Source organism: Symphalangus syndactylus, chromosome 1 (genome assembly GCF_028878055.3).
Source record: "Symphalangus syndactylus isolate Jambi chromosome 1, NHGRI_mSymSyn1-v2.1_pri, whole genome shotgun sequence".
NCBI classification, from domain to species: domain Eukaryota; kingdom Metazoa; phylum Chordata; class Mammalia; order Primates; family Hylobatidae; genus Symphalangus; species Symphalangus syndactylus.
The window spans coordinates 92408147-92551371 of NC_072423.2; the positions used below are offsets into that span (position 1 = coordinate 92408147).

The 143225-nt window shown below is 45.7% G+C and overlaps 2 protein-coding genes across 7 annotated transcripts; one reads left to right on the plus strand and one right to left on the minus strand.

The window, feature by feature from the left end:
• The first annotated feature begins 8256 nt into the window (after positions 1-8256).
• Positions 8257-92330, plus strand: RTN3 (reticulon 3). 5 transcript variants are annotated; one of them, XM_055296437.2, is made up of 9 exons: positions 8371-8712; positions 32610-32666; positions 47073-49403; positions 82076-82283; positions 84171-84309; positions 84734-84803; positions 85623-85669; positions 88497-88555; positions 90560-92330. In XM_055296437.2, exons 1-9 carry the CDS (start codon positions 8571-8573, stop codon positions 90603-90605), a joined length of 3099 nt encoding a protein of 1032 aa, XP_055152412.2. In that variant the 5' UTR covers positions 8371-8570; the 3' UTR covers positions 90606-92330. The 5 variants fall into 5 exon arrangements, with proteins under 5 accessions (XP_055152720.1, XP_063498468.1, XP_055152412.2 ...); XM_055296612.2 differs by lacking the exon at positions 32610-32666 and having other exon boundaries at positions 8373-8712; positions 47352-49403; XM_055296671.2 differs by lacking the exon at positions 47073-49403 and having other exon boundaries at positions 8394-8712.
• On the minus strand, positions 92328-101888 carry ZFTA (zinc finger translocation associated). Of its 2 annotated transcripts, none has more exons than XM_055297857.2 (5): positions 100963-101888; positions 98287-98781; positions 97338-97724; positions 96514-97068; positions 92328-96346 (listed from the first exon to the last, which is right to left on the minus strand). In XM_055297857.2, exons 1-5 carry the CDS (start codon positions 101099-101101, stop codon positions 95898-95900), a joined length of 2025 nt encoding a protein of 674 aa, XP_055153832.1. In that variant the 5' UTR covers positions 101102-101888; the 3' UTR covers positions 92328-95897. The 2 variants fall into 2 exon arrangements, with proteins under 2 accessions (XP_055153832.1, XP_055153746.1); XM_055297771.2 differs by having other exon boundaries at positions 96502-97068.
• Between the last annotated feature and the right edge of the window lie 41337 nt (positions 101889-143225).

The following is a 143225-nucleotide window of genomic DNA, read 5'->3' on the forward strand; positions in this document are numbered from 1 at the left end:
AAATAGCAAAATTGTTTTCTGCAATGGCATCCACCATGACTCAGGTTCCAAAGCTTTCCAAAAATAGGGCATTTGTTATATGCCAGGTACCATGATAGGCCATAATGCTGCATAAGACACATTCCTATCCTCCAGAGACTCGCAGTCCTGTGGGATAAACAGCTGAGGAAATATTCACTGTGACCGTACTGGTACACAGTTCAGCTTTCTGCCATCTATGTGCAGGATCAGTATTTAAGCAACTTGGAAGGGACAGGTTGGAATACTACATCCCTGGGCATCATTTAAATTTCCATACCTTATTTTGCGTGTCTGTAAAATGGGGTAATGATTTGGCATCTTTATTTGTAAAAAGAAAATAGCCAACCCCACTTGATAGGGTCTTATAAAGTTGAATATTAGGTCCTCAACATGGTAACATACTGAAAGCTTAAGAACTTGTCAGCTACTTCATTATTGGTATTTCAGCCAACAGCACAGAGGTCTAACTGGGAGGATCTCTTGAGCCCAGGAGTTCAAGACCAGTCTGGGGGCCGGGAGCGGTGGCTCACGCCTGTAATCCCAACACTTTGGGAGGCCGAGGCAGGTGGATCACCTGAGGTCAGGAGTTGGAGACCAGCCTGGTCAATGTGGTGAAATCCCGTCTATACTAAAAATACAAAAAATTAGCCAAGCGTGGTGGCAGGCACCTGTAATCCCAGCTACTCCAGAGGCTGAGGCAGAAGAATCTCTTGAACCCAGGAGGCAGTGGTTGCAGTGAGCTGAGATCCCGCCATTGCATCCAGCCTGGGCAATAAGAGCAAAATTCTGTCACAAACCAACAAATAGACAAAATAGTCTGGGCAATATAGGGAGATCCCATGTCTACCAAAAATAAACAAATTAGCTGGGTATGGTGGGGTGCCTGTAGTCCCAGCTACTTGGGAGGCTGAGGTGGGAGGATTGCTTGAGCCCAGGAGGTAGAGGATGCAGTGAGCCATAATTGTAGCACTGCATTCCAGCCTGAGCAACAGAGCAAACCCTATCTCCAAAAATCAAAAAAGAAAGAAAAAGGGGGGTGGGGGACAGCGCGCAGTGGCTCATGCCTGTAATCCCAGCACTTTGGGAGTCTGAAGCGGGCAGATCACTTAAGGTCACAAGTTCAAGACCAGCCTGGCCAACATAGTGAAACACTGTCTCTACTAAAAATACAAAAATTAGCCAGGCATGGTGGCGTATGCTTGTAATCCCAGCAACTTGGGAGGCCGAGGCAGGAGAATGGCTGGAACGCAAGAGGCAGAGGTTGCAGTGAGCCGAGATCATGCCACCACTGCATTCCAGCCTGGGTGACAGAGCGACTCCATTAAAATAAAAAAAAGGTGGTGGGGATGAGGATACAGATTTGCTATATTCACCTTTGCTTATGTTTGCCACAGGAATATCCTAATAGTGGCCGGGCTCGGTGGCTCACGCCTGTAATCCCAGCACTTTGGGAGGCCAAGGCAGGCAGATCACGAGGTCAGGAGATCGAGACCATCCTGGCTAACACGGTGAGACCCCGTCTCTACTAAAAATACAAAAAATTAGCCAGGCGTGGTGGTGGGCTCCTGTAGTCCCAGCTACTTGGGAGGCTGAGGTAGGAGAATGGCGTGAACCCAGGAGGCGGAGCTTGCAGTGAGCTGAGATCGCGCCATTGCACTCCAGCCTGGGCAACAGAGCAAGACTCCATCTCAAAACAAAATAAAAATAAAAAATAAAGAAAATCCTAATAGTAGCTACCTATATGTGTGCAGAGGAGTGGAAGGAGTTAGTGATAAAACTTTACAATATATATATTCCTGAATATTTGTGTGCATATATATGAATGATCTGTGACTATATATTAAAATTTTTTTTTTGAGATAGAGTTTCACTCTGTCGCCCAGGCTGGAGTGCAGTGGCACAAGCTTGGCTCACTGCAACTTTTGCCTCCCAGGTTGAAGCGAGTCTCCTGCCTCAGCCTTCTGAGTAGCTGGACAACAGGAATGTGCCACCACACTCAGCTAATTTTTTTGTATTTTTAGTAAAGACAGGGTTTCACCATGTTAGGCAGGCTGGTCTCCAATTCCTGACCTCAGGCAGTTTGCCTACCTCAGCCTCCCAAAGTGCTGGGATTACAGGTGTGGGCCACAGCACCCGACCTTCAAATGTTTTAAATTAAAATATATAATTTTAAAAATTTTAAAAATAAAATAAAATATATACTTTTTTCTAAAAGTCAAAAAAAATAGGGTAATTAGATGGCTTAGAAGTTAAACTGGGAAATTATCTGTATAGGCCGAGTGCAGTGGCTCACACCTGTAATCCCAGCACTTTGGGAGGCTGAGGTGGGCCAATCACCAGAGGTCAGGAGTTCAAGAACAGCCTGGCCAACATGGTGAAACCCCATCTCTAGTAAAAATATAAAAATTAGCTGGGCTTGGTAGCGTGCACCTGTAATCCTAGCCAGTGGGGAGGCTGATGCAGGAGAATCGCTTGAACTCAGGAGGCGGAGATTGCAGTGAGCTGAGATCATGCCATTGCACTCCAGTGTGGGCGACAAGAGCAAAACTCCGTCTCAAAAATAAAGAAATTATCTGTATAAAATACCAGTCCCGGCCAGGTGCAGTGGCTCATGCCTGTAATCTCAGCACTTTGGGAGGCCAAGGCAGGTGGATCACCTGAGGTCAGGAGTTCGAGACCAGCCTGACCAACATGGATAAACCCTGTCTCTACTAAAAATACAAAATTAGTCGGGTGTGGTGGCGCATGCCTGTAGTCCCAGCTACTCCGGAGGCTGAGGCAGGAGAATCGCTTGAACCCAGGAGGCAGAGGTTGCAGTGAGCCAAGATCGCGCCATTGCACTCCAGCCTGGACAACGAGAGCAAAACTCCATCTCAAAAAAAAAAAAAATACCAGTCCTTACTATGTACTCACACACGCACACAAAAATATGAGTCCTATAAAGACGGCCAAAGAATAAGAGACCTAGCACAGTGCGTCAGGTGTTCAAGGGAACTTCAGAGAAATGGCCATACTCCAGTGTGCTCTTTATTTTATTTTTCTTTCTTTTTTTTTTTTTTTTTTTTTGAGATGGAGTCTCGCTCTGTTGCCCAGGCTGGAGTTCAGTGGCGCGATCTCGGCTCACTGCAAGCTCCACCTCCCGAGTTCACACCATGCTTCTGCCTCAGCCTCCCGAGTAGCTGGGACTATAGGTGCCCGCCACTAAGCCCGGCTAATTTTTTGTATTTTTAGTAGAGATGGGGTTTCACTGTGTTAGCCAGGATGGTCTCGATCTCCTGACCTCGTAATCCGCCCATCTTGGCCTCCCAAAGTGCTAGGATTACAGGCATGAGCCACGGTGCCTGGAGTTATTTTATTTTTCAAGATGAGGTCTCGCTATCTTGTCCAGGCTGGTCTTGAACTCTTGGGCTCAAGCCATCCTCCTGCCTTGGCCTCTCAAAATGCAGGGATTTCAGAGGTGAGCCACTGGGCCAGCCAGGGAGCACTTTAAAAATTCCATCTTGGGTCGAGTGCAGTGGCTCACGCCTGTAATCCCAGGACTTTGGGAGGCTGAGGCAGGCAGATCATGAGGTCAGGAGTTCAAGACCAGCCTAGCCAATATGGTGAAACCTTGTCTCTATAAAAATATAAAAATTAGCCAGGCATGGTGGCATGGGCCTGTAGTCCCAACTACTCGGGAGGCTGAGGCAGAAGAATCGCTTGAACCCGGGAGGCGGAGGGTGCAGTCAGCTGAGATCATGCCACTGCACTCCACCCTGGGTGACAGAATGAGACTCCATCTCAAAAAAAAAAAAAAAAAAAATCCCATCTTGGACAAAAAAAAAGAAAAAAAAATCCCCCCTGAGCCATTTCCCACCAAAAATTTCCACTCAATCCCCATTATTCTAAAGACAAATCCTCAGTTCTTTAGTTCAATACTAGTGCTTCTCCACACACTGGCCCCAACATATCTTCCTCATTTTAGATGTTATCCCCCATATCTTCCCTCCTGTCCTAATTCAAGCCTTCAGCTCCAGCCAATTTGGTCTAACCAACACCCAAGACACATTATACACGCTCATACGTCTGAGCCTTCAGCCACCACATATGGCTGTGCAGTCTGAGTGTTACACCAAGGCAGCTTGTGGAGATGAGGGGCAAGAGGGGATCAAATCTAGGTGAGGTTCTGCTAGACAAATCAGCATGGAACTGTATCATGGGTGGGGCTGGGAGAAAGAGGTTCTTTTTTTGTGATTCATCTGCCCAGAAGAGTACTTTTTTTGTATACATTCACAAAAGCAACCCCTGTGTTTGCCTCATACCATCTTTTTCTGCTTTTAATTACTTCTTTACAACTCCAAACACCTATCTAACTTTGAGCATCTTCATAAAACCTCCTGGCCGGGCACAGTGGCTCACGCGTGTAATCCCAGCACTTTGGGAGGCCAAGGCAGGCAGATCATGAGGTCAGGACATCGAGACCATCCTGGCTAACACAGTGAAACCCTGTCTCTACTGAAAACACAAAAAATTAGCCAGGCATGGTGGCACACACCTGTAGTCCCAGCTACTTGGGAGGCTGAGGCAGGAAAATCACTTAAACCTGGGAGGCAGAGGCTGCAGTGAGCCGAAATCGCACCACTGCACTCCAGCCTGGGTGACAGAAAAAAAAAAACACAAAAAAGGGCCGGGCACGGTGGCTCACGCCTGTAATCCCAGCACTTTGGGAGGCCGAGACGGGCGGATCACGAGGTCAGGAGATCGAGACCATCCTGGCTAACACGTTGAAACCCCGTCTCTACTAAAAATGCAAAAAATTAGCCGGGCGCGGTGGCAGGCGTCTGTAGTCCCAGCTACTCGGGAGGCTGAGGCAGGAGAATGGCGTGAACCCCGGGGGGCGGAGCTTGCAGTGAGCCAAGGTCGCGCCACTGCACTCCAGCCTGGGCGACAGAGCGAGACTCCATCTCAAAAAAAAAAAAAAAAAAAAAAAAAAAAAAAAACACACAAAAAACTCCCTAAGCCACTATAACTTCATGGTAATTCCTTCCCCTCTTTTTTTTTTTTTTTTTTTTTTTTGAGGTGGAGTCTCACTGTGTTGCCCAGGCTAGAGTGCAGTGGCATGATCTCGGCTCATTGCAACCTCTGCCTCCCAGGCTCAGGTGATTCTCGTGCCTCAGCCTCCCGAGTAGCTGGGATTACAGGTGCACACCACCATGCCTGGATAATTTTGTATTTTCAGTAGAGATGGGGTTTCTCCATGTTGGCCAGACTAGTCTCAAACTTTCGACCTCAGGTGATCCACCTACCTTGCCCTCCCAAAGTGCTGGGATTACAGGCCTTTTCCCTGTTTTTTTGTTTTTTGATTTTTGGTTTGTTTTTTTTTTGAGACAGAGTCTCGCTCTTGTCGCCCAGGCTGGAGTGCAATGGTGCGATCTCAGCTCACTGCAACCTCTGCCTCCGGGGTTCAAGCGATTCTCCTGCCTCAACCTCCCGAGTAGCTGGGATTACAGGCATGCACCACCACGCTTGGCTAATTTTTGTATTTTTAGTAGAGACAGGGTTTCTCCATGTTGGTCAGGCTGGTCTTGAACTCCCGACCTCAGGTGATCCGCCCAGCTCAGCCTCCCAAAGTGCTGGGATTATAGGCGTGAGCCACTGCGCCTGGCCCCCCTCTTTTAAATTCATTTAATTTACTTGCCATCTAATCAAAGCATTATGGTTTTATGGTGTTTGGGGTTGTTTTTAGTTGCTATTTAATTTATATTATTTAACTTTATGTGAGTAGGTTTTTTGTCCTAACTAGCTTGTGAGCTTATTGATGACAAGACTAACATATTTTGGAGGTCTCTTCAAAGTTCCCAGGATTGTGTTATACACACAGCACATGATCAATACACATTCATAGAACTGGCCGGGCACAGTGGCTCCCACCTATAATCCCAGGCGTGGGAAACTGAGGCAGGAGGATCACCCGAGGTCAGGAGTTCAAGACCGCGCTGGCCAACATGGTGAAACCCCGTTTCTACTAAAAATACAAAAATTAGCCGGACATGGAGGCACGTGCCTATAATCCCAGCTACTCAGGAGGCTGAGCCAGGAGAACTGCTTGAACCCGGGAGGCGGAGGTTGCAGTGAGCCAAGATCGCACTACTGCACTCCAGCCTGGGTAATAGAGCAAGACTCCATCTCAAAAAAAAAAAAAAAAAAATTTCCGAAAGGTCTGAAAAGAACAGTAAGATCACGTGCATATCTTGCTTTTTAACTTCTCTGCTGCTACATATTAGGAAAATGGACTTCCTTCCAGCTGGAGTCTCCAGATTGCAGCAAGTACTGTCAGAGTTAGGTACTAGCATCATTTATTTCCTTATCTAGCACCTAATAATGTAGATTTTTGTTTGTTTTGTTTTAAGGAACAGAGCATTTAATAGACCAGAAAGAAGGAAGGAAGAAGAAAACAGCTCCCCTAATAATGTAGATTTTTTAAAAAACGTATGCACATATCAGAATGGGTAGATAACTGGCTTGGTTATCAGATCTGCTATTATTTCCCTTTGCCATCCAAGAGACAGTTTACTGCATTATCAGCTGATGCTGTAAGTGCCAGGGTAAGATATTAGCCACAAAGTTATTTTGGAAAATATTTTTCTATGCCTTTTTCAGAGCATTGCAAAGGCCAGGAGTCATCCTCCCACCCCCTGGGGCTTTACCTGACCTTAAAAACTCAAGGGCAGATGTAGTACACAGCTTGTTTTAGAAGATCCCCACTGGTCAGATCACCTTTCCCCTCAGTGGCAGCTTGGCTGACCACCTCCTGTTTCATGAGGTTGCATCTTTACAGGATCTGCTGATCCTGCAATTGTACTTTGGGTCATCGATTGCTGCTTTAGCAATAACAGTCGACAGCCTTGATTTTTATTATTTCCAGGATACAGTCCTTTTTTTTTTTTTTTTTGACGGAGTTTTGCTCTTTCATCCAGGCTGGAGGGCAGTGGTGCAATCTCGGCTCACTGCAACCTCTGCCTCCCGGGTTCAAGCAATTCTCTTGCCTCAGCCTCCCGAGTAGCTGGGATTACAGGCACCCGCCACCACGCCCAGCTAATTTTTGTATTTTTAGTAGAGACAGGGTTTCACCACATTGGCCAGGCTGTTCTTGAACACCTGACATCAGGTGATCCACCTGCCTCGGCCTCCCAAAGTGCTGGGATTACAGGTGTGAGCCACCGCGCCCAGCCAACAGTCCTCCTTTAACAAAGACTATGCACCTTTCCAATATTTTGACCAGATGTAGGGAGAAGGCTTTGAATTTGGCAATCCAGCCCAGAAAAAGCAAAAAATGAACAAAATCCAATTATAGGCTAGAAATCTGGTTTTAAATACATGTTCTGCTAAGGACCCCTTTTAGTCTATGAATAAAATTCAATTATGTGTATTTTGTGCCTTATTCTGATTTTTTTTTTTTTAACTTTTTTTTTTTTTTTTTTTAAGGCAGGAAGGTTCTCGCTGTGTGGCCCAGTCTGGACTCCAACTCCTGGGGTCAAGTGATCCTCCCTTCTCTGCTGTAGCAGAGACTACGGGCCTCTGCCACTGACTGCGGCCTTATTCTGAATTTTTAATATCTAATTTTATCATCCCCCATAATCACAGCCAACATTTTCTTATCTCCTGGCTCTTCTTCATCAGCTCAGCTTTTTTTTTTCCCGTCTAAAATATGTCGTCTCTACCTGACAGTCTATTCGGAGGAAAAGAAAACCTTAAGACTCAAAGTGGACCCTTCTCTGGCAACAGTAACGAGATAAGAATACGAAGCAGGTTCTGCGACTGCATTGCAATGTGATTGGAATGAGTAATCGTTTTTCATTCTGTACAGCATCTTTCTCCACCTACCAAATGGGGGGCCGTGCCATCTCTGCCTCTCGGTGAGGAGATATTACGACACAGCCAGAGAGATTCACAAAGCACCTTGCAGAGTGGGCCTAGTCTACACTCTGGTTTTCACTTTTTATTGGAGTCACAGGTGGGAATGCATCAAACAAAAGATATAGGCTCTGGAATGTATGGGAAAGAGAGTTTCCATAATGGAAGCCCAAAGAAATTTCTACCGTTAAAATACATAATCTGCCAACCCTAAAACATTCACATAAAGAGGTAGGAGGGAATACTACCCCCGCAGCTCCCCGATTCGGCCGCAGTCGTGGGCGGGGATTGGGGCTTGGGTACGCCCTTTGCGTCTGGTCCCCAAGGGACGCTCCCCAACCCTCGGCGCGCGAGGCGCCGCGTGAGGCCGGCTTTGCCCCTCCTTCCCTGCAAGAGCGCGGAGCAGCGGTTCTTGCGCCTGCGCCCTGTGCCGCTGTGCGCTTTGGCACCAGCTCGGAGCCCTTTGTGCGCATGCGCGCTCGCGCTCCCGCCCTCTCGCTGCGCTCGGCTGAGTCAGTCAGTCTGTCGGAGTCTGTCCTCGGAGCAGGCGGAGTAAAGGGACTTGGGCGAGCCAGTTGCCGGATTATTCTATTTCCCCTCCCTCTCACCCGCCCCGTATCTCTTTTCACCCTTCTCCCATCCTCGCTCGCGTAGCCATGGCGGAGCCGTCGGCGGCCACTCAGTCCCCTTCCATCTCCTCGTCGTCCTCCGGAGCAGAGCCGTCCGCGCCCGGCGGCGGCGGGAGCCCAGGAGCCTGCCCGGCCCTGGGGACGAAGAGCTGCAGTTCCTCCTGTGCGGGTAAGGCGCGCGGGGAGCCCCCGCTCTGGGAAAGAGGGCGAGCGGGGGCCTGGGGGCTGGGGGGATTAGGAGGCGAGGCGGGAGGAGGGCGAATTACCCTCGACTACTGAGGGCTTCAGCCCCCCTGGGACGAGCCATTGGAAAATGGGCAAAAGGGGAAGGGGAACGTAAGGTTGTGCAGGCGGTGAGGAAATAGCGGGGTGTGAGGAAAACAGGTTGGGGGCGGGGAGATAGTCCAGTGGGCGTTAACGCCAAGACTGGGCAGGTGGGGAAAAATACCAGCTCGTGGGATAAAATGGAGAGTTGCTCGATGCATATGGTGAACCTGGGTGATTTAGTGGAGGATTAGAGAGATTGAGAGGATACGGGCAGGTGGGTGGTGGGAGAAACAATTCGTTACGATTTTTGAGGGGATGGTGGTGAAAGGGTTGCATTGCAGGTTTGCAGACAGGTGTTGACATAATCAAGCATTCATGATAGTCCTCCAAAATATTTTTGGCTGCCCACGGGGAAGATGAGGAAGTTTAATGGAAGCATTGTAGCCCGTTTTTTTGTTTGTTTATTTGTTTTGTTTTTACTGTTTTCGGCTGGACTCCATGAATGCCGGATTTTTCTGAGGCTCCGAGGTAGAAGGAGGCGTGATGAGAATAGCTCAGGGAAGATTTGGGAGGGAGCTGCTGATGGTCCAAGATGGATCCGTGGCTGCATCTGCAACAGCCTGCTCTTCCCTGGCGCTGCGTGGGGGTGGGGACACGCAATCAGTCGCTTATATTCTAGAAAATAGAGTCATGCTAAGCTATCAACGTGTTTTGATTTCATCTTTTCTATGGGCTACTATTGATCGAAGTATAACAAAGGGGGGTGTTTACTGCAGAAAGGGGGAGGGGGAGAACATTCAGACAAAGCAACGGCTGGTTGAGTCCCCTTCTCCCATCTCTCTGAAAGACTAAGAGCGAAGCTGCAGACCTCCTTTAGTTTCCATTGTATACGCGTCTGCCTGCTGGTGGGAGCTGCCTGGCAAGCTCCCCTTATGTAGAAATCTGCAGTGCAGATGCCTTCTTAAGGGGGGAAAAAAAACCACCATGGGCAGGTGGTAGTTCTTAAAGGAACGGAGTCTTTGAAGGGAAAAAAAAATGCGTTTTGTTAAAGGAAGGGCCGTAAATTCGGGAGAGTAGAGATAATTTTGCTCTCTAGTTATATTGAAGGATTTTGATAATTTTTTTTTAATGCTTTGTTGTCTCCTTTGGCAGAATCTTGGGTTGTAAAGAAAAAATTTCTGATCTTAGCCTTAGATGTATTATTCTCTACGTGTTTTTCTAACAGTGAATTTTCACCTGTCTGAGAGCTTTGGAGCCCTGTTGGATTTTTCAGTGTGGTTATGGCCATTTCAGTAGAAACAGGCAGTGTCAGGAAGCTTTTGCAGATAAAAGAATGAGGCAGCAAATTTAGAACCCTGTCCCCTTTAAACCACCAGCCGTTTCTCCAAATTTTTGTGTTCTGGGCTAAGGTCCAGATGAGCAGCGACTTCCTTATAACTTAGCAATTTGATATTTTTGCATTAATCACCTGTCATTGCTTACTGTTTGGTAGGCCCTTTTGTGCGTACCTTTTGGATTTTCTTGATTTTTCGTTTTTGATTCAGACCTAAGTTTTAGAAATTTGGCTCTGTAAGCTCAAGATAAGACAGATGTTAAGTGTTGAAGAGTCATTCTAGTTAGCAGATTTGAAAATTTAATCCTAGTTTATTTATAACTAAATGGTGAAATCATTTGAGATTCAACTTTTTCGTTCTTTTAATGCACTTATGGAAGAACTGGCCTAGTAGGCCAATGAAATAAAGAGTATTTTGTTCACAGACACACAGTCATACCACAACCTAACCGGCACCTAAATTGGCAATACGAATTTAATGACATAACGTATTTCTGTTTGGCTTATCTTTTTTTGTCATCTACCCTTGTCACAATTTTTATCTATTTATTGTGTAATTTTTGCACTCCTCTTTATGATAATGGAAAAGGTACTGAAATTATGTGTTTTGCCAAAAGTAGTAGAATTTATATCATGAAGTGCTGTTCCAAGTACATGAGTTTGCATTACATTTTTCCGAATAATATTAAATGCCACAGTTTCCACTCGTTATTTCTTTGTCTTTTCTTTTCTTTTTTTTTTGAGACAAGATCTTGCTCTGTCACAGTCTGGAGTGCAGTGGAGCCATCTTGGCTCACTGCAACCTCCATCCACCTCCAGGGTTCAAATGATTCTCATGCTTCAGCCACCCGAGTAGCTGGGATTACAGGCGTGTGCCACCACACCTGGTTAATTTTCTTTTGTTTTGTTTGTTTGTTTGTTTGTTTTGAGACAGAGTCTTGCTCTGTCACCCAGGCTGGAGTGCAGTGGTGCGATCTCAGCTCACTGCAACCTCCGTCTCCCGGGTTCATGCCATTCTTCTGCCTCAGCCTCCCGGTAGCTGGGACTACAGGCGCCCGCCACCACGCCCGGCTAATTTTTTGTATTTTTAATACAGACAGGGTTTCACAGTGTTAGCCAGAATGGTCTCGATCTCCTGACCTCCTGATCCGCCCTCCTCGGCCTCCCAAAACGCTGGGAATACAGGCATGAGCCACCACACCCGGCCCACACCTGGTTAATTTTTATATCTTTGGTAGAGATGGGGTTTTGCCATGTTGGCCAGGCTGGTCTCAAACTCCTGGCCTCATGAGATCTGCCCTCCTCGGCCTCCCAAAGTGCTGGGATTACAGGTGTGAGCCACCGTGACCAGCTTTACCCATTATTTTTTAGATTTGTATTTCTTAGATGTGCTGTAGACACTTATCACTATTAGCACTTAAAACAGTGATATATAGTAGTACTTGGTAAGTATTTGTTGAATAAATTATCAAATTTACGAGCTAGAAAGGCACACTTGAGAAATAAACTAAAGACAGACTCTTTTTGGAGTCTCGCTCTGTAGCCGAGGCTGGAGTGCAGTGGTGTGATCTTGGCTCACTGAAACCTCTATCTCCTGGGCTCAAGCCATTCTCCCACCTTAGCCTCCTGAGTAGGTGGGATTACAGACATGCACCACCACGCCCAGATAATTTTTGTACTTTTAGTAGATACGGGGTTTTGCCATGTTGGCCAGGCTGGTCTTAAACTCCTGACCTCAAGTGATCCGCCTGCCTCGGTCTCCCAAGGTGTTGGGATTACAGGCATGAGCCACACGGAGCCCGGCCGAGAGACTTTTATCTTAAATGCTTATCCATTGCAAATGTGCATTCATATTGTCTAAAAACCACTAATACAGTTTTGGTGGGCCCATTGCAAGATCCTCATTTTTCGGGTCACTACTTGAACATAAAAGTTTACCTTAAGATACTGCAGCGTGGGGCCGGGCACGCTGGCTGACGCCTGTAATCCCAGCACTTTGGGAGGCTGAGGTGGGTGGATCACCTGAGGTCAGGAGTTAGAGACCAGCCTGACCAACATAGTGGAACCCTGTCTCTACTAAAAAAATACAAAAATTAGCCAGGCACAGTGGCGGGCACCTGTAGTCTCAGCTACTCGGGAGGCTGAGACAGGATCGCTTGAACCTGGGAGGCGGAGGTTGCAGTGAGCTGAGATCACACCATTGCACTCTAGCCTAGGCGACCGAGCAAGACTCCATCTCAAAAAAAAAAAAAAAAAAAAAAAAAGGTACTGCAATGTGTAGTAATCATTTTTATTGCAGAATCCTTTCCTCCTGGCAGGATGTTTTAGTCATGTCACAAAGGAAGTGTCTCAGGGTTTTGCACCATGAAAATAAGATGAAGTTTGTTATTCCAAAATTTAACTTATTTAAAATGTAGATGCTAAAAAAATTACCTTAATTGTGAAAAAAAAAAAAAAAATCTGCACGTATTGCTGTCATCCTCCAGCTTCATGTTCTTTCACCAAGCTCCTCTTGGTTTTGGAGAGTCGTCTTGGTTTTAGTTAAAGAAAAGTAAGTGATTGCTTGGTGTCCTACAGAAAACAATTTTGTCTTGACCGACTTGTCCAGTAATGAATTTTATAAGTATTAGTTACTACATACAGGTAGAGAGTGAGTGATGGCACTCTGTACTTTAGCGCCTTAGGTTCTAATGCAGCCAGCAATGTAGTATGCTTAGAGATGGGGATCAGGGGTCAGGATGGTTTCCCAGATTTCTGCCTTTGAAGGAAACTGAAGATTTCAGAGGCAGAAATTTTAGGTTGAGGTAAAAGAGACTGAAATATTCAGTGTTCATTTCAGAGCAAGAGTTGCCTTTATTAGACCTCAAGTATAGAGACATGTCTATCATCTGAACTTTAAAAGTACTTTAATAGTTTACTGATGACACGATGTTGAAATTCTATAACTTGGCCGAGCACAGTGGCTCATGCCTGTAATGCCAACACTTTGGGAGGCCAAGGCAGGCGGATCACGAGGTCAGGAGATCGAGACCATCCTGGCTAACATGGTGAAACCCCATCTCTACTAAAAATACAAGAAATTAGCCGGGTGTGGTGGCGGGCGCCTGTAGTCCCAGCTACTCTGGAGGCTGAGGCAGGAGAATGGCGTGAACCTGGGAAGAGGAGCTTGCAGCGAGCCGAGATTGTGCCACTGCACTCTGACCTGGGGGACAGAGCGAGACTCCATCTCAAAAAAAAAAAAAAAAAAGAAAACATTCTATAACTTGCTAGAGACTGCTTTTTTATTGTTATGAAAGTTGGCTGAGTGTGGTGGGGCTCACACCTGTAATCCCAGCACTTTGGGAGGCTGAGGTGGGTGGCTTTGCTTGAGCTCACGAGTTTGAGACCAGCCTGGACAATAATGGTGAAACCCCATCTCTACAAAAAGACAAAAAAGCAAGAATTAGCTGGGCATGGTGATGTGCACCTGTGGTCCCAGCCACTTAGGAGACTGAGGTGGGAGGATGGCTTGAGCTGGGGACAGAGGTTGCAGTGAGCTGAGATTGTGCCATTGCACTCCAGCCTGAGTGACTGAGCCAGAACTTATCTTAAGAAAAGGAAAAAAGGAAATCATGATGCCAAAATAAAACTACATTTTATATGTTTGTTCATAGCAATTAGCTCAAAGCACAAACGGCTTGGGCAATTTTTTGAAAAAGGTTTTGCTTTAAATATTTCTTTTTTTTTTTTTTTTTTTTTTTGAGACGGAGTCTTGCTCTGTCTCCCAGACTGGAGTGCAGTGGCACAATCTCGGCTCACTGCAAGCTCCGCCTCCCGGGTTCACGCCATTCTCCTGCCTCAGCCTCCCGAGTAGCTGGGACTACAGGCGTCCACCACCACGCCCGGCTAATTTTTTGTATTTTTTTTTTTTTTAGTAGAGATGGGGTTTCACCGTGGTCTCGATCTCCTGACCTTGTGATCCGCCTGCCTAGGCCTCCCAAAGTGCTGGGATTACAAGCGTGAGCCACCGCGCCTGGCCGCTTTAAATATTTCTTTCCTCACTCATGAAACTTAGTTGTTCTGTGTACTTTTTATGGCTTCATTTTCACACTTTGTTCTAACATATTAATCAAATGTGAGTATGTAATTTGTGTTTTGAGTTAACCCTTAAATAAAAAGGAATGTGGCCCCCTGTCCAACACTGACATCATCTGAGTGTTACATTCGTGTCAGATTATCAGTGGCAGTGTAATGTGTTAAAACACAGACTTGAGCTCCAGGAATGCCTAGATTTCAATCCTGGCCCTGTCTCTTAATAATTATGTGATCTTGTGCAAGTCCTGAGCCTCAGTTTCCTTAACTTGAAAATTGGGATAATAGTATCTACCTTGGAGTTGGTATGAAAAATTAAACACAATTTGGCTGGGTGCGGTGGCCCACGCCTGTAATCACACCACTTTGGGAGGCCAAGGCAGGCGATCTCCTGAGGTCAGGAGTTCGAGACCAGCCTGGCCAACATGGTGAAACCCTGCCTCTATTAAAGATACAAAAAATTAGCTGGGTGTGGTTGTGCACGCCTGTAATCCCAGCTACTCAGGAGGCTGAGGCAGGAGAATCGCTTGAACCCAGGAGCTGGAGGTTGCAGTGAGCCAGGATAGCGCCATTGCACTCCAGCCTGAGCAACAGGGTGAGACTCCATCTAGAAAAAAAAAAAGTAAACGCATTTATAGGGCTTAACACAGTGTCTTGCCCGTAGTAAATAACTGTACCGTTAATGCGAAGAAATGACATATAGATCAACAATGTGACCTAGACACATTTGCTTTGTACCCTTAAATCCTGACCTTTGTTAAATAATAATACCTAATGTTTGACAAATCCATTTATAGGTTACAAACTACTTGCACATATTAATAGATACAACTTAGCAGTTCAAGTACAAATGAGAAATCTGTCTTCCTCACAATCAATGACTATTGTTATGCCTTTTTTCCCTTCCCACATGGGAGTCAGTTGTTTCAGTTTGTGGCCCTTCATGTTAATGTCATAAAGCTGCCACCCGCTTCCACTAAGGTGGTCTGTTAAAGAGGTAGAGGGAGGAGCCAAGATGTTTCCCAGAAGGCTTGGCATGAATCACTATGCTTAAATACTTACGCAGATTCTGACTAATAAGTGTTGTTATGATACGTTAGGAAACCCCTTTCGGCACGGAAGCGAGCATACAGGAGACAGCAAGAATGGTCATGTCAACATGGCCTGCAAATGCCTGCTGACTTGGATTGTTTTTATTCTCCAAGAATAAGAAGTGGTTTTTTTTGTTTGTTTGTTTTTGAGGCGGAGTCTTGCTCTGTCGCCCAGGCAGGAGTGCAGTGGTGGGCTCTCGGCTCACTGCAAGCTCCGCCTCCCGGGTTCACGCCATTCTCCTGCCTCAGCCTCCCGAGTAGCTGGGACTGCGGGCGGCCACCACCACACCTGGCTAATTTTTTGTATTTTTAGTAGAGACGAGGTTTCACCTTGTTAGCCAGGATGGTCTTGATCTCCTGACCTTGTGATCCGCCCACCTCGGCCTCCCAAAGTGCTGGGATTACAGGCCTGAGCCACCGCACCCGGCCAAGAAGTTTTTTTTAATGCTGTTTTTGTTTATTGTCAAATTCACAAGTAATGGAACCACTCTGGTCAAATTAAACAACGAGTCTACATACATTTAGTAGGTGCACCTTTACCCTAAATTGTCATTTCTAAGGGGTTATTAAGTGGCTGGTAAGAATTTCAGTGTTTTTATTCTTGGTGTTTTAAAGATGGGCTGAAAATAAAAACCAATATTACTGCTTTTATCAAATTCTCCTGTGAGGAAATAATGTATTTATCCCGATATAGGAGTTACCTGTGTAGTCCTGTGCATGTTTCAAGCCTTGTAAAATGAAGTTTGGTAATGAAGGAACTGGTGACGTGTTGTTGAAGGGAAAAGGGAAAGTTGAGCTTTCCAGTTTTGTTTGAGCCAAGAGTATGTTGTGCAGAGAGACACTTCTCTTTACCCATAATCCTAGAATTTACCATTTTTGTAATTCTAAACGGAATTACAAAGCCTTCATTAAGTAGGTTTTCTGATATAAATGTGCATATTTGTTGTGTGCACTTAGCTTATAGTTTGTGTTAACTTTATTGTTGATGATGAATTTAGCCTCCTAAAGTATACAGACTTGTGAAAAATTCAGTTTTGTAGTAAAACTTTTTCTCTTAATTTAGCTAATCCTCTCTGTATTGTTCTAATTTTCTGAAGTAAGCACTCATAGTAAAACTTTTTAGACAAAAATTAGCAGGTCGATATTTTGTTCATATAATTAACTTATTCAGAAGTTGCCCAGAAAACTGACTTAACCTTCTATTCTGTTCATTTATGACAGCTACTAGTTTTAGAGTTATTTTGGATCATAGGGTATGTTGTAGATGTTTTGAAAGAAGTATGTGTGTTAAATAAGTTTAGCTGGCCGGGCGCGGTGGCTCATGCCTGTAATCCCAGCACTTTGGGAGGTCGAGGTGGGCGGATCACCTGAGGTCGGGAGTTCAAGACCAGCCTGACCAACATGGAGAAACCCCATCTCTACTAAAAACACAAAATTAGCTGGGCGTGGTGGCACGTGCCTGTAATCCCAGCTACTAGGGAGGCTGAGGCAGGAGAATCGCTTGAACCCAGGAGGCAGAGGTTGCGGTGAGCCGAGATCGTGCCATTGCATTCCAGCCTGGGCACCAAGAGCAGAACTCCGTCTCAAAAATAATAATAATAATAATAATAAGTTTAGCTGTAATCAGTATTGCTTGTGATTGCATCATTGAAGTCTTCTGGGCATCTGTGAGTTTTGTAAGACATGTTACTCTGTGATATTGCAACCTCAGAAAATCTCTCTACTGTAACAGGGTTTGCATTTCCATTTTACGTATGGGAGAAGGTTATCAGCAAGTGGCCTGCTCTTGTGATTTTTTTTTTAATTTCAAAGAACTATTCTTACCTGTTTTCTCCAATCAACTGATTTATTATCTCCTATAACCGTATCATCGTAACCTAACCAGAGGAGACAGTGAGCTTATCAGCAAGTGGTCCACTCTTGTGATTTTAAATTTTTTTTTTATTTCAAAGAACTTTTTTTTTTTTTTTTTTTTTTTTTTTTTTGGAGACAGAGTCCCCCTCTGTTGCTCAGGCTGGAGTGCAGTGGTGGGATCTCTGCTCACTGCAACCTCTGCCTCCCGGGTTCAAGCGATTCTCCTGCTTTAGCCTCCTGAGTAGCTGGGATTGCAGGCATGTGCCACCATGCCCAGCTAATTTTTGTATTTTTAGTAGAGATGGGGTTTTGTCATGTTGGTCAGGCTGGTCCCGAAGTGCTGACTTCAGGTGAACTGTCCTGCTCGGCCTCCCACAGTGCTGGGATTACAGGTGTGAGCCACCATGCCCAGCCTCAAAGAACTATTTTTACCTGTTTTCTCCAATCAACTGATTTATTATCTCCTGTAACCATATCATCATAACTTAACCGGAGGGGGCAGTGAGCTTTTTGACGTGTTCCTCATTGGTAGCTTGCCCTTCAAGATGTATGGAAGGACATTCTGGAAAGCCTTTTGTTATGAAAATTTTGTCCTGTTATTTGAACATATTTCAACGGAGGATGAGATAGAAATGCTTGACCTCATGAATACTTGATTTCATGATATCTTACATTTGTGTACTGCTTTATGATTTAAGTTGTGCCCATATGTTACCTTAATTCAACAACTTAGCTCTTTGCCAGGTGCTATGGAAGATAGAAAGGTAAATAAAATATAGATCATTCCTCTGGAGGCCATATTCAATAGACGAAAGACTTGCATTATGTTTATCTGTGAGGTAGACAGGTAGTGATGTAACCCCCTTCTTACAGATGGGCACTCAGGCACAGAGAGTTTAATGCCCACGCTTTAAGATTTGAAGCAACATGTACTAAAAGTGGCTCAGTCACCCCTTCGAATTCAGTGATCAGTTTAACTTAAAAGCCTTAATTTCTGGCTCCATGGTTCTTAAGCCAGGTACCTTTTTATTTCACGGCTCTACGGAAGCTTTTCTAGTCAAGTTCACCAGATATTTTCCACATTGTTAAATTCAGTGGTCACTTCTCCATCCTCCTCTTAACATGCTTTCACAACAGCTTTTGACATAATTGATTACTCTCTCCTTGAAATACTTTTTTAATTTGTCTTCTATTACACCGCATACTCACTCTCACTGGCTTTTCATCCTCTGTCTCCATAAAATTCACCATTTTAAGGTGGGTTTTAGTGTATGCACAAGGTTGTACAGCTATCTCCACTATCTAATTCCAGAACATTTTTATTACCCCAAAGAGAAACCCCATATCTGTTAGCAGTCATTCACCATTCTTCCCTCCCCTCAATTCTCTGGCAACTGTTAATCTACTTTCTGACTCTGTGGATTTCCTTATTCTTGAGATTTAATATTGCTAATTCTTTTTTTTTTTTTTTTTTTTTTTGAGATGGAGTCTCACTCTGTCACCCAGGCTGGAGTGCGGTGGCACGATCTCTGCTCACTGCAACGTCTGCCTTCTGGGTTCAAGCGATTCTCCTGCCTCGGCCTCCCAAGTAGCTGGGATTATAGGCATGTGCCACCATGCCCAGCTAATTTTTGTATTTTTAGTAGAGACAGGGTTTCACCATGTTGGTCAGGCTGGCCTTGAACTCCTGACCTCAGGAGATCCACCCTCCTTGGTCTCCTAAAGTGCTGGAATTACAGGTGTGAGCCACTGCGTCTGACCTAATTATTTTTGTGGAGATAAGGTCTCACTATGTTGCCTAGGCTGGTATTGAACTCCTGGGCTCAAGCGATCCTCCTGCCTCGGCTTCTCAAAGTGCTGGGATTACAGGCATGAGCCACAGTGCCTGTCCCAGTCTTTCCTTTTAAGTTTGTTCTTCTCACAGTCTTCAATCTCAGTAAGTGGCCATTCTGTTCTTTCCTTCTTTTGCTCAAATCAAAAACCTTGGAGTTATGCTTGATTCCTTTCTATCCCTCATACAAGCCGTCAACAAATGGTTTTGATTCTACCTTCAAAAAGATATCCAAAGTCTGACCAATTCTGTCAGTCTCCATTGCTATCACCCTGGTCCAGGGTAGCTCTCTTAGATTATTGTAGATGCCTCCCATCTGGTCTCCCTGCTTTCTCCCTTGCCTCTCTTCAGTCCATTTTCCATACAGCAGCTGGTATAAGCCTGTGAAAATGCACGTTGCATCATGTCACTTATGGGCAGAGTGCTACAGTGGCTTCCTGTTACACTCAGTAAATGCTGATATCCTCAGAAGACTTATTAATAAATACCCTGTAATATCTGGCCTCAACCTCTCCCTTTCTCACCTGGCTTCAACCATACTGGCCTCCTTGTCTCACTCTGTCTCCCAGGCTGGAGTGCAGTGGCGCGATCTTGGCTCACTGCAACCTCTGCCTCCTAGGTTCAAGCAATCCTCTCACCTCAGCCTCCCAAGTAGCTGGTATTACAGGTGCTCACCTCCATGCCCAGCTGATTTTTGTATTGTTAGTAGAGACGGGATTTCACCATGTTGGTCAGACTGGTTTTGAACTCTTGACCTCAAGTCATCCACCCACCTCAGCCTCCAAAAGTGCTGGGATTACAGGCATGAGCCACTGTGCCCAGCCTTCCTTGTTCTTTACACCAGAAATAACCCTCTACCTCAGGGTTTTATTTGCTGTTCACTCTGCCTAGAATGCTCTTCTCTCATTGCAGTAGACTCAAAGTTTATGTCCCCACCCCTGCAACCCGGCCAAATCATATGTTAAAACCTAACCCCTGGCCGGGCGCGATGGCTCATGCCTGTAATCCCAGCACTTTGGGAGGCTGAGGCAGGCAGATCACGAGGTCAGGAGATGGAGACCATCCTGGCTAACATGGTGAAACCCTGTTTCTACTAAAAATACAAAAAAAAAATTAGCCGGGCATGGTGGCGCGCGCCTGTATTTCCAGCTACTCGGGAGACTGAGGCAGGAGAATCGTTCGAACCTGGGAGGCGGAGGTTGCAGTGAGCCGAGATTGTGCCACTGCACTCCAGCCTGGGTGACAAAGCGAGACTCCATCTCAAAAAAAGAAAAAAAAAAAAAACACCTTCAGAAGGAAGGAATGTTTTATAGACCACTTTGATTTTCTTTTTTGCATGTGGCAGTTTTAAGTTATTAAAATCAGTACTTTTTAATGGGAACAACTTGACCCAAAATTTGTCACAGAATTTTGAGACCCATTAAAAAAGTTCAATGAGAAAGAAAAAAAGAGAGATGGGGTCTCACCATATTGCCCATGTTGGTCTTGATTGAACTCCTGAGCGCAAGAGATCCTCCTTCCTTGGCTTCTCGATGTGCTGGGATTACAGGCGTAAGCCACCATGCCCAGCTTCCTTATTGGTTTTGTCCAGCAACTAGAACTAGCCCTTGGCTCATAAGAGGTATTCAATAAATATCTATGGGAAGAATGAGTGGAGAAACTCTTCCCAGAAAAACATGCATATTAACAAAGTATTGTGGCCAGATGCAGTGGCTCACACCTGTAATCCCAGCACTTTGGGAGGCCTAGGCAGGTGGATCACCTGAGGTCAGGAGTTCGAAACCAGCCTGACCAACATGGAGAAACCCCGTCTCTACTAAAAATACAAAATTAGCCGGGCATGGTGGCACATGCCTATAATCCCAGCTACAAGGGAAGGCTGAGGCAGGAGAATCGCTTGAACCTGGGAGGTGGAGGTTGTGGTGAGCCGAGATCACGCCATTGTACTCCAGCCTGGGCAACAAGAGCGAAACTTCATCTCAAAAAAAAAAAAAAAAAGTATTGCATAGTTTTCACAGGGTTCATGAACTGCTGTCAAATTCATTCATAAACTTCAGGTTAAGAACATTTGGTTTTTGAAAGTCAAATTGTAAACTTTGTTACATGCTTATAATTCATAATTTCTGTAAGACCTCTATGGAAATGGATGTATCCATTTAAGTGCTGAGGAGAGAGTTTTCCTGTAAGCCCATAAAACTATATCTGTAATAGAAATATGTTTAAGGTTAGCCTCTTTTATTTCTTCTGGACTGTAGGTATTTTCTACTAGTGACTTTAATCCAGAAAAACATGTTTTCATAAACACTTGAATGCCACATTGTGACATATTAGAAAGAGACTCTGGCTGGGCACAGTGGCTCATGCCTGTAATCTCAGCACTTTGGGAGGCCAAGATGGGAGGATTGCTTGAGCCCAGGAGTTTAAAACCAGCCTGCACAACATAATGAAAGCCCATCTCTACAAAAATTAAAAACAATCTGGGTGTGGTGGTACGTGCCTGTAGTCCCAGCTCCTTAGGAGGCTGAGATGGGAGTATCACTTGGGCCCTCAAGGTCAAGGCTGCAGCCGGGCGCGGTGGCTCAAGCCTGTAATCCCAGCACTTTGGGAGGCCGAGGCGGGCGGATCACAAGGTCAGGGGATCGAGACTATCCTGGCTAACACAGTGAAACCCCGTCTCTACTAAAAATACAAAAAATTGGCCGGGCGTGTTGGCGGGCGCCTGTAGTCCCAGCTACTCGGGAGGCTGAGGCAGGAGAATGGCATGAACCCAGGAGGCGGAGCTTGCAGTGAGCCAAGATCGCGCCACTGCACCCCAGCCTGGGGGAAAGAGCAAGACTCCGTCTAAAAAAAAAAAAAAAAAAAAGGTCAAGGCTGCAGTGATTGCACTACCACTGCACTCCATCCTCCGCAACAGAAGACCGAAGACCCTGTCTCAAAAAAAAAAAGAAGACTGGGGTATTAAGATATATTTGTAACCAGTTTATTAATTAATTATGTTTTTTTTTTTTTTTTGAGATGGAATTTTGCTCTTGTTGCCCAGGCTGGAGTGCAATGGTGTGATCTCGGCTCACCGCAACCTCTGCCTCCCAGGTTCAAGCAATTCTCCTGCCTCAGCCTCCCAAGTAGCTGGGATTACAGGCATGTGCCACCACATCCAGCTAATTTTGTATTTTTAGTAGAGACAGGGTTTCTCCATGTTGGTCAGGCTGCTCTTGAACTCCCGACCTCAGGTGATCCTACTGCCTTGGCCTCCCAAAAGGGCTGGGATTACAGGCATGAGCCACCGTGCTTGGCCTATTAATTTATTTTTAAGACAAGGCCTGGATCTGTCACCCAGGCTGGAGTGCAGTGGCATGATATCGGTTCACTACAACGTCCATGTCCTGGGCTCAAGCCGTCCTCCCAGTCCTCCTGAGTAGCTGGGACTATAGGCGTGGCTGTTTTTTGTATTTTTCTAGAGATGAGGTTTCACCATGTTGCCCAGGCTGATCTTGACCTTATAAGCTCAAGTGATCCGTCCACCTCAGCCTCCCAATGTGTTGGGATCATAGGAGTGAGCCACCGCACCCAACCTTTAACCAATTTCATATCTACATAGTCCATTTTGTTTCTGTCAGGCTTTCTAATTTTCTTTTGCAACAAGAGTTCTGCTTTGTTCTTCCTCTTAGATTGCATATACATTTACTCTAATAAATGGTACAAAGAAAGCTTTCCAACTCTTTTTAGTGATGTAACAGAAGAGTGGGCATCTTGGAAATTAGCACTGTTTTGACTTATATGAGAGGGAACTGCTGTCTTAGTAACTACTACATTAATAAGACGAATGTCCAGTTACTACTTACTACTCAGTCTAGTTTTGAAATAACAAGCTAAATCTAAAAATCTCTTAGAGTTTGGGTTTCAGCAAACGTTTATGAAGCTCCTGTAATATTCAAGCCTCCATATTCCGTGACTTCTGCTATATGCTGGACCACCTGAAAGATACAAAGATATGTAAGAGGTCTTTAACCCTCAGGTGCTTCCAATCAGGTTGTAGTTATTTTCCAACAATAAATAAATTGAATTTATTTCATTAGATATTCTGAGAACTAAGACATTAATAATTGATTTCTTTTCTTTCCCCTGAAATTCCTGAGCTTCAACTAGTTGGTCTGTTTTTATAGTAGTTATGTTAGCTATAAATGAATAAATAAAAATCAACCTGCCAGTTTATGTAGATTCTCCCCCCTTGAGGAGGTGGAGCTTAACCCCTCCACCACTTAGGGGTGGATGATGAGCTTAATGACTTGTTTTCACAGAGTACAGTGTGGAAGGGTGGGGAGAAGTACTGCTTTCTTCACCCAGGTGGAGAATCCTGGCAAGCACTACCTCAGCCAGGGATCAGGTTAACATCATCAGTTGGTAAGTCATGTTGATAGTCTGTACTCCTTTTTGGTTTTTTTTTTTTTTAGAGATGGAGTCTTGCTCTGTTGCCCAGGCTGGAGTGCAGTGGCATAATTTCGGCTCACTGCAATCTCCACCTTCCGGGTTCACGCCATTCTCCTGCCTCAGCCTCCAGAGTAGCTGGGACTACAGGCGCCCATCACCACGCTTGACTAATTTTTTGTATTTTCAGTAGAGACGGGGTTTCACCGTGTTAGCCAGGATGGTCTTGATCTCCTGACCTCGTGATCCACCCACCTCGGCCTCCCAAAGTGCTGGGATTACAGGCATGAGCCACCGTGCCCAGCCCCCTGTTGCTATTTTCAAGAAAATTTTAAAAATAAATATTGTGATGAATAATCTTATAGCCACATATTTGCACAAATGACTGGTTATTTATTGGAATTAGATTTTCAGCAGATCCACTATGCTTTTTTTTTTTTTTTTTTTTTTTTTTTTTTGAGATAGAGCCTCGCTGTGTCACCCAGGCTGGGGTACAGTGGTTCCATCTCAGCTCACTGCAACCTCCGCATCCCAGATTCAAGCAATTCTCCTGCCTCAGCCTCCCAAGTCAAGTAGCTGGGATGTGTGCTACCACACCCAGCTAATTATTATTATTATTATTGAGACGAAGTCTCACTCTTGTTCCCCAGGCTGGAGTGCGATGGCACGATCTGGGCTCACTGCAACCTCCTCCTCCTGGGTTCAAGTGATTCTCCTACCTTGGCCTCCCGAGTAGCTGGGATTACAGGCACCTGCCACCACGCCCGGCTAATTTTTGTAGTTTTAGTAGAGACGAGGTTTCACTATGTTGGCCAGGCTGTTCTTGAACTCCTTACCTCAGGTGATCCGCCCGCTTCGGCCTCCCAAAGTGCTGGCATTACAGGCAAGAGCCACCATGCCCAGCCCAGTTGTGCTTTTTCAATACCATGTCTCTAGCAATTTTATGGGCTTTGTTCCAGAAAAAATTGTTTCTTTTTTATGTATTTTCAGACTTTTTTCTTCTATTGGCTCCTTTATGTCTCTCTGTAAATATACTTGTCATTTTCATTTCTAAAAAACTTTCCCTCAACATTGCCTCTCCCTATAGCTGCTGCTCAGTTTTTAGTTCTTCCCTTTATCACCTGTATTTCCCATACTTTTTGTTTTCAGTGTTTTTTAAACTTACCTTCACTCCTCAGTCTTCAGTGTCTGTTCCCTCCCCCTCTACCACTCTCATTTTAGTCATCAATGCCAAATTAATTTCTGTGATCCTTTTCATAGTCTTTTTTTTCTTTGTCTGTCTCACTCTGTTGCCCAGGTGCCATGGCTCAATCTCAGCTCACTGCACCCTCCGCCTCCTGGGCTCAAGTGATCCTTTCAGCTCAGCCCCGCAAGTAGCTGGGACTACAGGAGCAAGCCAGCATGCCTGGTTAATTTTTGTATTTTTTGTAGGGACGGGATTTTACCACGTTGCACAGGCTGGTCTCAAACTCCTGAGGTCAAGCCATCCACCTGCTTCGGCCTCCCAAAGTGCTGGGATTACAGGCATCAGCTACTGCTCCTGATCGTTTTTCACAGTCTTAATTTAGCCATTCAATGGCTTTGACTCTTTTTTTTTTTTTTTTTTTTGAGACGGAGTCTTGCTCTGTCGCCCAGGCTGGAGTGCAGTGGCGCAATCTCGGCTCACTGCAAGCTCCGCCTCCCGGGTTCACGCCATTCTCCTGCCTCAGCCTCTCCGAGTAGCTGGGACTACAGGCGCCCGCCACCACGCCCGGCTAATTTTTTGTATTTTTAGTAGAGACGGGGTTTCACCGTGGTCTCGATCTCCTGACCTCGTGATCCGCCCGCCTCGGCCTCCCAAAGTGCTGGGATTACAAGCGTGAGCCACCGCGCCCGGCCGGCTTTGACTCTTAACCATTCTCTGAAGCATTCTCCAAATGGCACCATTTTTTCCTTTCTTGACTCCTTTCTGTTTTCTTCACTGGTCCTTCTTTCTTGATCCCCTTTAAATATACATATTTAAAAATTTATCTTCATGCCATCTGGTAAGGTTGAGTGGACAATCTCAGCATACCTGGGAAACTTAACATGATCTAAGATCACTGGGGGACTATTGACTCCAGATACTGTCTTGTACATGAGGCAAGGCTGGGAGAGGTTGTTCCGACTGACTGCCAGCACCTGCTCCCAAGCTCCTACCACTGGCCCCTTTAAATATTGAGATATCCCAAGTTTGTTTTTTTTTTTTTGGAGATGGAGTCTTGCTCTGTCGCCCAGGCTGGAGTGCAGTGGCGCAATCTCGGCTCACTGCAAGCTCCGCCTCCCAGGTTCACGCCATTCTCCTGCCTCAGTCTCTCCAAGTAGCTGGGACTACAGGCGCCCGTCACCACGCCCGGCTAATTTTTTGTATTTTTAGTAGAGTTTCACCATGTTAGCCAGGATGGTCTTGATCTCCTGACCTCGTGATCCACCCGCCTCAGCCTCCCAAAGTGCTGGGATTACAAGCGTGAGCTACCGTGCCCGGCTGAGATATCCCAAGATTCTTTTGTAAAACTTCTGTATTTCTTCCTGGATGAAGGTATTCACTGCAGTAGTGTCAGTTCTCACCCAAATGTTAATTCCCAGATACTTATCTACAGCATTTTCCTCTCTTCTGAGCCTGTCCCTATTACTGAACTGCCTGTTCAACAGTTGCCACTTACATATGCCTTAGGCAACTTTTTTAATATTGAAAGTTAATAATATAAGGGATTCCTGGCCGGGCACAGTGGCTCACGCCTGTAATCCGAACACTTTGGGAGGCCAAGGCTGGTGGGTCACTTTAGGTCAGGAGTTTGAGACCAGCCTGCCAACATGGTGAAACCCCATCTCTACTAAAAATACAAAAATTAGCCATGTGTGGTGGCATGCGCCTGTAATCCCAGCTACTCAGGAGGCTGAGGCATGAGAATCACTTGAACCTGGGAGGCAGAGGTTGCAGTGAGCCGAAATCACACCACTATACTCCAGCCTGGGCGGGCGACAGAGCTGAGACTCCTTCTCAAGAAAAAAAAGAAGGCCGGGCGCGGTGGCTCACGCTTGTAATCCCAGCACTTTGGGAGGCCGAGGCGGGCGGATCACAAGGTCAGGAGATCGAGACCACGGTGAAACCCCGTCTCTACTAAAAATACAAAAAAATTAGCCGGGCGTGGTGGCGGGCGCCTGTAGTCCCAGCTACTCAGAGAGGCTGAGACAGGAGAATGGCGTGAACCCGGGAGGCGGAGCTTGCAGTGAGCCGAGACTGCGCCACTGCACTCCAGCCTGGGTGACAGAGCGAGACTCCGTCTCCAAAAAAAAAAAAAAAAAAAGAAAAAAAAGAATTCCTTCTGTGTTCCCAACCTTGGCATTTCATTTAGTCCCTCAGTGATCTTTTACTTCTCCAGTCTTCAACATCCAGGCAGATGGTCTCAAGACCTGTCTTCTGTCTTGTCAGCAGTCCTCTCATTCCCATCCTCACTGCCTTAGTGCGAGCCTTTATCTCTTGCCAAGATTATGCAGTAGCTTTTCAGTTCAGTCCATGCTCTACCCTGCTGCCAGAGTTCTTTCTAAAACACGTGATATTGTCACACCCTTACCTAAAAACCTTCAGTGATTCCTTATTACACAAAGGATATAATCCAGATTACATGGCATTTAAAGCCATTTGGAATCTGGCCAGTTGTTCCTTCTCCCCAGAATGCCTTTCCCTTCCTTGTTCACCTCATGAACTTAAATCTTTAACACCAAGCTTACCAGCTCTTCTGAAACATTCTTAATTTATCATAGTGGCTGTCTCTGCTGCATTCCCACAACTCATACAGTTTTACTGGTGAATTATTTGCTTTTCAGCTACTTGTGGGCACTGTATTACCAGTACTAACACAGGTCCTGGACTTAGCTACTTAATGAAAGTGATTTCATTAATGGCATTTGAGGATTAAGATCATTCTGGGGTTCAGTTCCCTGTGACACAAATACAGAGTATGAATACAAGGTGGTTTTGTAAGTTGGAAACCTCATGGAATATTGTTCCAGCCATTACAAGTTATCTGTGTTCTGCATCTGCATAACAATTTGCATGTTGAAATTTTCCATTAGGAGGGAGTGGTGTTAGGTGAAGGTGAAAAGGCAAACAGCTGGCATGTTCATAGGCTCTTTTTTGGCATTGGGCTTGAAGCATTTGGTTTTTCAGGTTTGTTGAGATTTAAACTCATCATTGGCAGAGATTTAATGTTGATAGTAAATGCATGTAGAAATGGATCCATCTGGAAACATAGAGATAGGAAAATGTGCTTCTTTTACTTTTTTTTTTTTTTTTTTTTTTAAGGTAAGGTCTCACTCTGTTGCCCAGGCTGGAGTATGGTGGTGTTATCACGGTTCACTGCAGCCTCAGCTTCCTGGCCTCAAATAATCCTCCCACCTCAGCCTTCCAAGTAGCTGGGACTACAGGCGCATGCCACCACACCCAGCTAATTTTTTTATTTTTTATTTTATTTTATTTAATTTTAATTTTTTTTTTTTTGAGACGGAGTCTCGCTGTCGCCCAGGCTGGAGTGGAGTGGTGCGATCTTGGCTCACTGCAGGCTCCTCACGCCATTCTCCTGCCTCAGCCTCCTGAGTAGCTGGGACTACAGGCACCCGCCACCTCGCCTGGCTAATTTTTTGTATTTTTAGTAGAGACGGGGTTTCACCATGTTAGCCAGGATGGTCTCGATATCCTGACCTTGTGATCCACCCGCCTCGGCCTCCCAAAGTGCTGGGATTACAGGCGTGAGCCACCGCGCCCGGCCTATTTTTTATTTTTTGTGGAGACAGGATCTCACCGTGTTGCCCAGGCTGGTCTTGAGCTCCTGAGTGAAAGCAGTCCACCTGCCTCAGCCTCCCAAAGTGCTAGGATTACAGGCGTGAGCCACTTCATCTGGCCTGTTTCCCCATCCCCATCCTTTTTTTTTTTTTTTTTTTTTTTTTTTGAGACAGGGTCTCACTTTGTCACCCAGGCTGGAGTGCAGTGGCATGATCTCAGCTCACTGCAACCGCCTTCTCCTAGGCTCAAATGGTCCTTCCACCTCAGCCTCCTGAGAAGTAAAGGATTAATTGAAATTTGTTATTTTTTGTTTGATCTTTATTGGTCACTGTGTATCCTGATAAGAATTTTCAGGCCAGGCTCGGTGGCTCACACCTGTAATCCCAGCACTTTGGGAGGCCGAGGCGGGCGGATCACGAGGTCAGGACATCGAGACCATACTGGCCAACATGGTGAAACCCTGTCTCTACTAAAATACAAAAAATTAGCCAGGTGTGGTGGTGCACGCCCACAGTCCCAGCTACTCGGGAGGCTGAGGCAGGAGAATCGCTTGAACCCAGAAGGCGGAGGTTGCAGTGAGCCGAGATTGCGCCACTGCCCTCCATCCTGGCGACAGAGTGAGACTCCTTCTCAAAAAAAAAAAAAAAAAAATTTTTTCAGCTTTTAGTGTTCATACATAATTTGTTTCTTACATTACTTCTCTTCCAAATTTTTATACTTTCTAAACCCTTGCTGTTTGAAGTATTCATGTCGTTTTGTTGTTTTTGTTTTTTTCCTGATATCAAATGTACAGCTCTTTTCCAGAATGTCATATAGTTGGACTGGGCCAGTATGTTGCCCTTTCAGACTGGCTGCTTTCACAGACCAATAAGCATTTAAGGTTCCTTCATGTCTTTGTGTATCTTGATAGCTCTTTCTAGAATATCCTTTAACATCTTTTCAATTTCTAAATTTAATCAGCTAAAAAGTCCCATATCTTATTTAAATCATCTATATAAAGTATAATGAAACTCGGGGTATGAGTCAGAGAGAGTAAAATTTCTCTCTATTTATGAACAGTTCTGCAGGCTTTACAGGAAGCAAGGTGCCAGAGGCTCCTCAGTTTCTGGGGAGGGAGGCTTCAGGAAGCTTACAATCATGCAGAAGACACGGGGTGCAGGCACGTCACATGGCAAAAACAGGAGCAAGAGAGCTGCCCTTGATTAAAGTGTCACTTAGACCTGGGTGTGGTGGCTCACGCTTGTAATCTCAGCACTTTGGGAGGCTGAGTGGGAGGACTGCTTGAGCCAAGGAGTTCAAGACCAGCCTAAGCAACATGGCGAGACCTGTCTCTAGAAAAAAATAAAAACTTATCTGGGCGTAGTGGTGCGTACCTGTAGTCAGTGCCACTCGGGAGGCTGAGGCAGGAAGATCACTTGAGCCCAGGAGGTCAAGGATGCAGTAAGCTGTGATCATGTCAGTGCACTGGGCAGCAGAGTGAGACTTTGTCTCAAAAATAAATAAGGAAAGGACAATTTTTTAATTTGTAGGAGTAAATGTGGTACTTCATTTTCGTATAATTAAAAAGCAGCTTTATATTTGAAACTAAATAGTTTTCATGAATTAGTACTTATAGCTATAGCCCAGTCCTTTAAAGCAATCTTCTAGTTTATTTCTAATATTTGTGAAAACATTTTTATAATTTCAAGATAAAAGGGAGTTAATATGTAAAGTTCAGTATTTAGGGACAATTTTGGAGGGTTTTATTTTTCACATGGCTTTTTTATTCTTTTTTTATCATTTTTATTGAAAAAGTCATTTTACGTTCTTGGTGTGTGGTTTTTTTGTGTGGTTTTTTCTTTTTCTTTCTTTTCTTTTTCTTTTTTTTTTTTTTTTTTGAGACAGAATTTTGCCCTGTTGCCCAGGCTGGAGTGCAATGGCGTGATCTCAGCTCACTGCAACCTCTTCCTCCCGGGTTCAAGTGATTCTCCTGCCTCAGCCTCCAGAGTAGCTGGGATTATAGGTGCGTGCCACCACACCCGGCTAATTTTTTGTATCTTTAGTAGAGACAGGGTTTCACCATGTTGGCCAGGCTGGTCTCGAACTCCTGACCTCATGATCCATCTGCCTCAGCCTCCCAAAGTGCTGGGATTACAGGCATGAGCCAATGTGCCCGGCTGTCCCTTTGTTATTTAACAAATGGGAGCACACTGCTTTTTTAAGCACACTGCACTTTGCCGTTTTTTTTTTTTTCCTTTGCTCAGGCTGGAATGCAGTGGCGCGATCTCAGCTCACTGCAAACTCCACCTCCCAGGTTCACGCCATTCTCCTGCCTCAGCCTCCGGAGTAGCTGGGACTACAGGCACCCACCACCATGTCCAGCTAATTTTTTGTATTTTTAGTAGAGTTTCACCATGTTAGCCAGGATGGTCTTGATCTCCTGACCTCGTGATCCACCCGCCTCAGCCTCCCAAAGTGCTGGGATTACAGGTGTGAGCCACCACGCCTGGCCTGCAATTTGCTTTTTAAGTTTAATTCGTAGATGGACTGTATCTACATATACACTTAGCCCACCTTATCTCAGGTTCTACATCTGTGGATTCAACCAATTGTGGACCAAAAATATTTTTTTAAAAAACAGCAATAAAAAAACACAAATTTTTAAAACAATACAGTGTAACAACTATTTACATAGCATTTACGTTGTATTAGGTGTCTAAAGAATACTTAAAGTATAAGCGATGATGTGTGTAAGTTATATGGAAATACTATGTCATTTTTTACACAGGACTTGAGCAACTTCAGATTTTGGTGGTGGTGGGGGTGGTGGTTCTAGAACCAATCCCCCTCAGATACCAAGGTATAGCTGTACCTCATTCTTTTTCATGGCAGCAAGTATTTCATAGTTTGCATGTAACTTTAAAAAAGAATAACTTTAGGGGCCATGCTAGTCTTCTGTGTATCCCTCCAGTATTAGTATATGTGTTGCCAAAGCAAGTGGTAGCTGTAACTTTAGTCTTCTATTGATGGTCATTTAGAGTATTCCTAATATTTATAACCAGAACTTTTATGAATATTTTCATACACATCTTTTTCTTTTTTCTTTTTTTTTTTTTTTTTTTGAGGCGGTGTCTCGCTCTGTCTCCCAGGCTGGAGTGCAGTGGCGCAATCTCGGCTCACTGCAAGCTCCACCTCCTGGGTTCACACCATTCTCCTGCGTCAGCCTCCCGAGTAGCTGGGACTACAGGCGCCCGGCACCACGCCTGGCTAATTTTTTGTATTTTTCATAGAGATGGGGTTTCACCATGTTAGCCAGGATGGTCTCGATCTCCTGACCTCTGATCCACCTGCCTCGGCCTCCCAAAGTGCTGGGATTACAGGTGTGAGCCACCGTGCCCCACAACACATATCTTTGTACATGTATGCAAATATGCCTGTAGTATATATTCTTAGAAGTGTAACTGTAGAGTTAGAGAGTATTGTGCAGGGGGACTGGGAGGAGAATATGTGCATTTTAAATTTTGATACATGTTGCTGAATTTAGAGGAGTATAATTTTATTTATTTTTATTTTTTTATTTTTTTTTTTGAGAAGGAATCTCACTCTGTTGCCCAGGCTGGAGTACAGTGGCACGATCTCGGCTCACTGCAAACTCTGCCTCCTGGGTTCAAGTGATTCTCCTGCCTCAGCTTCTTTAGTAGCTGGGATTACAGGCATGCGCTGCCACGCCTGGCTAATTTTTGTATTTTTAGTAGAGACGGGGGTTCACCATGTTGGCCAGGCTGGTTTCGAACTCTTGACCTCAGGTGATCTACCTGCCTCAGCTTCCCAAAGTGCTGGTATTACAGATGTGAGCCACTGCGCCCAGCCTAGAGGAGTATAATTTTAGAAGATAGATTTCTCATGTAGTCCTGTTTTCCCCATGGATTAATTGTGATTTTTAAAAAAATATTTAGGGTCAACTTTGCATATTTGCCAATTAGATATTTTTAAATGCTTATATTAGTGACTTAACTCCTCAAAATGCATCCAGGAATGGTTAAAAGCAAATATTAATTAGTACTCAGATACTTATTTTCCCCTTCCCACACAGAGTAGCCGAGCAACATCATCTGTTCTTGAGGTTTTGCTTAATGTAGAATGCTAGGGGTTTCTTTTTTTTTGAAGGTGAGAATGTTTGACTAAAAAAAAAAAAATTGAATGGATTAACTTTTAGAAATGCATCTTGAAAATAAAATAAGGTTTTGCTACCAGGTGAGTGAAAACAATAATTGGAAATAAAGATTTGAGTTTTCCTCCTTGTTAAACCCAATTAAATTATGATGCTTGGTTCTTCCTCCCCATCAAAAAGAAAGTTAAAGTTAAAATTCCTGTGTGAGGTTGTCATATTCTCATGCTGTATATTTTCTTTCAGATTCCTTTGTTTCTTCCTCTTCCTCTCAGCCTGTATCTCTATTTTCGACCTCACAAGGCAAGTCTGTAATTTTTTTGTGTGCATTGGTAAAAGAAAAATGTTGAGAAAGAGGCTGTAACTGGGGATACGAGGCACAAGTCTTCTATTGCCCCAAATCCCCTAAAATAAAAACTAATTACAAGCTGGTTCTTTCTATTTAGCAGTTTCCAGTGGGTTTCGTGTAATGGTTAATAAAATAAAATGAGGCTGGGTGGACCCTGTAACAGCATAAACTTCAGGAGTAGTTTCGAGTATTTCTTTAAAATTAAAAACTTGCCCACCAGAATTTGGAGCAGATAGAATTGTGGCTCAGAGGCCAGGTGCAGTTGCTCACACCTGTAATCTCAGCACTTTGGGAGGCAAAGGCAGGCAGATCACTTGAACTCACAAGTTTGAGACCAGCCTGGGCAACATGGTGAAACCCTGTGTCTACAAAAAATATCCAGGCATTGGTGGTGCATGCCTATAGTCCCAGCTACTCAGAAGGCTGAGGTGGGAGGATTGCTTGAGCCCAGGGGTTGGAGGTTGCAGTGAGCGATGATCGTGCCACTGCACTCCCCCCTGGGTGACAGAGCAAGACCCTGTGTCACCACCACCACCACCAACAGCAACAAAATTGTGGCTCAGAAAACACCCAACCCCTAGAATGCATTTAATGTATTGATTTGCAGCTATGAAACTGGTTTAGAGAGGTAGCAGATTGGAAAAACAGTATAAAAGTGTGCTTCCACTGAACTAGAAAAATACAAACCTAGCTAGGGTATTTTAATGTGAATTTATCTGAGACACGTCATAAAAACTAGGCTAGTTTCGCCGGGCGCGGTGACTCACGCCTGTAATCCCAGCACTTTGGGAGGCCGAGGCGGGCGGATCACGAGGTCAGGAGATCGAGACCATCCTGGCTAACACAGTGAGACCCCGTCTCCACTAAAAATACAAAAAAACTAGCCGGGCGAGGTGGCGGGCGCCTGTAGTCCCAGCTACTCAGGAGGCTGAGGCAGGAGAATGGCGTGAACCCCGGGGGGCGGAGCCTGCAGTGAGCGGAGAACGCGCCACTGCACTCCAGCCTGGGCGACAGCGAGACTCCATCTCAAAAAAAAAAAAAAAAAAAAAAACTAGGCTAGTTCCAAATTGCCTACGAACATTGAACAAGTCAGTTATGTGACTTTTGGCAAGCAAGGCTTCTTGTCCTAGAGATTGAGTTGTGGCTTTGTTTTGTTTTTAATCTGTCAATCTGTAGGGAAGGGAATCAGTTTGTGGAGGTAACATTGCCAAGAAGCTGAAAGAGAGGGTACTATGTGCTTCATCAATTTATACTGATAATAAAGTATTATTTCATTTGTGCTGTTTGTACTAGACTCAAATATAGGTCAGTTGAGAACCTTTATTTTAAAAGAGGCAAAAGTAATTAAAATCACTAGATAAATTGATTTAAGAAGTCTTGTGCAAACAGTTTATTGTTGCAGGTGGACTTCTCTAGCTGCAAAAGACTTTTACCTTATAAGAATAAAAACGATGGGATTAAAAAAAAATTAGTGAAACTTTTGCCTGGTTAAATCTGCTTCTTAGGAAACATGGTAGGGAATTTTTTTTATTTTTTATTTTTTATTTTTATTTTTTGAGACAGGGTCTCACTCTGTCACCCTGGCTGAAGGGCAATGGTGCATTCATAGTTCACTGCAGCCTCAAGTCTCCTGGGTTCAAGTGATCCCCCCACCTCAGCTTCCTGAGTAGCTGGGACTACAGGCACATGCCACCATGCCCTGCTAATTTTTTTATTTTTGTTTTGTAGAGGCGTTTTGCTATGTTGCCCAGGCTGGTCTCAAACTCCTGGGCTCAGCCAGTCCTTCCACCTCAGCCATCCACAGTGCTAGGATTATAAGCATGAACCACCGCCACACCTGGCCAACAATTTGTTTGTTTTAATTTAAACTGATGACATTAGAACCCCCAATTCCTTTATGATGTGCCTCATTGTGTGAATGAATTTGGGTATCTTGTAGGCCAGATAATGACCTCTGAAATTAGCATGTCTGCATTAAAAGGTAGAAATTTTGTTAATGTTAGAAAGTAACTCAAACATATGAAGTAGTTATATTGTTCTTGACATTTGGAACTTGACAATATTTATATTTTTAAGGGTTTTTTTTTTCTCATGAGAAGCTTAATAATTTAAACAAATAGGTATTAAATTTATTCTACTGTGGAAGAAAAATACAATATAAATAGAACAAATAATTATTTCCTCTCTTGTAAGTTTTTCAGATCTTTAAGAATACATTCTAACCTTAAGTTACTATTTTCTTTTCTTTTTTTTTTTTTTTTTTTTTTTTTTTAAGAGATGGAGTCTTACTCTGTCGCCCAGGCTGGAGTGCATTGGTGTGATCTCAGCTCACTGCAACCTCCACCCACCGGGCTCAAGCGATTCTCTCACCTCAGCCTCCTGAGTAGCTGGGATGACAGGCATGCACCACCATGCCCAGCTAATTTTTGCATTTTTAGTAGAAATGGGGTTTCACCATGTTGACCAGGCTGGTCTCAAACTCCCTCAAACTCCTGACCTCAAGTGGTTCGCCTGCCTTGGCCTCCCAAAGTGCTGGCATTGCAGGCATGAGTCACATCACCAGGCCAAGTCACTTTTTTCATATGGAAAAGGGATAGTTGATACTCTAAACAGTGTAACAGTGTGACCCATGGCTAACATACCTAATGTATGACATGTTGAAAAGATAACTGTCATAGCTTTAAAAATTATTTTAATCCCTGGTTAACAAAAATTACATGTACACTGAAGTAGAAGGGAGGTAAATAAAAAGGATTTAAATTAAAAATGAATGTTTTAATAGGCTTCAGTTTCACACTGTGTATTAGAATTTGTAAGACAGCATACACTTATTCTTTTTGCTTACAAAAATTTTTTTTTGACCAGTGTAGATTGAGAATAGTGTTATTGTTAAAAGGTAATTAAGAATGCCCTATCTGGCTGGGCACAGTGGCTCACACCTATAATCCTAGCACTTTAGGAGGCCGAGACAGGCGGATCACCTGATGTCAGGAGTTTGAGACCAGCCTGGCCAACCTGGCGAAACCCCGTCTCTACTAAACATACAAAAATTAGCCAGGTGTAGTGGCAGGCACCTATAATCTCAGCTACTTGGGAGGCTGAGGCAGGAGAACCACTTGAACCCGGGGGACAGAGGTTGCAGTGAGCCGAGATCGCGCCATTGCACTCCAGCCTGGACAAAAGAGCGAAACTCCATCTCAAAAACAAAAAAGAATGCCCTATCCTCGAATGGGTTTCATTTAACCTCTATTAGTAGCATTTTCTCTTGCAACAAACAAATAAACAAAACACATGATGGAAAAGTAGCCCAGTGAGGCCCTACGTCATTGGCAGTCTAGAGGTTAGCCTGTTCAGTTGTTTGAGGGAACACCTTGGCAGATGATTAGGTGTTTTCTAGGGGAGTCAAGACTGGTAGCTTCCAGTCTGCCTTAGTAAAAATAAGGGAAGAGGAAGCTGTTGATATATAGTTGGTTAACTGTATTAAAACCCTGAGTGGGAGTTGAGGGCTCTGGGAACAGTCCACTTCCACACAGGCCTTTGAAAGTGACTGCTGCCACCAGCATGCACCTTGAGTCCGTCACTGACACTAACCCAACTAATTTCTTTGGCTTCATATACCTTAGCTATCTAGCCTTAGGGAAATTGTGGCTATTTTTATATACCCCAATCATATTAAGCAATATGTAGCAATAATAGGACTTCAAAAAAAAAAAAAAATAGATACAAGGTCTCACTAGGGTGCCCAGGCTGAACTCCTGAGCACAAATGGTCCTCCCACCTCAGCTTCCCAAAGTGTTGGGATTACAGGCATGAGCCACCATACCTGGCCTAAATAGGACATTTTAAGATTTAAGAATGGCATGTTTTTTTTTTTATCCTGAAATATATATTTATTATTATTGGGTTTCAGGTAGATGCATGTATAAAAAATGTCATTAATTCAGACTGAGTTAAAGGCAGTTAAAGTTTTTAAAAGTAAATTTTGTGATATTTAGTAAGTTGTACTGCTTTGAGAATACAGCTACATAAGCTAGGAAGTTAAACTTTTGATATGAATAGATTTCTAACTCATATCAAGGAGGAGTTAGGAATAATCAGTTCCTTCTTCCATAAGTTGTACCCCTGAGTAGTCCTTGTCCTTGCAGTCTTTTGCTTATGGTTTCCTTTTTCCATCAAGCAACAATTATATTTCAGCCTAATCCCTGAGAGTTTTAAAATAGTGGATTACATTTTAATGATGTTTTCCTGTACTTCATAAAACATACAAAGATATTGACAGAAGTATAGGTGTAGTATGTGGCTAATTTTTATTGAACTTTTACTATGCCCAGTAAACTTTACATGAATCATCTCATTTAATCTTCATAAGCAGTTCTATGAAGGAAAGGGACTAGCTCTTTTACCAATTGAAATGACTTGAAAATGTTGAAATCACTTGCTGAAGGTAACACAGCAAGTAAGTGATAGATGGAGGATGCCAAAGCCATGGTCATAACTGCTGTACCTATAATAAAGAGGATCAAATAAACTAGCTGTATTTTAGGGTTTAGACTTCTTTTTAGAGATGGCATTTGAAGTTAATATTAAAATCATGACATCAGAAGAGACAAATACCATTGTTTTGACCATATTATCACTATTAGTGATATAATTTAGTATCATCTGGGGTATATGCTCCCTCCAACAAAATCAAAATCAAACTGAAATTTTGTTTTACTTTTCAAAACCTTTGAGAGCGGAAGCTAGAAAATACTGTTTCTTTAGAAAACATTGGAAGAAAAGTAGGTGAAGATGAGATTGGAAAGAGAGGATCCATCCGCCATGCCGCATTGGAAGCACATTTGCATTAATGAATGCTTGCATTCAGTTTGACTAATGCAGTAGGCATCTGGAATAGGAAGTTACAACCCTGAACTTTGGGGGCAAGCATTGAGGAAAGAATAAATTTGCCAGTTACAGCCTTAAAACAAAACAAAACAAAACAAAAACATTTTTCTTTGTACAAAAGAGACGTTTTGTTTAGGATCTAGCTTGGCTGCAGAGTGTCTGCTGGCTAACTTCCTATTTTGATGCTGTGGCTGAAAGTTGTTGATACTGTTTTGCACGAATTTGTCTTCTTGTTTTGTGAACATGAGAAAATTCAAGTGTAGGAAAACCTATACTTGAATATTTCAAACCTCCCTCAAATGAATATGCATAGTATGGATATGAAAAAGTAAGTTAGTGGCTACTACAGGCTGGCACCCATTCTTCACTGATGTATATAGTTATTCCATGTTATAGATATCCTTTTAGTAAAAAGTAATGAATTTCTTAGGTGAGCGGGTAATTAACCACATGGTAACTATAATTTTAAACTATTTACTCTTTTTAGGAAGAACTCTTTGATACAGGATATTAACATTCCTTATTCCTTAATTATAGAGATCACATTTTGTTTTTAGTAATTAAGTTATAAGTACTTGAATAGATGAGTATTAAATCTTTAAGAGACACTTTGGGGAAAAAGAAGCAGAATAAACAGTATATGAAGGGTTTTCAATTCAAATGTATTTACTCATAAGTATTTTTTGTTGGTTGTTTCTTTGTTTTTTAAGAGATGTGGTCTCACTGTGTTTCCCAGGATGGTCTCAAACTCCTGGACTCAAGCAATCTTCCCGCCTCAGCCTCCTGAGTAGCTGGGACTACAGGCGGGCACCACTGTGCCTAGTCTTAGACATTGTAGTTTTTTTTTTAATCATGTTATTTTAAACTCCCCATCTTGCTCTGAAAGATAAAATACTCTAGGCATAAAAGAGAGAAATTTCTTCCTTAATTCCCATACCAGATTTTCTAGTCAGATGTGTTTTTTTCCTTATTCCAATAAAAATGCAGAATTACTGTACTTTAGAATTCGTATATGGAAGTGTTTAAAGTAGGCACGGGAAGACCGCTCCTGCTGCATGCCTTGCTACTCTTAAGTTGTGCAAGCCCATCTATGTGAGGAGAAGCCGTGACAGTGGCTCCTCCTGTGGGATTTTTATGGGACTAGAGTTCTGAAGTATGGCCCTTATCTTTCTGCCCTCCAACACATACCAAATGTATTAAGGCTGTGGTTCTGAAACCAGGTTTGTTGCCTGGGAAACTTGTAATACAGATTCTTGAGCTCTGTCCTCCTTAGGAAGTTCTGAAGCAGTAAATCAGAGATAAAGCCCATGAAGAACTAGTAGTTGCTCTTAAGTTTGAGAGGGATTGTGAAAAATTGTGCCAAAGGCTGTCTTTGTGCTTGGTTATTAAATCGTTCAGCTGGTTGTACATTGAACTAAAATATACTTTGACCCTGCTGGTGGTAAAGATCTTTTGCGAAACATTTTGTTCAGGAAAATTTACTGGCTGGGTGTGGTAGCTCACCTCTGTAATCCCAGCACTTGTGGGAGGCTGAGGCGGGTGGATCACTTGAGGTCGGGAGTTTGAGACAAGCCTGGCCGACATGGCAAAACCCCATCTCTGCTAAAAATACAAAAATTAGCTGGGCGTGGTGGTGTGCGCTTCTAGTCCCAGCTACTTAGGGGGCTGGGGCGTGAGAATCACTTGAACCGGGGAGGTGGAGGTTGCAGTGAGCTGACATCAGGCCACTGCACTCCAGCCTGGTCGACAGAGTGAGACTGAGACTGTCTCAAAAAAAAAGGAAAAGTTATTTATCTTTCAGCATTGGCTTAGAATTTCTTACATGTTGAGTTCTCTTGGGTTTTTGGTTTTGTTTTTTGGATTTTTTTTTCTTTTTTTTTTTTTCAGACAGGGTCTCACTCTGTTGCCCAGGCTGGAGTGCAGTGGGTCAGTTACGGCTCACTGCAGCCTCAACTTCCCAGGCTTAAGTGATCCTCCCACGTTAGCTTCCTGAGTAGCTGAGACCACAGGCATGTGCCACCACACCAAGCTAATTTAAAAAAAAAATTTTTTTTTTGAGACGGTGTTTTCGTTCTTGTTGCCCAGGCTGGAATGCAGTGGCGCGATCTCGGCTCACCACAACCTCTGCCTCCCGGTTCAAGTGATTCTCCTGCCTCAGCCTCCTGTGTAGCTGGAATTACAGGCATACACCACCACTCCCGGCTAGTTTTGTATTTTTAGTAGAGACGGGGTTTCTCCATGTTGGTCAGGCTGGTCTCGAGCTCCCAACCTCAGGTGATCCACCCGCCTCAGCATCCCAAAGTGCTGGGATTACAGGCGTTGAGCCTCCGCACCGGGCCCTAAAATTTTTTATAGAGAAGGGATCTGTCTTATCATTTTGCCCAGGCTGGTCTAACTCCTGGGCTCAAGCAATTCTCCCACCTGGGCCTCCCAGAGTGTTGAGATTACAGTCATGAGCCACCATGCCAGGCTGGGCTCTCAAACATCTTTATCTGCATAGAACCTAGCACAATTCTTCGGATGCCGTAGGCATTTGGTTTGTACCAACGTATTCAGACATTGCATCACCTAAGATTTTGAAGTAGATAAAAGCTCTTTGAATTATTTTCCTTAATATGTGAATGGTAGGAGGGAAAGTGTCTAAAGCTCTACATGAGGATTTTCCGTATTATATACCAGATGAAGGTGGTTACAGTTTGCCAATGTGCCTTTTCTCTCCCCTAATACAAAGGCATGTGGTCTGGAGTCTATGTCAAGAGAGTTTTTTCAGAATGTGGTGTTTGGGAACATTTATTGGGGATTTACTAAGTGGCAGATACTACTGTGAACATGTATTAACTCATTTAATCCTCACAACAGTTCTAAAGTTAGGTGCTTTAATTTTCCCATTTTGATGAGATTGTATTGAGCAGTTTACTCAAGGCCACACAATTAGTAATTGTGATTAAAGGACTTTGATTTTTTTTTTTTTTTTTTGAGATGGAGTCTCACACTGTTGCCTGGGCTAGAGTGCAATGGTGTGATCTTGGCTCACCGCAACTTCCATCTCCTGGGTTCAAGTGATTCTCCTGCCTCAGCCTCCCGAGTAGCTGGGATTATAGGCATGCGCCACCACACTCGGCTAATTTTTTTTGTATTTTTGGTAGAGACGGGGTTCTCCATGTTGGTCCGGCTGGTCTCGAACTCCTGACCTCGTGATCTGCCCAGCTCGGCCCCCAAAGTGCTGGGATTACAGGCGTGAGCCACTGTGCCTGGCCAACTTCAATTTTTTTTAATAAGAATTTTTTGGCCAGGCGCAGTGGCTCAACGCCTGTAATCCCAGCACTTTGAGAGGCCGAGGCGGGCAGATCACCTGAGGTCGGGAGTTCCAGACCAGCCTGACCAACATGGAGAAACCCGTCTCTACTAAAAATACAAAATTAGTTAGGCGTGGTGGCGCATGCCTGTAATCCCAGCTACTCTGGAGGCTGAGGCAGGAGAATTGCTTGAACCCAGGAGGCGGAGGTTGTGGTGAGCCAAGATCACACCATTGCACTCCAGCCTGGGCAAAAAGAGTGAAATTCCATCTCAAAAAAAAAAAAAGAATTTTTTATTTGGGTCTAAAAATTTAGAAATTAGAATATGACTACCAATTTAATTTGTTAGTCTTTGTTTCAGATAATATATCTCAGTAGAGTACTTAGAGTTTAAGAAGATGAGTAATCATGGAGCTGAGTACTTGATAAGTTTGAGAACATGTTCGTGATCATTGTGGGGTATGACATTTTTTACCTCTTAACCATATATCAATTCTCACCCATCCCCCATTTTTTGGAACAAGGTCTTGCTCTGTCACCCAGGGTGGAGTGCATGGCTCACTGCAGCCTCGACCTCCTGGGCTCAAGCAGTCCTCCCACTTCAGCCACCCAAGTAGTCAAGACCACAGGTGCATGCCACCATGCCTGGCTAGTTATTTAATTTTTTTATAGAGATGGGGTCGCACTGTGTTGCCCAGGCTGTTCTCGAACTCCTGGGCTCAAGCTGTCTCCCTACCTTGGCTTCTCAAAGTGCTAGGATTACAGGCATGAGCCACCACACCCAGCTGATTCCCTTTTTAGTAAATCTACTAGATCTATGACCTTATTTGTTAATAATTAGAGTAGCACCATGTTTTTAAGTGATTAGAACTCTTGAAAATGAATATCCACATTAAATTCCATTATAGCAAAGAACTAATTTAGAAAATGTTCATAATGAGAGTTTTGATGGCGATTTGTTTTGAGTAATGTTGAAAGGCTCTTGGAGTGCGTGTGAAGGAATGAATCTTTTGAGAAAAGAAAGGTAGTAGACATTTTCTGAGACATAAAATAATCCAGATTTATTCTACCAGACAGCTTTACAGTGTATAGTATTTTAAGAGCTAACTGCCTTCAGATTCACTGGACTTTTCTGTCCCTTTGCCAGGTACTGACTTGGGCAACAGCAGTGACAAGTGCCATACTGACCAATTGGAAGAGTCTTTGCTTATCGGAGCTGTTCTAAAAGGCTTATTAGTTTTTGGTCTTCATTCTATTTAATGTTTTCATGCCTTTATAAACTTTTTACTTCCAGCCCAATTTTTCCCATTGTCTTGGTACAGGTCAACTGTGTCCAAGTTTGTTAGGGTTTCAGCTAGCCAAAAATGGTCTTTTCATTTGCTGAAATTCTAAACAAAATAATTAAAGTTAAAGCACAGATGATGATGCTACCTTATTTTTCTACATGTGGGAAAGCTTGATTGACAATAATGATTAGCGCCTCCATCTCACAATCACTGAGAAATGAATGCAGCACTGAGCTCTGTTTACCCTCTAAGCTTGCCCCCAGAAAACAATATATACCTTAAATAGTAAGTTATAATATTTTTATTAGGGAACATTATTAGAAGTTGTTTTTAATATATCTCGTAACCATGTCATATTAAATAATCTTTTCTCTTTTTTCCTTTTTCTTTTTTTCCTTTTTCTTTTCTTTCTTTTCTCACTCTGTCACCCAAGCTGGAGTGCAGTGGCATGACCATGGCTCACTGCAGCCTTGACCTCCCAGACTCAAGCAATCCTCCCACTCCAACCTCCCAAGTGACTGGGACTACAGGCGTGTGCCACCACGCACAGCTAATTTTTCTATTTTTTTAGGGGCAGGGTCTCACCATGTTTCCCAGGCTGATCTTGACCTCTTGGACTCAAGCAATCTTCCCTCCTCTGTTTCTCAAAGTTCTAAGATACAAGCATGAGCCACCACACCCAGCCTAAAGAATCTTTAATGTTCGAAGTCTGTCAGGCTATCATGGTGCTCAGCAGAGGACTTGTTAGTATTCTGAGAATAGGACTTCTAACTTTATCTTTAGTTTTACCTAAGATTATTCTACACCTAACTTGAAACTTTTGGAGTAGTAAAGGTTCAAGGAAGTTAAGAGAAAAGCAAAGCTTGATAAACTGACCAGTTTGTGTCCTGCTAGAGCCTAGACAGTTTTACCATGCTCTTCCCAGTGACGTGAATATTCTTTGGTTAACATTCAATTCGGTTGCTTTCTTTTTTGTTTAATCAAGCACCATCATCACTATATCATTGTCATCATTTTGCTTATTGATTTTGCTTATTGTCTGCCTTCCCATCTGTGTTGTAAGCTCCATAAAGGCAAGGCATTTTTTCTGTTTTATTCACTGCTTTAAGCCCAGTTTCTAAAACAGTTTCTGGCACGTGGTAGGCACTCAATAAATACCTGTTGAATTATTACTAATTCATTTTGTAGACTTTCATCTGTAAGATGACAGATCTGAATCATCTGAAATCTCCATCTCCATAAAACATACAAGCTGGCTGGGCGCAGTGGCTCATGCCTGTAATCCTGGTACTTTGGGAGGCTGAGACGAGCGGACTGCTTGAGCTCAGGAGTCCGAGACCAGCCTGGGCAACGTGGTGAAACCACGTCTTTACTAAAAATACAAAAAATTAGCCAGGCACGGTGGTGCACACCTGTAATCCCAGCTACTCCGGAGGCTGAGTCAGGAAAATCGCTTGAATCTGGGAGGTGGAGGTTGCAGTGAGCCGAGATTGCACCATTGTACTCCAGCTTGGGCAACAGAACTAGACTCTGTCTTAAAAAAACACACAAAAAAACATAAGCTGAACCTTCCCTGTGGGGTGGAGTCAGTTTGACTCACTTGAGAGTTGTTTGAAGAGAGAGGTTCCCAAACAGTTTTACCATAACCTTGGTTCACTGAATGTTTTCTGGTAGAAATACTGACTAGTAAGTTCAGTAACAATGCATGGCTCAGATTGTGGAATATTTCTGATTTAAATGTAATCTGTAGTACTTTACACTTCAGATTTTTGAACCTTTTAACCTACAATACTGGGCTTCATTTCTGTTATGCCGTAATCTAGTCATGCTGAATATCCATACTATATAATGGTAGATGCAAACCATTTTTACTAAATTAGAACTACATATGAGTTACAGTTTACTTCAAGTGTTTTGTTTTGGTAATATAGCTTTGCCACCAAGCTTTAACAGTTTTCCTTCAGTGTACAAAGACTTTTTATTCTAATAACCAGATTACACTTACACTATTTTCTAAAGCTCAGCTCTTATTACATCAAATTTCAGTGATGTGTTGAAGTAGGGGAACTTTAGGCCGGGCACGGTGGCTCACTCCTGTAATCCCAGCACCTTGGGAGGCCGAGGTGGGTGGATCATCTGAGGTTGGGAGTTTGAGACCAGCCTGACCGACATGGAGAAACCCCGTCTCTACTAAAAATACAAAATTAGCCGGGCATGGTGGTGCATGCCTGTAATCTCAGCTACTTGAGAGACTGAGGCACGAGAATCGCTTGAACCCGGGAGGCTGAGGTTGTGGTGAGCAGAGATCGTGCCATTGCACTCTAGCCTGGGCAACAACAGTGAAACTCTGTCTCAAAAAAAAAAAAAAAAAAGAAGTAGGGGAACTTTATATGGCATTTTAAAACATTTTTATAATACTGGAATTTTATTTATTATAGTAAAATATTTTTGTCTTTAATAAAATAATTTTGAATGAAGTCATAATTTTGCTTTTATCTGGTATTTGGATGTTTACATGAAAAAGAGAACATAAGCTGAATAAAGGTAATCCCAAAAGAACTTGTCTGTCACATTTTCCCAGTTACTCATTCATGCTCAAGGCATTGCTGTCCTGAACCTACTTAGGTCTCAGCTGACCAAGCTGAATCTTTGATTCACTTATTTGGGGCTATTTATTTAAGACCCACTTTGTCCCAGCTCCAAAGATACAACAGTATGCAAGAAAGACAGCGCCCAGGGCTGGGCGTGGTGGCTCATGCCTATAATCCCAGCACTTTGGGAGGCCAAGGTGGCAGGTTGCTTGAGCCCAGTAGTTTGAGACCAACCTGGCAATGTAGCGAGGCACCATGTCTGTAGAAAGTTTAAAAATTAGGCCAGGTGTGGTGGCTCATGCCTGTAATCCCAGCACTTTGGGAGGCCGAGGCAGGCAGATTACGAGGTCAGGAGATCGAGACCATCCTGGCTAACACGGTGAAACCCCGTCTCTACTAAAAATACAAAAATAAAATTAGCCAGGCGTGGTGGTGGGCGCCTGTAGTCCCAGCTACTCGGGAGACTGAGGCAGGAGAATGGCGTGAACCCGGGAGGCAGAGCTTGCAGTGAGCGGAGATGGTGCCACTGCACTCCAGCCTGGGTGACAGAGCAAGACTCCGTCTCAAAAAAAGAAAGAAAGTTTAAAAATTAGCCAGGTGTGGTGGCTTGTGCCTGTGGTCCCAGCTACTTTGGAGACTGAGGTGGGAGGATAGCTTGAGGCCAGGAGGTCAAGGCTGCAGTGAGCCACGATTGTACCACTTGCACTCCAGCCTGGAGGACAGAGGAAGACCCTGTCTCAAATACAAACAAACAAATAAATGAAGTAAGAAAGCACCAGCCCTTGGGATATTTGTTTTGATCCTTTTTCCCAGTAAAAACTTGTTAGAGTGGGAAGTTAGAAAACTGTGGTAAATTGATGGCTACTATGGTGTTAACTGATAAGACTTAACGTATTACTTCGAGAAGGATATTTTCTATTTTAAAAGTAATTCTGGAGTTAACTCTGTCTTTTTTTTTTTTTTTTTTTTTTTGAGATGGAGTTTCACTCTTGTTGCCCAGGCTGGGGTGCGATGGCACGACCTCAGCTCACTGCAGTGTCTGCCTCCTGGGTTCAAAGGATTCTCCTGCCTCAGCCTCCCGAGTAGCTGGGATTACAGGTGCCTGCCACCACACCCAGCTAATTTTTTTGTGTTTTTAGTAGAGACGAGGTTTCACCATTTTGATCAGGCTGGTCTCGAACTCCTGACCTCAGTTGAGCCACTGCGTCCAGCCAAGTTAACTCTGTCTTAACCAAAGAAATCAATTTGCACAGTACAATATTGATTTAAATGACAAGTTAGTACAAGAGATTTTGGAGGGGCCAGGCGTGGCGGCTCACACCTGTAATCCCAGCACTTTGGGAGGTCAAGGCGGGTGGATCACTTGAGGTCGGGAGTTAGAGACCAGCCTGGCCAACATGGTGAAATCCCATCTCTTCTAAAAATACAAAAATTAGCTGGGCTTGATGGTGCCTGCCTGTAATCCCAGCTACTTGAGAGGCTGAGGCAGGAGAATGGCTTGGACCTGTGAGGTGGAGGTTGCAGTGAGCTGAGATTGCACCATTGCACTTCAGCCTGGGCAACAAGAAAAAGACTCCGTATCAAAAAAAAAAAAAAAAAAAAAAAGATTTTGGAGGGGGTCCACCTTTTTCAGTACCCTTTGGTTTAGAACATCACAGCTATTTATTTGTACATGGGACAGATTCTTCCTGTGGGTAGAATAGAATAATTCTAGTCTCATTTTCAGGTTCGGGAAGGGTCCATTGCATTTCCTAAAAATCAAAAAGAAGTCTGGCCACTTGTTTTTTTCCTTCTCAGATTGTGAGACTGTAACAATGGATTTATAGAAGCAGTCTGTGCTTTGAATTGTTCAGCTTACAGATTGAAGTCTATCAACCCTCTATAGTATCAGGTTATTTGTTTTGTATAAATTATTTTGCTTTTGTTGATTAGCTCTACCAAAAGAATAAAAAACCTCCCAAGGTTTCTCAGTCTTACCGCTCTTCTTTATGCTTTCTCTGTACAATGGAAAAGTAGACCAAAAGTATTTGTCATGAAAATTTTTTGTCATTTGTAGTTCGTGGCATGATACGGCTTTTCTGTTTCACTGTTGGCAGTTTTATGCATGTCCTGTAGGATAACTTGATCGTTTTGTTACATATTTATGTGTGTATATATACATCCTGTGTGTGTGTGTATATATATATATATGTATATATATATATGTAATTTAAAAAATAAGAAGCATGCTGCTTGGCTTGGCTAGCTAATGTGTAATTGTACCTGGTAAACAATTTTTTTCTTTGAAATTCTGATCATAGAGGGATTGAGCTCTCTTTGCTCTGATGAGCCATCTTCAGAAATTATGACTTCTTCCTTTCTTTCATCTTCTGAAATACATAACACTGGCCTTACAATACTACATGGAGAAAAAAGCAATGTGTTAGGGAGCCAGCCTATTTTAGCCAAAGAAGGAAAAGACCACTTGGATCTTCTAGATATGAAAATGATGAAAAAGCCTCAGGGGGCCAGCAACAACATATCAGACTCTCCAGTTTCTCTTGCAGCAGGAGTTCATTGTGACCGTCCTTCTATTCCAGCCAGTTTCCCAGAGCATCCTGCTTTTCTCTCAAAGAAAATTGGTCAAGTGGAAGAGCAAATAGATAAAGAGACCAAGAACCCAAATGAGGTATCAAGTAGGGAGGCTAAAACTGCATTGGATGCTGATGACAGATTCACTTTGCTAACAGCCCAGAAACCGCCTACTGAGTACTCTAAGGTAGAAAGCATTTGTACATATTCTTTGTCCCCATCCAAAGTTTCAGGAGATGGTGTTATTGAAAAGGATTCCCCTGAATCACCATTTGAAGTAATTATTGACAAAGCAGCATTTCATAAAGAATTTAAAGACTCATATAAGGAGAGCACAGATGATTTTGGTAGCTGGTCTATGCACACTGATAGAGAATCATCTGAAGACATTTCAGAGACTAATGACAAGCTTTTTCCACTGAGAAACAAAGAGGCAGGACGTTACCCAATGTCTGCATTGCTCAGTAGGCAGTTTTCACACACAAATGCAGCACTGGAAGAGGTGTCCAGATGCGTGAATGATATGCATAACTTTACTAACGAAATACTGACTTGGGATCTGGTTCCCCAAGTGAAACAACAGACCGATAAATCTTCTGACTGCACCACAAAAACTACAGGACTTGACGTGAGTGAATATAATTCAGAAATTCCAGTTGTAAATCTTAAAACTAGCACTCATCAGAAAATTCCTGTATATTCTATTAATGGGAGCACTCCCATCACTAAATCAACAGGTGATTGGGCAGAAGCATCTCTCCTGCAAGAAAATGCTGTCACTGGAAAACCTGTACCCGACTCTTTGAATTCCACAAAAGAATTCAGTATCAAAGGTGTGCAAGGCAATGTGCAGAAACAGGATGACACACTTGCAGAATTACCTGAATCTCCACCTGAGAAATGTGACTCTTTGGGTTCTGGAGTGGCCACAGTGAAAGTGGTTTTACCTGATGACCACCTGAAAGATGAAATGAACTGGCAGAGCTCTGCATCAGGAGAAATCACAGAAGCTGATAGTTCTGGTGAGTCTGATGACACAGTAATAGAGGACATCACAGCAGATATATCATTTGAAAATAACAAAATTCTGGCTGAAAAACCTGTTTCCATTCCAAGTGCTGTTGTAAAAACAGGTGAAAGAGAAATCAAAGAGATTCCCAGTTGTAAGAGAGAAGAAAAAACATCTAAAAACTTTGAAGAATTGGTCAGTGACTCTGAGCCACATCAAGATCAGCCTGATATTCTTGGAAGGAGTCCAGCTAGTGAGGCAGCATGTTCAAAAGTACCCGATATGAATGTCTCCTTAGAAGATGTGAGTGAAGTTGCTCCTGAAAAGCCTACTACTACTGAGAACCCGAAACTTCCTTCAACAGTGTCTCCAAATGTTTTTAATGAGACAGAATTCTCATTAAATGTGACAACATCTGCTTATTTGGAGTCATTACATGGGAAAAGTGTTAAACATATAGATGATTCCTCCCCAGAGGACCTGATAGCAGCCTTTACAGAAACCAGAGATAAAGGAATAGTAGATAGTGAAGGAAATGCCTTTAAAGCAATATCAGAGAAGATGACAGACTTTAAAACAATTCCTCCTGTAGAAGTCTTACATGAAAATGAGTCCGGTGGTTCTGAAATTAAAGACATTGGAAGCAAATACAGTGAACAAAGCAAAGAAACAAATGGAAGTGAGCCTGTAGGTGTTTTCCCTACCCAAAGTACTCCAGTAGCATCTCTTGACTTAGAACAAGAGCAGCTCACAATTAAGGCTCTTAAAGAATTAGGTGAAAGACAGGTTGAGAAGTCAACTTCTGCACAGCGTGACGTAAAATTGCCTTCTGAAGAAGTACTGAAGCAAACTTTCACATTTGCTCCAGAATCTTGGCCACAGAGATCATATGACATCCTAGAACGTAATGTCAAGAGTGGATCTGATCTTGGGATTTCCCAAAAGCCCACCACTATCAGAGAAATTACTAGGGTAGATGCTGTTTCCAGCCTTAGCAAGACTGAATTGGTAAAAAAGCATGTCCTAGCAAGACTTCTGACAGACTTCTCAGGTAACCATTTATATTAGAATACTGCATGTGGTTAATTCTGTGATTGATTACTTATCAGCGTGCCATTTATGTTAGAGTCTGATTTATACCTACAAAATTATGGCTAGAATACAAATATACTGTATGATGGGAAAGGCAGATTCTTCTCCTGTCTTTTTTTAAATGATTGCTTGATTTGGTTTCCTTAATACCAATGTTTCCCAAAGCAGTAGACCACTTTGTAACATTAATCTTCCCCTAAAAATTTTTTCTATGCTCGCCGGGTGTGGTGGCTCACGCCTGTAATCCTAGCACTTTGGGAGGTCGAGACGGGCAGATCACGAGGTCAGGAGATTGAGACCATCCTGGCTAACACGGTGAAACCTTGTCTCTACTAAAAATACAGAAAAATTAGCCAGACATGGTGGTGGGTGCCTGTAGTCCCAGCTGCTCGGGAGGCTGAGGCTGAGGCAGGAGAATGGCATGAACCCGGGAGGCAGAGCTTGCTTGCAGTGAGACGAGATCACGCCAGTACACTCCAGCCTGGGCGACAGAGCGAGACTCTGTCTCAAAAAAAAAAAAAAAAAAAAAAAAAATTTTTTTTTTCTATGCTCCAGTTATATTTCAAGGTACTTCTTTTCTTATAGGTTGGCCCTAGGGTGATATTAGGTGAGAACCTAATATCATCAGGTTCTTACTTATTTACAAAGCTTGTTTTTAAATCTACATAATCATCATACTTTTTAGCACTTGGATTTTTTGATATGTGCCTTGTGGAATCTTAGCAATCAAAGATAAAGGAATTCCTGCTGGGAAAGATAGTAAATGAAACTTTTAATTAATGTGATCATATACTATAGAGATTTTATGCCCTGAAAGTAGGTAACCAGTATTGTAGTACTATTTTGTGAGCAATGCTTAGAACTCATGCGTTCTTCTACTTTCTATCTTACTTAATATTCTTCAGGCCAAAACTCATTATTAGATGGTACCAGAAACCCCTTCTCTTGTCTTTTATCTATTTCAAATGATCACTTTTCTAGCAAGTGTCTTTCAGTTAGATTACTGCAAATGCTGTCTATTCTGGGATCTTGGAAAGTACAAGAAAAAAAAAAGGATCTTTCAAGCCCCTCTACAAGGAACCCCCATCCTTTAATGTAATACCAAGTTTTACATCTACTGTATGGTCAGTGTTAGGTGCTATGTAGAGGTCTGTGGTTTTTAAACTATTTGATTATAGATCTTTTTCTCAAATGAAATCATACACAGAGTTGCAGTATTTACAAGAAAATTAGATTTTTGTTAGGCTAAATGTATTTTGTGTTTGATTATACTATTTACTTTTTATAAAGGCATTTTCTTACTGGAAACTGTAGGTAGGTTTATCTTTTTAAGTTTTAATATTTAAAATAGATAAATTGTACTTAACCTTACAATGGTATTGTGAGGATTAAATATGAAAATGCAGGTAATACAGTGCCTAGCACATAGTAAATATTCAGTCAGATTTAGCACCAAATACAGGGCCTGCTACATAATAAGTACTGGATAATTATTTGTTGAATGAATGATATGAATTAGTTCACTAACAATTATCAGTGAAGACACTGAGGCTTTTTGATAAACCAAAAATTTTGAATTACCAATCTTATACTCTAGTATTTGAAGCTCACTGAATTTGGATTAAAGAGTACTAGGTTCTAATTCTTGCTGTGCTGTGCCTAGAAGTATGACTTTAACAAGTAACTTACATAACCTTTCAGGGGCCGCAGTTTTAGTATCTGTAAAGTGAGGATGTAAAGTGAAGTAGATGGTCTTCAATTATCATTTCAATAATATGATTCTCTGGCTGTGGTGCATTCTAGATTTCTTCCTGAGTTGTCATAATTCTTACAGGTAGTAACTTTTGAGTAATAAGGCATATAGGAATTATGCTACAAGAACTCCAGCGTCTGATTCTGGCAAATTCCTGTTTTAGCGTGACCTTAGATGACTAGTCTAATTGGTTCAGCATCTTCCTTTGTTAATGTGATGATCATTATTTTGCCCTGCTTTGTATGTTGCAGTAAATAAAGTGCTGTGTAAATGCTAATTATTAGTGATTATCAACTGAATTATTTAATCTAGTGTGAGAGATGAAAAGGGCTATGGAAGTTCAGGGTATTTGTCACTGACCAAATTCTGTGATTAGTGTATATTTTTAGACGATAATTAAAGAAGACTGGTATAGTTAGACCAAGAAGTTTAAAGGCCTTTCTTGTAGCTTTCAAAAGTGAAAACCTTTTAAAATTGTCTTATTTATGAATAGATCTTTAAAAATATAATCCATTTCATTGCAGTGAAATAAATAAATAAAAATATAAACCATTTCAGTAAAATGCATCAGTGTCTAGTTTTATTTATTTATCTTTTTTTTTTTTTTAATTTTTTGAGACAGTCTCACTCTGTTGCCCAGGCTGGAGTACAGTGGCGCGATCTCGGCTCACTGTAACCTCCACCTCCAGGGTTCAAGCGACTCTCCTGCCTCAGCCTCCCGAGTAGCTGGGATTACAGGCGTGTGCCACCACGCCCAGCTAATTTTTTGTATTTTACTAGAGATGGGGTTTCACCATGTTGGCCAGGCTGGTCTCTAACTCCCGACCTCAAGTGATACGCCTGCATTGGCCTCTCAAAGTGCTGGGATTTACAGGCCTGAGCCACCACACACAGCCGATTGTCTAGTTTTAAATACATGTATCTACATATTCTTCCTTTCTAAGATAAAAACAGTGCTTTAATTATATTCTGCCTAAAGTTGTTTGGGAAAATAGGCAAAAGAAACAATGAAAGAATTAGTGGTTTTCTGTTTTTGCTGTTTTATGGTTATTATGTAACAGCTTGTAATGAAGCCTTTATCATATTATAGTTGGTTGCTGAGTAATTAAGTTATGATAGACTCTCATAATTTGGGGAAGAAAATCAGATCCCTGCCTCTCACATACCTACTGTAGTGAAGATAGTTTTTTGTGTTTTAGTATCCAGATTGGCAAGATGCAAGGAAATAAGCATATAGTTTGGTGAAGTACATGTAAATTGTTGTACAGCCTTTCTGGAAGGTGGTTGGCAATATGTAACAGACCTAGAATTGCCCTAGCAATCTGGTTTTTAGGAATTTATTCCTTTTTTTTTTTTTTTGAGACGGAGTCTTGCTCTGTCACCCAGGCTGGAGTGCAGTGGTGCAATCTCGGCTCACTGCAAGCTCCGCCTCCCGGGTTCACGCCATTCTCCTGCCTCAGCCTCCCAAGTAGCTGGGATTACAGGCGCCTGCTACCACGCCTGGCTAATTTTTTGTATTTTTTAGTATAGACTGGGTTTCACCATGTTAGCCAGGATGGTCTCCATCTCCTGACCTCGTGATCCGCCCACCTCGGCCTCCCAAAGTGCTGGGATTACAGGCATGAGCCACCGTGCCCGGCCCTTTTTTTTTAAAAGACAGAGTCTCACTCTGTTGCCCAGGCTGGAGTGCAATGGCACTATCTCGGGTCACTGCAACCTCTGCCTCCCAGGTTCAAGCGATTCTCCTGCCTCAGCCTCCCGAGTAGCTGGGATTACAGGTGCCTGCCACCATGCCAGGCTAATTTTTTGTATTGTTAGTAAAGACAGAGTTTCACTATGTTGGCCAGGGTGGTCTCGAACTCCTGACCTCGTGATCTGCCCGCCTCGGCTTCCCAAAGTACTGAGATTACAGGCGTGAGCCATGGCACCTGGCTGGAATTTATCCTTTTTTAAAAATGTGCAAAAATAACCACACAGATGTTCGTTATAGCACTGTTTATGTTAGTGGCAGATATCTCAGTGTCTTAACAATTAGAGATTGGTTGAGTATATTATGGTATAACTGTGCAATCGAATATTACACAGTCATTGAAGTTGTTATTTCTTTTTAAGAAATGGAAAAATACAGAAAAGTACAAAGGCAGCCTACACCCATATCTTCTCTATATGTAGAATTAACTTAGGTTAATTGTTAGCATTGGTAGTCATATTTGCTTCCAGACTAAAGGACTCTTTGATTACCACCTGGCCACTCTATCTCCCCTTCCCCGGACATAACACCATCATGGACCTGGTACATCCTTCCAGTTTATTTTAAATAAATGTGTTTGTATTGTTTTATGCTTTTTAACCATTCATTCATGTTATCATGTTTGTTGTATAACTTTTTCCATTCAACATTAGGTTTTTAAACTTCTTTCATGTTGGAATTTATATAATTCATTCATTTTAACAGCTATGTAGTAATCTATTGTATGAATATATTATTTTCTTTTGATAAGGATTTAGATTCTTTCCTATTTTTTACTATTATAGACAGTGCTGAAGTTAACATTCTTTTTTTTTTTTTCCTTTTTCTTTTTCTTTTTTGAGATGGAGTTTCGCTCTGTCGCCCAGGCTGGAGTGCAGTGGTGCAATCTCCGCTCACTGCAAGCTCCGCCTCCCGGGTTCACGCCATTCTCCCGCCTCAGCCTCCCTAGTAGCTGGGACTACAGGTGCCCGCTACCACGCCCAGCTAATTTTATTTTTGTATTTTTAGTAGAGTCGGGGTTTCACCGTGTTAACCAGGATGGTCTCAATCTCCTGACCTCGTGATCTGCCCCCCTCGGCCTCCCAAAGTGCTGGGATTACAGGCGTAAGCCACCGCACCCGGCCTGAAGTTAACGTTGTTATATTTGTCTGTTTTTACACATATGTGAATATGTGTTAGGGTGCTACTGCTTATCAGTTTCACTTCTAGCTCTGTGCCTTATTTTTCTAGTTACTGTCAAAGTTAGTGTCTTCTGTTATGTAAAAATGTTCGTAATTTATTAGTAAAAACTACATTGTTGAGCACCCAGCAGGTGGTGGGTGCTAAAGTGGAATGAAAAGAGTTACAAAACAAGGGATACAAAATAATTCCTATCTTGGTATCATTTAAAGTGAATCTATGGCTAGAAAGATTCCATAAAGAAAGAAAATGAATCTATATACCTACATATACAAGGAATCTGAAGTAATTTTTAAAAGCAATGTCAGAATGGTTTTCTTTTCTTATGGCCAAGTAGGCTTTTACTGGACCTGACCTTCCTGCATATAACTGGACAAAATTTTTAAAAAACAAAGACCTGAAGGCACTGGACAATGAACGGGAGCAATCAGATTCTGAAAGAGAGTTGATACATGTAAGAAGAGACAACATGAAATTAGTTTTTTATTTTTACTGCTTTTAGCTAGAGGACAGGCTGAAGTGGGCACCTGACAGGTTGGCTCAAACTTTCATAGAAGCCGGGCACGGTGGCTCAAGCCTGTAATCCCAGCACTTTGGGAGGCTGAGGTGGGCGGATCACAAGGTCAGGAGATCGAGACCATCCTGGCTAACGTGGTGAAACCCCATCTCTACTAAAAATACAAAAAATTAGCCAGGTGTGATGGCGGGCGCCTGTAGTCCCAGCTACGCGGGAGGCTGAGGCAGGAGAATGGCGTGAACCTGGGAGGTGGATGTTGCAGAGAGCCGAGATCGTGCCACTGCACTCCAGCCTGGGCGACAGAGCAAGACTCCGTCTCAAAAAAAAAAAAAAAAAAAAAAAACTTTCATAGAAAACCTAAGCAGTGGACAGAATTTGGGTCAGCCACAGCCATTGAGTCAGTGGAATGTGAGGGGAGGAGGAATCTTGGAAAGGAGAGATCCAGAGAGTGACAGCCTAAAATTCTGTAGATAAAATAAACTGTGTTTAAGCTTCTGTTTAATTGTGAACCACACTGATGCACAAAAGATTATAAGCAGCACAACTAGAGATGAAAGAAGTGAACTGGGCCGGGTGCAATGGCCCACGCCTGTAATCCCAGCACTTTGGGAGGCCAAGGCGGGTGGATCACGAGATCAGGAGTTCAAGACCAGCCTGGCCAAGCTGGTAAAACCCCGTCTCTACTAAAAATAGAAAAATTAGCCGGGCACGTTGGCAGGCGCCTGTAATCCCACCTACTCAGGTGGCTGAGGCAGGAGAATTGCTTGAACCCCAGGGAGTGGAGGTTGCGGTGAGCCAAGATCGCGCCATTGCACTACAGCCTGGGTGGCAGAGTGAGACTCGGTCTCAAAAAAAAAAAAAAGAAAAAGAAGTGAACTGAGTTTGTAGTTTGAAGGCCAGGCACAGTGGCTCATGCCTGTAATCCCAGCATTTCAGGAGGCTGAAGCAGGTGGATCACTTGAGCCCAAGAGTTCAAGGCCAGCCTGGACAGCATGGTGAAACCCTATCTCTGCTAAAAAATACAAAATTAAGCCAGGCATGGTGGCCTGTGCCTGTAGTCCCTGAGCCCAGGGATGCAGATCGCACCACTGCATTCCAGCCTGGGTGACAGAGTAAAACTCTGTCTTGAAAAAAAATGTTTGCAGTTTGAATCTAACCAAATTTATTGCATGCTAAAACAAAAGTAATGATACTCTCCAGAGGAATAGAACAGAGTCTGGAATTTGTACAGCATAATATTCACAATGTCCAGGATATAATCCAAAACTACATGTTTTAAGAACCAAGAAATTATAACTCAGTCTGAAGAAAAAGAGACAATCGATAGAAACTAACTGCATATGTTGGAATTAGGAGTCAGGGGTTTTAAGGGTTTTCATTTTAATCACTCAAAGAAGTAAAGGGAAATATTCTTGTATTGAATAAAAAAGAAAATCTCAATCTAGAAATCGAAACAAAAAAGATTCAGGTGGGAATTCTAGAACTGTAAAATATAACCACTGAAATTAAAATTCACCAGGTGACCTTAACAGCAAAATGGAGATGACAGGGGAAGAAGCTGATGAACTTGATAGAATACTAAAGAACAGAAAGAAAACATATTTTTTTAAAATATCACCAGAGGCCGGGCGCGGTGGCTCAAGCCTGTAATCCCAGCACTTTGGGAGGCCGAGGCGGGCGGATCACGAGGTCAGGAGATCGAGACCATCCTGGCTAACACAGTGAAACCCCGTCTCTACTAAAAATACAAAAAAAAATTAGCCGGGCGTGTTGGCGGGCGCCTGTAGTCCCAGCTACTCGGGAGGCTGAGGCAGGAGAATGGTGTGAACCCGGGAGGCGGAGCTTGCAGTGAGCCGAGATCGCGCCACTGCACTCCAGCCTGGGCGACAGAGCGAGACTCTGTCTCAAAAAAAAATATATATATATATATATATATCACCAGAGCTTCAGAACCCTGTGGGACAATATCAAAAGACCTAACTTTGGCCAGGCACAGTGGCTCATGCCTGTAATCCCACCACTTCAGCACTTAGGGAGGCCGAGGCAGGAGGATCACTTGAGTCCAGGAGTGCGAGACCCGCAAAACCTACCTTTTATAATTGGAGTCCTAGCAGGAGAGGAAAGTGAGAGACTGGAGAAGGACATATTTGAAGATAAAATGGCCGAAACTTTCTTAAATTTTATGAAAGGCACATTTACTGATGAAAGACGCTCATCAAACACCACCTACTAGGATAATTCCAAAGAAAACCATACCTTGGTGTATGTGTCGGGGTCCTCAAGATAACCATCAGGGGCAGTGATTTGCTAGAAGGACCCTTCGGACTCATAAACTATAAACTAGCAGTTAATGGTTTATTACAGCAAAAGGACATAGATTAGAATTGGCCAGAGGAAAAGACACACGGGATAAAATCTAGGAGAGATCAGATGCAAGCTTCCAGGTGTTGAATGGAATCATACAGGGATGTACTTAATTCTTTTACAGTGATGTGTGATATGTGCAAAGTATTCCCCACCAAGGAAGCTCTTTCAATCTTTGATGTCTAGCACGGCATGCAGTGCCCATATGACTGAACTCAGCTACTCAGACCCCAGACCCCCCAGATCAATAACATGTACTGGCAATAAATCATATTGTTAGGATAAATTTATCTGATACAGCATGGCCTAAGACCTCAGGCATGCAAAAATACTTATCAAGCAGAATATTCAAAGGACTCAGAGGCCATCTCCAAGAAGCCAGCAAAGGGCTAGTCCTGAAGACAGACCTTTCTTTGGCATGTGCAGGGCTTGGCATTCTAGGCCTGCTGAGTTTTAACCCTTTCCTATACAGTATTATCCTAGTCAAGTTGCTGAAAACCAAAAATAAGGAGAAAATCTTGAAAGTAGCTAGAGAAGAGGCCGGGCGCAGTGGCTCATGCCTGTAATCCCAGCACTTTGGGAGGCCGAGACAGGTGGGTCACAAGGTCAGGAGTTTGAGACCAGCCTGACCAACATGGTGAAACCCCATCTCTACTAAAAATACAAAAATTAGCTGGGCATGGCAGTGCGCACCTGTAATCCCAGCTACCCAGGAGGCTGAGGCAAGAGAATCACTTGAGGTTGGGCGCGGTGGCTCACGCCTGTAATCCCAGCACTTTGGGAGACCGAGGCGAGCGCATCACCTGAGGTCGGGAGTTCGATACCAGCCTGACCAACATGGAGAAACCCCGTCTCTACTAAAAATACAAAATTAGCTGGGCACGGTGGCGCATGCCTGTAATCCCAGCTACTCGGGAGGCTGAGGCAGGAGAATCGCTTGAACCCAGGAGGCGGAGGTTGCGATGAGCCGAGATCGCGCCACTGCACTCCAGCCTGGGCAACAACAGCAAAACTCCGTCTCAAAAAAAAAAAAAAAAAAAAATGAGAATCACTTGAACCCAGGAGGCGGAGGTCGCAGTGAGCCGGGATTGCGCCACTACACTCCAGCCTGGGCGACAGAGCGAGACTCCATCTCAAAAAAAAAAAAAAAAAAGAGAAAGAAAGTAGCTAGAGAAGAATGACACAGGGAAATGACAATTATAATTGCAGCTTACTTCTTACTAGAAACCACAGATGCTAAAAGGCAGTGGAGTAACATCTTTTAAAGTGCCCAACAGGGAAAAAAAAACCTGTCAACCCAGGTTTCTGTATTCAGGAAAAAAAAAAAAAAACCTGCAAGATTAAAAGACAAGACATTTTTAGATAAAAGAAAACTAAAAGAATTCTACCAGAAGACCTGCACTACAAGAAATCCTAAAGGAAGTTTTTCTCATTGAAGGAAAGTGATACCAAATAAAAACTCAGACCTTTAGGAAGGAAGGAAGAGAATTGGAAGTGGTAAACACCTGGGTAAATATGAAAGGCTTATTTTTTTCCTCTTAATTTCTTAAAATATATAGGATTGCTTAAAGCAAAAATTGTAATAACATGTGTAGAAGTTATGATGTTTATTTCTTACGACAATTATAACAGAAAAAAAACGAGTATATGCACTTGAACTATAGCAAAGGTTTCTGCCTTTTTTTTTTTTTTTTTTTTTTTTTTTTTGAGACAGGATCTGGCTCTGTGGCTCTGTATCCCAGGCTGGAGTGCAGTGGTGCAATCATGACTCACTGCAACCTAGACCTCCTAGGCTCAAGCAATCCTCGTGCCTCAGCCTCCCAAGTACCTGGGACCACAGGTGCATGCCACCACACCTAGCTAATTTTTTTATTTTTTTAGTAGAGACAGAGTCTCATTATGTTGCCAATGCTGGCATTGATCTCCTGGGCTCAAGTAATCCTCCCACCTTGGCCTCCCAAAGTGCTGGGATTGTAGGCATGAGCCACTATGCCCAGCCTGTTTCTACATTTTTAATATAATGGTACTATAAATATATATATATTTGGAGACAGGGTCTTGCTCTGTCACCCAGGCTGTAGTGCAGTGAGTGGCATGAACACGGCTCACTGTACCTCAGCCTCCCAGGCTCAAGCAATCCTCCCACTTCACCTTTTTGGGACTATAGGTATATGCCACGATGCCCAACTAGTTTTTAAATTAATTTTATTTTTATTTATTTTTTGAGACACAGTCTCACTCTGTCACCCAGGCTGAAGTGCAGTGGCATGATCTCAGCTCACTGGAACCACTGCCTTCCAGGTTCAAGGGATTCTCCTCCCTCAGCCTCCCGAATAGCTGGGATTACAGGCACTCACCACCACACCTGGCTTATTTTTGTATTTTTAGTAGAGATGAGGTTTCACCATGTTTGCCAGGCTGGTCTCAAACTCCTGACCTCTAGTGATCCACCCTCATCGGCCTCCCAAAGTGCTGGGATCATAGGCGTGAGCCACCGCGCTCGGCCAAAAGATGTTATTTAAATATAAAGACACAGGTTGAAAGTAAATGGATGGAAAAGTTATCCCAAAAAATTTATAAATGTATGCCATGCAAACAGTAAGCATAAGAAGATGAAAGCTTTTACCAGAAATAAATAAGGGACATCTTATCATGATGAAAGATATCAGGAAGTCTTGACAGTTATAAGTGTGTATGTGCCTAATAATAGCTTCAAACTACACAAAGCAAAAATTGACAGAATTGGCTGGGCAATGGCCCATGCCTGTAACCCCAACATTTTGGAGGCGAAGGTGAGAAGATCACTTGAGGCTAGTTTGAGACCAGCCTGGGCAACATAACACATAACCCAACATAACCCTACCCTGGAGTTTTTTTGTAGAGACCCCATCTCTGCAAAAATTCAAAAATTAACTGGTTTGGTGGCATGCATCTGTAGTCCCAGCTACTCAGAAGGCTGAGGCAGAGGATTGCTTGAGCCCAGGAGGTGGAGGCTGAAGTGAACCATGATCACACCACTGCACTCCAGCCTGGTGACAGAGTGAGACCCTGTCTCCCAAAATAAAAGGGCAGAATTAAGGAGAGATATTGGCAATCTGTGATAATAATTGGAAAATTTAATACCTCTTTCTCAGCAGTTAACTAGACACACACGTATCTGAACAGTACAGTCAACGAATTTGACTTAGATGGTGTTTATAGAACACTACTCCCTACAGTAGCAGAATACACATTATTTTCCAAGTGTATAAGGTATGCATTCATCAGTATCGATAATGTACTACTAGGCCCACAAAACAACTCAGCAAATTTCAAAGGATTTTTTGTTTGTTTATTTATTGGAGACACAGTTTCACTCTGCCTCCCAGGCTGGAGTGCAGTGGTGTGATCTCAGCTCACTGCAACCTCCACCTCACGGGTTCAAATGATTATTGTGCCTCAACCTCCCGAGTAGCTGTGATCACAGGTGTGCACCACCACGCCCAGCTAATTTTTGTATTTTAAGTAGAGACAGGGTTTCACCATGTTTGCCAGGTTGGTCTCGAACTCCCAACCTCAAGTGATCTGCCCACCTTGGCCTCCCAAAGTACTGGGATTACAGGCGTGAGCCACTGTGTCCGGCCAAATTTCAAAGGATTTAAATCATACGAAATATGTTCTAAGGCCATAATGAATTTAAGCTTTAAGTTAATGAAGCTATCGATGATGAAGACAACAGTAAGATATCTAGGAAAATTCCCAAATATTTGGAAATTAATCAAGACACTTTTACCTAATCTATAGATAAAAGAAGAAATCGCAAGAAAAATATTAAGTGATTTAAACTGAATCACTTAAACTGAACAATGAAAATAAATCAAACTTGTGGAATACAGTGCTGAGAGGGAAATGTATGTAGCTTTATTTATTTTTTATTTTTATTTTTATTTTTTTTGAGATGGAGTCTCACTCTGTCACCTGGCATAATCCCAGCTCACTGCAACCTCTGCCTCCCGGGTTCAAGCGATTCTCCTGCCTCAGCCTCCCTAGTAGCTGGGATTACAGGCGTGTGCCACTACGCCCAGCTAATTTGTGTACTTTTAATAGAGATGGGGTTTCACCATGTTGGCCAGGATGGTCTCGATCTCTTGACCTTGTGATCCGCCCGCGTTGGCCTTCCAAAGTGCTGGGATTACAGGCGTGAGCCACCGCGCCTGGCCATGTATATAGCTTTAAATGCTTACATTGGAAAAGAAAAAAAATCTAAAACAGTGATCTAAGGTTCAGAACTTAAAAATCTAGAAAAAGAGCAAAGTAAACCCAGTAAGTAGAAAGAAAAAAAGAGCTGAAATCAATGGAATCAAAAAACAAACAATAGAAAAAATTAACAAAGCCAAAATTTGGTTCCTGGAAAGTTCAACAAAATTATTTTTTATTTTTTTGGAAACAGGGTCTTGCTCAGTCACCCAGACTGAAGTGCAGTAGCATGGTCATAGCTCACTGTAATCTCAAACTCCTGGGCTTCAGCGATCCTCCTGCCTCAGCCAAGTAGCTAGGACAACAGGCAAGCATCTAGGACTACAGGCATGCACTATCACACTTTATTAATTTTTAAAAAATTTTTGTAGAAATGGGGTCTCATTGTGTTGCTCGGGCTGGTCTCGAACTCCTGGCCTCAAGTGATCCTCCCACCTTGGCCTCCTAAAGCGCTGGGATTATAGGTGTGAGCCACTTTTGGCCAAAATTATTTCTTGACTGGACAAGAAAAAAAAAAGCACAGATTACCAATATCAAGCATGAAAAAAGGGTTTTCCATTCAGATCCTACAGATATTAAAAGAACAGTAGATTATTATGAACAGTTTTATGCCAACAGATTTATCAACTTAGAGAAATGGACAAAATCCTTGAAAAATACTACTTAATGCTAACACAATTTATATTAAAGAAATTAAATTTAGTATCAAAACTCTTTCCACAAAGAAAATTCCAGGCCCAGAGGTTTCCCTGGAGAATTCTTCAAAGCATTTAAGGAAAAAGGAGAGGAGAATACTTCCCAATTTATAAACTAGTATATCTGTCATATATAATACATGTGTATACCAAAACTGGACAAAGATATGCCAAACACAATTATAGACTAATATTCTTTATGAACATAAATGAAAAATCCTTCAGAAGATATTAGCAGATCATACCAGCAACATATAAAATAATTAATGCATCATGGCTAAGTAGGGTTTGTTACAGGATATACAGGATACAAGATTGTTTTAAGATTAAATAATCAGGACTGGGCTTAGTGGCTCACGCCTATAATCCTAGCACTTTGAGAGGCCGAGGCAGGTGGATCACTTTGAGGTCAGGAGTTCAAAACCAGCATGGCCAACATGGTGAAGCCCTATCTCTACTAAAAATACAAAAAAAAAAAAAAGACTGGGCACAGTGGCACACACCTGTAATCCCAGCACTTTGGGAGGACCGAGGCAGGCACATCATGAGGTCAGGAGGGAGGACCGAGGTGGGCACATCATGAGGTCAGGAGATCGAGACTATCCTGGCTAACATGGTGAAACCCCGTCTCTATTAAAAACACAAAAAATTACCCGGGCGTTGTGGCACACGCCTGTAGTCCCAGCTACTTGGGAGGCTGAGGCAGGAGAATTGCTTGAACTCAGGAGGTAGAGGTTGCAGTAAGCTGACGTTGCACCACTGCACTCCAGCCTGGGTGACAGAGACTCTGTCTCAGAATAAAAAAAAAAAGATTGGATGATCAATATAATTCATCACATTAACAATGAAGAAAAACTGTGGCATAAGTTCAGTTCATAAAAAGTGTTTGAAAATGTTTGGCTGAGTGCAGTGGCTCATTCCTGTAATCTCAACACTCTGGGAGGCTGAGGTGGGAGACTTGCTTGAGCCTCGGAGTTCAAGACCAGCCTGGACAACAAAGTGAGACCCTGTCTCTACCAACAAAAAAAAAAAAAAAGGAAAAGAAAAATTAGCTGGGCATGGTGGTGGTGGTGTGTGTCTGTAGTCCCAGCTACTCGGGAGGCTGAGGCAGGAGGATTGCTTGGGCCCAGGAGGTCGAGGCTGGAGTGAGCCATGATTATACAACTGCACTCCAGCCTGGGTGACAGAACAAGACCTTGCCTCAAAAAAAAAAAAAAAAAAACCACATACATACGTATGTATATACACACAGATACACACATACATATACACACACATTCAGTGAGATCCTGTTTCTAAAAATTTTAAATAAAAAAGTTCGATATCCTTTTCTGATAGAATTTTCTACAAACAAGAAATAGAAGGTAATCCCCTCAGTCTAATAAACAGCATCTGTTGAAAACTACAGCTGATGTCATCCTTAATACTGAAATGCTGAACACTTTCCCCTGAAGACTGGGTACAATGTTCACTCTCACCATTTGTATACAACATCATACTGGAGGTCACTTTGGGAGGCCGAGGTGGGCAGTTCATTTGAGGTCAGGAGTTTGAGACCAGCCTCACCAACATGGTGAAACCCCCATCTCTACTAAAAATACAAAAATTAGCCAGGTGTGGTGGTGCACACTTGTAATCCCAGTACTCAGGAGGCTGAGGCAGGAGAATCCCTTGAACTCAACAGGCAAAGGTTGCAGTGAGCCGAGATCACACCACTGCACTCCAACCTGGGTAACAAATCAAGACTGTCTCAAACAAAAATAGCCAGGCACAGTGGCTCACGCCTGTAATCCCAGTACTTTGGGAGGCCGAGGTGGGCGGATCACTTGAGGTCAGGAGTTGGAGACCAGCCTGGCCAACATGGCGAAACCTCTACTAAAAATACAAAAATTAGCCGGACATGGTGGCGCATGCACGTAATCCCAGCTACTCAAGAGGCTGAGGCAGGAGAATGGCTTAAACCCAGGATGTGGAGGTTGCAATGAGCCGAGTTCACGCTACTGCACTGCAGCCTGGGTGATAGAGGGATACTCTGTCTCAAAACACATACACACACGCACACGCACACACACACCATACTGGAGGTCCTAGCCGCTGAATTATGGCAATAAATGGAAATACAAGGAATCAGGATTGGAAAGGAAGAAGTTAAACTTTCTTCATTTGCAGATGACATGATTGTTTACATAGAAAATCCTAAGAAATCCACAAAACAACTATTAGGATTAGTAAGTGAACTTAGCAGGATTGCAGGATAGATATTAGGTTGATAAACAAAACTCAATTTTGTTGTTATATATTAATAGCAAAATTTGACAATTAAAAAAACCTTTTTTTGAGACAGTCTCTCTCTGTCGCCCAGGCTGGAGTGCAGTGGCGCAATCTCTGCTCACTGTAACCTCCACCTCTAGCTGAGACTGCAAGTGTGCACCACCATACTTGGCTAATTTTTGTAATTTTAGTAGAGACAGGGTTTCATCTTGTTGCCCAGGCTGGTCTCGAACTCCCGACCTCAAGTGATCTGCCCACCTCAGCATCCGAAAGTGCTGGGATTACAAGGTGTGAGCCACAGTGCCCGACCTAGAAAATTAATTTTTTTAATAAGTAGTTCCATTTATAATAGCACCAAAAGCATAAAATACTTGGAATAAATTTAACCAAAAAAGTACTTAAGACCGCAATACTAAAAGCTACCAAACACTGCAGAGAGAAGCTAAAGAATGACTAAGAGGAGAGAAGTGCTATGTTCATGAATTGGAAGACTCAGTGTTGTTAAGATGTCAGTCCTACTCACACTGATCTATGGATTCAAGACAATTCAAAGTCCCAGATTCTAACATTTCTTTCTCTCTCTCTCGCTTTCTTTCTTTCAACTCCTGCTTCCTGGGCTCAAGCCATCCTCCCACCTCAGCCTCCTGAGTAGCTAGGATTGCAGGCATATGCCACCACACCGAGCTAATTTTTGTATTTTTAGTAAAGATGGAGTTTTGCCATGTTGCCCAGGTTGGTCTTGAACTCATTAGCCCAAGCATTCTGCCCAATTTGGCTTCCCAAAGTGCTGGGATTACAAGTGTGAGCTAAAGCGCCTGGCCAATTCTAACATTTCTATGGAAATACACAGAGCAAGGAACAAAATTGGAGAGCTTGGAACATTTATTTAAAGACATTATAAAACTCCAGTAATAAAGACAGTATGGTACTGACGAGTCTACAAGTAAAGAAACAGAGAACCCAGAAATAACAAATCAATACAAATTTAGCAACTTAAATTTATTATCTCACAGTTTTCATGGATCAGCATTCTAGGCATGGGCTAGCTAAGCCTCCTGTTCAGGGCCTCAGCAGGGTTGTGATATCATCTGAGACTCAGGGACCTCTTTCTTTCCAAGTTGGCTGGTTGTTGACAGAATTCAGTTCCTGGAAGTTGTAGAATGAGATACCCACTTTCTTTCTCCCTGGATGTCAGCTGGGGAGATCATGCTCAGCTCCTAGAAGCTGCCTGCAGGTCCTAACCTCATGGCCCTCTCACAACATGGTAGCTTGCTTCTTCAAAGCTGTCAGGAGAGTCTTATACAGTCAGTCCTTTGCATCCACAGGTTCTGCATCCTTGGGTTCAACCAACCTTGAATTGAAAATACAAAAGAAAAAAACAATAAAAAATAATATAAGGCCGGGCGTGGTGGCTCATGCCTGTAATCCCAGCACTTTAGGAGGCTGAGGCAGGCGGATCACCTGAGATAGGAGTTCAAGACCAGCCTGGCCAACATGGTGAAACCCCATCTCTACTAAAAATACAAAAAATAAAGTATCCAAATGGATATGTCTAGGTTATATGCAAATACCATGCTATTTTATATAAGGGACTTGGGCTTCCATGGATTTTTATATCCTTGGCGATCCTGGAACCAATCCCCTTCAGATAATGAGGAATGACTGTTTATATAACCCAAATGCAAAAACTAGAATGACTATCCCATCATATTCACAGGTTCTGTCCACATTTAGGGGCAGGGGAAAGTGTTACACAAGGTATATACAACAAGGGGCAAGAGTCTTGGAAGCCATCATAGAATCCTTTTTTTTTTTTTTTCTTCCCTGCGATAGGGTCTTGCTCTGTTGCCTAGGCCAGAGTGCAGTTTTGCAGTCCTAGCTCACTGCTGCCTCCTGGGCTCAAGGGATCCTCCCACCTCAGCCTCCTGAGTAGCTGGGACTACGGGTATATGCTGCCATGCCCAGCTCCATCTTAGAATTCCGCCTGCCACAATTCTAACTTCACATGATATGCAAAAATTAAAATGAATTAGATCTCTGAACATAAAAACTAAAACCAAAAAACTTTTCCAAGAATGCATAGGAAAATATCTTCATGACATAGGGTAGGCAAAGACTTCTTAGGTAAAATGCACTAACCATGAAATTAAAGATTGATGGCCAGGCACGGTGGCTCATGCCTGTAATCCCAGCACTTTGGGATGCCAGAGTGGGTGGATCACTTGAGGCCAAGAGTTTGAGACCAGCCTGGCCAACATGGCGAAACCCCATCTCTACTAAAAATACAAAAATTAGCCAGGTGTAGTGACAGGCACCCGTAGCCCCAGCTGCTAAGCAGACTGAGGCAAGAGAATCGCTTGAACCCAGGAGGCGGAGGTTGCAGTGAGCTGAGATCATGCTACTGCACTCCAGCCTGCTCAACAGAATGAGACTCTGTCTCCAAAAAAAAAAGAAAGAAAAAAAATACTCTTTAGGTAACTAAGGTCAAAAGTTCACATTTTTGGATCCATACTATTCACCTGGAGAGGGGTAGACAATGCCATTTTGTTTTCTGTTTTATAAATCTGAAATTGAGGGCAAAGGGGATGGTAGGTTATTTTAATGAACAAACAACCATTTTTTCTGAGAGTGTGAGATGAACGTTAGTTTGAAAGGGGTTCCTACATATTTCTCTGGCCTGCTGCCAGACTTATCTATGGCCAAAAGTATGTGTGTCTGTCTTTGACAGTGACAGCTTTGTATTCTGTCAGTGATCTTTCTGTGCCTTTTGAGGGGGTGGATTTCTTTGGTTAAGGATAAGTCTGTAGCAGAGCAGACTCTTAACCTATTTCAGCAGCCACAAAATTTGGGCCTGAGTTTACAAACACATCACCTGGTGTCTCTTCTGCAACTCAAAAGTGGCTTCATTTATTATAACTGTTAATGTGAAAGTAACCAAAGAAAAGAAATAATCTATGTAAAAATGTCTGCATCTTTGTCTTTACATAAATTGTTCATATTAAAAAGCTTAACTGTTTCCCCTTTATTAACAGTTTGCTTTTTGAGGTTATAAAGCGTGGCCTTTTTTTTTTTCCTTTTAGTTATTTCAGGCATGTTTGAGTGTTCTTAGAGATGTGTTATAGGCAAATTTTAAGAAACTGTTGCAAGGAAGGGGGAATGAATTGGAGATTTATTTGTTCTTAAAAAATGAAGTAGCTGGGTTCAGTGATTCACGCCTGTAATTCCAGCACTTTGGGAGGCCAAGGAGGGCAGATTGCTTGAGCCCAAGAGTTTAAGACCAGCGTGGGCAACAAACTGAGACCCCCATCTGTACAAAAAATTTAAAAAATTAGCCAGGCATGGTGGCATGCACCTGTAGTCCCATCTACTTGGGAGGCTGAGGCAGGAGGATCACCTGAGCTCGGGAAGTCGAGGCTACAGTGAGCCGTAGTCACACCAGCCTGGGTGACAGAGTGAGACCCTGTTTTTAAAAAAAAAAAAAAAAGAAGAAGAAGAAGAAGAAAGTAAAGCTGACGGACTACTAAACCTTGAAATTTCTTTCACATTTGTTCCTTTTCAGAATAAGTATTTGAACAGCTCTTCTTTTCTACCTTTGAGGTGTATACTTGGGAAAATAAAGTCAATTGACTTTTGGAAGTGGCTAGTTAGAATCAAAACAAGAGCTTTCCCCAAATTCGGTAATAAAATTAACGGGTGAGGCATCAGTAAGGTTTACTGCTGTTCCTGCTGGAAATGGCACAAGACTGATTTCCTTTTTCCTTAGCCTGAGATTACCATTGGATGTGTTAGTGCCCTCTTCAGGTGTAACTTGGGTACTGCAGCCTGCGTCCTTAAATAACGGGGCAAGAAATAGATACTTTAATAAAATAAAACTTTAAAATAAATACCTTTTTTTAAAGTTTTTAAAATAAAAGTAATATGGCCACATTACAAAAGATTTGGAAAATAAAAAGAAGGAATCACTCGTAATTCCACCAGCAACATAAACACTCTTGGTACAGACATTCTTTGTCAGATGTTTCATCTGTCATTAGCAAAATAATATAACTGAAAAATTAGTGATTTTACTTATGTAATGAATCACAAAAAGAGAAAAAAGTAAGGTCCTTTAAATGAAAAAATTAAGTGGTATGATATTAAAGATAAAGTTATAACCTGAAAAGTAAGGGAACATTGACTTTGTTCTTTTGAGAATTTTTGGCTTTTTATTTTTCCAGTACCTTTTGAACTAGCTTGGGTCACTTCCCTGTAGGAATTTAGGAAGAGACTAGCCAAGGCTTCATTCTGTCTCTATAAGGCTGTGTACTAGTGTGGCAGTTCGTTAGCCCATTGCCTCACAATTCTCTTGTTTTAGAACACCCAAGATACATACAGCATACCCAAAGAAAAGGACATTCCCTGTCTATATCAGTGGCTCTCTCCAGTAGTGATTCTCTACCTGACACATACCAGAATCAAGCAATAATTTGTCCATAGCTTTAAAAAGGTGACATGCACCATCAGGAGTCAGGATCTACTCCCCATCCCACGTCCTTTGTCCCATCTCACACGCAGCTGAGAGTCACTGACTTGGACAGTCTTCTCTAAAGAGTCTGCTCATAGAAGGTAAATTTAAGACATAAAAATATTTAAGACTCTTAATCAAAAGATTTTACTTTTTTCTGATACATTCAAAAAGATAGACTTTAACCAGCCCTGATGTTTGAGTGTAGTTGATGAGGGAGAAGGAAGAGTGAACCCTATTTCTGTATTTGTCTTGGGTTTCTGGGTGGATGGTAGAAGTATTTTCTGATCAGGGAAGAGTGTCTGTCAGAAATGATGTTTTCTTTGATGTTTGGAATTTGAGGGGTTGAGATGCCTCAAAGTGATCTCTTCTGTTTCTGTAGCTTCAAATTACCACCAACATGTTGATAACTCCCAAATCTATACTCTATGTTGGTCTGGTCTGCCCCATAGGTGATGTATCATACTGCCTCTATCTCCTGGTCCTCTGTCTCTGTATATCATTTACACACCAATCTATTTAATCATAGTTCTGATAGTGCAGCACTTTTTCATAGAAAAGTTTATATGGAAGTTTGATACATAAAATAGATGTGGTTAATAAGGCCCCTTCTAACCTCCCCATCTTAGTTTCTTTTTTTTTTTTTTGAGACGGAGTCTCACTCTGTCACCCAGGCTAGAGTGCAGCAGTGCGATCCCGGCTTACTGCAACCTCCACTCCCCAGGTTCAAATGATTCTCCTGCCTCAGCCTCCCAAGTAGCTGGACTACAGGTGCCTGCCACCATGCCTGGCTAATTTTTTTTTTTTTTTTTTTTGTATTTGTAGTACAGACAGGGTTTCACTGTGTTCGCCTGGCTGGTCTCAAACTCCTGACCTCGTGATCCATCCGCCTCGACCTCCTAAAGTGCTAGGATAACAGGCATGAGCCACCGCACCTGGCCTTTTTTTTCTTTTAATAGAGATAGGGTCTCACTATGTTGCCCAGGCTGGTCTCAAACTCTTGGAATTCAAGCGATCCTCCAGCCTCCACTTCCCAAAGTGCTGGGCTTACAGTCATGAGCCACCTTTAATTTCTTTGTATCTTACTGGCAACAAAGAGGAAAGGAAAAAATCTTGTTGCTCTATAGCTAACTTTAACTTCAATTCTTAAATTTTCTGTTACAATTGTAGCAGAGGTTGGCAGTCAAATGAATAATAATAGCTGACATTGTGTTACTATCTAATCAACAGTATTCTGAGCACTTCTACACATTAATCCACTTAATCCTGGCAACATCCATATGAAGTTGATCTTGTATTATCCTGTTTTACAAATGAGGAACCCGATGCACAGAGAGATTGTCTTATCCAAAATCACACAGCTAGCAAATGGAAGAGGATACAAAGCCAGGCATTCTGGAGCCAGAGTGATTTCTGTGCTGTACTAACTCTAAAGCTGGGGATAAAGTATTTTACTAGGTAGGGATCCGTGGCCAAGTGGAAGCCAGGAAGCATTAAGGGGTGAAATAATCTTTATTTTATTTTATTTTTATTTATTTATTTTTTTATTTTTTGAGTTTCGCTCTTGTCGCCCAGGCTGCAGTACGGTGGCTTGATCTTGGCTCACTGCAACCTCCACCTCCCGGGTTCAATCGATTCTCGTGCCTCAGCCTCCTGAGTAGCTGGGGCTACAGGCGTGTGCCACCACGCCTGGCTAATTTTGTATTTTTAGTAGAGAGGGGGTTTCACCATGTTGGCCAGGCTGGTCCCAAATTCCTGACCTTAAGTGATCCACCCGCTTCAGCTTCCCAAAGTGCTGGGATTACAGGTGTGAGCCACCGTGCCCAGCATTTATTTTTTTTTTGAGACAGCTTCTCGTTCTGTTGCCCAGGCTGGAATGTAGTGGCATGATCTTGGCTCACTGCAACCTGTCTCATGGGTTCAAGTGATCCTACTGCCTTAGCCTCCCCAGAAGCTGAAACTACGGTATGCACCACCATGCCCAGCTAACTTTTGTGTTTTTAGTAGAGATGGGGTTTTGCCGTGTTGGCCAGGCTGGTCTCGAACTTGTGACCTCAGGTGATCTTCCCACCTCAGCCTCCCAAAGGGCTGGGATTACAGGCGTGAGCCACTACACCTGGCCTGAAATAATCTTTAAACATCTCTTAATGCACAATTGTCTATTTCTGGATTTTCTATACCATTCTATTGCTCTATTATCTTTCGACCAGTACTGTAGCATCTTGATAATGGTAGCTTTATATTTAAAATCAGGTTGTGTTAATCTTCTAACTTTATTTTTCAAAGTTGTTTTGGCTCTTCTAGGTCCCCTTTTTTTTTTTTTTTTTTGAGACGGGGTCTCGCTCTGTCGCCCAGGCTGGAAGGCAGTGGCGCCATCTCAGCTCACTGCAAGCTTCACCTCCCGGGTTAACGCCATTCTCCTGCCTCAGCCTCCCAAGTAGCTGAGACTACAGGTGCCCGTCTAATTTTTTATATTTTTAGTAGAGATGGGGTTTCTCCATGTTAGCCAGGATGGTCTCGATGTCCTGACCTCGTGATCCGCCCGCCTTGGCCTCCCAAACTGCTGGGATTACAGGCGTGAGCCACCGCACCTGGGCCTGGCTTTTCTAGGTTCTTTACATTTGAATTTGCATAGGAATTTTAGATTAGCTTGTCCATTTTTACAAAAACCTACTAGGATTGTAGGCCAGCGCAGTGGCTCATTGCCTCTAATTCCAGCACTTTGAGAGGCCAAGGCTGGTGGATCACCAGAGGTCAGGAGTTCAAGACCAGCTTGACCAATGTGGTGAAACCCTGTCTCTACTAAAAATACAAAATTAGCTGGGCGTAGTAGCACATGCCTGTAATCCCAGCTACTTTGGGAGGCTGAGGCAGGAGAATCACTTGAACCTGGAGGCGGAGGTTGCAGTGAGCCGAGATCATGCCACTGCACTCCAGCCTGGGCAACAAGAACAAAACTCCATCATTAAAAAAAAAAAAAAAAAAAAAAAGGATTGTGATTAAACTTGTGAAGAATTGTAGGTCAATTTGGGGATAATTAACGTCCTGGCAATTTTGAGTCTTCCAACCTTTGAAAACAGATAGCTCTCCATTAATTTAGATCTTTGTTAGTTTCTCTCAGCAATGTTTTATAGATTTCACTGTACTGGTCTTATATATCTTTTTGTGAGATTTATACCTAAGTTTATATTTATATATATATCTATATCTATATATATATTTTTTTTTTTTTTTCTTTGAGATTGAGTCCCACTCTTGTCACTCAGGCTGGAGTGCAGTGGCGCAATCTCGGCTTGCTGCAACCTCTGACTCCTGGGTTCAAGCAATTCTCCTGCCTCGGCTTCCCGAGTAGCTGGGACTACAGGCGACCGCCACCATGTCTGGCTAATTTTTTTTTTTTTTTTTTTAATATTTAGTAGAGACGGGGTTTTGCCATGTTGACCAGGCTGGTCTCAAACTCCTGACCTCAGGTGATCCGCCTGCCTTGGCCTCCCAAAGTGCTGGGATTACAGGCGTGAGCCACGGTGCCCAGCCAGTATTTTATATTTTTATACTTTTTTTTTTTTTTTTTTTTTTTTTTTGAGACGGAGTCTCGCTCTGTCGCCCAGGTTGGAGTGCAGTGGCACCATCTCGGCTCACTGCAATCTCTGCCTCCCGGGTTCATGCCATTCTCCTGCCTCAGCCTCCCGAGTAGCTAGGACTACAGGTGCCCGCCATCACGGCCGGCTAATTTTTTTGTATTTTTAGTAGAGACGGGGATTCACTGTGTTAGCCACGATGGGGGGTCTCGATCTCCTGACCTCGTGTCCACCCGCCTTGGCCTCCCAAAGTGTTTGGATTACAGGCATGAGCCACCGCGCCCGGCCAGTATTTTATATTTTTATACTATTTAATTTATTTTTTATATTATTTTAAATGTTATTTTTAAATTCAGTTTCTAACTAGTTAATACTAATATATGAAAATAAGATTGGGCCAGGCGCGGTGGCTCACGCCTGTAATCCCAGCACTTTGGGAGGCCGAGGCGGGCGGATCACGAGGTCAGGAGATCGAGACCATCCTGGCTAACACGGTGAAACCCCGTCTCTACTAAAAATACAAAAAATTAGCCGGGCGAGGTGGCAGGCGCCTGTAGTCCCAGCTACTCGGGAGGCTGAGGCAGGAGAATGGCGTGAACCCCGGGGGGCGGAGCCTGCAGTGAGCCGAGATCGCGCCACTGCACTCCAGCCTGGGTGAAAGAGCGAGACTCCGTCTCAAAAAAAAAAAAAAAGAAAATAAGATTGATTTTATATGTTAACTTTGTATTATGCAATCTTCCTAAACTCATTTATTAGTTCCAGTAGGTTGTTTTTTTTTTTTTTTTGAGACGGAGTCTCACTCTGTCACCCAGGCTGCAGTGCAGTGGCAGGATCTCGGCTCACTGCAAGCTCCGCCTCCCGGGTTCATGCCATTCTCTCACCTCAGCCTCCCGAGTAGCTGGGACTAGAGGCACCTGCCACCAGGCCCGGCTAATTTTGTTTTTGTATTTTTAGTAGAGATGGGGTTTCACCATGTTAGCCAGGATGGTCTCAATCTCCTGACCTCGTGATCTGCCCACCTCAGCCTCCCAAAGTGCTGGGATTACAGTCATGAGCCACTGCGCCTGGCCCTAGTAGCGTTTTGTTTTTTTTTTATAGATTCCATCAGATTTTCCACAAAGGCAATCATGCCATTTGTGAATAAGGATAGTTTTACTACTTTCCAACGTGAATGCCTATTTGTTTTTCTTTTCTTTTTCCTTTTTTTTTTTTTTTTTTTTTTTTTGACGGAGTTTCGCTCTTTTGCCCAGGCTGGAATGAAGTGGCATGACCTCAGCTCACTGCAACCTCTGCCTCCTGGCTTCAAGCGATTCTCCTGCCTCAGCCTCCCGAGCAGCTGGGATTACAGTAGCATGCCACGACACCCAGCTAATTTTTTTTTTTTCTGAGATGGAGTCTTACTCTGTCGCCCAGGTTGGAGTGCAGTGGCGTGATCTCAGCTCATTGCAACCATGCCTTCTGGGTTCAAGCGATGCTCCTGCCTCAGCCTCCTGAGTAGCTGGGATTACAGGTACCCACCACCATGCCTGGCAATGTTTTTTTGTTTTGTTTTGTTTTTTTTTTTTTTTTTTTTTTTGAGACGGAGTCTTGCTCTGTCACCCAGGCTGGAGTGCAGTGGCGCGATCTCGGCTCACTGCAATCTCCGCCTCCCGGGTTCACGCCATTCTCCTGCCTCAGCCTCTCCGAGTAGCTGGGACTACAGGCGCCCGCCACCACGCCCGGCTAATTTTTTGTATTTTTGGTAGAGACGGGGTTTCACCGTGGTCTCGATCTCCTGACCTCGTGATCCGCCCGCCTCGGCCTCCCAAAGTGCTGGGATTACAAGCGTGAGCCACCGCGCCCGGCCTTGTTTTGTTTTTAAGACGGAGTCTTGCTCTGTTGCTCAGGCTGGAGTGTAGTGGCACGATCTCGGCACTGCAACCTCTGCCTTCCAGGTTCAAGTGATCCTCTGGCCTCAGCCCCACTAGTAGCTGGGATTACAGGCACGCACCACCACGTCCAACTAATTTTTGTATTTTTAGTAGAGACAGGGTTTCGCCATGTTGGCCAGGCTGGTCTTGAACTCCTGACCTCAAGTGATCCACTTGCCTCGGCCTCCCAAAGTGCTGGGATTACCAGTGTGAGCCACTGCACCTGGTCTTTTTTTTGTATTTTCAGTTGAGACAGTGTTTTACCATGTTGGCCAGGCACGTCTTGAACTCCTGACCTCAGGTGATCCACCCACCTCGGCGTCCCAAAGTGCTAGGATTACAGGCGTAAGACACCGTGCCTGGCCCTACGCCCAGCATTTTTAGTAGAGACAGGATTTCATCATGTTGGCCAGGCTGGTCTCGAACCCCTGACCTCAGGTGATCCACCTGCCTTGGCCTCCCAAAATGCTAGGACTACAGGCATGAGCCACCGCGCCCAGCCTGTTTTTCTTGACTTACTGAACTGGCTAGAACCTTTAATGCAGTATTAAACAGGAGTAGAGGCAGAGAGAACTTCTTGCCTTCTTTCAGTAAGTATGATGCTTGCTGTAAGTTGCTGGTAGATTCCCTTTATCAAGTTGAGGGATTTCTCTTCCCTAGTTTCCTGAGATTTTAAAATGAGAAATGAATGTTGGATTTTCTCAAATGCTTTTTTTCTGTATCGTATGGTTTTTCTTTTTTAGTTGTTAATATGGTGAATTATGGAATTCTTCCTTGGTGGAATTCTTTAAAATGGAGAATTATTTTGATTATTGAATGTTAAGCCAATCCTGTATTTTTTCAAAAGAAACACCTCAGTCATGAAGTAGTATTGTGTTTATTTATTGTTGTGTTTGGTTTGCTAAATTTTTGTTAAGAATTTTTGCAAGCTGGGCACAAATGTCAAGTGGCTTATGCCTACCATCCCAGCACTTTGGGAGGCTGAGGCGGGCGGATCATCTGAGGTCAGGAGTTGGAGACCAGCCTGGCCAACATGGTGAAACCCTGTCTCTACTAAAGATACAAAAAGTTAGCTGGGCGTGGTGGTGCACGCCTGTAATCCCAGCTATTCGGGAAGCTGAGGCAGCAGAATTGCTTGAACCCGGGAGCCAGAGGTTGCAGTGAGCTGAGATCTCGCCATTGCATTTCAGCCTGGGCAACACACTGAGACTCCGTCTCAAAACACAAACAAAAACTTGAAGGAAGATAAAGGTGGGAAAGGGGCCGGGTACAGTGGCTCATGCCTGTAATTCCAGTGTTTTGGGAGGCCGAGGCGGGCAGATAATGAGGTCAGGAGTTCAAGACCAGCCTGGCCAATATGGCGAAACCCTGTCGCTAATAAAAACACAAAAAATTAGCCAGGAGTGGTGGCAGGCACCTGTAATGTCAGCTACTCGAAGGCTAAAGTGAGAGAATCGCTTGAATCTGGGAGGCGGAGATTGCAGTGAGCCGAGACCACACCATTGCACTCAAGCCTGGCAACAGAGCGAGACTCTGCCTCAAAAAAAAAAAAAAAAAGGAAAGGAAGGAAAGAGAACACATTAAAAAATAAATAATTTTTAAGAAGTAGTTATGCATTGATTACCAGTGGGATACATTCTGAGAAACATGTCATTAGGTGATTTCATCATTGGGCAAATACCATAGTTAACTTACATAAACCTAGAAGGTATACTACTACATACCTATGCAATGTGGTATCATCTATCGCTCCTAGGCCACAAATCCACGCAACATGTTACACTATATTGGATACTGTAGGCAGTGTGGTACAGTGCTTAGTATTTGTACATCTAAACATTAAAAAAATACAGTAAAAATACAATATTCTAATCTTATGGGACTACAGTCATATATGTGGTGCCTTGTTGTCCACATGTCATTTAGTGCATAACTGTACTAAGCCGGAACAGGTACATGAAAATAAAAGAGAATGAAAAGAAAGTTTCTGCCGGTCGCTGTGGCTCACGCCTGTAATCCCAGTACTTTGGAAGGCCAAGACCAGTGGATTGCTTGAGCCCATGAGTTTGAGACCAACATGGGCAACATGACAAAACCCCGTCTCTACAAAAAATAGAAAAATCAGGCCGGGCGCGGTGGCTCACGCTTGTAATCCCAGCACTTTGGGAGGCCGAGGCGGGCGGATCACGAGGTCAGGAGATCGAGACCACGGTGAAACCCCGTCTCTACTAAAAATACAAAAAATTAGCCGGGCATGGTGGCGGGCGGCCTGTAGTCCCAGCTACTCGGAGAAGCTGAGGCGGGAGAATGGCGTGAACCCAGGAGGCGGAGCTTGCAGTGAGCCGAGATCGCGCCACTGCACTCCAGCCTGGGTGACAGAGCGAGACTCCGTCTCAAAAAAAAAAAAAAAAAAAAGCCGGGCATGGTGGCTCACGCCCGTAATCCCAGCACTTTGGGAGGCCGAGGCGGGTGGATCACAAGGTCAGGAGATCGAGACCATCCTGGCTAACGCGGTGAAACCCCCGTCTCTACTAAAAATACCAAAAATTAGCCGGGCGTAGTGGCGGGCGCCTGTAGTCCCAGCTACTGGGGAGGCTGAGGCAGGAGAATGGCGTGAACCCGGGAGGCCGAGCTTGCAGTGAGCAGATATCATGCCACTGCACTCCAGCCTGGGCGACAGAGCAAGACTCCATCTCAAAAAAAAAAATAGAAAAATCAACCGAGCATGGTGGTGCGCGCCTATAGTCCTAGCTACTTGGGATGCTGAGATGGGAGGATGGCTTGAGCCCAGGAGGCAGAGGTTGCAATGGGCCAAGATTGTGCCACTGCACTCCAACCTGGGCGATACAGCCAGACCTTGTCTAAAAAAAGAAAAGAAAATTTCATGGACGCAAACCATGCAGCCTCTTGCTGGTTATGAAATACACACTAGAACTAGTGTAAGTCTAGTGGCTTCATATTTTAAACTATTGGCAACTGCCTCATTTCTCACTTTTTCTTCATATTTTTCATCCTTTTCTCCCCCAAGGTATTAGAGAGGGAAAAGTTTCCAGAAACCATGCCAGTTTCCTTCCTTTGGTGTTCTATACTTGGAATCCTTAGTCTTCTGTGGTCAATAGAGTCATGTGCAAAAACTTGACTAGTTTAAGGGGAATTATTAGGAAATAAATGGTTTTGCTGTCTTTTGGTCATTAGCTTGGCCCATGTTTAAGCATTCAGTAACAACTGTGAAGAGCCTGCTACGAATAAAGTTGTGGTGCTCTGAAGAAAAATAAAGCTGTTAAAGGGAATAGAAAGTGATGAAGGCAGGGGCTGTTAGACAGGCTGGTCAGTGTCTGAGGAAGTAGCCCTGCACTGAGACCTGAAAAGTAAAGAAGTAAGCCATGGGAAGTTGGGGAAGAGCATTCCAGACAGAGGCTTGATGTGTTGAACCATCTTTTCCAAGCTCTTCCTCTGTTATCCTCTCTTCAGTCACTATGTCCTCTTTCTATCCCAGACCGTAATTCCACCATTTATCTTAAGGCTGAGCCCAGGGCCTATATTATTATGCAGGTTGTTTACTGCACACATCTAGGGGCACTGTTTACATTTGTTATCTTTGTAGGTTTGAATATTTCTTATGAGTTTTCCAGCAGATGGCAGTAACACGCATGAGGACAGGATGACTTTTTCTAATTTGCACCAAGGTCTTTTTTGAGACAGAGTCTCAGTCTTTCACCCAGGCTGGAATGCAAAGGTGCAATCTTGGCTCACTGCAACCTCCGCCTCCCAGGTTCAAGCGATTCTCCTGCCTCAACCTTCCGAGTAGCTGGGAATACAGGCACGCGCCACCATGCCTGGCTAATTTTTGTATTTTTAGTAGAGACAAGGTTTCACCATGTTGGCCAGGCTGGTTTCGAACTCCTAAGCGCAAGTGATCCACCCACCTTGGCCTTCCAAAGTGCTGGGATTACAGGAGTGACCCACCGCACCCGGCCTAAAGGTGTAGACACTTCTGATTTGCATCTAGGCACGTGTCGTCTTTATCCCTTTTCCTTCTCTGATACATCAAGGTCCTTTTTTGTCTGGGTCCCAGCCTTATTCTCTAAGTTTTCTCTTCCTGTCTTTCAAATATTTTGAATGTATAGAAGAATTACAATTGTGCTACAAGGAACTCCCGTATAATCTTCACTCTAGTTCACCAGTTGTTAACATTTGGCCACATATGCGTTATCACCCCCTCCCTCTCAGTATAGATAGATGTTTTTTTCCTGAACCATTTGAGAGCTGATTGCAAACGTTCTGCCTCTTTACCCCTACTTTGGAGTGTGTTTCCATTGAACAAAACATCTTTGTTTGTTTTACGTAACCAACGAAAGTTATTGTTAAGGAAATTTTGCTTTTTGTTTTTTGTTTTTTTTGAGACGGAGTCTCGCTCTGTTGCCCAGGCTAGAGTGCAGTGGCGCGATCTTGGCTCACTGCAAGCTCTGCCTCCTGGGTCCACACCAGTCTCCTGCCTCAGCCTCCCGAGTAGCTGGGACTACGGGCACCCGCCACCATGCCCGGCTAATGTTTTGTATTTTTAGTAGAGACGGGGTTTCACCGTGTTAGCCAGGATGATCTCGATGTCCTGACCTCGTGATCTGCCTGCCTCGGCCTCCCAAAGTGCTGGGATTACTACAGGCGTGAGCCACCGCGTCTGGCTGTTAAGGAAATTTAACAGTAATTTAGGAAATTAGACATTGATAACAGTACTTTTGTCAATTACATAGTCAACATTTAAATTTTGTCAGTTGTACCAATGATGTCTTTATAGCTGTGTTTACCCCTTTTCCAGAGTCCAGTCTAGGATCACACTTTGTGTCTCATCCTGTTTCCTTACTGTCCTTTAATCTGAGAATTAAGATTAAAAGAAGTAAGTTCCTCAGCCTTTCTCTTTCACACCACTGACATTTTTGAAGACTACACGCCAGTTGTTTTGTAGAATATTTCTCAATCTGGGTTGGTCTGGTGTTTTCTGATTAGATGGAGGTTACATGTTTTGGGCGAGAATACCATAGAAGTGATGTTGTGTCTTTCTCAGTGCATGCACTATGTCTGGAGGCATATGGTATCTGTTTGTTCTACTACTGATGACGTTGGCCCTCTCAGCCTTCTGTGTTGAAACTGTTCTTGTAGTTATATGAACTCTAGCATGTGTATACTTGAACTCTGACTATAGGAATTCTCCTACTTATAGGAATTCACTCTTAAGTAGGCAGCATTCTATTAAGTTCTTCTGTTCAATCTCTTAGTTCATCAAGTGAGCCTGAGTTGCTTCCCAATTCTTTCTCTCCTTTGCAGCATCACTATCTGGGACTCTCGGGTTCCCATCAGGAGTTGTAATACCTTCTCTTTCTCCTAGTAAGTTGCATCCCTTAGCCAGACTCTTTGAACCAGTGATTACTTCTTATATACAATCAGCATATTTTTAGTGTTTTACTGATTTCAAGTTAAGGTTCTTTGGCTCTAGGAACGTTAGTCTTCAAAGAAATGGTTTCAGAAGAGAGCTGTATAGCTCTCTGAAATGTGGGGAAGAACTAGGTACCCTCAAGACAACTTGAATCACACCCAGGTTCATTTTATCGCAAATCAGTCTTTTCATCTAACCTTATTTGAATGATGGTTAAAGTATTTACTGCATGTCATTTACAGTGTCTTAGCCTTCTTTATTCCTTAAACTCTAGGAAGTAGATTTCATTTTCTTCATTTTTCAGGTGAGGAAATGGAGGCTTGGAAAGGCTCAAGTAATATAGTGAGAAATTACCAGGACTCAAACTCATGTCTCTCCAACTCCAAAGCCCTTGCTCTTTTTTGAGAGCAGAGAGTGGCTGGGAGGAACGTCCTCTAGCTATTCATGGTGAAATTAGCCTTCATAGACAGAAATGCAAAAGGTAATGGCGGCCACGTGCAGAGGCTTATGCCTGTAATCCCAACACTTTGGGATGCCGAGGCGGGCAGATCACTAGAGGTCAGGAGTTCGAGACCAGCCTGGCCAATACGGTGAAACCCTGACTCTGTCTCAAAAAAAAAAAAAAGTAATGTCACTGCTAGATTGGAGGTGATTGCCGGCAGCTGCCACTCAGAGAGTTGGAGGTGTCTTTAAACCAGGACCATCCTGGGCAACTGGATCTTACAGTTGGGGACTTCCAAACTGGGAAAATCGAAATACTTCTACTTAAACTCATTTCCTGACATAATTATTAATAGTGCCCCACTCACTTTTTTTTTTGTAAACAGTCTCATTCTGTCACCTAGGCTGGAGTGCAGTGGCACGATGTTGGCTCACTGCAACCTCCGCCTCCCAGGTTCAAAAGATTTCTTGTGCCTCAGCCTCCCGAGTAGCTGAGATTACAAGCGTGCACCACCATGCCCAGGTATTTTTTGTATTTTTAGTAGAGACAGGGGTCTCACCATGTTGGCCAGTCTGGTCTTGAGCTCCTCGCCTCAAGTGATCCACCTACCTCGGCCTCCCAAAGTGCAGGAATTACAGGTGTGAGCCCCTGCGCACTGCCAGCCCCACTTATTTTTTTTTTTTTTTTTTTTTTTTGAGACGGAGTTTCGCTCTGTCACCCAGGCTGGAATGCAATGGCACGATCTTGGCTTACTGCAGCCTCCGCTTCCCGGGTTCAAGCGATTCTCCTACCTCAGCCTCCTGAGTAGCTGGGACTACAGGCGCGTACCACCATGCCCAGCTAATTTTTGTATTTTAGTAGAGACTGGCTTTTTGCCATGTTGGCCAGGTTGGTCTCGAACTCCTGACCTCAGGTGATCTGCCCGCCTTGGCCTCCCAAAGTGCTAGGATTACAGGCGTGAGCCACCATGCCCGGCCCCCACTCACTTTTTTTAAGAGTACTGCGGCTTGGCCAGGCATGGTGGCTCATGCCTGTAATCACAGCACTGTGGGAGGCCACAGCAGGAGGATTGCTTGAAATCAGGAGTTCGAGACTAGCCTGGCAACATATTGAGACCCTGTCTCTACAAAAAAGATAAAAAGTACCTGGACATGGTGGCACATACCTGTAGTCCTAGCTACTCAGAGGCTGAGGTAGGAGGTTTGCTTGAACCCAGGAGTTAAAGGCTGCAGTGAGTAATGATAGTGCCACTGCTCTCCAGCCTGGGTGAGAGAGTGAGATGCTGTCTCAAAAAAGGGAGGAGGCGGTATTGTGGCTTGGATAATTATATGGTCCCCTATACATAATCCTTCCTGAATTCTTTTCAGATTAACATCGAGACTGGTGTTTCTTTGTAACTAGCACTAATAGTGCTTGGTGTATTTTTATTTGCCACTTTCTTTGCCCCTGCCCCAATTTATACACTGGGGCAAAATTAGCTTTGGTTTTATAGTCTGTTCACCCAACTCATTTATAAGCCTGGTTTGCATAATTTAGTTAACAGCAAGATTTTGCCACACCTGCTTTATCATCCTTTCTGCCAAAATATTTAAGGTAAATGGCACTTTACCCCGGTGTATTTCCATAGCTGAAATAAGCTCTTAAATTTTTATAATCCTATCCTGAAACCTAATCAGTGTAGCAGAAGAACCTTTTGCCTCATCAGTTATCACCCCTGACATAATTTGATTTTCATTTATAAGATTCTCTTAGAACCAGGTACAGTGGCACACACCTGTAGTCCAGCTACTCAGGAGGTGAAGGCAGGAGGATCACATGAGCCCAGAGTTCCAGGCCAGCCTGGGCAACATAGTGAGACCCCATCTCTTTAAAAAAACAAAACCAGATTATCTTAAAGTGGGACATAGCTGTATTTGTGTGCTAATGTGAGGCTTCACAGGTATACAAGACATAGTAGCTATGGATGTTTCTTATAACTTATATTCCCTTTTCTTTTGTCAGTGCACGATCTGATTTTCTGGAGAGATGTGAAGAAGACTGGGTTTGTCTTTGGCACCACGCTGATCATGCTGCTTTCCCTGGCAGCTTTCAGTGTCATCAGTGTGGTTTCTTACCTCATCCTGGCTCTTCTGTCTGTCACCATCAGCTTCAGGATCTACAAGTCCGTCATCCAAGCTGTACAGAAGTCAGAAGAAGGCCATCCATTCAAGTGAGTTGAAGTCTTAAAAGCAACATTCTACATTTTAGTTGGAAGGGTTCACTGAAGCTGATAGGTCTAAAACTCAGACCTGACTAAAAATCAAGAATTATGGGGCCTAATGCTGCTGATTTGTGGCATGAAGCATCCCCTAGAGACCTTGAAATCACCTTAAGAAGTGGCCAAGTTAGAAGCCAAGAACTTTTTGACAAATTAGAGGCTCATACTTGAAGTTCAAAGAGGGAGTCCTTGAAGGGAGTCCTTCAAAGAAGACTCTAGACTCTAAATTCTTTTCTTTTTTTTTTTTTGAGATGGATATTGCTCTTGCTGCCCAGGCTGGAGTACAGTGGTGCAATCTCAGCTTACCGCAACCTCTGCCTCCCAGTGCAAGCTATTCTCCTGCCTCAGCCTCCTGAGTAGCTGGGATTACAGGCATGCGCCACTATGCCCCAGCTAATTTTGTATTTTTACTAGATACGGGGTTTCTCCATGTTGGTCAGGCTGGTCTTGAACTTCTGAGCTCAGGTGATCCGCCCACCTCAGCCTCCCAAAGTGCTGGGATTACAGGCATGAGCCACCGCGCCCGGCGACTCTAAATTCTTGAGCAGGGCAGGGAAAGCAGAGCACCTAGAGCAGCGCTCGGTTAGATGGGGTTCCAAGTGCATGTTTAATCCCCCACATAGGTAAGACTTGACATGACTTTCAAATCTTGTTGAGTCTGTGCTGTTGGTAATATCAGAACTCAGTGTTTTTATTCTTGGTTTATTACTGATTTCCTCCTTATCTCTTACTAGTTTTCTTAACGCTGGAGGTCTTAATGAAGTCAGTAGATCTTCTGACTACATTTCTAGTATACAATTTCTAGCTTTTTTGATTGTGCTGTAACTTTAACAAATGTTTTCTTCACACTTTCCTCTTGAAAATCTTACCCCATAAACAATGTTGACTTTAACATGAGCAAATGACAGTTTTTTGAAAGCTCTTTTTTCATAGAGAAGGAGACCCTGCTGTGACCTCTCAGGACTACAACAGAACAGGTTTCTGGCCGCACCTGTGCTCCTTGTATTTTCTCTTAGTGGAAATAGAAGGAATAACTTACAACTATATGTGGCATTAAAAATTTTATTGCAGTTCAGGCGCGGTAACTTAACGCCTGTAGTCCCAGAACTTTGGGAAGCTGAGGCAGGCAGATCGCTTGAGGTCAGGAGTTCAAGACTAGCCTGGCCAACATGGTGAAACCTAATCTTTACTAAAAATATGAAAATTAGCTGGGTGAGGTGGCAGGTGCCTGTAATCCCAGCTATTCAGGACGCTGAGGCAGGAGAATATCTTGAACCCGGGAGATGGAGTTTGCAGTGAGCCGAGATTGTGCCATTGCACTCCAACCTGGGCAACTGAGCAAAACACCGTCTCAGAAAAAAACTGCTAAAGAAAACCCAGTACTCCGTTTTTATGTGTTCTGGGCTCTTAATTACAAATACAAATGTGGTTTTCCAAAATTTTTTTTTTAAACAGCAAAATTTTAGCATAAACAAAATATAGTTTTAGAAACTTCAGGATATGTTAAAACTGCTAAAAAAAAAAAAAAAGTACCTTGTTTTTATGTGTTCTGGGCTCTTATTTATAAGTGGATTCACCTTCATGAATATCCAGTGAGGTAGTAGAACATAGGTCAGTTTTTTACTGTGCATGACTGTCCCATGCTTTGCAGACATCTGGCATATTTGCCTTTGCCCACTAAATGACAGTGTGTCTCCACCCCACCTGATGACAACAAAAAAATGCTCCTACAGGTTCTAAAATGCACCCTGGGAACCAATTTTACATTCTCAGTAACTACTACGCTAACAAAATCTTCTTCCATGTCAAATGTATGACTGTTGTTTCTTCTTCTGGAAGAGCCTACCTGGACGTAGACATTACTCTGTCCTCAGAAGCTTTCCATAATTACATGAATGCTGCCATGGTGCACATCAACAGGGCCCTGAAACTCATTATTCGTCTCTTTCTGGTAGAAGATCTGGTTGACTCCTTGAAGGTTAGTTGTTTCTGCAGCTCTTGGTGGTGAAACAGAAAAAGCAGGGACTGGGTTATAATTCGGAGGAAAAACAGTACATAGGATTTTATCAGACAAAAATGAATGTATGCTTAGCTCAGTCATTCTATAATGGGATAGGAGTCACTAGAGAAAGGTGTAGCCTTCTGCTGTGGAACAAACATCAGAAGAGAGGTGATATAATTGGCAGCAGTGCAGTTTCAGTCTTTGGACCTCAGAAAACTACAGACTTCACTCACATACCTTCAGATGTATAACACAAGTAGGGAACCTTCATTTGGAAATTATCCATGTCACACATCACTAAATTTATGCAGACTTAATTAGCTGGAGGAGAATGACATCAGTTAATGTGAATTTTGCCTTACGGTTATTCCTGCTTAACTTTTGATATTGGCCTTCACAGCTGGCTGTCTTCATGTGGCTGATGACCTATGTTGGTGCTGTTTTTAACGGAATCACCCTTCTAATTCTTGGTAAGGTGGCAAGGAGAATGTGCCCATGCTCTTTGAAGTACTTTGTAAGAATAAGAGTGAAGAGAATGCCCAGCATGGCGCTACTCATTCTTCATTGCCCAGTCTTGACCCATAGAGACCTGGGAGTAGGCACTGGAGGAACCAGAGTTTGTGGTCACAGGTTTATGAAATGGTCTCAGTTATAAATTAAGAAATATCAGGCCGGGCACAGTGGCTCACGCCTGTAATCCCAGCACTTTGGGAGGCCGAGGCAGGTGGATCACGAGGTCAGGAGATCGAGACCATCCTGGCTAGACGGTGAAACCCCGTCTCTACTAAAAATACAAAAAATTAGACGGGCGCGGTGGTGGGCGCCTGTAGTCCCAGCTACTCAGGAGGCTGAGGCAGGAGAATGGTGTGAACCCGGGAGGCGGAGCTTGCAGTGAGCGAAGATCGTGCCACTGCACGCCAGCCTGGGCGAGAGAGTGAGACTCCGCCTCAAAAAAAAAGAAATATCAAAACAGCTGGAAGTAAAGGACAGTTGTCTAGATTTGGTTTAAATACGGGGATCTTATTTACAGAAACGATTTTGGTAATTTGGAAATTGTTATTTGTGGTACAAAGAAGGTAGCCTGTACACCTGAAGAGGTTTTTTTTGTTTTGTTTTAACACTACCTTAAATTAGCTGTCTTCATTGGGAGTGCTAACCAGGATTTCTCATTTTGAGGAATACCTGTGTTTTCCTGTATTTTGTGAGGAAAAATGTGTATGTTACTCTGAGTCTTAAGATGTGGCTGTCTCTCATATACACTTGCCATGTCCCGTGATTCTGTCTTACAGCTGAACTGCTTATTTTCAGTGTCCCGATTGTCTATGAGAAGTACAAGGTAAGCATTTATCTGTTCAAATCAAATGTGCCAGTTGATGTATGACTAGTTTTAGTTCATTTTTGAGACATTGAATGTTCAGAGCAGTCTTTTTATAACTATTTCTACAGTCTAATTTTGTGAGTCAAGTGCTATAAGAAACTGGTGGTAGTAGTTTCCTCCAAGGAGAGAAACTGGATATTTAGGAGAGAGATGACTAGGAAAGAGAAACTTCCTTTTTTTTTTTTTTTTTTTTATTATTATACTTTAGGTTTTAGGGTACATGTGCACAATGTGCAGGTTTGTTACATATGTATCCATGTGCCATGTTGTTTTGCTGCACCCATTAACTCGTCATTTAGCATTAGGTATATCTCCTAATGCTGTCCCTCTCCCCTCCTCCCACCCCACAACAGTCCCCGGAGTGTGATGTTCCCCTTCCTGTGTCCATGAGTTCTCATTGTTCAATTCCCACCTATGCGTGAGAACATGCGGTGTTTGGTTTTCTGTCCTTGCGATAGTTTACTGAGAATGATGGTTTCCAGTTTCATCCATGTCCCTACAAAGGACATGAACTCATCATTTTTTATGGCTGCATAGTATTCCATGGTGTATATGTGCCACATTTTCTTAATCCAGTCTAGAGAAACTTCCTTTTTATACTTGTGTGCCTTTTGAGTTTTTAATCATGTGGATATATTTTCTATGCAAAAGTAGTAAGTTGAAAAAATGCTTAGGCCAGGGGTGGTGGCTCGTGCCTGTAATCCCAGCACTTTGAGATGCTGAAGCAGGAGAATCCCTTGAGCCCAGGAGCTCAAGACCAGCCTGGGCAACCTGGCAAAACCTTGTCTCTAAAAAAAATAGCCGGATGTAGTGGCCTGTACCTCTAGTCTAAGACAGGAGAGTCTACTTGAGCCTGGGAGGCAGAGGTTGCAGTGAGCCGAGATCGTGCCATTGCACTCCAGCCTGGGTGATGGGAGTGAAACCTGTCTCAAAAAGGCCAGGAGCAGTCTCACGCCTATAATCCTAACACTTTGGGGGGCCGAGGCAGGCAGATCACTTGAGGTCAGGAGTTCGAGACCAGCCTGGCCAACATGGTAAAACTTCATCTCTACTAAAAATATAAAAATTAGCCCAGTGTGGGGCCGGGCACAGTGGCTCACGCCTGTAATCCCAGCACTTTGGGAGGCTGAGGTGGGCGGCGGATCACGAGGTCAGGAGATCGAGACCATCCTGGCTAACACAGTGAAACCCCATCTCTACTAAAAATGTAAAAAAATTAGCCGAGTGTGGTGGTGGGCGCCTGTGGTCCCAGCTGCTCAGGAGGCTGAGGCAGGAGAATTGCTTTAACCTGAGAGGTGGAGGTTGCAGTGAGCCGAGATTGCGCCACTGCACTCCAACCTGGGTGACAGAGCAAGACTCCATCTCAAAAAAAAAAACAAAAAACAAAAAAAAAAAACTCTTAGATGGGAGATTGAGACCACGGTGAAAACCAGTCTCTACTAAAAATACAAAAAATTAGCCAGGCGTGGTGGCGGGCATCTGTAGTCAGTCCTAGCTACTCAGAGAGGCTGAGGCAGGAGAATGGCGTGAACCCGGGAGGTGGAGCTTGCAGTGAGCCGAGATCGCACCACTGCACTCCAGCCTAGGCGACAGAGCGAGACTCCGTCTCAAAAAAAAAAAAAAAAAAAAAAACGCTTAGATGAATAAAAGTCGGGTGTGTAAAAGGAAACTTTAAACTCTAGGTTATTCAGGTAATCCATCGTGTGAAGAGGTGTTTGTATTATTGGATGATGTGTACCAAGTATACTAGATGCTATGAGATTGTTCTTTATGGATTAAGTCATCCATCAAGAGACTTTTTGGCTTTTTGGTATTAAGTGAATTAGTGTTACACAAGAGCCATAACATATTTATGATCACAGAAAATAGATCAGACACACAGTTTCTAGTAATTGGAAACTGTTATATACTCCAGTGTCTCTAATGAAAATACCAAGTAAGACTTAACCTCTGCAAAAGATGAGTGATTTTTTAACTTTAACAAAGTATGGGGTGTTTATGGTGTAATTTGGATTCTAAAACCAGAGGTTTTAAAAATACTTTTAAGGCTGGGTGTGGTGGCTTATGTCTGTAATCCCAGCACTTTGGGAGGCTGAGGCAGGTAGATTGCCTGAGGTCGGGAGTTCAAGACGAGCCTGACCAACATGAAGAAACCCTGTCTCTAATAAAAATACAAAATTAGCCAGGTGTGGTGGCGCATGCCTGTAATCCCAGCTACTTGGGAGGCTGAGGCAGGAGAATTGTTTAAACCCAGGAGGTGGAGGTTTTGGTGAGCTGAGATCACACCATTGCACTCCAGCCTGGACAACAAGAACAAAACTCCGTCTCAAAAAAAAAAAAAGGCCAGGCACAGTGGCTGACGCCTGTAATCCCAGCACTTTGGGGGGCCGAGGTGGGTGGATCACGAGGTCAGGAGATCGAGACCATCCTGGCTAACACGGTGAAACCCTGTCTCTACTAAAAATATAAAAAATTAGCCGGGCATGGTGGCGGGCGCCCGTAGTCCCAGCTACTCAGGAGGCTGAGGCAGGAGAATGGCGTGAACCCGGGAGGTGGAGCTTGCAGTGAGCCGAGATAGCGCCATTGCACTCCAGCCTGGGTGAGAGCAAGGCTCCGTCTCAAAAAAAAAAAAAAAAAAAAAAAACTTTTAAAAACTGGGTATTTTCATTTTCTAGACTGGTCAGTAGTGTTTAAAAAATGGTTAAACTAGACAAAAGAGCAGTGCCTTCAGGAAAATTGGTGATCTGTATGTTACCACAACTGAATTTATTTTCCTTCCTTAAAGACCCAGATTGATCACTATGTTGGCATCGCCCGAGATCAGACCAAGTCAATTGTTGAAAAGTAAGTACATTTAGAGACCACGTCATCATGAGGTATGCTTCCTTCCCCCCAATTATCTTTAGTCCCTTGTACAAAATGCTGATGCCATGGAAAGTAATTTTCATTTTGATAAAAACCTTGGTTAATAGTTTCATTTTACTAGAAATTATTATAGCTGCTTCTGTAAAAAGGGAAAAAAATCCTTTATATCTTTTTTGGCCCTGCCTTCTGGACCTTTGTATCTTAGATTAAAAATTGTCAACAGGCCAGGCATTTTGACTCACACCTGTAATGCCAGTGCTTTGGGAGGCCAAGACGGGAGGATTGCCTGAGCCCAGGAGTTCAAGACCAGCCTGGGCAACATAGCTAGGCCTTGTCTCTACTAAGAATAAAAAATTAGGTGTGCATGGTAGCACATGCCTTTAGTCCCAGCCACTGGAGAGGCTGAGACAAGAGGATCAATGGAAAAAAAAAGATCAGTGGAATTTTTTGGAGATAGGGTCTTGCTGTCACCCAGGCTGAAGTGCAGCCTCGACCTCCTGGCTCAGGTGATCCTCTCACCTCAGCTTCTCCAGTAGCAAGGACCATAGGCTACTCTGCCTTTTTGAACTGGCTTTTAAATGTTCTTGGTTGCCGGCTGGGCACAGTGGCTCATGCCTGTAATCCCAAGACTTTGGGAGGCCAAGGCAGGTGGATCACGAGGTCAGGAGTTCGAGACCAGCCTGGCCAACATAGTGAAACCCCATCTCTACTAAAAATACAAAAATTAGCCAGGTGTGGTGACATGCAATTGTAGTCCCAGCTACTCAGGAGGCTGAGGAGGGAGAATCGCTTGAACCTGGGAGGCGAGGTTGTAGTGAGCAGAGACCATGCCATTGCACTCCAGCCTGGGTGACAGTGAGACTCCATCTCAAAAAAAACAAAAAGTTATTGGTTGCTTCCCCACCTTCATTTATTTTCACATGTATTCATTTAAGCCAAACATATCCCTCTCAGAAACAAAAGTTCTAGTAAATAAGTAACTTAAGGATCAAAGTTGTCTTTTCTAAGATTGCCAAATCTCTGTTCCCATTTTTTTAAACCAATTAATAATTAAATCAGGAAATAAAATATTGATAAACATCTTTATGACTTCCTATATCAAAGAGTTGTTTTCTTCTTTTTACTTTTTTTCCCCATACCTAGAGGACAATAATATGTTTTTTTCTTTTCTTTTTCTTTTTTTTTTTTTTTTTTTTTTTGCTTTTTAGAGACAGGGTCTCACTCTGTCACCCAGGTTGAAGTGCAGTGGCACAAACTGAAAGCTCACTGCAGCCTTGACCTCCCTTGCCCCAAGTGATCCTCCCACCCCAACCTCCTGAGTAGCTGACACTACAAGCATGTGCCATGCCCTGGCAAATTTTTTATTTTTTATAGAGATGGGGGTCTCACTATGTTGCCCAGACCAGGCTTAAACTTCTGGCCTCAAGTGATCCTCCTACCTTGGCCTCACAAAGTGCTGATATTACAGGCATGAGCCCTGCTTTTATTTTGAATTATTCATAGCAAATACTGTAAACCCAACGCTTTGAATTTGTTAACATTTTTCTTTTTTTTTTTTTTTTTCTTTGAGATGGAGTCTCGCTGTCACCCAGGCTGGAGTGCAGTAGTGCGATCTCTGCTCACTGCAGCCTCCACCTCCCGGGTTCAAGCGATTATCCTGGATTCACCTGCCTCAGCCTCCTAAGTAGCCGGGATTACAGGTGCACACCAACGCGCCCGGCTAATTTTTGCATTTTTTAGTAGAGACAGGGTTTCACCATATTGGCCAGGCTGGTCTTCAACTCCTGACCTCATGATCTGCCTGCCTCGGCCTCCCAAAGTGCTGGGATTACACGCGTGAGCCACCGCTCCCAGCCGGGAGAATGCGTTTCACATTGCTTATGCAAGTCCAGGACTGTCCTCTGGCATCACAGTTAAAATAAAAACCTGGAGCAAATGCTAACGTTTTCACTTTCTTTCTTTTTCCCCTCCTTTTCTCAATAGGATCCAAGCAAAACTTCCTGGAATCGCCAAAAAAAAGGCAGAATAAGTATATGGAAACCAGAAATGCAACAGTTACTAAAACACCATTTAATAGTTATAACGTCATTACTTGTACTATGAAGGAACATACTCAGTGTCAGCTTGAGCCTGCATTCCAAGCTTTTTTTTTAATTTGGTGTTTTCTCCCATCCTTTCCCTTTAACCCTCAGTATCAAGCACAAAAATTGATGGACTGAAAAAAGAACTATCTTAGAACTCAGAAAAAGAAAGAAAGAATCAAATTCATAGGATAAGTCAATACCTTAATGGTGGTGGAGCCTTTACCTGTAGCTTGAAAGGGGAAAGATTGGAGGTAAAGAGAAAATGAAAGATAGAATACCTCTGGGTCCTTCTATCCAGTTTTCAGCACTGGTCTTACTCAGCTATCCATTATAGTTTTGCCCTTAAGAAGTAATGATTAACTTATGAAAAAATTATTTGGGGACAGGAGAGTGGTATCTTCCTTGGTTTTTTTTTTTGCAGCCCTCAAATCCTATCTTCCTGCCCCACAATGTGAGCAGCTACTCCTGATATTCCTTTTCTTTAATGATTTAACTTTCAACTTGATGAATAACTTACAGGTGGTAGTGATAATTCCTGATTCCAAGAATGCCATCTGATAAAAAAGAATGGAAATGGAAAGTGGGATTGAGAGGGAGTCAGCAGGAATGCTGCGGTGGCCGCCACTCCCTCTGCCACTATCCCCAGGGAAGGAAAGGCTCTGCCATTTGGGAAAGTGGTTTCTATGTTACTGGACACCAGTTCTGAGCGTTAGAGAACTCATTCCCGAATGTGCTTTCCTCCCTCTCCCCTGCCCACCTCACCTTAAGTTTAATAAATATGGTTGTACTTTTCTTATTATAAAATAAATGTCTGTAACTGCTGTACACTGCTGTAAACTTGTTAGAGAAAAAAATAACCTGCATGTGGGCTCCTCAGTTATTGAGTTATTGTGATCCTATCTCAGTCCGTGGGGGGAACATTCTCAAGAGGTGAAACACAGAAAGCCTTTTTTTCTTGATCTTTCCCCAATTGTTCTTTTCTTAATCTTTACCCGAGATTCAAATCTCCGATTCCCATTTGGGGGCAAGTTTTTTTCTTCACCTTCAGTATGAAAATTCAGTGAACTTGAAAGAAAGATCATCTGTGGATTCCTTCAGGTTCTCACTCAGTCATGATCGTTCAGAGGGAATATGCACTGGTGAGTTTAAAGTAAGGGCTATGATATTTGATGGTCCCAAAGTACGGCAGCTGCAAAAAGTAGTGGAAGGAAATTGTCTTTCTACGTGTTTTGGGAAAATTAGGAATTTGGATGGGTAAAAGTTACCCTTGCCTTACTCCATCTTATTTTCTTAGCCCCGTTTGAGTGTTTTAACTGGTTTCATGTCCTAGTAGGAAGTGCATTCTCCATCCTCATCCTCTGCCCTCCCAGGAAGTCAGTGATTGTCTTTTTGGGCTTCCCCTCCAAAGGACCTTCTGCAGTGGAAGCGCCACATCCAGTTCTTTTCTTTTGTTGCTGCTGTGTTTAGATAATTGAAGAGATCTTTGTGCCACACAGGACTTTTTTTTTTTTTTTTTAAGAAAAACCTATAGATGAAAAATTACTAATGAAACTGTGTGTACGTGTCTGTGCGTGCAACATAAAAATACAGTAGCACCTAAGGAGCTTGAATCTTGGTTCCTGTAAAATTGCAAATTGATGTGGTATTAATAAAAAAAACACAAACAATGACTGTGGCATCATTCTGCTAACTTTATTCTTTATACACAGTTTGGGTAAAGTAAGAACCAAACACTGCTTCCACTCCCCCTATCCTCACTCCACTTTGGGGACTTTAAAAAGTGACTAACAGTTGGTACTCGTAAGGATTCCCAAGACTGCAGAATTTAGTTGTAGAGCATAACTGTGCGTTTGATCTCTGAAAGAAAATAAGAGACCCTCTAAGAGGTGGTGACCTTAGAAGAATGAGGAGGGGTCAGGGGGTCTTTTACCCCAGTTCAGCCTCACACCAGCCTGGGATATTTTCCCGCCTGCAATGTAAAGCAGCCTGTAAATTACATACAGCCACAATACACTTAAATTGAGTCAATCATCGTGGAAAATGGGAACTAAATACATCATCAGGTCTTCATTGAAAGAACTTGAGTGGTCACCTGTGATTAGCTCTTCTCCTAAACTAAGGCTGCTGTGACCCTTAAGCTGGCTTTTAAAAATGTATTCAACATACCTCTTAGAAAAGTTAGGCTGAAATATTTTTTAAATGACTGATGCAAACAATTTCACAAATACGCATACAAATGTTTGAATAATGTCACTAAGTAACATGGTATATATGTATTCAGAGTAACATTTACATATTGGCCATAATAGCAAGCATACCATTAACAAAAAGAAAAAAAAAATCATGAAGAGACTTCACCTGTTCATGTCAGAATCCCAAGGCAAGGAGGCACACCTAGGCAAGAGGGCCAACTCAACTTGCAATCTCTAACCTGTGAGGCCATAACTTCCATCAAAGCAGGAATCACTGGAATCACTGCCGCAGCCCTTCCCGTTCACTGGTGCCCAGCACTTCAGCTGCATCAAGATCAATGGAGGGCTCATGAAAACAGACTGCTAGGCCCCAACCAAGTTTCTGATTCAGTAACCCTGGGGTATGGCCCAAGAATTTTTATTTCTAGCAGATCCTAAGGTGATGCTGCTGGTCTCAGGGACACACTTTGAGAGCCACTGGTGTGTGTGGGGCTGTCTCAGTAAAGATATCCACTCTTCTGAGGCCTCTCCCTGCCTATGGAGGTGGGGAAACCTAACCCCTCTGCTCTGGCTTATCTGAACTCTGGCAGTGGGCTTGAGTGATTATAAATTGGTTGCCCCAATTTACCTACTGTTTTGGAGTGGGCAGAGTAAAAAAAGTGGTGATAATAACTCTGGATCTGAAAAAAATGCATGAAGGAAAGTAAAAGAATGGCAGTGCACAGCCTGGTGCCATCCATAATCTCCGTTCTCAAGCTTTTAATACTGTCTCAAAAACCGTGGAGGTTCAAACTCACTGGGAATTTACTTTTCAGTCAATTGACAACCCATTCAGGATCTTCCTGAATCCCTGGTGGCCTCCACAACAAAGAGCACAAAGCCCCCTGCCCAGGCGGCCTTGGGCCCTGAGGCAGCCGCCACACCTCTGGAGTTCTGCTGGGGAGGGGAAGGGCGATTGGATGGCGCCTTCCAGCTGAGGGCCTGCAGAGCTCAGTGTGCTCATCCCAAGGCAGTGTGCAGGGCTTTGCCACCTTCAGGAGTCACAGATCCACCGTGGTGGCCTGCATTGCCCAGCATGTCAATCCTTCGGCAGGCCTGACAAATTTTAATAACTGACCAGCGAATTGGGAAGCAGCGTGGTATCGTGCAAAGAACACTTGAGTCGGGAGCTAGGATTTTCATTCTAGTTTTTGTACTGTCCCTACCTGGCTGTGTGATCATCTTGGTTCCTGGGCTCCAATTTACCTATCTGTGAAGGTGAGGAGGGTGGTACTAGTGATCTCCAGGGCCCTTTCCAATTCTGACAATCCTGAATTATATAAAAATGCTATAAAATCCGTGGTATAAAATCCAACTCCCAAACAGGAAGAGTCAAGGGGACTGGGCCTGAGGCACTTGAACCTTGGGCTCTGGCCTGGGGGTCAGGGATGACAGGAGGGGCCTTCTCTTTGCCCTCTGCTTTCCCACTCCTGGGCTCTGGCCTGGAGGTCAGGGATGAGAAGAGGGGCCTCCTCTTTGCTCTCTGCTTTCCCACCCCGAGGCAGGGGCTGGCCACCGCTGCCAGGGCATCTCTTCCTCCAGACCCAACCCTCAAGTTCCACCCACTAGCCTCCCCGCCCCGACTTTAGGACCGCGGGAACTGTTCCTACAGCAGCCTGGCTTTGTGAAGAGCAGACAGTAGGGGCCGGAGTCTCCCAGCGGGAGTAACATCAGCACAGCTAGTTGGGGTCCTCCCGTCCCCCACTCTGCCCTCGCTCCTCCTTCCTTCAGGTCCTCCCTCCACCACCTCACAGCTTATCTCTGATACACGCATAATAAATAAGACATTTGCACATAAGGGTGACTGGGTCAGCTCCGTCCCCGCCCCTCCCCCTTTCATATAAAAGCATTAAATACAGTTTCAAAATAAAATACGAAGAGCAAAAAAGGGCCTGATCTCGGGGCCACCTGTTCTCCACAGGAGAATGAATCTACACATCCCTCTCGGACCTGCCTGGGAGATCGCGGGGCCCCATACCTGCCCCACAGGGCCTGGGGCTGCCACGGGGAAGAGAGGCCGAGGCCCGGCCCCAGGCCCTGCGGGTTGAGAACGGACGCCGCATCCACCGCGGACAAACGGGGATGGGGATGGGGCGGGAATCGAAGGCTGACTGCCGGGACCGCCTGTGCCCCGGGCTCCCACGGACTTGGTGGCGCCTGACTCTGAGTTTAGGGGTAAGCAGGGGACCTCGGGGCAAGAGGAGCAAAGGAAAAAAAGTGCTAATCCCTTTACAAGATCTGTCCTGGAGGGCGTGGCAGCGGCCTGGGAGGAGGGTAGGGCCCCCGGACGCACGGTTCTCCCTGAGCCTGCCGGGGAGGTAGGCGCAGCTGGTCCAGCCCGGGCCCCGGGCGCATCGCCCCGCCCTCGGTCCAACGCGCCTTCCCACTCCGGCAAGGCTCCCAAGGCCCGCGGCCCAGCCTCCCGCTGGAAGCCCCAGTTCGCAGCCGGGGCCTCCGAGAGGCCGAGAATCCCACTTAGGGAAGGGCAGCCAGCAGCCCCCAAGCTGGGAGCCGTGCCTGCCAGCGTGCAAGGCTGCAGGGAACTGGGCCCCCAGCCAGGGCCAGGGCCAGGGCCAGGGCTACAGCCAGAGCCCGAGCCCGCACGGGCCCCCTTTGGCCCTAATACTGACTGACGGCGCCCCCAGTACCTGCCTGCGGAGGATCCCCTCGCGGGGTGCGGCCGGGAGCGCTCGGCGCTAACACTTGGAGGCCGCTTTGGATTCTTGGAAAACGTGGGCCCTGCGCGGGGAGGGCAGGGTTCCGGGCAGATGGGAGAGTGCGCTTCCCGCAGCGCACCTACTGGCTCAGGGACCCAAGTGGCACCGCACCGACGCCGGTGGCCCCACCCGATCCCCCGTCTCCGCCCGGCCCGGCCAGCGGGGGGCGTGGCCGCGGGAAGCGCTAACACCGGACGCGAGGGTCTCCCAGCCGGAGGGCCGGGCGAGCACAGGGCGGGGCGGGGCCGATCCGACCCGACCCGACCCGACCCGGGGGTCCGCTAGGCCGCTACGCCCGACACACAGCGCCAGACTTAAGGTCCGCGCCGCCGTCACGCGGCGCCGGGGCGGGCGGCCCGAAGCCCTCGTGGCCGTAGCAGCGCAGCGCAGCCTCCTCGTAGGCCTCCAGGATGGTCTGGCGCTCCTCAGGCGTGAAGTCCATGGAGAAGGGGTGCACCTGCAGGATGTGGCGCTTGATGGTGCTCACCTTGAGCGTGGCCAGCGCGCCCCCGCACACCATACACACCAGGCCGCGCCGGCTGCCGTCGTAGTCCATCAGGTACTCGCCCCGCCAGCGCGGCTGGTAGTTCCGCCGCTGCTCCCGGCTGCGGGGCGGGGGAGGCGGCGGGGGAGGCGGCGGCGGCAAGGCGAGTCCCCCAGGCTCCTGGCCGTCCTCTTCGTCCTCCTCTTCTTCGGCAGGCCGCTCCAAAGGAGCTCCAGGGGACAGCGGAACGTCGCCTAGGGAGGGACAAAGGACCGCATTGGCGACGGCGGGGGGCAGCGGGCTGGGCCCCGCGTCTCATCCCCGGTCACCCCATCTTTGCCCTTCTATCCATCCTCCAGTCCCTTCTGCCCCAGCAGCTGCCCGGCTCTCCCTCTCCGCCTGCTCTGGCCCCACCGCTCACCCCACTCCTCCTCCTCTGGCTCCTCCTCCTCGTCCCCTCCCCCCTCCTCGGAGGCTGCGGCAGTGCCGGGGGGGGCGGGGCCCTGGGGGGACTCGGGGCGGGGCAGCCCCAGGGCCAGCAGGTGGGTGGCCTTCTCGCTCCACTCCCGGGCGATGAGGGCCTGGACGGGCCCGCCGAGGCGCGTGGAGCCCGGGTGGCGCCGGCGGATGTGGCGCTCGATGGTGCTCATCTTGAGCGAGGCCAGCGCGCCCCCACACACCCCGCACACCAGGCCGCGCCGGCCGCCGTCCAGCTCCATGAGGTACTCCAGCCGCCAGCGCTCCTGGGGGTGGCGGCGGTGGGCGCGGCCCCGCGGCGACCGGCCCGGGACCCCCGCCCTCTCGCCCTCGCCCTCCTCCAGCTCCTCCTCCTCCTCTGCGGGCCCGGGCCTCTCAGGGACCCAGCCAGCCTCTTCCTTTACGTCTGGGGGGCTGAGATCCTGAGAGGAGGGGGCTCCAGCAGCGGAGGCCGAGTCCCGGCTCTTTCCGGTCAGGTCCTGGGGGGCGAGGTCATCGCCTGTTGGGGAAGGGGTGAGGGAGAGGGGCTCAGCCTGCTGGCTGGGTTGCCCTTGCCCACGCAGAGGGGTCCATCCTGGCTCCTCACCCCAGCCCCAAGCTACAGGCCCCAGTCTGTCTCTGTCTGGGGGCGGGGGCAGTGTATGTGTGTGGAGCGCCAGCTCCTGGCCTTCAGCCCTCAGCCCTAAGTCCCTGCCTCCCAGTTTTGGCCACAGACTCCACTTCAGAGCCCCAATATGAGGGGGTCTCAGCCTGGGATGGGCCTCGCACCTGGTGGGGACTGGGTGAGCTCAGACAGCGCCTCGGGCTGGTCCCCCCAGGCCTGCAGCAGGGCACTGCGCTGGGGGCCGCTGAGCCCCAGGGAGCCAGGGTGCACCTCCAGCACGTGGGCACGGATGTCGTCCAGGTGCAGGCTGGGCAGTGCCCGGCCACAGGCCATGCACACCAGCCGGTTCCCCCGCGGGTCATAGTCCATGAGACACTCGGCCCGGAACCAGTTCTGCAGGGACTCCTTCAGCCTCCTCTCCAGGCGCCGGGCCCCCAGCCCCCTGCTGCCCCCGGCCCTCCGGGAGGCTGAGAGGCGCAGACGCCGAGCCCGGGGTGCCACTGGGCCCCCTCGCCGCTGGCGCCGGCAGCCCCCACCAGCTGGGGCTTTGCCTGAAAGGGTTGGAGGGAAGGAACTGAGACGCTGGCCCCACGGGAGCACACCCACTACAGCCAGGTCTCCCACAAGCCTCTCACTCACTTGGGCCCCAGGCCTAACCTTTGCCCTTCTCTTCGTCTCTCCTGAAATCCTAACTCCCTAAACCTCCCTAAACCCTCCTCTGCTAGCATTTCAAGCACCACCCACACCTCCCCTAGACTAGAATCTAGCCCTGTCCGTGGCCTTCACCGTCAGCCACACCTCTCCAGCACCCTCCCCTTCCCTCACCCACCCCAGCCAGGCCTCCCCACTCCAAGCCTTTCCACTGCCTGTCACCCAACCTCTCTCTTTGATACTTCAAAAACCACAGAATGTCCAAGCTGTCGTGGACATCGGAGACCCTCTCACCCCACTGTCCTTCCCCCACCTTTGTATAAGAAGGGCAATAAACAGACCCCACCCAGAGGAGGAGCAGTGCCTTGCTCAAGAACACCAGCTCCTTGGCAGAGCAGCTGGCCCACTGTGCCCCACTGGCCACCCAGGCCCCTGCCTGTACAGAATCTGCATTTGCATTACCTGGGCCCTTGGGCGGGCAAGGTGGGACACCGGCCCCCTCCTCCTCCTCCTCTTCATCCTCCTCCTCCTCCTCAGCCCCCTGGACCCCCAGGCCCTCGGCCTCTCCGCAGGCCCCCAGCCCCAGGTGTGCATCCCAGCTGTTGCTGATGACTTCCTTCTCCCGGGGACTCCAATGCAAGGAGTAGGGGTGCTTTTGGCGGATGTGGCGCTTGATGGTGCTGAGCTTGAGGGTGGCCAGGGAGCTGCCACACACCATGCACACCATGCCGTGCCGGGCAGGATTGAAGTCCATCAGGTACTCCAGCCGCCAGTGGTCGTGGTAGTAGCGCCGGTGGTCACGGCCAGGGATGCGGCTCTTTCCAGGCCTCGAGGCCCGGGCCTCACAGTGGTCTGAATATTTCCTGCCTGAAGATGCTGGTCCCCTGGCCCTGGAGGAGGGCAGGGGGGCACTCCCCCAGGACCCCAAGGCACCCCCTTCCAGCTGAAGATCTTGCCCTGAAGAAGGGGAAAGGGAGACAGTTTTTCAATCTCTGATTTCCAGGGAAAGAAGCGAGGGCTTCCATGGTGAGCCCTGAGAAAGGGAGCTGGGGGAGGGGGTGTTCCGGGGCAGGAAAGGGACGGCAACAGCAATAAAAGGGATGTAAGAGAAGCGGGAGCCAAAACATTAGCCCTTTACAAAGGGCAAGGACCCTTTAACAGGAGATCAAGAACAAAAGGACGCAGGGCACTGTGGAAATAGCTCTGACTTTTTAAAAAATAAGGTGAGGGCCAAGGAGCCAGCTAGCTCTGTAAGGTGCCCTTTCTGGACAAGAGCTGTAGGGAGAAAGCCAGGAGAGCAGCAGGCCAGGGCGGTTCCAGCCGGAGCAGAGCAGGCAGTGGGGCCAGACAAACAAAGGGGGCATCTGTCTGCAGCCAGGGCTGCACACGGGACCCACCCGCCTGGGGCCCCCGCCAGGAGGGCCCCACCCACAGGTCTTCTCCCTTTTTCCAGTAACGCTTCAAATACGGCTTCCTGAGAGTCCCATTTTGGGGATGGGCTAGGCATTGTCAGTTCCCCAAATCTAGGCCCCCACATGGGAGGGATCCCCAAGACAAAGCTGCCAACATCTCCAGGGAAAGGAGTTTCTGAGACTGAAACTTCTCCAGATTCTGGAGGAACCAATGACCCTGTAAAGGGATGGCAGGAGGGCCACCAGAGTGGCAACTAATGACACTGCGGCAGGGAGTGGCCACCATCCACTGAAGCCCATTAAGTCTTTCTGGGCTTTATTTGCTGCTATGGCAGGGAGCCGGCCACTGCCCAGCAGTCAGAAGGGCGGGCACTGGAGAGGCCCCACTAACCCAATGGTGTTCCCTGTGCCAGACACCCGGAGCAGTCCCCTACCCTCCCTACAGTTCCCACCCCTCTTGATTTAGAAACATGGTCTCCTGGGCACACAGGCAGGTTCTGGTCATTCTCCCAGTGGAGAATCACAGGGTTGGGAAAACAAAAGACAGGATCAGAAAGGGCTCCTGTCACCCTTGTGGAAGTTTTTTTGTTTGTTTTAGTTTTTATTTAAGTAGGTCCATAGAATCCACCGGCTTCGGAGTCATAGGCCTGGGTTCAAGTCCTGGCTTCACTGGTAACTTGCTCTGTGACCTTTGATAGGTCATGTCCGCCATCTGGGCCTGAGCTTCTTTGTCTGCAAAAACACTGGCTAGCTGGCTGGTCTCTAAGCATCCTTCCAGCGCTGGATCCAGGCTAGTCTAAGGTGGATTGGCCCTTTAAGAGCCGAAAAAGGGGGAGGAGCCGAGGTTCTTTAAAAACAAAAGGGGATGGGGCGTTTCTGGGAGGGGAGAGACCGGGAGGGGAGCCTGGAGATTCGGGCAGTCTCCCTGGCCTGGAGGAAACCTTCAAGGGTCTTAAGGCGTGACCCTGCAGCCGGGAAATGAGTAAACAGTCTCCTTTGAGAGCGAACGAGGAGGACTGGTTGGTTCCGCTAGAGCTGACAAATTAGGGCAAAAAAAATTCTGAAAAGAAGGGAAGGGAGAATGCACCGGCCGGAGGGGTGTCTGCCTTTGTGGGCGAACCCATCGCTTTAAAAACTGCCCGCGGTGGGAAAAGACGGTGTGGGCCCCCGGGGCGCAAGCAATGCACTTTCCTATGGAGAACGTGGGAGAAAAGAAAAAGGGTGCTTGTCTCTCACAAGGCCACGAGACGAGAGGAGCAGCCCGATTTAAAACAGCAGAGTTTGGAGCTGAGCTCAGCTCCACTGGGGAAAAGCCCCCGAAGGGGACCCAGGGTCTGGGCGGACTTTTAAGAGACAGCCCGATTAGGCAGACCACCTGGGAATCTAAAAGAGAAAGGGGCGGGGGCCGCAAATCTACCAGCCTCGCTCCGTGGCGCCCTGCCCCGTGGGGCCCCTCGGGCCTGGCCCCCAAGGCGGGGCGCTGCGGGCGGCCGCGGGGCCCTTTAAGGGGGAGGCGAGCCGCCCGAGCCCCGCGGGTCGACCCCGGGAGCTGGGCGGGGGGCTACCCCGCCAGCCCTGCAGCCGCGCTCTGCGCCCACCAGGTGGCGCCCCCGGCCGCCCTGCCCGCGTCCCCCGCTTTGTTCGGCGGCGGAGAGGGGCCCCGAGCCGCAGCCCTCCCTTCCCCCACGCCGGGGCCCCCGCCCGGGCCGCCGGCCCCAGCTCTTACCGCCTTCGTCTTCCTCCGGCTCCGCGCTGCCGCTTGATCCGGCGGGCGGCAGCCGTCGGCCCCGTGCCGAGGCCACTGCTGGCCCGGGGCCGCCCCTGCCGCCGCTGCTCCGGCTCCGGTGGTCCCCGCCGGGCTCCATGCGCTGCGCTGCGGAGCGGGGCCCCGGGGCGGCGGGGCGCGGGGCCGCGGGGCCGGCAGCAGCCCGCGCAGAGCGCTCGCTGCGCGGGGCCCCGGGGCGCGGGGCGCATGCACGGGGCGGCCGGCCGCACGGACGGCAGGCTGCTCGCTCGGCGGCGCGGGCTGGACCGGGGTGGGGATTCCTGTCTGGGGCCCCTGGGGCTCCTTTAAGGGCTCCTGGGTAAATTTAAAGGGGCCGCGCGCTATTTCCTTCTGCCAGCTCGCGGGGGGCTGGGGGGAAAGGCGGGAGGCAACGAGCCCAGCCGAGGCTCAGCAGCCTGCGCCCGCTCCGGACGCTAGGGGCACGGACCTCGCCGCCCCCACGGGCCCGCACCGCCGCCTCCGGGGCTCCGGTCCCGGCTCCCAAAGGGTCACTGAGGTGGCGAGGGGCGCCCGCGTCCGCTGCGACGCGCTTCCACCCGGGCTCGGCTCGCGGCCACCGCCCCCTCGGGGCATCTCAGCGCCGGGAGCGCCCGCTGGGGAGGCCGGAGTCCCTGCCCGGGGCTGCCTCCCGCCGCGCAAGCGGGTCGCGAGCTCGGTGCGGGCCCCGGAGCGGCCGCTACTGGCAGGGGCCCCAGATGGCTGCGGCCCCGCGGAGAGGGTGGAGCCGTGGGGGCGGCCGCGCCCCCTCCCGCGGGAGCCGCCTGGGAGCGCTGAGAACTCGGGCTTCTCATGGGAGGGGCGGACAAGCGAGGCTCCCCCGAGCCAGCCAGGGGTTGGGGCGGCGGCCGCAGTGACTCGGGCTGGGGAGAGGGGCGCACAGCAGACCGGGAGAGGGGCGCACAGCAGACCCGCAGAGCGCCGGCTGCGCCGGGGCCCGACCCTGCGGGGCGGAGGTGGCCCCAGGATGGAAGCCGGGAGGAGAGGGCGTGCGCGGCAGTGACTCAGGATCCTGCCCCCGCAGGCCTGGGGGTGCCTGACGAGGCCCTTGACGCAGCCCCAGACCCCCGGCCCGGCCCTAGGAAGCGAAGAATGCTGGCCTCCGGGGGGGTGTCGGGCACCTGGGGAGGCGCGTTACCACGGCTTGGAAGCGCTGGGCGGACCCTGGCTGCGGGTCCCGGGACGCCCCCGGTCCCCCAGCTCCGGAGAAGCGGAGCGCAGGGACCGGGAGAGGCAGCCGGGGCGCAGCAGCCTGGGGTCCTCCTGCGAGGACCGGCGGGAGGAGCAGGTGCTCGCTTTGCCTGAGGTTAGGCGCCCACAACAAAGGCGATTCCTGGAGATCCAAATTACAGGGTGCGGGAGGCCTGCAGGGTCTTCTTGTCTGGAGGCGGGTTTTGTTCCCTGCACTGGGGAGTTACCCAGCGGTCGCCGATGGCAGTTCGTCCGCTTGTCACCACCTACTGTGTGCCCGCATGCTTTCAGACGCTGGACACAGCACTGAAGAAAATGGGCAAGACTGATACTGCCTGTGACTTTCCTTCTCAGAGGCACCCACAGCCTCTGAAAAGGAAACCGTTCCAGCCTTTCGGGAGCCATGGGAATTAAATTACTTGGAACACAGGAAACCTGTCCCCGAAGTGCTTATGAGGAGGGGACAAGAACTAAGATTTCTTAAGTGCCTCTGGGCTCTGTCGCCGCGGAGATATCCTGTCTCTTCCTCAGCCCCCATGTTGACGTGCTTGAGACTCCACCTTGGGTAAACTGAGTCTCCGTTTCACAGCTCTCTTCGTGGCAGGCCCTGCGCTCAGGGGGACGGGGGGGGGGGTTGCACTTCCTCTCACCCACTGGGGTCAGAGGCCTTGATGCTGATGGGTGCCACGCAGGGCCCTGAGATGGGGGATTCCTTCATTCATTGTGTCCCTTACCTGTGCCAGGCCCGGGAACACAAAGGGAAAGTGAGACAGAGACCTGGGCTTCACGCACTTCTAAGTAGTATGGTTTAAAAAAGAAAGAAAGAAAAGAAAGGAAAAGAAGCTAAAAGAGCCTAATGTCCTAAAATGAAAGAAGCCTGTTCTTCTGGGGCCAAGGGCCCTTGTGCGTTGTTCTAGTTTAGTTGCTCACTCCACAGAGAACCAATGCTGAGGGCCAGCCCCTGTGAGACTCTGGTGTCTGTCCTTCCAGTGCTCTGTGTGTATAAAAAGGGTAATTTTATTATCAGAAGAAAGGTATCAAAGCCACCTGGAGCCACCTTCAACAACCTCTGCCCTCCCCTTCCCACCCACATTCTGCACGAGCTCAGGAACTGCTGCACGCTCGGCAATTCTAAAAGTTTCCCACTCGCTACTTGATCCCCGCAGCAGCCCCGTGAAGCTGAAACTTTGTTGTCCGGATGAAGAAATGGAGACTCGGAGAGTCAAGAGCCTTGCGCAAGGCCATTCATTTATTTCTGCACTTCTTTTCTTGTTCAGAAAGCAGTCATAGGTGATGAGAACGGGGCTGGGGGTGCAGAGACTTACGAATAACAGTGCATTGGGGGTACCCCCCAACGCCACTGTGGTAAGGGGAAACCAATGGCAATGAGTCAGGGCCACATTCTCACTTTCTCAGGCCTTAGGTGCTTTTGTCTTCATGAGGCATCTTCCTCTATTTAAAAAAATAAAAATTTAAATAATTCAGTAGATTTTCATGGGCCCTACGCATTTATTTTTTTGATGTGAGAAAAAAACACATTTTCTTTGACCCTTACATTTTTTTCATCTAATTTTAAAATAAAACATTTTCATGAGCCCCTAAAAGTACCTTGCACTCTAGGCACCAGTGCCTCCGGTGCCCTGGGTCCCCAGCCCTGATTGCAGTAGAGGGTGATAAGCACCAAGGGAGAGGGAAGCCCCAGGAAGCGTCACCCAACCGGGGAAGACATCCTAAGGAGGGCATTGTTTAAACCAAGACTAGAAAGACCAGGAGGTATTGCCAGGAGGAGAAAGGGAACAAGGGTTTCTTGGCAGAGGCTGGGGAAACTCTGGATGAAAGAGGGTTTCAGGTGGGAGAGGCAGAAGAGGAAATAGAAATTGACAGGGACTAGAGCCTTAGGTGCCACATGGAGAGTCTGAGTTTGTCTTGAAGGCACTGGGAATGCTGGGAATTGTGGACAATTATGGAGGCAGCTGGGAGAGAACGCTGGGGAGAGGGACAGCAACAAAGACCCACGTCAAGGCAGCAGCCCCAGGGCCAATGGAGAGGAGGCAAAAGATTTGAGCAGGGCCACAGCACATCATGGTGTAAACTTCACTGCATTGAGGAGGAAGAGAAGGAAGAGGCGGTGGCAACTGGAGGGTGAATACCAGCTGAGTGAGGAGGAGGAGGAGAAGGAGAAGGAGGAGGAGGAGGCAACTGGAGGATGAATACCAGCTGAATGAGGAGAAGGGGTAGAAGGAGGAGGGCAAGAAGGAGGAGGAGAAGAAGGAGGAGGAGGAAGGGGAGGCAACTGGAGGATGAATACCAGCAGAGCCAGGAAAAAGGATACCTCTTCTCACCAAGGGGCTATTTCTTACCTAAGTGATATACCTAAAAGTTGCTTATGCCTGGGGCAGGGGTCAGGAGTGTTGAGGGCTAGTAGTGGTTCTAGCTTGAGCATATCAAGAAGATAGAATTACAGGACGTGGTGCCTACTTGAATGTGATGATCCAGGAAAGGCCCTGCTAACTCCCAAGTATCTGGATTGAGAGGACGGGGCTATAAAAAGAAAATTAGATTTGGAGGTAGAAAATGAGGTTACAGGCCAGGCGCAGTGGCTCACACCTATTACAGCACTTTGGGAGGCTGAGGTGGGTGGATCACCTGAGGTTGAGGGTTCAACACCAGCCTGACCAACATGATGAAACCCCATCTCTACTAAAAATACAAAAATTAGCTGAGCATGATGGCGTGGTCCTGTAATCCCAGCTACTCGGGAGGCTGAGGCAGGAGAATCACTCGAACCCAGGAGGTGGAGGTTGCAGTGAGCTGCAATCGTGCCATTGCACTCCAGCCTGGGCGACAAGTGAAGCTCCGTCTCAAAAAAAAAAAAAAAAGAAAAAGAAAAGAAAATGAGGTCACAACCTGGGAACTTTGGAGCCCATTTCAAACCCAGAACTCCTGATTTTTACACCGTACCTCTTCCATTCTCTAACTCAGATTCACTTAGTCTGCTGTATGGTGTCTCCAGCCAGCCCTAGGACTTCTAAGGTTGTTGGCCCCAGCCTGCAAGGGCCAGCGTCCCCCAGTGGGGCAGCCTTCTCCTAGTGCTTCAGTGGCTCCTGGGGCAGGTCCCGTTAAAGGAAAGGCCACTGACAACAAAAACAGAGGAACTGTGAATTGTGTTCCCAAAGGAAGGGTTTTAAGGAGGTAAAACATTAACCTCCCTAGACCCAACTTTGTGACAAATTCTGGATTCTACTTTTCAGAATGTCTCAGAACTAAAAAAAAAAAAAAAAATGCTGGTTCTAAAAGTAGCCTTCAACATTCTCCAGAGAGCAGGCCCAAACTCCTTCAAAAAACTAAGATCAGTCATATAGGCTGTAATGTTAAAGGAACTTTCTATGTAGATTGTAAATTAAATCATCCCTTGTAAAATCCCAAAGGAATTTCAAACTTAAGGATTATATCCAGGTCTAAGTCAAAACCTTGAGCTTTGAATGTGTGTGTTGAGGGGAGAGGGTGTGGAATTTAATTTAATTTAATTAATTAATTTATTTTTTTGAGATGGAGTTTTGCTCTTGTCGCCCAGGCTGGAGTGCAATGGCTCACTGCAACCTCCGCCTCCCGGTTCCAAGCGATTCTTCTGCCTCAGCCTCCCGAGTAGCTGGGATTACAGGCGCCTGCTACCACGCCCAGCTAATTTTTGTATTTTTAGTAGGGACGGGGTTTCACCATATTGGCCAGGCTGGTCTCAAACTCCTGACTTCAGGTGATCTGCCCTCCTTGGCCTCCCAAAGTGCTGGGATCACAGGCGTGAGCCACCGTGCCTGGCCTAATTTTTGTATTTTTAATAGAGATGGGGTTCCACCATCTTGGCCAGGCTGATATTGAATTCCTGACCTCGTGATCCACCTGCCTCAGCCTCCCAAAGTGCTGGGATTACAGGCGTGAGCTACCACGCCTGGCCTAATGTGTGTATTTTTGCAGACATGAGGTTTCACCATGTTGCCTATGCTGGTCTCAAACTGCTGAGCTCAGGCGATCTTCCCACCTCGACCTCCCAAAGTTCTGGGATTACAAGCGTGAGCCACTACGCCCGGCTTCTTTCTTTTTAAAATTGTGGTAAGAACACCTAACATGAAATCTATCCTCTAAAAAGGTTTTAAATGTACAGTACACTATTGTTGACCATAGGCACTAAGTTCTACAGCAGATCTCTAGAGCCTATTCATCTTATTTAACTAAAACTTTATGCTCATTGGCCGGGCGCAGTGGATCATGCCCATAATCCCAGCACTTTGGGAGGCTACAAAGGGCAGATCACCTGAGATCAGGAGTTTGAAACGAGGCTGATCAACATGGTGAAACCCCTGACTCTACTAAAAATACAAAAATTAGCCAGGCATGGCCGCACACACCTGTAGTCCCAGCTGCGCAGGAAGCTGAGGCAGGAGAATCGCTTGAACCCGGGAGGCAGAGGTTACAGTGAGCCAAGATTGTACCACTGCACTCCAGCCTAGGTAACAGAATGAGACTCCGCCTCAAAAAAAAAAAAAAAAAAAAAAAAAAAAACTAGGCCAGGCGCAGTGGCTCACGCCTGTAATCCCAGCATTTTGGGAGGCCGAGGTGGGCGGATCACAAGGTCAGGAGATCGAGACCATCCTGGCTAACATGATGAAACCCCGTCTCTACTAAAAATACAAAAAATTAGCCAGGCGTGGTGGCAGGCGCCTGTAGTCCCAGCTACTCGGGAGGCTGAGGCAGGAGAATGGCATGAACCTGGGAGGCAGAGCTTGCAGTGAGCCGAGATCGCACCACCGCACTCCAGCCTAGGCCACAGAGCGAGACTCCGTCTCAAAAACAAAAAAAACTCTATGCTCATTGATTAGTAACCCCTCTTTCCTCCTTTCCCCAGCCCCTATCAACCACTCTTCTACAGTTTGATTCTATGAATTTGAATTAAAAATAATTTTTTTTTTAGATTCAGGATCTTGCTGTGTCATCCAGGCTGGAGTGCCATGGCACAATCATAGCCCTCTGTAACCTTGAATTCCTGGTCTCAAGGGATCCTTCCGCCTCAACCTCCCGAATAACTAGGACTACAGGCACCCACTACTATACCTGGCTAATTTTTTAATTTTTTTTTTTTTTTTTTTTGAGACAGAGTCTGGCTCTGTCCCCCAGGCTGGAGTGCAGTGGCACCATCTCGGCTCACTGCAAGCTCCGCCTCCCGGGTTCACGCCATTCTCCTGCCTCAGCCTCTCCCAGTAGCTGGGACTACAGGCGCCCGCCACCACGCCCGGCTAATTTTTTTGTATTTTTAGTAGAGACAGGGTTTCACTATGTTGGCCAGGATGGTCTCGAACTCCTGACCTCGTGGTCCGCCCACCTCAGCCTCCCAAAGTGCTAGGATTACAGGCTTGAGCCACCGCGCCCGGCCAATTTTTTAATTTTTTTGTTGAGATGGTCTCCTCACTATCTTGCCCAGGCTGGTTTCAAACCCCCTGCCTCAAGCAATCCTCCTGCCTCAGCCTCCCAAAGTGTTGGGATTACAGTTGTGAGCCACCATGCCCAGTCAAATTTGACTACTTTAGAAACTTCGTATCACTGAAATCAGGCAGTGTTTGTCTTTCTGTGACCGGCTTATTTCACTTAGCATAATTTCCTCAAGGTTCATCCATGTTGTCACATATTGAAGAATTTCCTTCTATTTTAAGGCTGGATAAGATTCCATTGTATGTATACAAAGCATTTTCTTCATTCATCTGTTGGTGGACATTTAGGCTGTCTCCACATCTTGACTATTATGAATAAACATAGAAGTGTTGGCTGGGCGCGGTGGCTCACGCTTGTAATCCCAGCACTTTAGGAGGCCGAGGCGGGCGGATCACGAGGTCAGGAGATCGAGACCACAGTGAAACCCCGTCTCCACTAAAAATACAAAAAATTAGCCGGGCGTGGTGGCGGGCGCCTGTAGTCCCAGCTACTCGGAGAGGCTGAGGCAGGAGAATGGCGTGAACCCGGGAGGAGGAGGTTGCAGTGAGCCGAGATTGCGCCACTGCACTCCAGCCTGGGCGACAGAGCGAGACTCTGTCTCAAAAAAAAAAATAAAAAAAAATAAATGATTAAAAATAATAATAAAAATAAAAATAAAACTAGCTTAAATGTTTAAAGCGGGAGAGGGTGTATTGGTTCATGGGACTGAAAATTAAAGAATGATCTTCTAGGCCGGGCGCGGTGGCTCACGCTTGTAATCCCAGCACTTTGGGAGGCCGAGGCGGGCGGATCACGAGGTCAGGAGATCGAGACCGCGGTGAAACCTCGTCTCTACTAAAAAATACAAAAAAATTAGCCAGGCGTGGTGGCGGGCGCCTGTAGTCCCAGCTACTCAGAGAGGCTGAGGCAGGAGAATGGCGTGAACCCGGGAGGCGGAGCTTGCAGTGAGCCGAGATTGGGCCACTGCACTCCAGCCTGGGCGACAGAGCGAGACTCCGTCTCAAGAAAAAAAAAAAAAAAAAAAAGAGATCGAGACCATCCTGGCTAACATGGTGAAACCCCGTCTCTACTAAAGATACAAAAAAAATAGCCAGGCGTGGTGGCCGGCGCCTGTAGTCGCAGCTACTCAGGAGGCTGAGGCAGGAGAATGGCGTGAATTTGGGAGGCGGAGCTTGCAGTGAGCGGAGATCACGCCACTGCACTCCAGCCTGGGCGACTGAGTGAGACAAAAAAAAAAAGAATAGAAGCAGGAAGACCATCTTACACTGTTGGAAGGGGAGGAGAAGCTGAAAAACACAAGACAGAGAGAGCACTGAGAATTGCCAGGCACCTCCTGCCTTCCCTTCCAGCGTCTAAGACCTGAAGAGGCCTGGTATTAGTCCGTTCTCATGCTGCTAATAAAGACATACCTGAGACTGGGTAATTTATAAAGAAAAAAGAGGTTTAATGAACTCATAGTTCCACATGGCTGGGGAGGCCTTATAATCATGGTGGAAGGCAAAGGAGGAGAAAGTCATGTCTTACATGGTGGCAGGCAAAAAAAAAGCATGTGCAGGGGAACACTCCTTTATAAAACCATCAGATCTCGTAAGACTTACTAGCTTTCACGAGAACAGCACAGGAAAGACCTGTCCCCATGATTCAATTACCTTCCACTGGGTCCCTCCCATGACACATGGGAATTATGGGCGCCACAATTCAAGATGAGATTTGGGTGGGGACACAGCCAAACCATATCAGGCCTGGTTACACTTCCTACTCTTGGGTTCCCTGGGACACCCCTGTCTCCTACCAATACATCCCCTTTTTTACTTCTTCAAATTAGTATCTGATCCTTGCAAAAAAAAGCACCTCCTGTGTGCCAGCAGTGACTAAAAGACATGGCTCTTCCCCTCACAAAGCTATAGGATCCTCCTCGGGGCAGTTTTTATGGCTGGGCGCAGTGGCTCACACCTGTAATCCCAGCACTTTGGGAGGCCAAGGTGGGTGGATCACGAGGTCATTCAAGACCAACCTGGCCAAGATTGGTCTCTACTAAAAATACAAAAAATTAACCAGGCATGGTGGTGGGTGCCTGTAATCCCAGCTACCCAGGAGGCTGAGGCAGGAGAATCTCTTGAACTCGGAGGGCGGAGGTTGCAGTGAGCTGAGATCACGCCACTGCACTCCAGCCTGGGCAACAGAGTGAGACTCTGCCCCCGCCCAAAAAAAAAAAAAAGAAAAAAGCTATAGGGTCCTATAATTAATAAAGAAAAAGACAAATACATTAAAAAAAAAAAAAAAAAAAGGCCAGGCACAGTGGCTCATGCCTGTAATCCTACCACTTTGGGAGGCCGAGGCGGGCAGATTACGAGGTCAGGAGATCAAGACCATCCTGGTTAACACGGTGAAACCCCATCTCTACTAAAAATACAAAAAATTTGCCAGGCGTGGTGGCGGGTGCCTATAGTCCCAGCTACTTGGGAGGCTGAGGCAGGAGAATGCCGTGAACCCAGGAGGCAGAGCTTGCAGTAAGCCGAGATTGCGCCACTGCACTCCAGCCTGGGCGACAGAGAGAGACTCTATCTCAAAAAAAAAAAAAAAAGTCAAGAGTTAGCAAGAAGCAATTCACACTCCAGGAAAAACATGTGGCTGGCAAATAAAAGCTCAACTTTACTTGCATTCAGGAAACTGCCACTGCAAGCTATGGTTAATCATCCATCTGATTGGCAAAGATTTAAAAGGTTGATATGATCAGGGAAGGTATGGGGATAGGGGAACACACAGCTGGTAATATGTCTAGTAGGGCCACAGTGGAAGGCAACTTGGCCAATTCTATTTAAATCTGAAAATGCACATATTCCTAAATGCATTGTGGTATCCTGGATTAATCTTGGAACAGAAAAGAACATTAATGAAAAGATGAGTGTTATGAAAATAAATTGTGTCCCAGATAATTCATATGTTGAAGCCCTAACTCCCAATGCAACTGTATTTAGAGACAGGGCATTCATGGAAGTAATTAAAGTTAAATGAGGTCATAACAGTGGAGCCCGGCCAGGTGCGGTGGCTCATGCCTGTAATCCCAGCACTTTGGGAGGCCAAGGCGGGCGGATCACCTGAGGTCAGGACTTTGAGACCAGCCTGGCCAATGTGGCGAAACCCTATCTCTACCAAAAAGACAAAAAAATTAGCTGGGCGTGATGGTGTGTGCCTGTAATCCCAGCTACTCTGGAGGCTGAGGCAGGAGAATCACTTGAACCCAAGAGGTGGAGGTTGCAGTGAGCTGAGATTGTGCCACTGCACTGCAGCCTGGGTGACAGAGTGAGACTCAGTTTAAAAAAAAAAAAAAAAAAAAAGAGCAGAGCTCTAATCTAACAGGACTTGTGTCCTTACAAGAATGAGAAGAGACGGCCGGGTGTGGTGGCTCACGCCTGTAATTCCAGCACTTTGGGAGGCCGAGGCAGGTGGATCACGAGGTCAGGAGATTGAGACCATCCTGGCTAACATGGTGAAACCCCGTCTCTACTAAAAACACAAAAAATTAGCCGGGCGTGATGGCGGGCGTCTGTAGTCCCAGCTATGCGGGAGGCTGAGGCAGGAGAATGGTGTGAACCCGGGAGGCGGAGCTTGCAGTGAGCCGAGATCACGCCATTGCACTCCAGCCTGGGAGACAGAGCGAGACTCCATCTCAAAAAAATAAGAATCGGAAGATGGGAAGAGACAACAGATATCTCTCTCTCCCCTCCAGCACAGAAGAAAAGCCATGTGAGGATACAATCATAAGGTGGCCATCTACAAGCCAGCAAGGAAGGCCACACCAGAAATAAACCCTGATGACACCTTGATCTTAGACTTCCAGCTTCCAAAATGCATTTTGGATACATGTGAGAAAATGTACATGTGGCCGGGCGCGGTGGCTCACGCTTGTAATCCCAGCACTTTGGGAGGCCGAGGCGGGCGGATCACGAGGTCAGGAGATCGAGACCACGGTGAAACCCCGTCTCTACTAAAAATACAAAAAATTAGCCGGGCGCGGTGGCGGGCGCCTGTAGTCCCAGCTACTCGGAGAGGCTGAGGCAGGAGAATGGCGTGAACCCGGGAGGCGGAGCTTGCAGTGAGCCGAGATTGCACCACTGCACTCTAGCCTGTGCGACAGAGCGAGACTCCGTCTCAAAAAAAAAAAAAAAAAAAAGAAAATGTACATGTGAGAAATGTGCATGTATGTTTGTATATGTACAAAATACACATGAGAAAATGCGTTTCTGTTGTTTAAGCCAACCAGTCTGTGGTATTCTGTTATAACAGCCTGAGAAGACTAATACAACGAGAGGAATGCAAATAAAGTCTGGGATTCTGCTAATACAGATTGAATATCCCTTATCTGAAATGCTTGGGACCAGAAGTACTTTGGATTTCAGATTTTTTTAGATTTTGGAACAATTGCATATACGTAATGAGGTATCTTGAGGATGGAACCCACGGAAGTCTAAGCATAAAATTCATCTAAGGCCAGGTGCGGTGGCTAACGCCTGTAATCCCAGCACTTTGGAAGGCCAAGGCAGGAGGATCACCTGAGGTCACGAGTTCAAGACCAGCCTGGCCAACATGGCAAAACCCCGTCTCTACTAAAAATACAAAAATTAGCCAGGTGTAGTGGCACACACCTGTGATCCCAGATACTCGGGAGGCTGAGGCAGGAGAATTGCTTGAACCTGGGAGGCAGAGGTTGCTGTGAGCCAAGATCATGCCACTGCACTCCAGACTGGGCGACAGAGTGAGACTCCATCTCAAAAAAAAAAGGGAAATTCATCTATGTTTCATATATACCTTATGCACATAGCCTGAAGGTAATTTTATTTTTCCCTTGGAAACGCTGAATAAACTGTGTGTTGTGTGCCTGTGTCTTGATTGCAACCCATCACATACAGTCAGGTATGGAATTTTTCACTTGTGGTGTCATGTTGGTGCTCAGAAAGTTTCAGATTCTGGAGCATTTCAGATTTTGGATTAGGGTTGCCCAACCTGTGGTAATATAAAAATGTTGCTTTCTTAGTCTTGATAAATACACCATGATTATGTAAGATGATAACATTAGGGAAGAGTGGGTAAGGGATATATGAGAACTCTTTGTACTATCTTTGTAACTTTTCTTTTTTTTTTTTCTTTTTTTTTGAGACAGAGTCTTGTTCTGTCCTCCAGGCTCGAGTGCAGTGGCATGATCTTGGCTCACTGCAACCTCCACCTCCAAGGTTCAAGAAATTCTCCTGCCTCAGCCTCTTGAGTAGCTGGGATTACAGGCGCCCGCCACCACACCCAGCTAATTTTTGTATTTTTAGTAGAGACGGGGGTTTCACCATATTGGTCAGGCTGGTCTCGAACTCCTGACTTCAGGTGATCCACCCACCATGGCCTCCCAAAGTGCTGGGATTACAGGCATGAGCCGCTGCGCCCAGCCAATTTTTAATTTTTTAAAAATGGAGACATGGTCTCACTATTTTGCCCAGGCTAGTCCTGAATGCCTGGACTCAGGGGATCTTCCCTCCTTGGACTCCTAAAGTGCTGGGATTACAGGCATGAGTCACTGTTCCTGGCCTCTACTTATTTTTCTTACTGTCACATAGTATTTATAGAATAAATATACCCTGGTTTATTCAGCTTTTCCCCCACTGAAGGACAGTTAGGTAATTCCCAGGTTGTCATTAGTACCTGCCATGCTGCAGGGAACACCCTTGTCCATGAGTCCTCGTGCATGTGTTTTTCTTTTTTTTTTTTTTTTTTCTTTTGAGACGGAGTCTTGCTCTATCGCCCAGGCTGGAGTGCAGTGGTGCAATCTCAGCTCACTGCAAGCTCCACCTCCCGAGTTCACGCCATTCTCCTGCCTCAGCCTCTCCGAGTAGCTGGGACTACAGGCGCCCGCCACCACGCCCGGCTAATTTTTTGTATTTTTAGTAGAGACGGGGTTTCACAGTGGTCTCGATCTCCTGACCTCGTGATCTGCCCACCTCGGCCTCCCAAAGTGCTGGGATTACAAGCATGAGCCACCGCGCCCGGCCTGCATGTGTTTTTCTCTAGGGTAGAGTTGCTGGATGATAGGGTATGTGCATTTTGTAAATAAACTTTTAAATTTTGGAATAATTTAGAAGTATAGAAAAGTTACAAAAATAAGAGGCAGGGTGCGGTGGCTCGTGCCTGTAATCCCAGCAATTTGGGACGCCGAGATGGGTGGATCACCCGAGATCAGGAGTTCAGGACAAGCCTGGCCTTTTTTTAATTTGTAATTTTTTAATTTGTATTTTTTTAATTTGTAAAAATACAAAAATTAGCTTAGCATGGTGGCACATGCCTATAATCTCAGCTACTTGGGAGGCTGAGGCAGGAGAATCACTTGAACCTGGGAGGCAGAGGTTGCAGTGAGCTGAGATAATGCCATTACACTCCAGCCTGCGCAGCAAGAGCAAAACTCCATCTCAAAAAAAAAAAAAAAAAAAAAAATTGGCCGGGCGCGGTGGCTCACGCCTGTAATCCCAGCACTTTGGGAGGCCGAGGCGGGCGGATCACGAGTCAGGAGATCGAGACCATCCTGGCTAACACGGTGAAACCCCGTCTCTAGTAAAAATACAAAAAATTAGCCGGGCGAGGTGACGGGCGTCTGTAGTCCCAGCTATGTGGGAGGCTGAGGCAGGAGAATGGCGTGAACCCCGGGGGGCGGAGCCTGCAGTGAGCGGAGATCGCGCCACTGCACTCCAGCCTGGGTGAGCTACTTAAGCCAAGTTGGGAGGATCACTTGAGCCCAGGAGGTTGAGGCTGCAATGAGCCATGATCATGCCACTGTACTCCAGCCTGAGCAAGACAGCAAGATCCTGTCTCAAAAAAAAAAAACTGTCACTGTATTTCATTAAGATGTATTTGGCCAATCCTTAAGGAAAAACAGGCATTTTTCTTTTTTTTTTGAGACGGAGTCTTGCTCTGTCCCCCAGGCTGGAGTGCAGTGGCGCGATCTCGGCTCACTGCAAGCTCCGCCTCCCGGGTTCACGCCATTCTCCTGCCTCAGCCTCTCCGAGTAGCTGGGACTACAGGCACCCGCCACCTCGCCCGGCTAATTTTTTGTATTTTTAGTAGAGACGGGGTTTCACCGTGTTAGCCAGGATGGTCTCTATCTCCTGACCTCGTGATCCGCCCGCCTCGGCCTCCCAAAGTGCTGGGACTACAGGCTTGAGCCACCGCGCCCGGCCAAAACAGGCATTTTTCTGATAAAAATAAATGTTTATTTCCCCACTTACACAATCTATGTCCAATTGCTTGGCACTTGTATGTGGCCTTCAGGAAGTTCTTTGAAGGGACAGCAGACTTCTAATATCAAGTTCTCAGTAGTCAAAGGTTTGCCCAATGTTCAAAGCTGGCAGCAGCACAAGGGACATGGAAAACTCACAACCTAAGCTGCTGGGACATTTATATCCTCTTTGGGGTTGCATTGACTTTATAACTGCCGGAGAATGTGAATCATCCCCACTGTGTCAAATCAACCACAAATGCCTCTAGATTCTAACTCCTAACCTGCACATCTTCTCTACTGGTTGCACTTCCAGAGCCAGACATTGCTCACCACTCCATTTCATCAGCCTTCTCCTGTATCTCCCCATTCCATTCTTCTTCCCTGCAATCCATTCTGCACACAGCAACTAGAATGATCTTTCTTTATTCTTTTTCTTTTCTTTTTTTTTGAGATGGAGTCTTGCACTGTCTCCCAGGCTGTGCAGTGCAGTGACATGATCTCGGCTCACTGCAGCCTCTGCCTCCCGAGTTCAAGTGATTCTCCTGCCTCGGCCTCTCAAGTAGCTGGGACTACAGGCGCATGCCACCACACCCAGCTAATTTTTTTGTAATTTTAGTAGAGATGGGGTTTCACCATGTTGGCCAGGCTAGTCTTGAACTCCTGACCTCGTGATCCGCCCACCTCGGCCTCCCAAAGTGTTGGGATTACAGGCATAAGCCACCTCACCAGGCCCCTAGAATGATCTTTCTAAAGCAAATCTGATCTCATCCCTCCCCTGCTTAAAGCTGCCACTGGCTTCCTGTTACTCTCAGAATCAGAATCTGTTCCTTTACAGCCCAGCTTACCCCTTCAGCCTCATCTCCCACCACCAATACTTCAGCCCCTCTCAAGGGGGCAGCTTTGCACACACAGCTCCCTCTGCTCCTGGCTCAAGCCTTGTCATCACTTGAGCCTAGGAGGTTGAGGCTGCAATGAGCCGTGATCTTGCTGCTGAACTCATGCCTGGGTGACAGAGTGAGACCCTGTCTTAACAACAACAACAAAGTAGCCTGATTGTTCCAGGGAAGAAGGATCTTAGGAGCTGAAAGAGCTGGCAGGATTCTAGGGGAGATGAGAAGAGATGACTACGGACACCTCCTAGGTCTTGAGAGCAATGGGAAGGGTCTCTGTGGATTTTACTCAAGGTGAAGTTTGTCAAGCTCTGAAAAAGTTTAACAGTGGATCTGGGTGGTCAAGAAAGACTCCCCTAAGAAAGCCAGGGTAATAAAGAGATTTGAAGGCAGGACAGAGTTGAATCAAGTGATTTGAGGGTAGGGGAGAGGTCATTCCAGCATGCGGAAAGGGCCTGTGGTGGAAGGGAACAGATTGATACTAACAGGAAAGCAGCATAGATGAGGTATGGCTCAGACAAGGCCAAGCATTCAGGGCTTTTTTTTTTTTAATTTATTTTTTATTTTTCTTTTGAGACGGAGTCTCTGTCGCCCAGGCTGGAGTGCAGTGGCATCATCTCGACTCAATGCAAGCTCCACCTCCCGGGTTCATGCCATTCTCTTGCCTCAGCCTCCCGAGTAGCTGGGATTACAGGCGCCCGCCACCACACCCGGCTAATTTTTTGTATTTTTAGTAGAAACGGGGTTTCACCGCATTAGCCAGGATGGTCTCCATCTCCTGACCTCGTGATCTGCCCGCCTCGGCCTCCCAAAGTGCTGGGATTACAGGCGTGAGCCACCGCGCCCGGCCTTCAGGGCTTTTTAAAAAGGCTTTGGTCGACTCGGCGCAGTGGCTCACACCTGTAATCCTAGCACTTTGGGAGGCTGAGGCAGGCAGATCCCGAGGTCAGGAGATCGAGACCATCCTGGCTAACACGGTGAAACCCTGTCTCTACTAAAAATACAAAAAAAATTTACAAAAAAAAAATTAGCTGGGCTTGGTGGCAGGCACCTGTAGTCCCAGCTGCTGGGGAGGCTGAGGCAGGAGAATGGCGTGAACCCGGGAGGCGGAGCTTGCAGTGAGCTGAGATTGCGCCACTGCACTCCAGCTTGGGCAACAGAGCGAGACTCTGTCTCAAAAAAAAAAAAAAAAAATAGCTTTGGTCTTTATACTAAGAGCAATGGGAGGTAACTGAAGAGAGAGAGAGAGAGAGAGAGAGTGTGTGTGTGTGTAGAGATTACATTACCAGATTTTTATTTTGATAGAATAACTGTGGAAATATATTTCAGGGGGACAAAGAGTAGAGGCAGGAAGACTGATTAGAAGGCTATCAAACTGGACTATCAGAGAAAGAGAAGCTGCCAGGCATAGACAGTGGAGAAGGAAATACAGAAAGGAGCAGATTTCAGAGTTACTGAGGAAGGAAGTTTAACAGAATAGGGGATGGACTAGGGGAGAAAAGGGGGTTCCAATGATGAGAATGAAGTTTTGAGTTTGCATGAAAAGAAAGATAGTATTGCTACTCGAACTGAGGCACATTAGAAGAGAAGTGGGCTTGGAGGAAGGGGTGTATCAGCTTGAGTAACAGATGGGGTGTATGTGTTACATTTGGCTGCAAGTAACAGAGGACAGAGGCTAAAATATAAAGCTCTTTATGGTTTATGTAAGAAGTCCAGGGGTTGGAGGTCCCAGACTTAGTTCAAATTCTTCCCACTCTTCAGCTCCATCATTTTTAGCTGGCTTTTAACTCTTGTGTTTGTTATCTCACGATCAAAAACTGTATACCACAGCTCCAAATATGTGCTCATACCAGCATTCCAAGGAAGAAGAAAGACACGAGGGCAAAAGTTCTTTCCTCCAGAGGCTCTGTCTTTTATCTGGGAATCAAACTCTTCCCTAGAAACTCCCCAGGAAATTTTCCCTTACCTCTCATTGGCCAGAACTGGTTGCATAGTCATCTCTGGCTACACAGGAAGCTAGGAATATTTGTATTCAGCATTTGACAACAGGAAAAGCAATTATCATTGGTAGTTTAACCATAATTCATCCCCTGGGGTTGCAGGGGGAGCCTGTATTCCTAAAAATCAAGGGATTTCCACCTACTTCCTGTACCAGGCAGAGATGTATTGGCAGGATACAGGAGCTGGGAAGGGCTGGTGGGTCACAATGAACTGAGCATACATAGGTACACTATCATTTGTGCATATCACCTCCATTTCTTTCTGGAAACAGCAGCTTCATTTTTCCTTCTGGAATGATACCTCTTCTCACACTCAAACTAAATGGTTTGGGTATAGCTGATCTCATCCCCCACACTGAGTCGACATATGACCCAGGTAGGGTTGCCAGATAAAACACAGGATGCATACTTGGGAATACTAATCCAAAAAAATTTATTCATTGTGTATCTGAAATTCAAATGTCCTGTATATTTTTTTTTTTTCTTTGAGACGGAGTCTCGCTCTGTCGCCCAGGCTGGAGTGCAGTGGCGCAATCTCGGCTCACTGCAAGCTCCGCCTCCCGGGTTCACGCCATTCTCCTGCCTCAGCCTCTCCGAGTAGCTGGGACTACAGGCGCCCGCCACCACACCCGGCTAATTTTTTGTATTTTTAGTAGAGACGGGGTTTCACCATGGTCTCGATCTCCTGACCTCGTGATCCGCCCGCCTCGGCCTCCCAAAGTGCTGGGATTACAAGCGTGAGCCACCACGCCCGGCCAAATGTCCTATATTTTTATGTGCTAAATCTGGCAACTCCACATCCAGGCCTATTAGTAGGACACTAGATTGATTTGGAAAAGGCCATCAGTCCTAAGGTAGGCTGAGGAGAGTCATCCTTTGGACATCTGCTGGAGCTGTCTGGAAAGAGCCTGTCTCATTCTACTGGGGTTGCAAAGCTAGCAGAACATACGATCAGCTGCAGATATGGGCCCATGACCCAAATCTGGCCCATCAGAATACTATTTTCCCCAATTACAATGTTTGACTGATAGCTGGGCATATAACCCAACCCAAGCCAAGTCAGCAAGACTTGAGCATGGAGCTGATGACGGAATTATTGGGCAGGAGAAATCTCTGTCCACGGGAGTTGCTGAGCTTGAGGAATGTAAGCCTGAAGCTGCTGGCGGACATCTCACCCCGTGAGAGGAGGGTAGGCCTAAGAGTGAAGTCAGAAGAGAGAAAACCAGAAGCAAGAGATGGAAAGACAGACATCGAGTCTTCTCAATATCATTTTACCCTGAAGTCACCCTGACCCTGGACTTACTGGTTAATTGAGCCAATAACTTTCCATTATGGCTTAAGCCAGTTTCGGTTGGGGTTCTGGCACTTGCCACCAAGATAGTCCTGATTAGGGAAGATCCCAGGTTCAATTTTACACACAGTAAATTTGAGATACCTCAGAGTGGAGATATCAAGTTGGCTGATGCAAATGTGGGTCTAATCTAGAGGTTTAAATTGGTAACTCTCCTTTGTATAGATGGAAATTGAATTCCCCATGCAAAAGCAGAAGATGGGTCTTCATTGAACATTTGATGAATAAATGAATGAAGGCATAAACAAATGAATACAAGAGTCTGATTATTCCTTAGTAGCCCTTTAAAACCAGAGTGCTGGCTAGGCACGGTGGCTCAACCTGTAATCCCAGCACTTTGGGAGGCCGAGGCCAGGGGGATCATTTGAGGTCAGGAGTTTGAGACCAGCCTGGACAACATAGTGAAACCCCGTCTCTACTAAAAATATAAAAATTATCTGGGCGCGGTGGCTCACGCCTGTAGTCCCAGCTACTCGGGAGGTTGAGGCAGGAGAATCGCTTGAACCTGGGAGGCAAACGTTGAAGTGAGCCGAGATCGCACGACTCTACTCTAGCCTGGGTGACAGAGCAAGACTCCATCTCAAAAAAAAAAAAAAAAAAAAAATTGAAGAAATAACATGGCTGGACATAGTGGCTCACACCTGTAATCCCAGCAGTTTGGGAGGCAGAGGCAGGTGGATCAACTGAGTTCAGCAGTTCAAGACAAGCCTGGCCAACGTGGTGAAACTCTGTCTCCTAAAAATACAAAAATTGGCCGGGCCTGGTGGTGCATGCCTGTAATCCCAGTTACTTGGAAGGCTGAGGTAGGAAAATCGCTTGAACCCGGGAGGTAGAGGTTGCAGTGAGCCGAGATTGCACCATTGCACTCCAGCCTGGGCAACAAGAATGAAACTCTGAGGCCGGGCGCGGTGGCTCACGCTTGTAATCCCAGCACTTTGGGAGGCCGAGGCGGGCGGATCATGAGGTCAGGAGATCGAGAGCACGGTGAAACCCCGTCTCTACTAAAAATACAAAAAATTAGCCGGGCGTGGTGGCGGGCGCCTGTAGTCTCAGCTACTCGGAGAGGCTGAGGCAGGAGAATGGCATGAACCTGGGAGGCGGAGCTTGCAGCGAGCCGAGATTGCGCCACTGCACTCCAGCCTGGGCGACAGAGCGAGACTCTGTCTCAAAAAAAAAAAAAAAAAAAAAGAATGAAACTCTGTCTCAAAAAAAATTTTTTTTTGAAGAAATAATAAAAATAAACTGTATTACAATTTAGGAAAAGATCAAAAAAGACCTGTGTTTCCTTTGAGGATATAGAAGTTTTTAGCAGGCCAATGACTCCATTGCAAAACAAAAAAATTTTAATTGCAAAAATCATCTGTTTTTTTTTTTTTTTTGAGACGGAGTCTCACACTGTTGCCCAGGCTGGAGTGCACTGGCATGATCTAGGCTCACTGCAGGCTCCGCCTCCCAGGTTCAAGCGATTCTGGTGCCTCAGCCTCCCGAGTAGCTGGGATTACAAGCGCCTGCCATCATGCCTGGCTAAGTTTTTGTATTTCTAGTAGAAACAGGGTTTCACTATGTTGGCCAGGCTGGTCTCGAACGCCTGACCTCATGATCCACCAGCCTCAGCCTCCCAAAGTGCTGGGATTACAGGCGTGAGCCACCGCACCGGGCCACAAAAAAATCATCTTTTTTAAAGACAGTAGAGAGCTGTGAATACAACGAGAATGAAATGAATTAAAATTTTTTTTAATTTTTTGAGAGGGAGTCTCGCTCTGTCACCCAGGTTGGGGTGCAGTGGTGTGATCTTGGTTCACTGCAACCTCCGTCTCCCAGGTTCAAGCGATTCTCCTGCCTCAGCCTCCCTAGTAGCTGGGATTACAGATGTGTGCCACCACGCTTGGCTAATTTTTGTATTTTTAGTAGAGATGGGATTTCACCATGTTGGCCAGGCTGGTCTCGAACTCCTGACCTCAGGTGATCCACCCAACTTGGCCTTCCAAAGTGCTGGGATTACAGGCGTGAGCCACTGTGCCCGACCTTTAAAATGTTTTTTTAAATCCCCTCAAAAAAAAAAAAAAAATTCCAGAGGGAAAAGCCTTTCTTGAATGAGTGACCATTATTGGTCAAATTTTTTTCCTGGAGGCAATTCCCCCATTCTGGGCATAAAAGCTTAGTCCTGGCAAAGGGAGTCTCCTGGTGAGAAGAGAAACCAGCAGAGCTTTTGGTGGTCATGAGGCACTGGAAGCTCCTAGAAGCTCGTAGTGTTCAGTAGACAAAGTCCCAAACATAGGACATTTGCCAGATTTTGAAGATACAATGGTCAAGAGGCAAAAGAGTGAGGCTCAAAACCTCTAAAAGGCAAATGCTGAGTGAGGTGACTCACACCAGCAGTCTCAGCACTTGGGGAGGCTGAAGCAGGAGAACCATTTGAAGCCAGAGTTTGAGACCATCCAGGGCAGCATAGCAAGATCCCATCTGTACAAAACAATTTTTAAAAATTATCTGGGCATGGTGGTGTACACCTATAGCCCCAGCTACTCGAGAGGCTGAGGTGTGAGGATCAACGGGGCCCAGGAGTTCGAGGTTGCAGTAAGTTATGTTCACACCACTGCACTGCAGCCTGGGTCACAGCACAAGACTTTGTCTCTAATAAATAAAAATAGGAGGCTAAGACAGGAGAATCGCTTGAACCTGGGAGGTGGAGGTTGCAGTGAGCCGAGATTGTGCTACTGCACTCCAGCCTGGGTGACAGAGGGAGACTCCGTCTCAAAAATAAATAAATAAATAAACAGCAGAACAAAATCTCCCACAGCTTATAAGCTGAAGACACAGACAGCTTCCAGGCTCCCCTTCAAAAGCCCAGGAGGATCATGGCTGTGGAACAGGGATAAAACAGAGGTAGCCAGACTCATCCTAAATCCAGCTCAGTTCCTGACTGTATTGAGGGGATCAATTTCTAACTTTATTAACCTAAAAGAGTAAAAATAGAACACTCTCCAGTGGAAGATAAAATATTCTGTGTGAAAGATAATGGTTCTTTGGATCAGGCATGTAAGAAGCTTGGAAGTTGTCACTCCATCCTGTAAATAAGTAAAAAGCTAAACAAGCTGAAAAATCAACGCTTCTTAGATCCATAAGAGAAGTGGAGACACAGGGCAAACCACTGTCCTCAAAATTGGAGACACGGACAGGCGAATACAGAGAATCACCATTCACTCAAGCAGAAGCCTCTGAAGGGGCCAGGCACGGTGGCTCACGCCTATAATCCTAGCACTTTGGGAGGCCAAGGTAGGCAGATCACTTAAGTCCAGGAGTTTGAGACCAGCCTGGCCAATATGGCAAAACCCTGTCTCTACTAAAAATACAAAAATTAGCCGGGTGCGGTGGCGCAATCCTGTAATCCCAGCCACTTGGGAGGCTAAGGCACGAGAATCACTTGAACCGGGGAAGCAGAGGTTGCAGTGAGCTGAGATCGTGCCACTGCCCTCCCTCCTGGGCTACAGAGTGAGCCGGGGAGGGGAGGGGAGGGGAGGGGACCAAGAAACCTCCGGGGGAACCAGTGCTGGAGAGGAAACCATGAGCTGCAATTGACAAAGTGCAGGAGATTCAGTGTGGACAAGCCTGAAAGTTAAAAACTCCAGGATGACCTAGTCACAGGCAGGCCCCCACACCTTTGTGAGTTTTACCTCCAGGAGCTTGACCTGGTTTTCACAGTAAATATTGGAGAAAAATTCCCTCACGCTTCCAGCAGTGGGAGGGGAAAAGGAACCATTTTGAAATACACCAGAGTATTCTGTTCTCAACAAAGTCTGCCCTCAGGAGAAATCAGGGCCTAAGCTTCCGGGTTTTATCAGGGCTTAACTCAGCTGGGAGAAGGGAAGTACCCAACTCCAGACCCCTCTAACTTTCCCCGTGGGAGAGGAAAATACCCCAATCCAACCCACTGTACACATCCAGACCCACCTAAAGGTGGTGGGAAGACTAGCAGCATGTGTGAAGTCCACAGTACAGAGGCACAGACTTACTGAAAGACTGCGACCTATTCACAGGACCATAGTGTCCTTTACCACGCTCCCCCCATACCTTACCACCACTTTACAAAGGCCTGTTTTCAGCAGGTTCTTTTACCCAGTACATTATTCCAGCTATCAAGAGAAAATTACAAGGCACGCTAAAAAGACAAAAAACAGAGTTTGAATAGACAGAACAAGCATCATAAGCAGACTCAGATATGGGAGATATTCAGAATTATTAGACCAGGAATTTAAAACAACGATGAATAATATGATGGCTTTCATGGATAAAGTCAACAGCATGCAAGAACAGATGGACAGTGTAAGACAGGTGGAAATTCTATGAAAGAACCAAAAAGAAATACTAGAGATGGAAAACACGAGGACGGAAATGAAGAATGTGTTTGGTGGATTACTTAGCAGTACAGTAATCCACTGAACACAGTGAGGAAAGAATCTCTGCGCTTGAGGATATTTCAGTAGAAACCTCAAAAACTAAAAAGCAAAGAGAGAAGAGACTTAAAAAAAAACCCACAAAAACAGAACATCAAGAACTGAGGGAAATTATGAAAGCTGTAACGATGTGTACTGAGAATAGCAGAAGGAGAAGAAAAAGTAACAAAAGAAAAGACATATTTGAAACAACAATGACTAGTAATTTTTCAAAATTAATGTCAGACACCAAATCACATATTTAGAAAGGTCAGAAAACATCAAGTTGGATAAATGCCAAAATGACACCTAGCCGGGCGCGGTGGCTAATGCCTGTAATCCCAGCACTTTGGGAGGCTGAGGCAGGAGGATCACTTGAGGCCAGGAGTTCAAGAACAACCTGGGCAACAGAGAGACCCTGTCTCTACAAAAAAAAATAAAAAAAATTCTCTGGGTGTGGTGGCACCTGCCTGTGGTCTCAGCTACAGGGGAAGCTGACGTGGGAGGATTGCTTGAGCCCCAGAGGTCAAGGCTACAATGAGCCATGATTGTGCTACTGCACTCCAACCTGGGCATCAAAGCAAGATCCCATCTGTTAAAAAAAAAAAAAAAAAAAGGTTGGCACAGTGGTTCACACCTGTAACCTCAGCACTTTGGGAGGCCAAGGTGAGAGGATCACTTGAACCCAGGAGCTTGAGATCAGCCTGGGTAACATAGGGAGACTCCCTCTCTACAAAAAAATTAAAAAATAAAAATAAAATAAATAAAACATAAAAATAAAAATTATCTGAGGGCAGTGGCATGTACCTGTAGTCCCAGCTACTCACGAGGCTGAGGTAGGAAGATCCCTCGAGCATAGGAGGTTGAGGCTGCAGTGAGTTATGATCACACACTCCACTGCACTCCAGCCTGGGTGACACAGCAAGACCGTGAAGAAAGGAAAGAAAAGAAAAAAAGAGAGAGAGAAAGAAAGAAAGAAAGAGAGAGAGGGAGGGAAGTAGGGAAGAAGGGAAGAAGGGAAGGGAGAAAGAAAGAAAGTAAAAGAAAGAAAGAAAGAAAGAAAGAGAGGGAGGGAAGTAGGGAAGAAGGGAAGGAGGGAAGGAAGAAAGAAAGGGGAAAGGAAAGGGAAAGGGAGGGAAAGGGAAAGGGAGGGAAGGGAAAGGAAGGATCCAGAAAGAAGCCAGAGGAGAAGAAAAATACATTACCTATAGAAGAGCAAAGATAAGAATTGCATCCAACTTCTCAGAAACCATGCAAACAAGAAAAGAGCGGAGTGAAATATTTTCTCAGGCAAACAGAAATTTAGGGAATTTGTTGCCAGTGGTCCTACCTTGCAAAAAATGGTAAAAAGAGGTTCTTTGAAGAGAAGGACAATGGTATAGATCAGAAATTTAAATCTACATAAAGACAGAAAGAGCGGCCAGGTGTGGTGGCTCACTTCTACAATCCTAGCACTTTGGGAGGCTGAGGTGGGCAGATCACCTGAGGTCAGGAGTTTGAGACCAGCCTGGCCAACATGGTGAAACCCCATCTCTACTAAAAATGCAAAAAATTAGCTGAGTGTGGTGGCGGGCGCCTGTAATCCCAGCTACTCTGGAGGCTGAGGTAGGAGAATTGCTTGAACCCAGGAGACAGAAGTTGCAGTGAGCCGAGATCACGCCACTGCACTCCAGCCTGGGCAACAGAGTGAGACTCTATTTCAAAAAAAAAAAAAAAAAAAAAGAAAGAGCACTAAACAAGGACAAAGTAAAACAAAAACTTTTTTACTTTTCTTCTCCTTAGTTGATCTAACAGATAACAGTTGATTTAAACTAATAATAATGATGTACTTATGTATGCATTTATTATGTACATAGACATATATTTATGTATATTGATGTATACATGAAATGAATGATGGCAATAATACAGGAATGAGAGAGAAGAATTGGGATTCTTTTTTGAGATGGAGTCTCGCTCTGTCGCCCAGGCTGGAGTGCAGTGGCGCAATCTCGGCTCACTGCAACCTCTGCCTCCTGGGTTCACGCCATTCTCCTGCCTCAGCCTCCCGAGTAGCTGGGACTACAGGCGCCCACCACCACACCCGGCTAATTTTTTGTATTTTGAGTAGAGATGGGGCTTCACCGTATTAGACAGGATGATCTCGATCTCCTGACCTTGTGATCCGCCCGCCTCGGCCTCCCAAAGTGCTGGGATTACAGGCGTGAGCCACCGTGCCCGGCAGAATTGGGATTATTTTGTTATCATAAGGTACTCATATTAACTATGAAGCACTCTGTTGCCTAGACTGGAGTGCAGTGGCACAATCTGGGATTACTGCAGCCTCCACTTCCTAGGCTCAAATGATCCTCCCACCTCAGCCTCTTGAGTAGCTAGAACCACAAGCACACACCACCACGTTTGGCTAACTTTTCTGTTTTATTAAAATTTTTGGTAGAGATGAGGTCTCACAGTATTGCCCAGGCTGGTCTCAAACTCTTAGACTCTAAACTCTTGTAAACTCTTGGACTCTAATTCTTAATGTGTATGCACCTAACAACTGGGATCAATGGCAAAAACTGGTACAACTCCAAGGCCAAATAGATGAATCCACTATTATAGTTGGAGATTCCAATACCCCTTTATTAGAAATGGGCAGACTAAAACAAAAAACAAGAAAAAACAAGAGAGAAATGGGGCCGGGTGCGGTGGCTCACACCAGTAATCCCAACACTTTGGGAGGCCAAGGAGGGTGGATTGCCCAAGCTCAGGAGTTCGAGACCAGCCTGGGCAACACAGTGAAATCCTGTCTCTACTAAAATACAAAAAATTAACCGGGCATGGTGGCATGCACCTGTAGTCCCAGCTACTCAGGAAGCTGAGGCAGGAGAATTGCTTGAACCTGGGAGGCGGAGGTTGCAGTGAGCTGAGATCACGCCACTGCACTCCAGCCTGGGCAACACAGCAAGACTCCATCTTAAAAAAAAAAAATGAGAGAAATGGGCAGGCTAGGCATGGTGGCTCATGCCTATAATATCAGCACTTTGGGAGGCTAAGGTAGGAGGATTACTTGAGCCCAGAAATTCAAGACCAGCCTGAGCAACATAAGGAGACTCTGTCTCTACAAAAAATTCAAAAATTGCCCAGGCATGGTGGTGCATGCCAATAGTCCCAGCTACCTGGGAGGCTGAGGTGGGAGAATCACTTGAGCCCAGGAGGTCAAGGCTGCAATAAGCTGTGATCCAGCCTGGGTGACACAGCAAGACCCTATCTTAAATAAATAAATAAATAAATAAAAGAAATGGGCAGATCCAGCAGGCAGAAAATCAGTAAGCACACAGTGGAACTCAACAACCCTATCAATCAACTGTCTAAAATTGACATCTATAGATGACATCATTCAACAACAGCAGAGTATACATTCTTCTCAAGTTCACATGGAATATTAATCAAGTTCACATTCTGGGACATAAAACACGTTATATTTATTTATTTATTTATTTATTTATTTTTTTAGCTGGAGTCTGGCTCTTTCGCCCAGGCTGGAGTTCAGTGGCTCGATCACGGCTCACTGCAAGCACTGACTCCCGGGTTCACGCCATTCTCCTGCCTCAGCCTCCCGAGTAGCTGGGACTACAGGCACCTGCCATCATGCCCAGCTAATTTTTGATTTTTGTATTTTTAGTAGAGATGGGGTTTCACTGTGTTAGCCAGGATGGTCTCGATCTCCTGACCTCGTGATCTGCCCACCTTGGCCTCAAAGTGCTGGGATTACAGGCGTGGGCCACCGCGCCCAGCCAAAACACATCTTGATAATTTTTTTTTTTTTTGATGGTCTCCCTCTGTCGCCCAGGCTGGAGTGCAGTTGTGCGATCTCAGCTCCTTGCAACCTCCAACTCCTGGGTTCACGCGATGCTCCTGCCTCAGCCTCCTGAGTAGCTGGAATTACAGGCACCTGCCACAATGTCCAGCTAATTTTTTGTATTTTTAGTAGAGACAAGCTTTCACCATGTTGGCCAGGCTGGGCCTCGAACTCCTGACCTCAGGTGATCCACCCACCTCAGCCTCCCAAAGTGCTGGGATTACATGCCCGGCTAATTTTTGTGTTTTTAGTAGAGATGCAGTTTCACCATGTTGCCCAGGCTGGTCTCGAACTCCTGACCTCAAGTGATCTGCCTGCCTTGGCTTTGCAAAGTGCTGGAATTACGATACCTTGATAAACTTATTTATTTATTTATTTATTTTTGAGACAGAGTCTTGCTCTGTCACCAGGCTGGAGTGCAGTGGTGCAATCTTGGCTCACTGCAATCTCCGCCTCCTGAGTTCAAGCAATTCTTCTGCCTCAGCCTCCTGAGTAGCTGGGACTACAGGTGCATGCCACCACACCCAGTTAATTTTTGCATTTTTAGTACAGACGGGGTTTCACCATGTTGGCCAGGATGGTCTTGATCTCTTGACCTCAGTGATCCATCCGCCTCAGCCTCCCAAAGTGCTGGGATTACAGGCATGAGCCATCGTGCCCAGTCAACTTTTTTCTTTTTTTGAGACAGTATCTTGCTCTGTTGCCCAGGCTGGAGTGCAATGGTGTGATCTCTGCTCACTGTAACCTCCATCTTCTGGGTTCAAGCGATCCTCCTGCCTCAGCCTCCCAAGTAGCTGGGATTACAGGTGCCTGCCACCACACCCAGCTAATGTATGTATTTTTAATATAGATTAGGTTTCACCATGTTGGTCAGGCTGGTCTCGAACTCCTGACCTCGAGTGATCCACCTGCCTTAGCCTCCCAAAGTGCTGGGATTACAGGCCTGAGCCACTGCACCCTGCCGATGATAAACTTTTTTTTTTTTTTTTTTGTATTTTTAGTAGAGACAAGGTTTCACTGTGTTAGCCAGGATGGTCTCGATCTCCTGACCTTGTGATCAGTCTGCCTCAGCCTCTCAAAGTGCTGGGATTACAGGCATGAGCCACCGCACCCGGTGGAGAAACTTTTTAAAATAGAAAAGATACAAAGTATGCTCTCAGACCATGATGGAATTAAAGTAGAAATAAACAAGACAGCTGGAAAATCCCAAAAACTTGAGAGATTAAACAACATACTTCTAAATAACACATGGGTCAAATAAAAAATCTCAAGAGAAATTGCAAAATATTTTGAACTTGGACAGGCAGGTTGGCTCCTGCCTATAATCCTAGCACTTTGGGAAGCTGAGGCGGGAGGATCGCTTGAGACCAGGAATTTGAGATCAGCCTGGGCAACATAGCAAGAACTCATCTCTACAGAAAAATTTAAAATTAGCCAGGTTTGGTGGCACATGCCTATAATCACAACTACTCTGAAAGCCAAGGCGAGAGGATCACTTGAGCCCAGGAGTCCAAGTCTGCAGTGAGCAATGTTTGCTCCACTGCACTCCAGCCTGGAGAGAGTAAGACCGTGTCTCCCCTAAAAATAAAAATAAATTTAAAAAAGAAAAGAGATAGTCTGGGCAACATGGCAAAACCCCATCTCTACAAAAAAAAAAAAAAAAAAAAGTACAAAAAATTAGCCACATCAGGTATGGTGGTGCGCACCTGTAGTCCCAGCTACTCAAGCGGCTGAGGTGGGAGGGTTGCTTGAGCCGGGGAGGCGAAAGTTGCAGTGAACTGAGATCCTGCAACTGCACTTCAGCCTGGGGGACAGAGCAATACTCTGTCTCAAAAAAAGAAAAACAGAGGAAAAAAACTCCATAACTTATCAAAATTTGTGGAATGCAACAAAAGCAGTGCTTAGAGAAAATTTATAGCATTGTATGCATATACTAGAAAAGAAGAAAGTGGCTGGGCGCAGTGGCTCACACCTGTAATCTCAGCACTTTGGGAGGCCAAGGCCAACTCACTTGAGTACAGCAATTCGAGACCAGCCTGGGCAACATGGTGAAACCCCCATCTCTACAAAAAATACAAAAACTAGGCCACGCGCGGTGGCTCACGCCTGTAATCCCAGCACTCTGGGAGGCCGAGGTGGGTGGATCACGAGGTCAGGAGTTCAAGACCAGCCTGACCAAGATGCTGAAACCCCGTCTCTACTAAATACACAAAAAATTAGCTGGACGTGGTGGCACGCGCCTGTAATCCCAGCTACTTCGGAGGCTGAGGCAGGAGAATCACTTAAACCCAGGTGCCAGAGGTTGCAGTGGGCCAAGATCAAGCCACTGCACTCCAGCCTGGGCAACAGAGCAAGACTTCATCTCAAAAAAAAAAAAAAAATTCCAAAAACTAGCCAGGCATGTTGGCGCGTGCCTGTACTCCCAGCTACTTGGGAGGCAGAGGTGGGAAGATCACTTGAGCCTGGGAGGTTGCAGGGAGTAAAGATTGGGCCACTGCACTCCAGCCTGGGTGACAGAGCCAGACCCTGTCTCAAAAAAAAAAAAAAAAAAAAAAGAAGAGAAAAGAAGAAAGATATCTAATAAAAGCAACTTAGGCTTCCAACTTAGGAAACTAGACAAAGAAAAGCAAATTAAAACCAAAGTAAGCAGTAAAAAGAAGTAACAAATTAGAGTAGAAATGAATGAAAGTAAAAAAAAAAAAAGATAAAAGAAATAAATAGAAAAAATCAACAAAACCAAAAGCTGGCTCTTTGAAAAAATAAATAAAATCAATAAGCATCTAGCCAGGCTAAGAAAAAATACAGAGGACACAAAGTGGCTCATGCCTGTAATGCCAACACTTTGGTAGATGGAGGCAGGAGAATCCCTTGAAGTCGAGTTTCAGACCAGCCCTGGCAACAGAGTGAGACTCCGTTTTTTGTTCTTTGTTTTTTTTTGTAGAGACAGAGTCTCACTCTGTTGCCCAGGCTGGAGTATGGTGGCGAAATCTTGGCTCTCGGCAACCTCCACCTCCCAGGTTCAAGCAATTCTCCTGCCTCAGGCTCCCGAGTAGCTGGGATTAAAGGCACTTGCCACCACCCCTAGCTAATTTTTGTACTTTAATAGAGACAGGGTTTCACAGTGTTGGCCAGGCTGGTCTCGAACTCCTGACCTCAGGTGATCCACCTGCTTCAGCCTCCCAAAATGCTAGAATTACATGCGTGAGCCACAATGCCCAGCCAAAAAATTTTTTTTGAATTAGCTGAGTGGGGTGGCACGCACCTGTAGTCCCAGCTACTCGGGAGGTTAAGGTGGGAGGATCACTTGAACACAGGAGTTTGAGGCTACAGTGAACTAGGTCATGCTACTGCACTCCAGCCTGGGCAACAGAGCAAGACACTGTCTGGAAAAAAAAAAAAAGAAGAAGAAAGAAAAAGGAAGGGAGGGAGGGGTGGGCGTGGTGGCTCACACCTGTAATCTCAGCACTTTGGGAGGCCAAGGTGGGTGGATCACTTGAGGTCAGGAGTTCCAGACCACCCTGGGCAACATGGTGAAACCCCATCTCTACAAAAGTACAAAAATTAGCCAGCCATGATGGCAGGTGCTTGTAATCCCAGCTACTCAGGAGGCTGATACGGTGCAGTGGCTCACGCCTGTAATCCCAGTACTTTGGGAGATCAAGGGAGGTGGATCACTTGGAAGCCAAGAGTTCAAGACCAGCCTGGCCAACATGGCGAAACCCCATCTCTACAGAAAATACAAAAATTAGCCAGGCATGGTGGTGAATGCCTGTAATCCCAGCTACTTGGGTGGCTGAAGCACTAGAACTGTTTGAACCCAGGTGGTGAAGGTTGCAGCGAGTCAAGGCTGTACCACTGTACTCCAGCCTGGGCAACAGAGTGAGGCTGAAGCACTAGAACTGTTTGAACCCAGGAGGTGGAGGTTGCAGTGAGTCAAGGCTGTACCACTGTACTCCAGCCTGGGCAACAGAGTGAGACTCTATCTCAAAAACAATAACAACAATACAACAATACCATATATATTAGCAACCAAAAATATGACATACTTAGTGTAGAAAGTAAAAAATTTGCTCTTCAAAGTTTCCCTTCTTGTTAAAGAATAAATCATAAGTGTTAGAAATAATAGTTTCTGGCCGGGTGCGGTGGCTCATGCCTGTAATCCCAGAACTTTGGGAGGCCAAGGCAGGTGGATCACGAGGTCAGGAGTTCAAGACCAGCCTGGCTAACATGGTGAAGCCCTGTCTATACTAAAAATACAAAAATTACCCAGGTGTGGTGGCAGGCACCTGTAATCCCAGCTACTCAGAAGCTGAGGCAGAGAATTGCTTGAACCCGAGAGGCGGAGGTTGCCGTGAGCCGAGATTGTGCCACTGCACTCTAGCCTGGGTGACAGAGCAAGACTCTGTCTAAAAAAAAAAGAAAAAAGAAAGAAAGAATAGTTTCTTGTAAAGACTAACTTCCTTCAAGCCTCCTTGCTTTGTGCTAATAACTCTTTGTTAAGCCCTATCCTATGTAGCTGTTAGACATAAGGGAATAAGTACATCCTATGTCCTTGTACTTTAACCAAGATATTTGTTCTGGACATGCTCAAGCATGTTCCAGCTCGCAGTCTATGCCCCTTCCTTATTTGGGAATGTTATTACTTTTCTAAGTCCTTTCATAAGCAACTTCCTCTTTTCCACTGTTCTCCTATTTACCTATTTAGAATGCTTTTACCTATTTAGAAAATTTTTAAATTATTAGCCAATCAGCTTTTAGTTTAGATCATGCAGTCTGGCTCCAACTGATGGAGACTGGACACAGTAGCAGGGACAAACTGCATAAGGAATAAAAATTGTTTCCCTCCTTTGTTCAGGTGTGCTCTCACCATTGTTCCATCTGTGAGGAGCACCCTTTCTGCAGAAATTAAAATTGCCTTGCTAAGAAAACTTTTTGTCTGAATGCTGATTTTTCCTTGCAGTACCGACGAACAAGCATTCTGTTTCTAAATAAGCATTTTACATATAACATTATTATTTGTTTTTCTCACTTTTTTTTTTGAGACAGAGTCCCCCTTTGTCACCCAGGCTGGAGTGCAGTGGTGGGGCTCACTGCAACCTCTACCTCACAGGTTCAAGCAATTCTCCGGCCTTAGCCTCCCCAGTAACTGGGACTACAGGCATGTGCCACTACTCCGGGCTAATTTTTGTATTTTTAGTAGAAACAGGGTTTCACTACGTTGACCAGGCTAGTCTCAAACTCCTGACCTCAGATGATCTACCCACCTCAGCCTCCCAAAGTGCTGGGATTACAGGCATAAGCAATCACGCCTGGCCTTCACTTTGTCTTATGGTGCTGACCAATAGAACTCTTCATGGAACCTTTTATGATTATTCCAAAACTTATAAGGAAGTGTAATAATCAATGACAGTCAAGACTCTTCTGAATAAAAAAAGCAGAAAGGAAGACTTGTCCAACTAGGGATCAAAACTTACTAGGAAGCCATGGTACTTAATAATATGAGGTGTTGGGGCAGGAGAAGACAGATTAAATAACCCAGACACAGACCCATGCTTTGTATGAAACGTTGATGTATGATAGACATGTTCTGTTAGTTCACTGGAGAAAGGAGGTATTGTTCAAAAATGGAGATGGAAAACTTAGCTATCCTTATAAACAAAAGTTAAAATGGATCACTCCCTTGTACCATATTACAACGGCAACTACACATGGATAAGGGTATATATATATACACACATACATATATATATACCTGTATATCTATATATACCTATATAAACATATGCCTATATATATAGGTATATATATAGATATATAGGTGTATATATATAGATATATAGGTATATATATATAGACAGAGTCTTGCTCTGTCTCCCAGGCTGGAGTGAAGTGGCCCAATCTTGGCTCACTGCAACCTCCGCCTCCCAGGTTCAAGCAATCCTCCAGACTCAGCCTCCTGAGAAGCTGAGACTACAGGTGTGAGCCACCACACCTGGGTAATTTTTGTATTTTTAGTAGAGACACAGTTTCACCATGTTGACCAGGCTGGTCTCAAACTCCTGACCTCAAGTGATCTGCCCGCCTTGGCCTCCCAAAGTGCTGGGATTACAGGCATGCGCTACTGCACCTGGCCAGGGCATAAATATTAAAATAAAACTTTAAAATTTAATAAAAAGGAGAGAGAAATTTTTTTTTTTTTGAGACGGAGTCTCGCTCTGTTGCCCAGGCTGGAGTGCAGTGGCACAATCTCGGCTCACTGCAAGCTCCGCCTCCCAGGTTCACGCCATTCTCCTGCCTCAGCCTCTCCAAGTAGCTGGGACTACAGGCACCTGCCACCACGCCCGGCCAATTTTTTGTATTTTTAGTAGAGACGGGGTTTCACCGTGGTCTCGATATCCTGATCTCGTGATCCGCCCGCCTCGGCCTCCCAAAGTGCTGGGATTACAAGCGTGAGCCACCGCGCCCGGCCACAAATATTTTTAAAACATTGGAATAGAGAAAATTTCCCTAGAAAAGACAGAAAAAGATGTCATTCCCTCCTTCCTTTTTTCTCCTTCTTCTCTCCTTCCCCTTTGTTAGGGCTGAGCTTTCCACTGGCCCATAAAGCAGAAGGAGAGGGCCCAGTATGTTCCAGTCAACCTGTGTAACCAGGACAAAGGGAAGGAGTGGGACTGGGGAAGTGAGTAAGCACATTAAGGATGAAGGGAGTCAGACTTGCCACTGTAATATGTTACACATGGAAAGAGGGAAGGCTGGAATAAACCCTGCAGGGTTGGACTGGAATTGGGAGTACTGGCTGTGATTGTGGTTTTTTAATATATATAGACATAGATGTCTATTACTTGTACCAAAAAATAAAGATGTGTGCATAGAAGAATTGTGAAATGTCAAAAGAATACAGAAACCAGCTTGAAGGGGTTTTCGTTGGCCTAATCTAGAAAAAATTGAGCATTAAAATATATAGATTGGGCATCATGGCTCATGTGCATAATCCCAACTCTTTGGGAGGCTGAAGCAGGAAGAACACTTCAGGCCAGGAGTTTGAGACCAGCCTGGGCAACATAGGGAGACCCCATCTCTACTAAAAGTGAAAATTAGCCAGGCATGGTGGTGTATGCCTATAATCCCACCAACTCAGAAGGCTGAGGTGAGAGGATCCCTTGAGCCCTGCAGTTCAAGTCTGCAGTGAACTATGATTGCCACACTGCACTCCAGCCTGGGCAACGAAGCAAGACCTGCCTCCAAAAATAATAATAATAATAATAACAATAATAATAATAAATGGCCGGGCAAGGTGACTCATGCCTGTAATCCCAGCACTTTGGGAGGCTGAGGCGGGCGGATAACCTGAGGTCAGGAGTTCGAGACCAGCCTGGCCAACATTGTGAAACCCCATCTCTACTAAAAATACAAAAATTAGCCAGGCATGGTGGTGTATGCCTGTAATCCCAGCTACTCAGGAGGCTGAAGCAGGAAAATGGCTTGAACCCAGGAGGCGGAGGTTGCAGTGAGCCAAGACCGCACCACTACACTCCAGCCTGGGCAACAAAGTGAGACTCTGTCACAAAAAAATAATAATAAATTTGTACAACTCAACAAAAAGACAATTAAGAATAGGCAAGGGAGCGCCTGGTGCGGTGGCTCACACCTGTAATCCCAGCACTTTGGAAGGCTGAGGCGGGTGGATCACTTGAGGTCAGGAGTTTGAGACCAGCCTGGCCAATAGGGTGAAACCCCACCTCTATTAAAATACAAAAATTAGCCAGGCTTGGTGGTGGGTGCCTGTAGTCCCAGCTACTCAGGAGGCTGAGGCACAAGAATTATTTGAACCCAGGAGGCGGAGGTTGCAGTAAGCGGAGATCCTGCCACTGCACTCCAGCCTGCGCAACAGAGCGAGACACCATCTCAAAAAAACAAAAAACAACCCCCCCACAAAAAAGATTACGCAAAAGGTCCAGGCACAGTGGCTCACCATTGTAATACCAGTCCTTTGGGAGGCCAAGGTGGGTGGATTGCTTGAGGCTGAGTTCAAGACCAGCCTGGGCAATATAGAGAGACCCTGTCTCTACTCACCCCCCACAAAAAAAAAAATGAGCAAAGGACTTGAATAGACATTTCTCTAAAGAAGATATACAAATGGCAAATGAGTACATGAAAAGATGCTCAACATCATTACACATTAGGTAAATGCAAATTAAAACCACAATTAAAACCCTCCCAGGTTCAAGCGATTCTCCTGCCTAGCCTTCCAAGTAGCTGGGATTACAGGTGTGCACCACCACACCCGGCTAATTTTTGTACTTTTAGTAGGCACAGGGTTTTACCATGTTGGCCAGGCTGGTCTCGAACTCCTGACCTCAAGTGATCTGCCAACCTCCACTTCCCAAAGTGTTGAGGTTACAGGCGTAAGCCACCACGCCCAGCCCATCAGGTGGTTCCTTCCTTCCTTCCTTTTTTTTTTTTTTGACAGAGTCTCACTCTGTCGCCCGTGTTGGAGTGCAGTGGTGTGAACTTGGCTCACTGCAACCTCTGCCTCCCGGGTTCAAGTGATTCTCATGCCTCGCCCTACAAGTAGCTGGGATTACAGTCACCTGCCACCACGCCCGACTAATGTTTGTATTTTTACACCATGTTGGCCAGGCTGGTAAATTTGGTGATTTCTTAAGCATATCTTGGGGGAAAAAAACGTTTCTGAGAGCAATAAGTATAAATGTGTGTCTAAAATGTGTCTTTTTTTTTTTTTTTGAGATGGAGTCTTGCTTTGTCGCTCAGGCTGGGGTGCGGTGGCACAGTCTCGGCTCACTGCAACCTCCACCTCCCGGGTTCAAGCAATTCTCTACCTCAGCCTTCTGAGTAGCTGGGATTATAGGCGCCTGCCACCACGCCTGGCTAATTTTTTGTATTTTTAGTAGAGACGGGGTTTCACCATCTTGGCCAGGCTGGTCTCGAACTCCTGACCTCGTGATCCAACTGCTTCAACCTCCCAAAGTGCTGGGATTACAGGTGTGAGCCACTGTGCCCCACCTGGACTTATCTTTTCTAATAGTTATTATTTCTTCCTGTACTTCCTGGGCCTTGGAGGTATCATAAATCCATACCTGCTTTTTTTTTTTTTTTTTTTTTTTTTTTTTTTTTTTTTGAGACAGTGTTTTGCTCTTGTTGCTCAGGCTGGAGTACAATAGCGTGATCTCAGCTCACTGCAACCTCTGCCTACTGAGTTCAAGCGATTCTCCTGACTCAGCCTCCCGAGTAGCTGGGATTACAGGCACCCACCACCACGCCCAGGTAATGTTTTTTGTATTTTTAGTAGAGATGGGGTTTCACAATGTTGGCCAGGCTGGTCTTGAACAACTAACCTCAGGTGATCCATCCACCTCGGCCTCCCAAAGTGCTGGGATTACAGGCGTGAGCTACCGTGCCTAGCCTTTTTTTTTCCAGACAGAATCTCACTCTGTCACCCAGGCTGGTGTGCAGTGGCACCATCTCCGCTCACTGCAACCTCCACCTCCCGGGTTCAAGCAATTTTCCAGCCTCAGCCTCTCCAGTAGCTGGGATTGCAAGGGCGCACCACCACGCCCAGATGATTTTTATACTTTTAGTAGACACGGTGTTTCGCCATGTTGGCTAGGCTGGTCTCAAACTCCTGACCTCAAGTGATCTGCCTGCCTCGGCCTCCCAAAGTGCTGGGATTACAGGCGTGAGCCACCGCACCTGGCCATTGCTCTGGGTTCTTGATGCCTGTCACCACCTGCAGCTTGCTGGGCTGGCAGGAAGTGAACATCAGTGCCCTGTTGGCTGAAACCCAGTACACAGCTCTAGACAATAGGATATAGGAAGGAACCCAGAAGCAAAACCTCCTCCTGTGGAAAGGGGTGGAGTCTTCCTTAGGAAGAGAGAAGTTGCCTTCCTTGGAGACTAGGAAGGAAGTTCATGGACACATGCAGGGTGAACCAGAGGACCAGAAGAGGAGAAGAATCCGTGAAGATGCCATCCTTGAGAAGATCAAGAGATGTACTGCTTTACTGCATGCTACAAGGGAATGAATGGCTAAGTGAGACTGAATTGTAATCTCTGCCTCTTTTATAATGTAAATTCTTTCTGAAAATGCCATAATTCCATGTTTTCCAAACATTAGTGTTCATGGGAATCACCTATAGCAGTGGTCTCCAACCTTTTTGGCACCAGGGTCTGGCTTCGTGGAAGACAATTTTTCCACGGACAGGGTTAGGGGGACGTAGGGTGGGGGGGCCAAGGGCTTCAAGACGAAACTCTTCCACCTCAGATCATCAGGCATTAGATTCTCATAAAGAACATGCAACCTAGATCCCTCAAATGTGCAGTTACAATAGGGTTCACGCTCCTATGAGAATCTACTGCTACTGCTGATCTGAAAGGAGGCAAAGCTTAGGTGGTAATGGCTCACCCCCCGATCACCTGCTGTGTGCCCAGTTCCTAACAGGTGACAGACCCATACTGGTCTGCAGCCCTGGGTTTGGGGATCCCTGACCTCTATTTGTTGTAAATATAATTCCTAGAATCCTTCTATAGAGTCTGAATTAGTAGAAAAGGCAGACAGCTGTGGTATATCCTGTTCAGCATCCTTTACCCTCTCTTTTGGAATACTTCTGGGAAACAAACTGGAGGACAAAATCCGTAAGGACTTATTCATTAGCTCCCATCCCCATCAGTCAGTGATGGCCCCAAGGCATCGATTCTGCCACTTCTAGAATGCACATGTGCTAGCGTTGAGCAGGAGAGTCCCACACTGAGGTATCAGAGAAGCTCCAGGGCAAAAAGCAAGAGGCACCAGGTGTGGCCCAGGTGCAATCACACCGCACCCATGCTAAGGCAGCAGAACCTGCATAGAACTGGCGGTAGCAGCTGTGGCTTGAAAAAGAGGCATGGGCTGGGCACTGTGGCTCACGCCTGTAATCCCAGTACTTTGGGAGGCCGAGGCGGGCAGATCACCTGAGGTCAGGAGTTAGAGACCAGCCTGGCCAACATGTTGAAATGCTATCTCAACTAAAAATATAAAAAAATTAGCCAGGCGTGGTTGTTTGCGCCTGTAATCCCAGCTACTTGGGAGGCTGAGGCAGGAGAATCACTTGAACCCGGGAGGCGGAGGTTGTAGTGAGGCAAGATTGCGCCATTGCACTCCAGCCTGGGCAGCAAGAACGAAACTCTGTCTCATATCTCATTTTTTATTTTTATTTTTATTTTTATTTTTTTCAGACAGAGTCTCACTCTGTCACCCAGGTTGGAGTGCAGTGGCACGATCTCCGCTCACTGCAAGCTCCACTTCCCAGGTTCAAGCGATTCTCCTGCCTCAGCCTCCCAAGTAGCTGGGATTACAGGCACCCGCCACCACGCCCGGCTAATTTTTTCGTATTTTTAGTAGAGACGGGGTTTCACCATGTTAGCCAGGATGGTCTCGATCTCCTGACCTCGTGATCCACCCGTCTCGGTCTCCCAAAGTGCTGGGATTACAGGCATGAGCCACAGCGCCCGACACCATCTCATATCTCATACCTACACACACACACACACACACACACACACACACACAAAGAGGTATGGCCAAGAGGATTTGAAGTAATGCACAAGAGATTTCCCATATACTCTACTTCTTCCAGCTCTCAGCCCTGCATAGGCCCTCCATTAAGACCAATCCATCACAAGAAGATGTGTAGGACCGGCTATATTTATTACCTTCCTCCGCTATTCCCCTTCTCAATCTCTCTCACCTACACCCAACATTTTGTTTAATGGGTAAAGTGACCCAGAGGTAAGAAACAAAACCAAAAAAACCCCACCACCATTAAGTGATGGCACTAGTGGGGATTTGCACCCGCTCAGTTCTTCTCTAGAATTTGTTTGGATGTTTTTTTGTTTGTTTGTTTTTGAGACGGAGTCTTCCTCAGTTGCCCAGGCTGGAGTGCAATAGCGGGATCTTGGCTCACTGCAACCTCCACCTCCTGGGTTCAAGCGATTATCCAGCCTCAGTCTCCCGAGTGGCAGGGATTACAGGCGCCTGCCACAATGCCTGGCTAATTTTTGTATTTTTAGTACAGACGGGGTTTCACCATGCTAGCCAGGCTGGTCTCTAACTCCCAACCTCAGGCAATCTGCCCACCTTGGCCTCCCAAAGTGCTGAGATTACAGGTGTGAGCTACCACGCCCGGCCTAGAATTGGGGCTTTTTTTTTTTTTTTTTTTTTGAGACGGAGTCTCACTCTGTCACCCAGGCTGGAGTGCAGTGGCGCGATCTCGGCTCACTGCAACCTCCTCCCCTCCAGGTTTAAGCAATTCTCTGCCTCAGCCTCAGGAGTAGCTGGGATTACAGGCGCATGCCACCATGCCCGGCTAATTTTTTGTATTTTTAGTACAGACGGGGTTTCACCATCTTGGCCAGGCTGGTCTTGAACTCCTGACCTCATGATCCACCCGCCTTGGCCTTCCAAAGTGCTGGGATTACAGGTGTAAACCACTACGCCCAGAGAGAATTGGGGCTTTTAACCACCCAGTGCTGAGAAAAATTTCAAGGTAAGTGGCATCTGGGTTCAGTGAGAAAGAATACCATAACTGATTAGAGTGTCTCCTGTGAGCAAAGGAATTGGGAGATACAACACCAAGAGAACAAGTAACAAAAGAAAAACCAGACTGGGCGCGGTGGCTCACGACTGTCATCCCAGCATTTTGGGAGGCGGAGGCGGGTAGATCACCTGAGGTCAGGAGTTTCAGACCAACCTGGCCAACATGGTGAAACCCTATCTCTACTAAAAATACAAAAATTAGCTGGATGTGGTGGCAGGCGCCTGTAATCCCAGCTACTCAGGAGGCTGAGGCAGGAGAATCGCTTGAACCCGGGAGGTGGAAGTTGCAGTGAGCCGAGATCACGCCACTTAACTCCAGCCTGGGTGAAAGAGCGAAACTCCATCTCAAAAAAAAAAACAAAACCAGATACACTGGAAATTGGACATCAAAATTAGAAACTTTTGTGCTGCAAATCATAGAGAGTGAAAAGACAACCCACAGAATGGGAGAAAACATTTCCGTATCATATATCTGATAAGGGTCTAATATCCAGAATATATAAAGAACTCTTACAACTTGATAATATAAAGACTAATAATCTAATTTTTTAAATGGGCAAAGGATTTCAACAGATGTTTCTCTAAAGATATACAAATGACCAAAAAAAAAAAAAAAAAAGCACATGAAAGGTGTCTGATGTCATTAGTCAACAGGGAAATGCAAATCAAAACCACGATGAGGTATCTCTGTGCCCCCACCAGGATGGCTGTAATATAAACGACGGGCAATAACAAGTGTTGACAAGGATGTGGAGAAATCGGATTTCTCTTACACTACTGGTGAGAGTGTATGATGCAGCAGCTGTGGAAAAGAGTTTGGCAGTTCTCCAATAAGTTAAACAGAATTACCATATCACTCGGCAATCCCATTCTCAGGCATATACCCAGAATAATTGAAAAAAACAGATGTTCAAACAAAAACTTGTACATAAATGTTCATAGCAGCTCTATTCACAATAGCCAAAAAGTGGAAACAACCTGATGTCCATCACTGATGAATGGAAGTAAAACATTATATATACATACTATCAAATATTATCCAGAAATAAAAAGAAATGGCTCTCGGCCTTAGCGCCATTTTCTTGGAAACCTCTGCGCCATGAGAGCCAAGTGGAGGAAGAAGCGAATGCGCAGGCTGAAGCGCAAAAGAAGAAAGATGAGGCAGAGGTCCAAGTAAACTGCTAGCTTTTTGCACCGTGGAGGCCACAGGAGCAGAAACATGGAATGCCAGACGCTGGGGATGCTGGTACAAGTTGTGGGACTGCATGCTACTGTCTAGAGCTTGTCTCAATGGATCTAGAACTTCATCGCCCTCTGATCGCCGATCACCTCTGAAACCCACCTTGCTCATAAACAAAATGCCCATGTTGGTCCTCTGCCCTGGACCTGTGACATTCTGGACTATTTCTGTGTTTGTGGCCGAGTGTAACAACCATATAATAAATCACCTCTTCTGCTGTTTTAGCTGAAGAATTAAAAAAAAAAAAAAAAAAAGAAATGAAGCCAGGCACAGTGGCTCACACCTATAATCCCAACACTTAGGGTGGCTGAGACGAGAGGATCACTTGAGCACAGGGAAGTCAAGACTAGCCTGAGCAACACAGTGAGATCCCATGCTACAAAAAATTTTTTTTAAATTAGCCGGGCATGGCGGCGTGCACTTGTAGTCCTAGCTACCCAGGAGGCTGAGGTAGGAGGATCACCTGAGCCAAGGAAGTCAAGGCTGCAGTGATCTGTGATCACACCACTGTACCTCCAGCCTGAGCAACAGAGTGAGTCTCTGTCTCAAAAAAAGGAGAAAGAAAAGGAAAAAGAAGGAAGGAAGGAAACGAGGGAGGGAGGAAGGAAGGGAGGGAGGGAAAGAAAAGAGAAAAAGAAAAAGAAAGAAAGGGGCCGGGCAGGGTAGCTTACGCCTGTAATCCCAACACTTTGGGAGGGTGAGGTGGGCAGATCATCTGAGGAAGGAAGGAAGGAAGGAAGGAAGGAAGGAAGGAAGGAAGGAAGGAAATAAATGAAGAACTGATACATGTTACAATGTAGATAGACCTAGAAAATACTGTGCTAATTTAAAAACGCCAGTCACAAAATGCCCACATATTATATGATCCCATGTATACAGAAGGTCCAGAATACACAAATTTATAGGGACAGAAAGTAGGTTAGTGGTTGCTTAGGGATTGGGGTCGAGGGAGAAGAGTGAGGAGTGACCGCTAATGGGTATGAGGTTCATTTTAAGAGGGAGGAAAATATTCTAAAATAAGATTGCTGTGATAATTTCACAACCCTGTGAATATACTAAAAAATATTGATATGCACATTAAGTGAACGAGGTATATGGGAATATAAATTGTATCTCAATAAAGCTGTTTTTTAAAACCTGAAAGTCTCAGGCCGGGCGTGGTGGCTCATACCTGTAATCCCAGCACTTTGGGAGGCTGAGGCGGGCGGATCACGAGGTCAGAAGATCAAGACCATCCTAGCTAACATGGTGAAACCCCATCTCTACTAAAAATACAAAAAATTAGCCAAGCGTGGTGGTGGGCGCCTGTAGTCCCAGCTACTCAGGAGGCTGAGGCAAGAGAATGGCGTGAACCCGGGAGGCGGAGCGTGCAGTGAGCCAAGATCGCGCCACTGCACTCCAGCCTGGGGAACAGAGCGAGACTCCACCCCAAAAAAAATAAAAAAAAATAAAATAAAAATAAAAAATAAAACCTGAAAGTCTCAAATTCTGGGAAACCTCTCAATGCTGGGCAAACTGGGAGGTCTCCCTGGTACCACTCTTATCTCCATAAAATTTATTTATGTATTTATTTATGTATTTAATTTTTGGGATGGAGTCTCTCTCTGTCGCCCAGGCTGGAGTGCAGTGTCTCAATCTCGGCTTACTGCAACTTTTGCCTCCTGGGTTCAAGCAGAGACTCTCCTACCTCAGCCTCCTGAGTAGCTGGGATTACAGGTGCCTGCCACCATGCCCAGCTGATTTTTTTTACTTTTAGTAAAGACAGGGTTTCACCATGTTGGACACGCTGGTCTCGACCTCCTGACCTCAGGTGATCCGCCCACCTCGGACTCCCAAAGTGCTGGGATTACAGGTGTGAGCCACCACGCCAGGCCCATACTTTTTTTTTTTTTTTTTTTTTGAGACGGAGTCTTGCTCTATCGCCCAAGCTGG

Bases quoted from the DNA above. Each gene is read 5' to 3' on its own strand.
- RTN3 (XM_055296437.2), top strand. From the start codon at position 8,571: ATGGCGGAGCCGTCGGCGGCCACTCAGTCCCCTTCCATCTCCTCGTCG. The intron at 85,670-88,496 runs GTAAGCATTTAT...CCTTCCTTAAAG, and splicing joins TTGTCTATGAGAAGTACAAG to ACCCAGATTGATCACTATGT. The intron at 88,556-90,559 runs GTAAGTACATTT...TTTTCTCAATAG, and splicing joins ACCAAGTCAATTGTTGAAAA to GATCCAAGCAAAACTTCCTG.
- ZFTA (XM_055297771.2), bottom strand. From the start codon at position 101,101: ATGGAGCCCGGCGGGGACCACCGGAGCCGGAGCAGCGGCGGCAGGGGC. The intron at 98,782-100,962 runs GTAAGAGCTGGG...CCCCTTCTTCAG, and splicing joins GCCGGAGGAAGACGAAGGCG to GGCAAGATCTTCAGCTGGAA. The intron at 96,347-96,501 runs GCCAGAGCAGGC...GTCCCTCCCTAG, and splicing joins GGAGTGGGGTGAGCGGTGGG to GCGACGTTCCGCTGTCCCCT.